The 139811-nt window shown below is 45.9% G+C and overlaps 15 protein-coding genes and 1 pseudogene across 19 annotated transcripts; 10 read left to right on the top strand and 6 right to left on the bottom strand.

Annotated features, from left to right (window-relative positions):
- The first annotated feature begins 4432 nt into the window (after positions 1 to 4432).
- Positions 4433 to 5654, top strand: LOC127766970 (AT-hook motif nuclear-localized protein 29-like). The gene has a single exon (XM_052292161.1). The coding sequence runs from the start codon at positions 4652 to 4654 to the stop codon at positions 5426 to 5428; it is 777 nt and encodes a 258-aa protein (XP_052148121.1). The 5' UTR covers positions 4433 to 4651; the 3' UTR covers positions 5429 to 5654.
- A 4439-nt stretch (positions 5655 to 10093) lies between these two features.
- Positions 10094 to 16954, bottom strand: LOC127766898 (uncharacterized). 3 transcript variants are annotated; one of them, XR_008016317.1, is made up of 13 exons: positions 16790 to 16954; positions 16596 to 16685; positions 16350 to 16472; positions 15627 to 15794; positions 15101 to 15187; positions 14863 to 14960; positions 13431 to 14165; positions 13226 to 13339; positions 13010 to 13147; positions 12828 to 12908; positions 12620 to 12739; positions 11223 to 12163; positions 10094 to 10735 (listed from the first exon to the last, which is right to left on the bottom strand). XR_008016317.1 is itself a non-coding variant. In XM_052292069.1 (13 exons), exons 1-13 carry the CDS (start codon positions 16808 to 16810, stop codon positions 11416 to 11418), a joined length of 2493 nt encoding a protein of 830 aa, XP_052148029.1. In that variant the 5' UTR covers positions 16811 to 16954; the 3' UTR covers positions 11103 to 11415. The 3 variants fall into 3 exon arrangements, 2 of the variants coding, with proteins under 2 accessions (XP_052148029.1, XP_052148028.1); XM_052292069.1 differs by lacking the exon at positions 10094 to 10735 and having other exon boundaries at positions 11103 to 12163; positions 13431 to 13604; positions 13635 to 14165; XM_052292068.1 differs by lacking the exon at positions 10094 to 10735 and having other exon boundaries at positions 11103 to 12163.
- Positions 16955 to 21254: 4300 nt separating this feature from the next.
- LOC127765708 (protein PSK SIMULATOR 1-like) lies at positions 21255 to 23496 on the bottom strand. The gene has a single exon (XM_052290649.1). It carries the CDS (start codon positions 22975 to 22977, stop codon positions 21565 to 21567), a length of 1413 nt encoding a protein of 470 aa, XP_052146609.1. The 5' UTR covers positions 22978 to 23496; the 3' UTR covers positions 21255 to 21564.
- Positions 23497 to 29480: 5984 nt separating this feature from the next.
- On the top strand, positions 29481 to 32990 carry LOC127765129 (uncharacterized protein At1g76660-like). The gene is made up of 4 exons (XM_052289969.1): positions 29481 to 29615; positions 29957 to 30142; positions 31089 to 32292; positions 32516 to 32990. Exons 1-4 carry the CDS (start codon positions 29481 to 29483, stop codon positions 32743 to 32745), a joined length of 1755 nt encoding a protein of 584 aa, XP_052145929.1. The 3' UTR covers positions 32746 to 32990.
- Positions 32991 to 33196: 206 nt separating this feature from the next.
- Positions 33197 to 34041, bottom strand: LOC127767509 (uncharacterized; annotated as a pseudogene).
- A 6425-nt stretch (positions 34042 to 40466) lies between these two features.
- LOC127767928 (RNA polymerase sigma factor sigB-like) lies at positions 40467 to 43640 on the top strand. Its single transcript, XM_052293415.1, has 6 exons — positions 40467 to 40907; positions 41037 to 41576; positions 41997 to 42227; positions 42314 to 42454; positions 42829 to 43026; positions 43129 to 43640. Exons 1-6 carry the CDS (start codon positions 40689 to 40691, stop codon positions 43420 to 43422), a joined length of 1623 nt encoding a protein of 540 aa, XP_052149375.1. The 5' UTR covers positions 40467 to 40688; the 3' UTR covers positions 43423 to 43640.
- A 301-nt stretch (positions 43641 to 43941) lies between these two features.
- Positions 43942 to 49457, top strand: LOC127767927 (protein TOC75, chloroplastic). Its single transcript, XM_052293414.1, has 7 exons — positions 43942 to 45275; positions 45696 to 45917; positions 46033 to 46140; positions 47092 to 47286; positions 47389 to 47637; positions 48008 to 48262; positions 48794 to 49457. Exons 1-7 carry the CDS (start codon positions 44091 to 44093, stop codon positions 49031 to 49033), a joined length of 2454 nt encoding a protein of 817 aa, XP_052149374.1. The 5' UTR covers positions 43942 to 44090; the 3' UTR covers positions 49034 to 49457.
- Positions 49458 to 49598: 141 nt separating this feature from the next.
- Positions 49599 to 51725, top strand: LOC127767929 (pentatricopeptide repeat-containing protein At5g59600-like). The gene has a single exon (XM_052293417.1). It carries the CDS (start codon positions 50022 to 50024, stop codon positions 51429 to 51431), a length of 1410 nt encoding a protein of 469 aa, XP_052149377.1. The 5' UTR covers positions 49599 to 50021; the 3' UTR covers positions 51432 to 51725.
- Positions 51577 to 54973, bottom strand: LOC127767930 (uncharacterized). Its single transcript, XM_052293418.1, has 6 exons — positions 54715 to 54973; positions 54451 to 54596; positions 53835 to 53885; positions 52803 to 53024; positions 52609 to 52711; positions 51577 to 52480 (listed from the first exon to the last, which is right to left on the bottom strand). The coding sequence occupies exons 1-6, from the start codon at positions 54798 to 54800 to the stop codon at positions 51937 to 51939; spliced, it is 1152 nt and encodes a 383-aa protein (XP_052149378.1). The 5' UTR covers positions 54801 to 54973; the 3' UTR covers positions 51577 to 51936.
- Positions 54974 to 55162: 189 nt separating this feature from the next.
- LOC127765922 (uncharacterized) lies at positions 55163 to 56580 on the top strand. Of its 2 annotated transcripts, none has more exons than XM_052290900.1 (3): positions 55163 to 55536; positions 55645 to 55793; positions 56230 to 56580. In XM_052290900.1, exons 1-2 carry the CDS (start codon positions 55219 to 55221, stop codon positions 55777 to 55779), a joined length of 453 nt encoding a protein of 150 aa, XP_052146860.1. In that variant the 5' UTR covers positions 55163 to 55218; the 3' UTR covers positions 55780 to 55793; positions 56230 to 56580. The 2 variants fall into 2 exon arrangements, with proteins under 2 accessions (XP_052146860.1, XP_052146858.1); XM_052290898.1 differs by having other exon boundaries at positions 55164 to 55536; positions 55645 to 55821.
- Positions 56581 to 60025: 3445 nt separating this feature from the next.
- On the top strand, positions 60026 to 61510 carry LOC127765099 (E3 ubiquitin-protein ligase RDUF2-like). The gene has a single exon (XM_052289927.1). It carries the CDS (start codon positions 60267 to 60269, stop codon positions 61104 to 61106), a length of 840 nt encoding a protein of 279 aa, XP_052145887.1. The 5' UTR covers positions 60026 to 60266; the 3' UTR covers positions 61107 to 61510.
- A 13030-nt stretch (positions 61511 to 74540) lies between these two features.
- LOC127765881 (aspartic proteinase PCS1-like) lies at positions 74541 to 77031 on the top strand. Its single transcript, XM_052290848.1, has one exon. It carries the CDS (start codon positions 75287 to 75289, stop codon positions 76628 to 76630), a length of 1344 nt encoding a protein of 447 aa, XP_052146808.1. The 5' UTR covers positions 74541 to 75286; the 3' UTR covers positions 76631 to 77031.
- Positions 77032 to 96046: 19015 nt separating this feature from the next.
- LOC127769040 (E3 ubiquitin-protein ligase SDIR1) lies at positions 96047 to 99498 on the top strand. 2 transcript variants are annotated; one of them, XM_052294740.1, is made up of 9 exons: positions 96047 to 96164; positions 96403 to 96593; positions 96694 to 96748; positions 96843 to 96895; positions 96988 to 97216; positions 97305 to 97440; positions 97604 to 97652; positions 98278 to 98403; positions 99158 to 99498. In XM_052294740.1, the coding sequence occupies exons 2-9, from the start codon at positions 96513 to 96515 to the stop codon at positions 99269 to 99271; spliced, it is 843 nt and encodes a 280-aa protein (XP_052150700.1). In that variant the 5' UTR covers positions 96047 to 96164; positions 96403 to 96512; the 3' UTR covers positions 99272 to 99498. The 2 variants fall into 2 exon arrangements, with proteins under 2 accessions (XP_052150700.1, XP_052150699.1); XM_052294739.1 differs by lacking the exon at positions 99158 to 99498 and adding an exon at positions 98762 to 99126.
- Positions 99499 to 101738: 2240 nt separating this feature from the next.
- Positions 101739 to 106761, top strand: LOC127768695 (uncharacterized). Its single transcript, XM_052294322.1, has 3 exons — positions 101739 to 102005; positions 105714 to 106339; positions 106446 to 106761. Exons 1-3 carry the CDS (start codon positions 101899 to 101901, stop codon positions 106508 to 106510), a joined length of 798 nt encoding a protein of 265 aa, XP_052150282.1. The 5' UTR covers positions 101739 to 101898; the 3' UTR covers positions 106511 to 106761.
- A 13108-nt stretch (positions 106762 to 119869) lies between these two features.
- LOC127765504 (small polypeptide DEVIL 11-like) lies at positions 119870 to 120827 on the bottom strand. The gene has a single exon (XM_052290416.1). It carries the CDS (start codon positions 120680 to 120682, stop codon positions 120386 to 120388), a length of 297 nt encoding a protein of 98 aa, XP_052146376.1. The 5' UTR covers positions 120683 to 120827; the 3' UTR covers positions 119870 to 120385.
- Positions 120828 to 130455: 9628 nt separating this feature from the next.
- On the bottom strand, positions 130456 to 133100 carry LOC127769036 (laccase-10). The gene is made up of 6 exons (XM_052294732.1): positions 132889 to 133100; positions 132639 to 132790; positions 132276 to 132520; positions 132032 to 132160; positions 130980 to 131948; positions 130456 to 130890 (listed from the first exon to the last, which is right to left on the bottom strand). Exons 1-6 carry the CDS (start codon positions 132997 to 132999, stop codon positions 130760 to 130762), a joined length of 1737 nt encoding a protein of 578 aa, XP_052150692.1. The 5' UTR covers positions 133000 to 133100; the 3' UTR covers positions 130456 to 130759.
- Between the last annotated feature and the right edge of the window lie 6711 nt (positions 133101 to 139811).

Consider the following 139811-nt stretch of genomic DNA (forward strand, 5'->3'; position numbering starts at 1 on the left):
TCAGTTAACACGGTATTGTGAGTTGAGGAATGAGCTGTATGTATTTCGGTTTAGGGATGAATTTCAAACTCAGCGATAAATTAAGGGACCTATAGTGAACTTATTAGAACTAAATAATGGGCCATAAGCCCATAGCCCATTGACAAGGGCACACTGGCCCAGAATCGATAGAAATTTAACTGGGCCAGAGTAGATCTCCAGGTCAGTTAAGTTCTTGAGGCATTATTTTCTTTTTAATTTACGGTGCATAAAAGCAATCCTTGGCTTCTTGCATTTGACAGTAATCTCGACCGAAAACAAAAGACAAAAATCCATCAGTAAATGCAGGTCGATTGGTATCTCGTAGTGGCACATGTTATGATGTTGAACCCAAAAATAAATTTCCTAGGATATACTGTATCATGCGTGTAATTTCTCTGAAGTTGCAAGTCTACTGGACGATCTGTTATGTGATATAAGAGAGTCAAAATACAGTTATACACAACATGGCTCGGAAAAAAAGGGACATCTCTCAAAATACAGGTCAGACAGAATTGTGAAGAAAAAAGGGGCATCTCTCAAAATACAGTCCAGACAGAAACGTGAATAAAAAACATCATTACAATCAAGCTTTTGCGCTCAAACTAGTCCCAATTTTCCTCTGGAGACAAAGTTTCATCTATGGAGCATAGCGCAACTTGCAAGAACTTAAGAGCTGTACTGCCCCCTTTAATTTCCGTCCTTTGATAGACACATTCCCGGCAAATTCTCGTCCTCACGATCTCGAGAAAAAGGCACAAGATGGTGAACAAATTGATTATCAACAAGTACAATCCAACAGTGCCCATCACTCTATCAGGCTCCCAATCCCTTTCAGGGAAGCATCCAAGTGGGGGAAGCAGAGGAGAAAGGGTGGTCAAACAGCCAAATGCCGAGCCGCCCAGCGTGTGTGGCTCACATTGCCCGTTGAATTATCCCACGAGTTCTTTGGCTCCTTGCCTCCTTGCAGGTTTGCACCGATCCATTTAAAGAAAGTCAACTTCGTTGGGGGAAATCCTGGCCACAAGATCTGCCCCATCGCCAATCTATCCATTCCTCAAGGCATACGATAGAGGTTACTCCGTACCAGAAGAGTGGTCCACTCTTCCCTCTCAGATATTTTCGCCAAATCGCGTGCACATAACAACTCATGGAAGAAACTACTAGGAATATTTCTTTCAGATTCAATTTGCAATGTACTGTACTGTAACACGGTTGAAAATTTTCGTTTTCAGCCGGAATTGAACTGTTCTTTTTGTGAAGATTCTATATAATTCATATGAAACTCATAGTACTAGTACGTTCTGGACGTGGTCTTAATTAATTTCCTTGCAGCTTTGTTTGCTTGACCAAGTCAAAACGCTGCGAGGCATCGCTGGCGAGTGGCGAGCCCACACATTGTCAAAACCTTGTTTAATCAAGGAACCGGTCCATTCGTGCATGGAACCGGGCCTCCAATTAAAATGCGTGCATGTGGATAAATACTCCTATATATATCCGCAGAGTACAGTAGTAGTACATGTTTGGCACGAAACGGGCCGGTGCGGACGACGACGACGGACGCCGAGTTTTCCGTGTAGCCGATAGGCTGGAGCGCGACGCCACCGCGCGCCGCACCGCCCGCCGCATGCAAGTGGCATCGTCGTCGAGATGTAGCGCGCGGGTCGCAATCACGTGGTACGTAACTGGTGATGCAATATAGGAGTATGCAACCGCGCATGTGTGCTGTGCGTGCTTGAGCTGGTGCGTTGGTCGTTGGACTGGTTGGGTGGGGGTTGGACGCGGCCGCGCGGCGAATTCGAGTTGTTCATACGCGCGCCGCGCCGCACCGCGCTCGGTCGAGGAGAAATCGAGCAAGGCTGACCAGCTTCCGTTCTGCGTTGCGGCGGGCGCGCGGGATGTTCGTCGCTTCAGAAAGATAAGTATATGACCATGTGTCCAAGCAGCGGGCTGCCGACGTCGGCTGAGTGTTTTGTCAACACCTCGTATATGTGCTTTAGAAAGAAAGAAAAAAGGTTTTTGCTTCGATTGCAAGGGAAGCGACTAGCCATTGATTCTGCTTAATGAGGAAATTGAGAGCTGGCTGGTCGGTTTCTGTTTTCTTTCTGTCGACCGAGAGAAATGGGTGTACTACAGTACGTACTACAGAATACTGATAGAATTTGATTTGTAGTCGAGAGACTTCTAATATCCAATTACTGTGCTCATTCACTGTAGATAATTGGCATCTCTCAGGTATACCTTTTATTTTATTTTATTTTATCCTACGAGGGGACATCACTTAAACTCTGGGGGTCTGGGTCAAGTGAAAAGAAAATTGGATTATGAGTTTAATATGGTGTCTCACGGGCCCACCAGGACTAGCTGAGACGGTGGGTCATACAACTATATAAGACGGGGCCCTGCCTAGCAGCGTACTTGTCGACTACTATAGCTCTGCTAAAATACCCTTTTTTGGACTTATTTAGATACTTTTTTGAAGTATATATATTTAGATTTTTTTTTTGAAGGAGAGGTAATAATTGAATTTGAACTGAAAGCTTGAAATTCAACACTGCTATACCGATTTGGATCCAAAATCCACTCGATATATCCAAAGAAAGCTGAGCTGTAACCTGCAAGTCAAGGTCGAGACGTTACGTCGAGGGACGCCGATTTCTGCAGCGAGAATTGAGCATATATCAACTGGGATGACGGGATCGGGGTGGAGGATGTAGGCTGCATGCAATGCACTCAGGCCCGAGAGGGACCCATCCCCGATTGCGGCCACCCGGGCGTTCCACGGCCGTTGCTTTCGCCGATCGCAACGCTCCAACTATCAAGTTTGGACATGTGTGTGACTGACACCAACACGAAAGCTATAGCATCTGCCCATTATCACACCAACCCTAGACAGTGTAGCCCACACCGATGATCGATCGACCGATCGATTGGGTAGCCGCAGCCGCAGCTGGCTGCTGGGAAAATGACCGCACAAACAGAACTCGAATTGTATGGTTCGTTTTAATCGGTGTGCATTTGTTTACTAACAAAAGCTCCAAGTTTTTAATAGAAAAAGACCAAAACTTCTCGTTCGTGGGAGTGAAATTTCAGTTGAAAACGGAAGGGTGAAGGGGGAGAGTAGAATGATCGATCGGTACGTGCCGGAGTGTCCAATCGATCAATTATAACTTTCGTGACTGGTCTTTTTTAAAAACCTGTAACGACAAGAACATGTGGCTGGCAAAACCTAGCTATTATAGCACGGAGGCAAACATATGCATCGGTATGGCAGCGCCTCTGTGCCGCTGTGTGTGACCCCAGCATCGATCAGCAGGCAGGCAGCAGTCTCTATCTCGCTCATTATCTTTGGCCTTATCCTCCCTATCGGAAAAAAGAGCTCTGTTCGAACTGTTCGTTATTTAATATAGCATGGAAAATAAAGGAAAAAAGATAGTGAACGAACGTTTGAGACCAGGGTACAGCTACGTACGCACGTAGAATCTACTTGACTTTGGACAAAGGAAAAGAAAGAAAAAGGCTTGACAGATCTCTTCCCCGTGTGTACGTTTATACGCGTGACTAACTCCAGCATCCGGACCGGATGATCGATGCATGCATTGATGAGAAGATTAGAGCAGCAGCCCCACCCTACCGTGGTCTGTGGATACACAGCGCTGACGACGAGGGAGAGGAGACGACGAACAGTCCAAAGGCGCACGTGTTCCAGCAGCGCCGTGAAAATGGTGCAATGCATGCGCGAACGGTCTCATATGCAGTCTCGACCGATCGATCTCATCTCACTACTCGGCATCGACGGCATGCATGCGTGCTAGCTACTCCCTCCGTCCCACGATACAAGGAATTTTAAGTTTTTATTTGTAACTTTTGACCATTCGTCTTATTTAATTTTTTTTAAATATAAAAAACGAAAAGTTGTACTTAAAGTACTGTAGATAATAAAGTAAGTCACAAATAAAATAAATAATAATTTTAAAAATTTTTAAATAAGATGAGTGGTCAAACGTTACAAGCAAAAATTCAAAATCCACGGATGGAGTAGCTAGCTACCAGCTGCCCTCGTCTAGCACCTGTTTGCACGACATTTTTTCAAAGCCCACCTGACCCCGATCAGAGAGGCCACGCCCCGCGCGCGCCCACCTTCCGCGCACGTTCACCCTCGCCTCTCTCTCAAGTCTCAACGTAGGCAGCTACACGTGGATCGCTGGGCCACTGATCAGTGCAACGACGGCGTACGTGTAACGTACTAACGTGTACCCGCGCGATGGCGAGGAGGACGTTTGCCTCGCGATTGGGATTGGGCCGATTGGGAACAAGACGAACGCGCGGTGTGCGTGCGACTGCGACTGGTTCGCGGCTTCGCGCGGTGAGTGGATCTGTGGAAGGGGAAGTCTAGAGGGAAGCTAAGCATAAATAGCCGCGAATAGCAACGCCCATCGTTCCGTTCTCTACCATACCAGTAGCAGCTAATTAAGTGGGTGGGTTCGCTTGCTTGCTTTGCTTTTGCTTGGAGACGGGAGCGACGCTGGCTTCAGCGATTGGCGTGGAGAAGCTAGATTGTTGGTGCGACTTTCCGACCGCGAAAATAGTAGGGCTGGCAAACCGGTGGCCGGCCGGCGATCCGGCCGAGGGGATGGGGAGCATCGACGGCCACTCGCTGCAGCAGCATCAGGGGTACTCCCACGGCGGCGGCGCGGGAGGGAGCAACGAGGAGGAGGAGGCGTCGCCGCCGCCCGGCGGTGGCTCGGCTACGGGGTCGGCGGGCCGCCGGCCGAGGGGGAGGCCGCCGGGCTCCAAGAACAAGCCGAAGCCGCCCGTCGTGGTGACGCGGGAGAGCCCCAACGCGATGCGTTCCCACGTGCTGGAGATCGCCAGCGGCGCCGACATCGTCGAGGCCATCGCGGGCTTCTCCCGCCGCAGGCAGCGCGGCGTCTCCGTGCTCAGCGGGAGCGGCGCCGTCACCAACGTCACGCTCCGGCAGCCCGCGGGGACTGGGGCCGCCGCCGTCGCGCTGCGGGGGAGGTTCGAGATATTGTCCATGTCTGGCGCCTTCCTCCCGGCGCCGGCGCCGCCAGGGGCCACGGGGCTCGCCGTGTACCTCGCCGGCGGGCAGGGGCAGGTGGTGGGTGGGAGCGTCATGGGGGAGCTGATCGCGTCGGGCCCCGTCATGGTGATCGCGGCCACGTTCGGCAACGCCACGTACGAGAGGCTGCCGCTGGACCAGGAAGGCGAGGAGGGCGCCGTGCTGTCCGGGTCGGAGGGCGCCGCCGCGCAGATGGAGCAGCAGAGCAGCGGAGGCGCCGTCGTGCCCCCGCCGATGTACGCCGCCGTCCAGCAGACGCCGCCGCACGACATGTTCGGGCAGTGGGGGCATGCAGCGGTGGCTCGGCCGCCGCCGACATCGTTCTAGCACTGGCACCGGTTAATCAATGTCTCTCTACCTAGCTAGTTAGCCTTCCACTTCTTTCCCTAGTTGTTTGAGTAGGTTAATTAATCATTTACCATGTTAATTAATGTGCTATGTAATGCATAAGTACTCGTGTGATCTTATCGTTCCATTTTCTTCAGAGTTTGAAGAATGTAAAATTACTGTGCGTATCAAGATCGGCAGTGGTTGCTCACTTGCTCCTTCACTAGCTATCTGCTCGATCATAAGCTCTTGCATCTTGTTCTTCGCAAGCACCAATTCACGCTTGTGTCAATTGCTTGGTCATTTTGCATACTTTGGACTACTCGATCACTACAAAATATTTCTTGAGTTTTACTCCCTGAATACACTAATTGTTTTGTTAGAATTGTGCATACATAGCTATGCTTAATTGGATGTGTTCTTTGTACATGCATGCATGGTTTTGATTAAACTTTCCTAATTATACCTCAATTCAAATCCTAGCTAGGTTCACCCACAGTCTAATTGTATATTTCAGCATATTCTAATGTTTTGTTCTTTTAAAATTCTAGCTTGCTCGGTATGTTTATTTATGTTTCGGTTTGGTAGAAAAAGTTCAGTTGATTTTGGCAAATCAATTATTCCCTCCGTTGCTATATTTTAGGATGGATGGAGTAATTTAATTTCTAGTTTAGTAAGCTTCGTCTTGATTATTCTCTCTCTCTCTTGTCGCACAAACACTCGCACATACAGATGAATTCTTTGGTTTTGACTTCTTAATGCCGCACTACAACGAAACTCATGCATGATTGTCTAATCCGGGCATGCGAATGGCTATCGATTGCACTACGGTAGAGAGTAACAACCTGACAGATTTTCATGGTAAGTGCGTTACGTTGTCCAGATTCAATTCATGCGTCACACACCTAAATGCAAACCCAAGCATGCACCCATACTTTTAGCATGCTAACCTTACTATGGAATTTATGAGTAGACAAGTGCAGTACAACTCAATTTGCCATTTGTGATAGTAGTGTGTGTATATTTGGTAGTGCATGCATGTCTTAGCATGACACTAAAAAGGGAGTGACAATTCCATGGTCAGCAATATTCCGGCTGCTGGGAATCAAAGTTAATTTGCATTCCTGTCTGCCCTCCAAATTAAAACACTTTCATGCATAATTCCATTCTATCAAGAATAACCCGCACTAACACAGACTAATGCTCACCCATCTTTTCATTGTCTTCTTTTGTCCCAAATTAGTTCGGTTGGGCAGGAAAAAAAATGCTCTCGTCACAGAACAAACACTGCAAAGTTAGCTGTGACTTGTCAGTGCCGATTTGAAGAAGCATGGAGCCATGGCGAGACGGCGACACGGTGACACTGTGCCTGGGCCCTACGGGACACTGCCGGGTGAGATGATATATACGAAGAGACGAGGTGAGGTGAGGTGAAACGAAATGATGATGGAGGTGGGTGTCTAGGTAGTGTTTGTGCGTGTATCTACACGCTCCGACCCCCACGAAACGAAAGGGATCTTCTTTGCTCATTACCCATCTTTGGATGCCCAGAGTACATACCATATGTGTCATCTCTGTCACGCCAGAACGCTGTGGAGACGAACCTTCATGTACAAAACAAACTTATTCGCTCTGAATTGCCGCCCTACTTTCTTCTTGCTAGGGACACGAGAGTGGGCGCGACTGTGGTAGTATGCGTGGATGGGCGAATGGCAAAAACGTTGGGTTTTGATTTCAAGTGTGCCGGTGGTGGGGGTGAGTCTCCGGGAAGGAATTGGGATGCGATGGTGTATTGTGCTATACAAAGTTGGCGATCGATGCTGCCCTGTCGTGTTGACAAGCCCCTTGGTCGTTGAGAGAGCTAGCTATCCTCTGGAGTGCAAGCATGCGTTCACATCCGACTTGACGTCGTGCCGGCCGGGCCCTCCTCCCCGCCACGGCAAAGCCAGGGATTTTGAGGTAGCGAGCGCCGCGCGGTGATATCGGTGTGTGGTAGGTGCAACGCGCGCGAGGCCGTTTCCGCCGTTGTTTTTTTTTTTTTCCCACCGGAGCGCAGTGTACGTACGCGCGCGGGCGCCTAGCTCCCACGCGTCGGGACGCGGAGGCGAGCGAGGCGCGGGGGCGGGGGGACGGTGGGTGGAGCGGTGGACCGCGCGCGGACGCGGACGCGCGGGCGGGCGGGGCGGGCCCGTACGAGCGATTGCCCCGCGTGCGTATGGCCACGCACAGGCCCGACCTCCCCACGTGGAGGCAGTCGCGTCATTTAAGCCACGGGACTATTTGCCGTCGCCCAGCGCAGCGTGCGTGCACGCGCCGTGCATGCATAGTAGGGTAAGCGAGTTTATGGGGGCAGCTGGTTAACCATCTGTGTGCCGTTTCCTTTCGGCTTTCGGCCGGCGATCCGGTCGCACTTTGCGGGCACCGATTCGTCCTACGTTGGGCAGAAGAAAGGTTCAGATTTCAGCCACTACAGCTACAAGTGGTAAACTTGCACTACTGTCCGCTGAGAAGCAGGGACTGTAGTGGCGAGAGTGGTGGTAGAGTACAAGCTGGTCAGGGATTTGACTTCATCTCCGTATGGCGAAATTTCATATCGCATAAGTCTAACCTGCTCCCCGCCTCTCCCATCCGTAACAACGAGGAGGAATAGAGAAAGCCATCACCGGTAGCCAATAAGCCTTAACCAACTTGCGCTGCTAAAGGAAGACGGCGACAACGACGGCCGGCGCGTAGGGCAGTGGCACATACTCGCCCAGAGGCCACGGCACGTGTGTCGCCGGCGCGACGCGGCCATGCAAGTCGCGCGACTTATAGGGCGCGCCACAGTGGCCGCGTGACCGCGGCGATCGGCTATAACAGTGAGCCGGATTAATTGGGATCGACTATATATCTATCTCTTTCTCTCTCTCGATCAGGGTCTCTCCGGACAACCAAATCCCGGAGACGTTTTGACGGCGACGTCGCTGCCGTCCGACGAGCCGGGCGGCGCCGGTGTGCGCGGTATGATGCCCTATTGCCCTGCATGACCGCATGCGGCATGCTTGTCCAGATCTGAGTGGCGGCAATCATAACAGTTTCGCAACGCCGCGGCCAAAAATAGGACCGGGATTGCAAGATGCGGAGCAATCACGGGGACGTGCAATCATTCGGCGCTCGGCGACGCAGTCACCTGACTGATTGCGTGTAGGAAGCAATCACGAGAAACCACTATAGGCCGGCGCGGGAAACGGGAGTGCAAATTGGTAAGAGGCCTAGAAGGCTAACAACTAAGACAACGGATCGAGCAAAGGAGGCTCCACTAATCCTTTCCAACCTGAAAGTGTTAAGCTGATTCTCCCGGGGAGAAAAAAGTAGTAGTTGAAACTTGAAAGCGTTGCAAGAAAAATCCGGGCGCATAAGACAGAAAAAATGCAGGTAGGGTGAATTAAGGTCTTGGATGAGGACGACTAAACGAACCATGAGTGATGACAGTAATTTAATTCAAGCGATAGGACTGTAAAATCAGTAAATGACAAACCAGACCATAAATACATGGAAAGGATAAGGATGGACCAATGAAGCATTAAGAGGGGAGCAAATGACTTTGTGGACATCAAAATTTGGGGGGAATGTTTTGTTCCTTCACATATTATTGTGCACTTGACCATCGGTTTTCGAACGTAAAATATTATCGGTTTTACCTCGCCAAAAGAATTTTATTTACGCTGTGGTAAAATTTCGCTAGTTGTCAGTCATATTCCTATATGCCAGTTCTTCCCTCCGTGCCTTATTTCTGACGATATCAGTGAATCTGTGATTGATCTTGAAGGGATTATCCTCCTCGCAAAGATTTCTCGGAAGCCACTATCATGGCGCCTCTAGAGTGGTGATATACTTGCTGTACACAGAGGGCGAGCTAGACGCCTAGACCGTGCGTCAAACTCAGCTTTTAAACGGTTAAGCGGAACGTTTTGCACAAAAGTACTTTTTATATAAAAGCTTCTTTAAAAATCAAATAAATATATTTTAAAATTTATAATAATTGATATTTTAAACTCCCTGCCGACGAATGATTCGAGTAAATTTATAATAATTAATATTTTAAACTCCCTGCCGGCGAATGATTTGAGTTGTTTCGCATGGCGCTAAAACTCCCAGCTGAAACTTAGCCGACGTACGAACATGTTGGGGAATATATAACACAAAATAAACCCAAATAAGCCAATGGGGAATACGACTTGTTCGGTTATTCTCAACTCTGAAGAAAGACAAACCAAAAACACATTGCTCAAATATGTTGGGTTATTTAATAGCCACAAAGTTGCTCGAGTTTATTTCACTTAACGAAATTGTTACAGGCAGTATATTAGTGCGTAATGATCCGACAAGGTCCTAAAATAGGCAAATAATCGAATAAGCTAGGTGGTAATACTGCTACTATTGTGCAGTACAACAAATGCAACCGATGGAAAATTCACCTACCAACGAAAAGCCAAATGCACGGGAAAACAATACTGGATCTATTCATATGACTATGACAGTAAGTTACGACCATAAGCAACAAAAGACTGCAAGCAGAAAAACAAACGAGAACAATCTTATAAAAGAAAATGAAAGAACACCGGTGCTAAAAATAAAAGTAAAAGTTTTGCAGATAAATAACATTGCATAAAATCCATAAAAAATATTCATGAAATAATAACAGCAACTCTTCAAAAACGACGTGACTAGTTGACAAAGAAATTGGATTAAATAAAGTAACAAAACCTACACCAAAATCAGAATATAAGATCAAATTCGTCAGGTGAATTCGGAAAAGCGGCATGCTGTATCCAACCGATGAGCAATAAATATCTGCCCGTATGCCATCTTATGACATTGCATACTGCAAGCAAAAATTGTGCTCAGATTACTCCTGGACACTTATCAAATTTGCTTTGTGCAAACAATGGAGCATTATCTAAAACATGAAATGTGCGTAAATTCGCAACTCAAATATAACGATTTGCTCCATGCTGGAACCGCAAAATAAGAGGGCAAGATGAAGTGTTCTCTCAACAGTACAAAACATTTGTTTATGGGCGTTCCGTCTGGTCTCAACAACAGTGCACCCTAAGCAAGCATCAGAGAAATACATACATATTTTCATTACTTGATCAGAACCAAGTCATGAAGGGAGTAACACAAACCTCAAGCCAAGAATCAGTAACTTTAAACAGGTACTCTGATACTATTCACAACATCAAAGAGGTTACCAACTTGGTTGTTGTTGAGGTGTGGATTAAATCACCCTGAGGAACATAAAAAGCTTGTGCACATGGTGCTAATCTGCCAATAATCCAGATTTAAATTAACAAAGCGGTTCATTTTAAATTAAGGTGCACACTGAAAACAAAATGAACATGTTACCATTCTAAAAGCAAACCTCATAGCACCAGTAACACTTCCTCAATCGTCATTGCAAGGCATGATTACTAATTCACCTTATCTAAAGCTTTTCCATAATCTTCAGTACACATCCAATACCAGGTTTCAATACAATAATCATCTACGGAGTACTAACTAGCCCAATTTGCACAATTAATTCATGTAGTATATAAATACAATAAATAATTTAACTATGTATTTTTCGGTTATATTTTTTAAAAACAAATTGCTCCTAGTAAATTCATCTGACAGATACTACAACAGCAGATTATGAGAAATATATTGTCACTAATTGAGATTAATGTTAATAACAACTGGGAGCACAAGATAACATAAATATTTCCTTCTCAGTATTATGGTTGTACAGACTTATAAAAGCAAACATTACCAGATAACTAGCAGCTAAGCCTGAATACAGCTGCATCAAGCAAACAGCTCAGGAATCCTCAATTACTCAGGTCAACTGCCACGTAAACATACAGAACATTAAATAGGAATCATATAAGCACACTTCCAGAACATGATATAAGCAAAAGAAAAGTTTTTAAAAGATGTAAATGCATAGCAAGAGATTCCTCAGCCTAGTGGTTGATGGCTTTCTTTGCTCTAAGAGATTCCAGAGCCTTCTCGCGAAGCTCAATTTCAAGTTTCTGCTGATCCGATTCGTCTCTTCCATTATATGAACCTTTCTTTCTAGCATCAGCATCTGAGTCAGATTCACGATCCTTCTCAAGATCTGAAGCCATATCAACAGTTTCAGCATGCTTCAGTTTTAGTTTGCTGGCCTGACGGTCTGCCTTTCTACGGTGCCGCTCTTCACGTCTGCGCCGTCTTTCCTCTTTTCGCAACCTCTTCTCTTCCTTTCTCCTCCTCTTGGACTCTTTGTCATCTGACTCCAAATTAGATTCATCAGAACTGTCATCATAACGTCTCTTATGCTTACGGCTCTTTTTATGCTTTCGCTTCTCAGAATGGGATCTATGTTTCCCTGATTCTTCTGAATCTGAACTGCCAGAATCAATGTTGTTATTACCGTGTGCTTTTCTCTTATCTTTTCGAAAAGGACTTCCATCTTCTGACTCAGAATCATCATCGATTTTAGCAGGATACTTCTTAGAAGCCATACCGTCACGTAAACCCTTTATTGCATCCTCACTGTTCATGCCATCCTTTGAATAAGAGTTGTGCATTCCAACTCTACTAGGAGTGTGCTGTTTCTGTTGGGAATCATCAGGAGAATCAACCGTGTGTTTCATTCTTCTACCATCACGCTCATCTTCTGATGACTCTGACAGTTGATTGTTCTGTTTCCTCCTTGTCTCCTTGCCACTAGAACAGAAAACAGTGTCATGCTAGCTGAGGAAAAAGAAATGGTGCTTCTGACAGTTATAGCTAGATGATACAAAATGAACAGAGTAGGTATTGGTAATTGGTCTATTAGTTGACATTACAGTCATTAGGTTCTCAATCTGTCCGTAACAATTGACACCACTACCATTATAGTGTGTACTTTGGTAAGTAAAAACAATCAGCTAAATGCTTTCCTACCAAGATTTAAAATGGCAATTCCAGTATGCATCCATGGACTTTGTCTAGAAATAACCAGTACATGAATAAGAAAAGAGAAACACACTGAAGTGCTCCAGGCAAATAGGAAAAGTGCTACCTCATGAACAGTGCTAAGAAAAAATGCTCATACCAAGAAAAAAAAATGAAAGGGGGTAAAATTAAAGAAAACTAAGAAGCAATTTCATTTGACAACCAAAATGCAGCAAAGAAGCTTACCTATGTTGTGATGGAGATTTTTCTCCAGGGCTCAAATCATCATGTGCTTTCTTTAGTTCCAGATCTGCTGAGAAATCCTTAATTTTTCTGCGTGATGAATTTGCTTTTCGTGCATTCTCTCTGAACATAAACAAAAGAACTGTTTATATCAACAATAAGAAACTCAAACAACCCTTTTGAAAGAAGGGATAGGTAGAATGGAGACTACCTTGCACGACTGCCCTCCTCTTCTCCACTGCTATCTGTTCTGACCTGACTGGGCAAGTGCTTATCAGTGCCCTTCAAAGAACTGCCAAAAAAGATGGCCAAGCCTTCAGTATGCACATTTGATCACAAATATGTGGAGAAGAAATGAAAGAAATAAATAAATCGATACGGACGAGTAGATACCTATCGCGTGTCGAGTTCCTTTCTGGCTTGTTTGGAGAATTCAAGGATTTTGTCAGCTTACGATGCTCAGAATCCGATGAAAGATGGCCACTCACTTCTGTATCATTCCTATTGTCATCGTGTGATCTTTCTTTGTTCCTGATGTAACAGAAGTAAGAGAACAGCTTTTCTGAATAATTGTACTGAAAGACAAACAAAATATGCCATGCACATTACCTTTGAAGCACATCTACATCGTTACTGGAGGGAATGCCGTTTGTTCCTTTTTCAATGTCTCTACTCAAGCTCCTGCGAGAATGGATTGGGCTCCTATCGTGTGGACTGGTACTCCTTTTAAACATCAGCATAAATAATCGAATCAGAAAATAATTACATGCAGGAAGACTACAATAGGTGCACAGCAAATTCAATGGCTCGGTACCTCCTTCGTTGTGGAGAGGGCCGACGGTTTGCAGAACGACTTCTGGGTGAAATTGGCGATCTCCTAGGGCGTTTTGGTGACCTCAACCGCGGAGAGCCTCGAGGAGAGGGGGATCTCCGTCTTCCTGGAGATCGTGACCTTGGCCTGCGTCTACCCGGAGATGGAGACCGTGGCCTACGTCTTCCTGGTGAAGGGGACCGTGGCCTACGTCTTCCTGGTGAAGGGGACCGTGGCCTACGTCTTCCTGGTGAAGGGGACCGTGGCCTACGTCGTCCGGGTGAAGGGGACCGAGGCCTACGTCTTCCTGGAGATGGAGACCAATGCCTGTCTAGAGATGACCTGCGCCGAGGAGATCTATGACGTGCAGGAGATGGTGATCTTGGTGCACGACCTGGAGACCGGCGATGGTGTGGAGATGGTGATCTCCGACGCACAAAAGGTGGAGATTTCCTGCGAATATGAGATCTACGATGAGGTGACGGAGATCGATGTCTTGGTACTGAAGGTGATCTTCTGGAATACGGTGATCTCCGCCTCGACATCGAAGGGGTACTTCTTGGAGAACGCTTTCGTGGAGAAAAAGAACGCCTAGGTGAAACTGAGCGCCTTGAAGATCGTTGCTGTCTCCCAAAAGAAATGTAATTTCTGGAAGGAGATGGAGAACGCCTCCTAGGAGAAACAGATCGCCGCCTACCGCGAGGCGACAAGGAGATGCTCCTGGACCTAAGGCTTTCCCTGAAATGAGAAGTCCAATAACATTGCCATCACAAATTTGTTTTGGTGGAATCAGCTTCTTGCCATGTACATGTGTAACTAGAACAACAGTCAAGTGAGGTCATGGATGAATTACAGGCTCTTAATACAGTGTTCAGGGTCCAAAAAGTTTAGTCCTACTAATTTGCTGCTTAAAAAAAGTGAGTGCAAGAAAGAGTGTTGATTCTTTTTCTATCAAGGGTTTGTCAGCCTTAGAATTTCAATTTTGATTTTTCATAAAAAGATTCAACAAAAAGAAATGCTAAAAAAAAACAGCTGGTCATTTAGGGTCAAAAACAAAATCACCAAATGATTTGTGATCAGGGAACCTTAAAAAAGGCAGACCAAAATGAAAGAATTGTGCACAAAAAGTTTCAAATTATTGTAACTTCAAGTGTTCCATAAACAAGAAAATACTAACTTTAGAATCATGTTGAATCCAGAAAATCTTTATGAGCATATTCTAAAATTCAAATACAACGAAGAACAAACAACGGATCAAACTTAATGCAGAAAATAATGACAAGCTAAACATATGTATGACTGGTAAATCTTTAAGATGGAAAATAAAGGCACTCCGTAACAGAAAAAGTGGAATCCAAGATGTGGTTGTTCTCTGAGAATTTGATCTGATGTCACGGATTTAAAGGTAGTTCCAGTTTAAGAAGGTAGAACTAACCGGCTCTTTGTTCTTGAGCTATGCTTAGAATCCAGTTCTTTTTCCTCCTCAGCATCAGCACGATCAGGACCTAATCTAGAATTACCGGCATCCCCGTCCTACAGCAGTTTTGAGGTAAAGAACGATATGAACCCAAATAATCGGAGAAGCTATCTGAATGTCATCAGAAACACAAGAGGTTACAAGACAACCCGAAAATTAACAGCATAACAAAATTGGTCAGAATGAATTAGCTCACCATCAATTTTTGTTTCTCTAGTTCTTGCTCCCTTCCATCTTTCTCCCGTTTCTTCTGGATCTCCTGAGCAATTCTACTTTCCTCTGCCTGCGCATAAGCCCAAGGAAGTTAATGGGTAAGCATCCCCTTTAATGAAATTAAGCCGCAATAAAGCACAAAGATAGTAACAACACCATGAGGTATAAAGTGTATTCCAGTTTCACAGGATAAACGGATAAATCCTAAAGGCTACAAGAAATTTTGCTGTTTCCATAAATCACATATAAAAAGTTATCAAAAACAAATAGGACCTGTAAGAACAAAAATAATAATAATATGCCACAAATAGGATCAATTATTATTCCATATTCCGTGACAAAGAAAAACAGAAAGGGTAATTTAAAACTTCTAGCTTGCATTCTCTCCCTCGAGTTCTTACCAAAAAAAACTTTCATTGTTTTTGGTAAGTCATATGGATTCATCAAAAACAGATGATCTAAAACATGCACCCAAATATAGCGATAATGCAGTATATACTTATGTTAACCTTTTTCTGCTGAATCTCAGCTTCCTTTGCATCTAAAAACTGTTGGGGCACCCCACTAGCATTCTGTTGTGCACTGAGTAGGAGGCTCCACAGCTCCTTCATGAACTTCACTGTGTTCTTCTCCATGAATCCTGTCAGCTGTATCTGTATCTTCTTTCCATCCGCCTCCTGCCAAACAAACAGAAATTGAAACCAAAACCGTATTAGCCCCACCTTCTAATATCTTGTACAGAAACCCACAAACGTTAAGCACTAAACAAACACAAAACATAATTACTGGTTTCTTGAGTTTTGGTTTTGACCAAAAACTAGCCTAGAGCAGACAAAAAAAAATTCAACAACATGCCAAAAATGACTGCCGAAAGAATATGCTATCTAACCATAATTAACGGTACACACGACGCTGGTATTGTTTTACAAATTTGGGAAAAGTATCCAATAATAATCGAAATTCCCAACATTTTACCCAAAAAGACCGTTGTAAGGTTTTCAATTTAGTTCCTGAACTCCATGTATGATTTCAGTATAAATACTGAACTACACCATGTATTTGGTTTTCTGTCATGTTCAGACATACCCTCATGTATGAGGTTTAGCAATTCAACGAGCCTATCTTCGTCAAATTCAAAAGCAGCCTACGTACCACGCGCATAGTTCAACGAGGGCGTAACAAACCAACCTCCATTGCTCAAGTCAAATAAACAATATGTTTAAAAGCCTCACCTTCTCTTCGAGGAGGCCGTAGATGAAGTTGATGAGCACTTCGTCCTCGAACCCTAGGAGCTCGGTGACACGGGTCGCGATCCATGGTTTCATCACATCCATCTTCACCTTAGTCATGTCCACCTGTAACCAACCCAACAGAGAGAAAAAAAACGAACCTAAATCAGAGTTTGCGTCGAAACAAACAGCTGGTAGCACAAACGACACGGCAACCAGCAGGTGCGTTAGCAGATGAAGCACACTGACCAGGTGTTCAAGCTCGGGCGCGAACTTCTGCGTCTTGAGCAGCTTCGCCTGCTTGTTGGAGAAACGGGTGTCCTGATCGGCCGACGTCCCCTGCGAAAACCCCACGGCGAATCAGCGCCGCCTCTCACAGATCCAGCGAGCGAGGGGCTACACGGCGAGGTGCTAGATCGGTACGGAGGATCGGAGCTACTTACCCGGAAGAAGCCGCCCGACATCTTAGCAGGCGATGCAGCGGCCTCCGCCGCCGCCGCCGCTTTGAGGGGGAAGAGGGGTGGCTAGGGTTTCGGCAATTCGGCGTGGTGTGGGAAGAGTTGAAGACGACAAGTTGGGGGGGTGTCGCAATTGGGAAGAAGGGCGCACCGGCCACGGGACGAAGGGATGTAGCCGCCTTTAGCCCGATCCAGAACGGTCACCTTTTGACGTGGGCCGATGCCTCCGGACAATGGGCTTCTTTCACAAGCGACACCGCCAGCGGGTAGAATTATACAACCAGGGCCTAGTTTAAGTTCCAAACTTTTTCTTCAAACTTCCAATTTTTCCATCATATTAAATTTTTTCTACACACATAAACTTCTAACTTTTCCATCACATTATTTCAATTTCAACCAAACTTCTAATTTTAGCGTGAACTAAACACACCGCAGGTGAAACGCCGGACGTTGCCATGGGAGTTCACTACGAGAACAATAACTAAAAATAATACTCTCTCCGTTTCAGGTTGTAAGACTTTCTAGCATTATCCACATTCATATACTCCCTTCGTTTCACAATGTAAGTCATTCCAGCATCTCCCACATTCATATTTATATTAATGAATTTAGGCATATATACATATATATATATCTAGATTCATTAACATCAATATGAATATAGAAGATGCTGGAATGACTTACATTGTGAAACGGAGGAAGTAGATTTTAATGAATCTAGACACAAGTTATAAGACTTTCTAGCATTGTCCACACTGCTAGAAAGCCTTATAACCTGAAATAGAGGGAGTATATAAGATAGTTTAAACAACATAAGTTTATATAAGTTGATATGATTTAAATTTAAATAGTCATAAGTTTTCGTGCCAACTTTCATTATCCATCTTATTTAAAATAATTTTAAAAACAATATTTTTGTTGTTATTAGGCGATAAAACATGAATATCATTTTATATGTGATTTGTGTTTTTATTGTTTTCAAAAAAATTAAATAAGACAAACGGTTAAAGTTGAACTTGGAAACTCATAACTACGAAGAGAGTACTCGAAAATTCATGTTGATTGGCGTGCCATATATTTTATAGTCCGCATGTAGCGTTTTTGGCTTATTTGAAACTTGGTTAGTTTCCATGATTTTATTTGACATTTAAGATTTCTATCATAGACATAGTGTACAAATATTTTCGTAAGTATTGACCATCTGAGTGAGATTTGGGTGATGGTCATACATTCGTACGACATCACAAACAAGGTACTCCCTCTATTTGAGGTTACAAGACGTTTTGACTTTGGTCAAAGTTAAACTATTTCAAGTTTAACTAAATTTATAGATAAATATAGAAATATTTATAATACTAAATTAGTTTCATCAAATCAATATATGAATATATTTTCATAATAATTTTTTCTCGGGTTGAAAATGTTACTACTTTTTTCTATAAACTTGGTCAAACTTAAAGCAGTTTGACTTTGACTAAAGTCAAAACGTCTTATAACCTGAAACGGAGGGAGTAGTATTTTATTGAGTAAATTTCACAGTACTATAGGTGCTCTGATCAAATTATTAGAAAACTACAAATTTAACATGATGCATCACAAAACTACAGATTTAACACTAAATTCATCACAAAACTACAGATTTAAGGTGAAATGTTACAAAACTACATATTTAGTAACAAAATTATCACAAAACTACATGTTTAATGATAATTTAATCACAAAACTTGAAAAATTATAAGTCCAACATAACATTAGTGCTCAAAATTTAAACCCTAAAATATGTAGTTTTGTGATAATTTTATTATTGAATTTGTAGTTTTGCGATACTTAGCTTTAAACTTGTAGTTTTGTGATAAATTTATTATTAAATCTGTAGTTCTGTGCTACATCATTTAAAATCTGTAGTTTTTTTGATAATTTGATCAAATTATCTGTAATTTTTATGAAATTTACTCTATTTTATTTTTCAATTTATCAGTTTTTAGAACACATGAAAAAATGATTGTGTTATACTTTCTATGTTTTTTTTACGTGAAACTTTATTTAGGAGATTTCCCATATTCTAATAGAAATATGTTCTATAAATCATCATATAGAAATTTAATATTTGTCTAAACAAAAAAAATCTAAATATTTTGTCTTGTCTCTTCACAATGTTTTACAGCTTCTTCTTCTGAAAATGGGTGTGTCGTTGAACCGCTTGCTAGTTAAGCCACATATGTGATGTAAAATTCATACATTTAGTACTTCAAACAATATATTTTATAGCCTCTTAACAATATTTTAATTTTCGGTGTGGCATGTATAATACATTAAAGTGAGATTTGTTTTAACATAAACACTCAGAAACCCTAGTGTTCCTTTTTTTCTTCTATCCATATTATTTAGTGTGTCTTTTGTTGTAATACCATAATTGAACAAAAACGGTTCTATCGCTTAACAAACCCGCGATAAAATATGTGGCAATGTTTGTTTATATATTGTCAAATATCATTATTTTTCAATTGTTCATTATCTTTTTACTCCTAGTGTTCTTTATTTTTCATATATTCACTTGTTTCTACCATAATGGTAGTATTTTTTTTACAAAAAATAATTTGTTGCCTTTTTTTTTCTAGCGACACAAAATGTGCAAATCCCCGCGTGCAGAACGCGAAGGGTGAGAATGGCACCGGCGGCCAGGGCTATCGCCAAGTGGACTGTGCATGCTTTGGCTTAATTTATTTTTGTTTTTTTAGATAATAGATTTTCATTAATCCGGCCTCTATATTCACGAGGGATATACATAACCAGAATGATACAAGAGCGCTTAGACTCATGCCTCATTAAAGAGGAGAACACACACACACACAAAAAAAAAAGACGATCTTGACACATCCCTATTTCTTGACATCCTCAATTGAAACGATTATATTCGATGAGTGGAGGTCATGTAGCTTGTGCGTTGTCGCTACAAAACTCCGCTGGTGTCATCTTCATCCGCTTCAAGTGAGTTGATGCCACGCTCCGCTAGTAAGACCACCTCATCTGTCATCATCCAATCAGAACTAGCCAACCAGACGCGAGCCAAAGGATCCGCTTCCACTTCACTGGATTCCTATGCCTCCGCCACCTACAGGGCTGCCACCAATGTCGAAATCCACCTTTGCCTCTCAAACACCCGGGCCTCCGCTGCCGACGGGATCTGCCTTCGTCTGATCCGCCTCCTCCTCACCGAGATCCTTGCACTGACACTTAGGCCGTTGCTGCCTCTAGGGCAACCTCCGCCACAGCCGAGGAGGCGCTTCTGCCTACGAACCACCTCCGTCAGATCCGCCTTCTCCATGCAGAGGGCTGGTCGTCGATGTCCTCCGCTGCTGCAGTTCTCTGTCGCACCCGCCGTCGGCGTCCTCCGCAACGCCCACCACCTCCCGAAGAAACGCCGCCGCTGACGGCTCACCGCTACCTGCTGCGGCACCAATCTCCTGACCACCTCCGCTACCGCCCGCGCCAGGCGCTAGCCCACTACCGCTGCCCACAGCCCCTACTTTCTCTGGCGTTAGTGCCGCCAGATCTAGGAGCAAACCACATACCTGACTCGCCCGTCCATCGCAAGTCCCGTCGGACGCCTTCCTCGCAGTCGCACGTCACACTGGCGGCCTGCTTGGGCGGCAGCAAGGCAACAACGAGGAGATGATAAGTCTGAGGAGATGAAGAGTCGGGGGAGACGAGGAGATGATATGATCTGGTACATCGGCTTAATTTAATTTTGTGATGTACGGTGAGCTGTTTTGTTTCCTCAAATGAATAATCTAGATTTATCTACCAATAGAGAACTGACACGTGGACCAATCATTGTCAACAAACACAGCCAGCATCAGAATGATAGGTATGTACATTACCCAAGTTAGCACATATTTTACAGTGATGCCTAATTACATGAAACATGTGAATGTCTCGGACAAAATGTGTAACATGTGAAATACTACTATGATAATTTAATGTACAATTTTCCTAATCACACACAAATGGGATTCAAAAACAAAATATTTGCGATATTTTGACTTATCAATCCGCTCCATGTTTTCTACCCGATCAACCTTCTCATTCATCATTGATGAGCTTGGTGAAGTCCGAATTAAAATTCAAGGATAGGTGAGGGAGTGGAGAGAGGAGTATGCGGGAAGCATAGTAAGAACATACCGGTAGAGAAGGTAGTTAGCAAGGGCGGAGCTGATAGCAGGGGCAAGTTACCAAAGACGGAATTGATACAGCGGATGGGACAATGTAGAGGATCGGTAAAGATCACAGGAGAATGAAAAGGGAAGTAACATGATCCAACAAGCCTTGTCGGTTTGGGGCCGATGCCACGGATGATGCTAGGTGGAGAGGCGTGGCGGAGATTGGATTGGGTGGAGAGAGGAGGTGATGATGGTGAGGGGAGGGATTGAGAAGAAGAGGAGACACAATATATGGTAAAAATATAGAGTAATCTAGACAATTCCATGAATCCAATGGTCACAAATTCATACTTACATGATTTTCAATAGACATGTCCTACCCTTGAATAAACATATGTACATTACCACGTATTTACAGTGGTATCATATTGTTTTTTCTCGCTGGGATGCAAGAACATTTAGCTAGCTAGCACACAGTGTCACTCTTCAAATCATAACAAAAAAAATTGTCCTGCGGTGTATCCATAATGGTGGATACAAATGCTTTATGCTTATATACCATGCCAATATACCGGGTAGTAGAGCGCCAGACCCAACAGTCTAGTCGTCGTCGTCCCAATCGGCCGGACGGCGTCGCTCATCGTCGTACCAGCAAACGCAGCTGAGCCCGATGAGCACCTCGACGATGGCATCCTCTGCCTTGTGCCGGTCGGCGAAGTGCAGCGTCTGCACCATCAGCACGCGCGGCCGCATGCTGAACCGCTGCGCCCGCTCCATGCTATGCTCGTCGTGCCACCGCACCGTGTCGTGCGCCATAGGCCCCAACCACCGCAGCATCCTGTCCACCGCGTCCATCGACGCCGCCGCCGCAGCCTCGTCCACTGGCTGCCCTCTCCAGCTCTCTCTCAGCTTCGCCTTCACGGCCGTGCGGATGGTCACAGGCAGCATCTTGTACAGCTCGTCTCTCTTCGAGAGATCCATCCCGGCGTCCACCTCGTTGCTGTGGATCGTTGGCCAAAGTTGCCTGAGCAGCATCTCGGCGCACACGATCATGTTCGCGTATCGCAGCTCCATCCCCGAGCCGCCAACCGTGCTCGCCGGGGGCTTGATGGACTCCGACGCTGAAAAGGCGGTGTCTTTCTGCCGGAAGATGGGAGCCGAGTGCCGGATCGCCGCGGCCGGTGACGCCGCCTGCTGTAAGGGGCCAGACGTGCGGCGGAGCGCCCACGCGCGACCTACTGTCAAAAGCGGCAAGCCCGGCACGTACGCACCGAATGTTATTGAGATGCGCGCGAGCACGGCGAGCACCGACTTGGCCATGAGCTTGGATACCTTGTGCGCGGCGACACTCCAGAGCGAGCTCTCCATGAGTCGGCGCACCTTCTGCCGCTGCGAGTTGAGCTCGCGTATCAGCTTCTCGCCAGGTTCGGGGACCTGCCTCTTGGCCGATGGCCCCGGCTGCGCCGGGATCGGCCCGCTATGCCTCATCCACTGCTCCATCCGCCGCTCCGACGCCTCCAGCTCGCTGAGCGCGTCCATCTCCGCGTACAGCTTCGCCGTCGCGGCCACGTGCCGCTCCATCTTCCTGAACCGCTTCGCCGCGCCCCTGTAGAACCCAACCATCGCGTCCAGCCGCGCGAGGCCGTTCCCGCGCTTCGCCTCGGCGTAGACGCGGTCGAAATCGTGCAGGAACGGCGCGCCCGCGCAGCACCGCGCCCCGAGGCGCGCGGCAGTGCCGGCGGCGTGGTCGAGGTCCGCCACGAACTCGCCGCACGCGAGCCGGAGCAGGAGCGACTGGTCCGTGGACGTGACGCGCGCGACGCCCTCGGCGCGCAGCGCGTCCGCGCGGAGCCTCCTGACCTCCACGTCAGACAGCGAGCGGTGGAGCGACACGAGCCGCGACATGGCCGCCGCCGCCTCGAACGCCAGGATCCCGAGACCCGCCTCCTCCCTGGCGCCGCCACCGAACCGCGCGCGCAGGTCGGCGAGCCATGACCTCGCCCCCGCGGGCATGCCAAAACCTCACACCCGACACGGCACCACTTTACTTACCAAGCTCAAGAACACAAGGAAATACTATCAAATAACACCCAAAGTAACGAGCAGCCGCGCAGCAGATCAAATATCATCAGTATGAAATCGAGACAGGATTGCTCATGCGGATTACGCGTCTAAACAGCGAAGGAGCAGAACCAGCACGCGACCGGACGGTATCCAAGCAGGATTAGCCATTAGGAGAAGAAATACGTGTGCTCGGCAGCGCGACCCGGAGCGGGTCAAGAGAGGCGAAGTCGTCCACGCAGCCGGCAAATCACGAGAGGCCATGTGCACGGTCTACCCGTCCACCGAGCCAGCCGTCCACTTCGATCTCCCACTGGCCACCACCACCACTAGCTAGACATGTCAACGTGCCATGGAATTCCTCCCATCCTCTCGACCCAACCGGGCGGGCGCTGCACGGCCGGAGACTTGCCTCGGGGAAGTCTTGCATCGACGGCGACGCCTGTCGACTGTCGTCTCTTCCCGCTGGGACACGACCGATCTACGTAGGATCGCGAGATGAGAACGCGCGAGCGTAAGGCGCCGCTGCTGCAACGCCGCTCGCTTAGTTTCCACATGTGTCGACATGTCGATCACCTGTCGTGGGTAATTGCACGAGAGAGATACTGGACGTCCTTCTCATTCTCAATTTCTCACTCGATTAATACGTGTGTTTTGAACAGGTAGCAAGACCTCCAATACCATCCTTGTTCCCATCTGAAACAGTAATCACATAAAACGGAACGGTGCATTAACGCGTGATAAATTAAGTATTAGCTATTTTTTTAAAAAAATGGATTAATTTAATTTTTTTAAACAACTTTCGTGTGGAAACTTTTTTTTTAAAAAAGTACCATTTAGCAGTTTGAAAAAAACGTGCGCACGGAAAATAAATAAGAGGGGTTGGGAACGCACCCGAGTGCCTGATCTCCACGGATGTAATCTATGGCTCATTCATTGCTCAATTACGATCCGTTTGCTGCAAATGCACACCGCCTGATTCTGCTCAGCTATACCGTATACACGTATCCCAAACAAGGTTGCACCGTATACGTATGATTAGAAGGTACGTATATACGTAAGGCTGTGTGCCTGTGTCCATCGATCGCCTCTACATTGCGATCAGATGCCACTACTCTGTAGTATTATTGCCACGTACATATAGGTACGCGTCGTGTTGTCATCGATGTCGCAATGCACGCCAATGCGACTAGCTAGGAATATATAAGACGGTGTACTAACCAACCAATGCTGCTGCCGTGCTGCGTCATTGCGAATGGGTGGAGGAGACCAAAGGAGACTCCGCGATCGAGCAAATTAAAGCTGCGTCACGTGGAAACCACCCGGGCATACGCATGCAATGATTATACACCATCGATCGATCGATCGATCACTCGCACAAAAAGAAGTTAAAAGTGCCGCCCACTTTTGACCGCACCACTGTCCAATGCACGTACCGCGCGCGGCGCGACGTTAGAGCATGTACCATATCTAAACACGAGTCCCTAAATCTATAACTAATATAAATATTTGAATTTTTCCTATCGTCACAAGTCGGACGAAGGGCGCCTTCATCTCTCGCGGTGCGCCTTCGTCCGCAGCCCCTGAATCCCAATCCCTCTCAGAATTGGATACAAGAGAAACAATTTCTAAAATCGGCACAACCAAATCACTCAACTACAATAATCACAAAATAAACATCCAAGAAGAACTACAATATACATCACAATCACAAAACTACATCACAAAATTTCACTCGCCTGCCGCCGGATCCAACCTTGACCGTCGCCACTGCTGCCCTCAGCCGTCGCCACGATATCCATCCATGGCCGTCGCCACCGCCACTGGAGGGAGAAGAAAGGCGGCGGAGGAGGGAGCCTCTGCCGCTGGATCCGCCCGCCGCCGCCGGATCCGCTCGCGGCTGCCGCCGCCGCCGCCACCGCCGCCGGAGGAAGGTGAGAGGGGGCGGAGGGAGCCGCCGCTGCTGGATCGACCGGCGCATTAGGTGGCGGCGGGGAGGATGGCGAGGCGGCGCAGCTCCGGAGCCCTTCCTCCCGCCGGATCTAGCGGTGGGAGGGCACCTCTGGGCGGCCGCCGCTCCTCCCACTGCTGCCGCGGAGGGGAGGGCGCAGCCATCGCCGCCGATGCCGCCTCCTGCCACCGCCACCCCTCTTGCGCCGCCGCCTGCCACCTCGGCTACGAGAGAGAGGAGAGCGAGAGAGAAGACCGAGAGGAGGAGGGCGCCGTGCGAGGGGGAGGGGAAGCGGCGCACTGGTGAGGGGAGAGGGGAGGGCGTCACTGGCTGCGACGGCAGTGGAGAAAACACCGAGAAAGAGGAAAAGGAAGGGAGGAGAGAGAGAGGATAAGGGAAGTCGGGAAAAACGAGAAGATGAGGAGATAGAAGGATCGAGGCGCCGCTTGCTCGCTCGGGGATAAGGATTAGGTCTGACGGGCCTTATATTTTTTTTTTTAAAAAAAATGAGCACTCTGTATTTGAGAAAAAAACAGCACAAGTATGCCATATAACCGGCACATATAGAGATTTATAGAGTTGGTTTTTAATTTTTGTTCGGTTTTAAGTCTAATGGGCCTTTCTTTTACAACTTTTTTATTTCTATAAGAAATATATTTTTTAAAGGGCTCATATCATAAAAACTAAATCCTAACGATCTAATATTTTTTATATTTTTGATAATTTTAGTTTACCCGTTGCAACACACAAGTATCTATTTATTAAAAAATTTTAAATAATAAAATTTTCTTGACCTGTCCTTGTCCGCTCTTTTTTTATTATGTTTTTTTTATTTTTTTCCCCTCACCGTCTAATCTTCTTTCATTTCTTTTTAATGTCTACTTATTAATATTTGACCTCAAATACAATTTGTTAAAAAACAATACTCACTCTCACAAAATTAATAAGACTGTTTTTTACAATTTGTTGAACTCCACACATAGGTAACAATACACAAGTATATTCCCACAATTGCAAAGTGGGTATAGTTTAACTGGATAGGTTTCTTGTGGTGGAACCAGTCAATCTGGATTCAAATCTTTGATTTGACACGGGTGTTCGAGGCGTTCGTGGTTACTTCGTCAATCTCAATACTCGTGTTGTGAGCGCGTTTGCACTTTGTGTTTCTAAAAATATATATATATTCTCGCAATTCAAAGTACATTGAGTACAAAAATTCCACTCATGTTCTACATAAAAAATAAATATTTTCGTTCATGATACCAATTTTCAACCGTCGCCTTTTCAGCAAAGACAATCATATTATTCGTCCATCCATTTTCTCCCGTGCTACAAATCATCCAAACTAAACATCATTTCTACAAATATAGAGCAGATTATTTATCTAAAAGCAAACAATTTTTTTGAGTAGATTAGTTGTCTAAACCAAACAACACTATTTTCACTATACACACTACGTAATCACCCAGTGCAACGCACGAGTATTTTTGCTAGTATCATCTATAAATTATGAGATGAGACAAGAAGAGAAAACAGATAATAAGTCACCTCTCATACAAGCATTAATCTCTTTACAAACTTAAGGAAATAGAAAAAAAAAAGGTTGATTGGATGAGAGTGGATAAAATAAAATAATTATGTTACATTAGGGCTAGTGTATTAAATGCGATGTGGTGTATGAGATGGCCGCTAATAAATTAGGTGGTGTTTGGATCCAGAAACTAAACTTTAGTCCTTGTCACATCGGATGTTTGGACACTAATTTGGAGTATTAAACATATACTAATAATAAAACTAATTGCATAAATAAGAGCTAATTCGCGAGACGAATTTTTTAAGCCTAAGTAATCCATAATTAGCAAATGTTTACTGTAGCATCACATAGGCTAATTATGAATTAATTAGGCTCAATAGATTCGTCTCGTGAATTAGTCCAAGATTATAGAATGGGTTTTGTAATTAGTCTATGTTTAATACTCCAAATTAACATCCCTACATCCGATGTGACAGGGTCTAAAAATTTTAGCCCCATACAAATAGGGTCTTAGTTGATGATGTGGATAATATTTTAAAGAGGAACTTGTAAACCATCGCCGGGAAGACGCCATCGACGACATGGATGACAGACGGGGAGGGAGCCACCTAGATTCGCGCCGATGCAGCTAAGGATGCTCATTGACGGTCGAAGAAGAAGAGCAGGCGATGACGGCTAGGGAGGAAGCCGCCTTGATCCGCATTGGCGGCAACGGCTAGAGACGAGCGCTGATGGCCGAAGAAGGAGAGGATGCGGCGGCTGGGGAGGGACCCACAGATCCGTGCCGACAACGACAGTTAGAGAGGGAGCTATCTCAATTCGTGCTAACGATGGTGCCGGGGACGCGCACCGGCTGCTGAAGTAGAGGATGTGGCAACGAGGACGAAGCCGCTCAGATCCGCACCGACGACGACGGCTAAGAGCAAGGCTAATAATACAGCCAGCTGCTGACGGTATAGATCTTTATAGCCTATCTCTCAGCTCACTCATATAGTGATTAACTCTTCCTATAAATATATGGTTCACATGTCGGTCTCACATATTTTTATTTTGGTTCTTGTGTCTAAGCCGGCTGTAAGTTTACAACCCATTTCTTATCTCTCTCCTCTCCTCTTTTATCTACATCAGCGTTTAGCCTTCTTGCAGCCTACTATTATTCTTGCTCTAAGGCGGAAGCCGCCTCGATTCGTGCGGACGATGACGGCCGGGGGGAAGCCTCAATCCACGCCGATTACGTTGATCATGCCTGGTTTGGAGCCTCTCGTCTGTCGTGCTAGTTTTAGGTCAAGGTCAATTGCCCGTTTGTATTGCCAGAGTGGAGCGCTTGGAGACGAGCACACTGCGAGACCGTTGCAACTCGCCAAGGAGTTTTGGTCGCAACGTCGTGTACAAAAAGAGAGTCAATATAGTAAGACAAGATTAGTTTCTTGATCATGATTAGGGCATGGGGCCCAAACCATTGGAGGAGAAAAGAAGATAAAGGGGAGCTATGTGGGTTTTTCTTTCCCTTTACTTTTTCATGAGGAAAGCCCTTCGTACAAAACAAAAGCTTGACAAGGATCCTTCATAGGGTGTATTCAGTTCACACCAAAATTAGAAGGTTTGGTTAAAATTAAAACGATGTGACGGAAAAGTTGAAAGTCTGTGTGTGTAGAAAAATTTTGATGTGATGGAAAAATTAAAAGTTTAAAGAAAAATTTTGCAACTAAACACGGCCTGGTATATTGTACGCGCCTACTGAACCTGTGGGCCAAAAGGACTGCTTCATTGCATGGGCCTTTATGGCCAGATTGACCACGGCGTAATGAAATTGGGCAAAGCAGAGCATATACAACTGCACGACCACCGTAACGTGGATGATGATAGCCATCATGATGCGACGATAATAGTTGTGAGGACCATATTAGACGATAATGTACTCTTGCTGTGCATGATTATACGCTTGGGTTCAATAACGAATGTTGGTGTTATCTGTATTTGGCTGTAGCCCTACTTCATTTGATAATCTGTCCGTTCGGCACCATTATTATCGTTTGATAAGGCGTGAGCGGAGGACCATTAAGCTCGCTCCTGTATCATCATGTGATGATGTCCCTAATACTCGACGAAAGCGCTGCAAAAAGAAAAATCCGATGAAAAATTAGGCTGCTTTTGAGAGTTGAACAAAGAAAAAAAAAACATCATTTTTTACGCGCATATTTACCAAACTACTAAAATATGTATTTTTTAAAGTGAAGTTGTGGATTAATCTAAAACCAGCTCTACTTTTATTTTAGTTGAAGGTGAAACGGTTTGGTTGGACTACAAGAGTGATACAACTAGAGCTAGAGTTGTGCCAGATAAACCATTGGTAATTTTCACCGACTCAACCAATAAAAGTTACAGCACCGTGATTCTGTGAAGGAGCAGTAACCTGCAGTCGTGACCGGAGCAGCAAGATCGCAGCCGCCGACCGCGAGTGACGGCGAGGGCTTTTTCCCCGTGATCTCACCGGATGAGCGTGCGGAGCAGAGGCAGCACAGCAGAGACGACGAGTCGGACATGACACGTTCAGGCTCATTTCCACCCGTCACGAGCAAATCGTGGCGCCCACGGAAGGAAAAGGGAAAAAAAAAGAAAATAAAAGAGAAAGGAAACGAGGAAAAAGAAAAAGGCGAAAGGGGAGAAGGCCCCCGTACATCTCACGCTCAGTAGCTCACTTGCTTACATCTCTCTCGCTCACTTGCTTGCTTGCTTACGTCTCTCTCGCACACTCCCACTATTCTCCTGCTCCTCCTCCCTGATCTTCCCTCTCTCGCTGCCGCTCCTCTTCTCGCCGGCCGCCTCAGCCTGCGGCGAGCTCTTCGTCCAGCCAGTGCACCCGAGGTACGCGCCGTGCTGCACGCGTCGCCCCCCGCGGGGTTTCGTTCGCCGTCGCTCGATTTTGGTTCTCGCGTACGATTTCCATCCCTTTTTCGAGCTGCCGGGCTGATGAAGGGATCTGGGGGTGGTGGTGGCTCCTCGCTGCTCTTGGGTTTATCTTGTGGTTTCCGGCATTACTCGTGCTTGATCTGCGTGGCTGGAGCTGGATTCGGGGAGTGGGAAGGGGATCTTGGGGTGGATGGCGTTTGAGCTTAGGCATTTCTTCCCCTGGCCGAATCGTGGCGGTTTTTGGAGTTACCATGGGAAATTGGGGCGTAATTAAGCAAGGCTTTTGTAGATAAATGATTTTAATCTAGTAATTTTGAGCTATATTCCTCTGCAAGTTTTGGAGCTCACTCCTATGTTTTTTTAAAAAAAGAAAAATTACCCTGTATTTTTCCTGGTGATCTCCTCCTCCGTCCCGTACTGCAATTAACTATGCTTGGATGATTAGATCCTTACTGCGTGTAATTTCTCGTCCAGGAGCTTAGGCCGGCATCCTGGGATCCGTAGGAGAAACCTTGCTCGGGTTCCGGAGAATGTGACCGGAGCAACCGCGGCTTCAAATCAGAAAAGGCTACAGGGGAGCAACAGGGGCGGTGGTGGCGCGCGGCAGCAGCAGCACCAGGCCGGCCAATGGCGCAGTTGCCATCAATGCTGCCGCGCCGGCGGTTGGCTCGGCGCCGGCGGAGGTGGCCAGATTCCACTCCCAACCACCACAACAGGATAGGGTATATGGTTCTATATGCTCTGTGTTCTTGCTCATGGAATAACTTATTATGCTTTAACTTCAATCTTTTGTGTTGCTTTTTTGGTACGTGGATTAGTACGTGCAATTGCTAGGCCTTGGCGACCTTAGATGGGCACAGACCTTTTTCGTAGTACTAAGTACGAACTGTACTGGCCTGGTGGTGGTTGCAACTTTGCAATTGGGGCATCTGTACCCCCCAAATAATTTTTCTACCCCCAAATAATTAGGGTTTAGTATGCATTAACTACTTGCTTTATTATGTGAACAATTTGTTTAATTAGCCTTTACTTTATGTTAGTTGGTGTTGAATTGCATGCACTTTGCAAGTTTCCTTCGCTCTGTAATCTTTGCCTAGACCCCACAACATTTTCTCTGAATAGCATCGCATGGACCATTTTGTCAACCTCTTTTTTCACATATACTATAGACATAGCTCATGGATCTTGCCTTAGATATGCATAGAGTTGAAATTGGGAGTTGGGAGCAAAATATCTTTTCTCTTTGGCTGTATTGGATGATACAAGTATAAACTCACTGTAGCATTCTATGTTATTTGGTCGTTTGAGGACAAATTGAGGTTCCTGCCAATTACATGGTATGATGAAAACATTGTCTAACTTTTGTTAACCACACACTTTTATGCTTATTTGTTGTTATATCAAGTTCACTGTAAGTGTTGTTTCCATGGTTAAGAATTAGCTAGTAATATTCTTTGTCTATACAGATCATAAAAAGTGGAGAAAAGTTAAATTGCTTTTGAAATTATAGCCTTCACACAGATTAGCACGCTATTTCTTAACTCTTATTCATTACTGAAGTTGACTTTAGTATCTTCATAAAAATCAAACTGGATGACTTTTATTTCTGTTTCTTGCAACAACTAATAATTTTAGATGTTCTAATACATGTCTCTCTACATTTAACAGCAGAGTAGATGGGCTGGCTGTTTTTCTGCCTTGTCATGTTTTGGATCACAGAAGGGTGGAAAACGAATAGTTCCTGCAGCACGTATACCTGATGGCAATGCGTCAACTAGTCGTGGAAATGCACACCAATCTGGTAGCAATTCCAACCAAAATGTGGCTCTGAATTTATCTCTTCTTGCTCCACCATCTTCTCCGGCGTCCTTCTCAAATTCTGCAATTCCTTCAACTGCCCAGTCACCTAATCGCTTCTTGTCAATATCTGCAAACTCTCCTGGTGGGCCAACATCTAATATGTTCGCTGTTGGGCCGTATGCTAACGAGCCTCAGCTTGTCTCACCTCCAGTCTTCTCAACTTACACAACTGAGCCTTCCACAGCACCACTGACCCCTCCACCTGAACTAACTCATGCAACTACTCCCTCCTCTCCAGATGTTCCATATGCTCGGTTTCTTTTTTCAGCTATGGATCTTAAAACTGCTGGCAAGGATCACAACATGCCGTACTTATCTACAGCATATTCCGGAGGTTCAGGACTCCAGGCATCTTATCCACTTTACCCAGAAAGCCCTTCTAGCAGCCTCATATCGCCTGCTTCAGCAACTCCAAGGACTGGTCTTTCATCACCTATCCCTGAGCAAGAGGTGCCTACTGCACATTGGAAGACATCTAGGTCCGCCTGTGACACACCATATTCCAGGGCTTCACCAATACCTGAGCAAGAGGTCCCTACGGCACAGTGGAAGACGTCTAGGTCTGCCTGTGACACACCATATTCCAGGAATTCACCGTCCAATATTTTTGGGCTTGATTCAGCTGCTTCTAGAAACTACATGTTAGATAATAACTTCTTTCGGCCAGCTGCATCTGCCCAGTTCTACCTGGATCAGGCTCAGCAGTCATTTCCATATAATAATGGAGGAAGGATTAGCGTCTCAAGGGACAAACAAGACGCTGAGGAGGTTGAAGCATACAGAGCATCTTTTGGATTTAGCGCAGATGAAATCGTTACAACTCAAGCTTATGTGGAGATACCAGATGCGCTTGATGAGGGATTCAGTATATCTCCATTTGGAAACAATGCTCCTGCTACCGAGGTAGATAAACCACTCTTCAATGTAAAAGTGACCACAAGCCCAAAGAAATCTGCAGACCAGCTTTCCAACGACTCTCCACATAATGTGGTGCACTTGGACATATTCAAAGGTAATTACCCTGAGCTTTGCTTCAACCATTCATTTGTATTTTGGCATAATAGAATCAAGTGTTTGGTTTATCTTGTGAATTGCTGGAATAAACAGTTGTTTCAACGCAACTTGTAAGCCTGAAGTCTACTGTTTTTTATCTTATCACCCTGTGCCCAGATTTTGATGCCACATTCTTCAATGCTCCTTTGATGCAATTTTCTGTTTCTACGCTTTTATTGCAGGAACAAAAGGAGGGGATCTATCTGAGGATGAAGGGGTCGTGAAAGATTGTCATCCTTTCAGAAAGGCGATGGATGAAATATCTCTAAAACCCATAGAAGTCAGGAAGAAAGTTCAGCCTGGACAGTCATCTTCTTCAGATGCAGAAATCGAGTACAGAAGGGCTAGGAGTTTAAGAGAAGCCAATGGAGTTTTGTCATGGCGCAGCACCCTGGCAAGGCAACTACAGTAACGATGTGGTAATACGCAGGATAAGATAGAATGCAGAGTTCCCTTGGCCTAGCGTTCATCAATTTGAGCTGTTGTTAGAAGTAAAATCTTTAGGCGAAGAGTAGCCCGTACTGTATTTCTGGGGATTTCTACTGCCAGATCATGCTCTGGATATGTGACTATCAGCCTGTATTCTATTTAAATTCCAAGTTGGTCTTTTGTAGACACTCTGTTCGTTAGCTGAATCACAGAATCAGTGAAATGGAAGTGCATTTTGAGGAGAGATGGAGAGGTTGCTCGGCTCCCAATCCATTTCCTCCTGTACTGCTGCTCAATTGGATAACTTGATAGCTCAGGGCTTCTGCGTGATGGGCTGTTCTATGAATTGTGACGGGTCCTTGGACAGCATGTCGCCGTGGATCTTACGACATTGCAGCCTTGCAGGCTTGCAGCATTGATGATGATGGCAACGGTGAACTCTGCAATAGATCGTGAAAGTGTTATTAGCAAGTCGGGTAACGACTAACTAATTAGTCAAGTGACAAGCCCTTTCAGAAGACCCCCCCCAAAAAAATCCAACCAGGCCGTCGATCAAACTGATCAAAAGGGCCGCCAAGTCGCCATATACACAAGGAATCCGATTCATACAGGCCAAAGCTAAAACGGACAAGGAAGAGTCGCGCGACACGGCGCGGCGAGACCGCGAGACGGCTCACGGCGAGCGCTCTTCGATCCTCATTGCGGCGCGTTGTGCACCTCGAGCGCGCACTGCGACTGGAAGAACGACACCAGGGAGGCCGGCTCCGCCACCGGCGTCGACAGCGCCGGGTGCAGCCACCCACCACCGCAGGGCGCGGGCGCGGGCGACTTCGCGGCGTCATCCGCCGCCTGGCGGTCACCGCCGCACACGGGCGAACGTGCGGCGGCGCCGCTACTACCTTCTCGCCCAGCTCCTCCCTGCACGCCGCCCTCCCTCCTTGGCGCCCCTGCCGCCGCCGCCGCCTGGTCGTCCGGCTCCCACGCCGCCGACGGCGACACGACGAGCGGGGACAGCAGCGGTATCGGCATCCTCCCGTCGCCCCACGCGCCGGTGGGCGACGGCGTGGACGGCGGCTCCAGCCGCAGCGTCGCGGGGGCGTGCTTCTGGAGCCGGCTCGGCGGGCGCTTGACCTTCTTGTCGGAGGCGGACGGCTTCATCTCCATCGGCCGGCGCGCGCGCGCGCGCGTGGACTCGTGCCCCCTCCCTCCCTCCCTCTCCTCCCAACCGTGGCGACGCCTGCTCGTTCTCGGTGGACTTGTGCGGGAAACATGCGTGCATGGGGGCTGGGGGGAGGCGCGCGCGTGGAGCTTATAAACGAGCGGCGCGTGGGGAGAGGGCGGCCGCGTTTGGCGGACGAGAGGTGGCGCGAGGCGTGGACGGTCGTGAGGGATTCGTGCGCGGTTCGTTCCGGTTTTGGCTTTTACACTTCGCTCTCCTCCCTTCACGCAACGCAAGCGTAGCCACTTCCCATCGGAGCAAAGATGTGCGCTGCAACGTGCGGGGGACGGTTGCAATATGAAGTGCATTTATTTATTATAGAGTTTGCGTGACGTGTCTGCGTGGAGAGATTGTTGCCAGAGCGTGTTCATTTTTGGCGGCGCCCTATCGATGTTTGAGGTTTTTTTTTCCCTTTTTTTATAGGCATCGATGTTTGAGTTGTTTAAGAATTTAACAGCAATTTAACAATACTTAATGAGCCGAATTCTTTGTTTGCTGTCATGTTGATGACAAACAAGAAAATTAAATTGGACAGTTATCTTCCATCTCGTTACCCGCTGCCCTTCCATTCGTTACGTAACAGAGTGTACAGTAGCACAAGCAGAGATCCAGAGAGGATGGCTTCCTATCCTAAAGATCATGGTGACGAGGTGCGCTGAGGCCGAGGTGCGCAGGTGGGTCGCGGAGATCGGGCCATCGGGGTGGAGAACGTCGGGAGGAAGCTGGTGAACTCGGCCGAGCCGCCGAAGGTGACGCTGAGTAGGCTGATGGAGTACCGAGTACGGCGTAACGCTGGTGGAGCAGCAGGAGAACGTGATACTCCTAGGTACGTACTTTCGCTGAGCAGCCCAGACCTTGGTGTTGCCAACGAGGAACGATGAAGACAAATTTTCTTTTCCAAAACTGAAACTAAGAAAGGAGCAAAAATTTGGAACTTCGGCAAATCTGACAGGCGTTTGTGAAAGAAATAAGTTCATTATAAGTCTCTCTTTTTTATGTTGAGTTTGAATACATCTTTATCTCTTTGAACCGTACTATTAGATATAACGCGTCCCTCAACTTTCAATGCAGGATCACCCAAGATCTTTAAGTAGTATTTGTACCCAGTTTTAGCTAACATAACAAATTGACAATGATCAACCAAGCCAAGTCAACATGGGGCCCACGTGAGCCTAACATGTCAATAGCATAGATGCCTAATCTTCTTCATCTCTGCCCATCTTCCCTCTCTTCCCCATCTCTCTCTACATGGCCTCCAGGACACGCGGCGGGTGGGTGGGCGTCGTTCTCGCAATGCACGGAAATGTCGTCGATATCCGCATTCTTCGGCAAGTGAACGACCACGGTGAAAGACCCCAGCCCCCTTTGGAGACCTCGCCTTCCTCCTCCTCATGCATAAATTCCTCATTCTTGTAGTACAACAGAAGCCTGCATCGGAACCGTAGCCAAAATTGAAGCAAACAATGGCTGGCAGGATTTACTGGCGACATGGGAAGGAAGAGGAGAGAAGGAAAATGTCACAGAGCTCGGCGTCTTCCTCGGCCCGCTAGCCCCACCGCCTAGTGCCCGTCTCCGCCGCTGTGGGCACGTTGCAATGGCCGGTAGAGGAGGGGATGCGGCAGCGGCGATCTTGTCTCCTTTCAAGCGGCGACGCCCTTGACACAGAGCTTGAGTAGCCGCATCGTCTCCTCCATCCTCTCTCTTGAGCGCCATGAGCTTGACGGCACTGCCTGGTCTCCTTTTCTCCTCCACTGCTGCGACGTCTGTGTACCTAGCAGGACAGGCTCTTGCCTTCGTGACTGCTAGGGGAGGACACCGTCACCGTGTTTTGTCTCCCGTTCACACCATTGACGCATCTGACCTCGGCTACCTCCCCTACCTCGATCGACAGCGGATACGCGAGGCCGTAGCTGTGGCTTGGAACGGATAAGGGGAAAACGGACGCCACGAGGGGGTTGGACGCGCGCACCCAGTGGTGGTGTCTCCGCCACCAACGCTGATGCCCTCATCCACGTTGCGCGTTGGTCACCACTACCCGCGCCTGCCGATGCCCTCCTTTCGCACTGATGCTGCCGAGAGAGAGAGAGAGAGGGGGGGGGAAGGAGATGATGTGTCATTGACATGTAGAGCCATCATTTTTTATTTTTTATTTAAACTGAAATGCTGACTCAACCGTCACGTCAGCCGAAACGGGACATTTTGCTGCCCTGTGATATTAAGTACACCGTTTTTGCAAATTGAGAGACACGTTATATCTGGTATTGCGGTTAGGGTCGAATTTTAAACTCAGCGACGAATTGGAGGGACCATAAGTGAACTTATTCATTTGTGAAACAAGTCGAGAAATTAAAATGGCTGCGAAGGTCCCTCAACTTATCATCGAGTTACAAAATCCTCCCCCAACCGCAAAACCAGATATCGGGCGTCCCTCAACTAACAAAACCATTCACTTTAGGTCCTTCGGTGGTTTTGACCTCGGTTTTGTCTGACGTGGCGGCTGAGTAAGCATGGGACCCACGTGGGCCCCACATGTCAGCTTGGCCACGTCAGCTCCTCTCTCTCTCTCTAACCTCTTCTCTCCTTCCTCATCTCTATCACTCTTCTTCTTCGCTCTGTGACTTGGGCAGACCAGCCGATGGGTCACGCCACGCACGACGGCGACGCTAGCGTCGCGCGAGATAGGCGGGTGCGCGACGAGGAGGGAGGGGACGAGGCCCACGAGGTGCCCGCGGGGGGAGGAGCTGCGGGCGACGGGGGAGGCGAAGCGTCGAGCCCGGGAGCAGACCGTGGCGAGGCGACAAGCTCGACCTCGGCGACGGCCACGCGGTCGACAACGGCCAGTAAGGACCAGCACGGCATCACCCGCGCCGTCGAGCTCCACTCTGCGCGCGACGACATGGGAGCAGAGCCGGCCCAGCTCCACCCTCAGCTCCCGTGGTTCCGCCGCCAGCCACGGCCACAGCGCTGCCTTCGCAAGCACCATCCGCGGCGGGGCTAGGGGCTCGTGCTCCTCTGGCTCTCTCTAGTGACGAATTGACTCGAACCAGGGCGAGATCGAAGATGATGTGCTACCGTTCCGCCGCGCCAGAGTTGTTCCACGACAAAAGCGACGTGTGCAGGCGTGCAGCGATGGCATCCCCGGCGCCAGCTGCAGCGTCTCCTGCCACTCCGGCCATCCTGCACATGCTTTGCTTGTAACGTACCAGGAATCACTACAAGTTGGCAATTTCAATTCATGTCTACATATCAGTTCTAATTGTTGATTGTTTCTCTGATTATCCATTGTTAGATTGAGCGGCGGCGGGCGAGCTCCTACTTGCCGAGGCAACGCTCGTCCTCATCCCAGGTCCTCAGTGTGCGCCTCACTGGCCGGCCACCGTGCCCCACCACGATGCGCCGGTACAGGCTGCTCCACCGCAGCGCAGTTCTCCGCTCGTAGTCCAGCGTCGGTACAACAACGCGGACGATGACGAGTCGGGGTTCATCGACCTGGGCTGCCGTCGCTGTGGCTGCGGACGACGTCGCCCTCAGCACGCGTGGGCAGCTGTGCCGTCGCGGCTGTGGATGCCGGACGCCAGCTGGTGAGCTAGCTGATGTAGTTCATTCCACCGCCGAGGATGCCGAGGTCAACGTCGACGTCGTCCGCGGCCACGGCGGCGGAGGCGCGAGTCGACGAACCCTGACTCGGCGTCGTCTGTTGGAAATAAACACGTCATGGTGTGTTCCTGGCGTGGTTGAGTCAGTGTGTGTGTGTCGCGCTGCTGCATGTGTGCGTCGTGTGCGTTCTATTAGTTTGATTGAGTCGTGATGCTGCATGGTTGTTTGCATGGCTGTTGCAGTGTTGATCGAGTCGCGGGAGTGCGTGGTGTGCGTGGCGTCGGTTCTTGCGGAGGAAGCCGCGTCGTCCGGGCGAGCGTGCGGCTCACGGCGACATTGAGCGGGTTCTGCGGAACGTGGTGCAATGGCCGGCATGGAGGCTAGCTCCCGATGTGTCCCCGGTCTATAAGAGGCCCCCGTACTCCTTCGTTGTTTCTTTGCAAGGTTCAGTGAGTAATAAAGCCAAGATAGAGGAGCGATCGGCTCCGCGGCATTCGTCGCTGTAAAATCCATTGTTCATCGTCTCCCTCACCGGCGTTTGTGTTCGTGAGTGTGAGAGTGTTCCTGGGCTGAGCTAACAATTGGTATCAGAGCCGGATGACGAAGATCGGAGATAGCTTGCCACTGAAGATCGGAGAAGGCTCAAGCTCGAGTGCCGCCGAGCGCGTCATGGCCAACTCCAGCGCCGTGGAGCTCCCGCTGTTGACAAGGACCAACTACCACGAATGGTCTTTGGTGATGCAGGTGAGCATGGAGGCGTTGGAGCAGTGGGACGCAGTGGAGGCAGTGAGCAAGGATCGGGGCAAGGATCGGCGCGCGCTGGCCATGATCATCCGCGCCGTTCCAAGGGAGATGAAGGCCGGGCTCGCCGTGAGGAAGTCGGCAAAGGAGGCGTGGGACGCGGTGAAGAAGATGCACGCCGGCGACGACCGCATGAAGGCTGCGAGTGTCCAACGTCTGATGAAGCAGGTTGAGAACATGGCGTTCCGTGACGGAGAGAACGTCGGCGACTTCGCGATGCGCATCAACGGTCTCGTCGCCAGCCTGCGCGAGCTTGGTGAGGAGATGGAGGACAGCCGCGTCGTGAAGAAAGTTCTGCGCATGGTCCCCAAGAGACTGAAGCAAGTCGTGGTGGCGATTGAGATGCTCGCCGATATCGACACCATGAAGATCGAGGAGCTCGTCGGCCGGTTGCAGGTGGCGGAGGACGCGGACGCTGAGGATCAAGCGGCGTCTAGCGCGGAGCATGCTGGGCAACTCCTGCTCATGGAGGAGCAATGGGAGGCGAGGCAGCGTCAACGCCGTGGCAAGGAGCATGTGCACGGCGGCATTGGTGAGAAGGGCGGCGGCCACGACGACGACGACGACGGCAGCAGCACAAGCTCGGGACGCGGTAGGAGCCGCTACCGAGGAAAGTGCTTTGACTGCGGAGAACGCGGTCACATGGCGAGGAACTGTCCGCGGAAGAAGAAGGAACAGGCGTTGCTTTGTAACGTCGATGAGGAGCCGACGCTGCTGTGATAACGAAGTGCGCCATGTCGTGTTTAGGGGGAGATTGTTGGAAATAAACACGTCATGGTGTATTCCTGGCGTGGTTGAGTCAGTGTGTGTGTGTGTCGCGCTGCTGCATGTGTGCGTCGTGTGCGTTCTGTTAGTTTGATTGAGTCGTGATCGCAAGTGCATGGTTGTTTGCATGTGTAACGTCTCGCCTTCCCCCAGGCCGGGCCCACTTACATCTGATAGCTTTCATAGGTCATAGACTGCCATCACAGACCAACACATGTCTTTTCTGCACACTTTGTCCTCACTCGTGTGCACCCGGGAAGAATTTCCCGGTCGGTCACCCATCCCAAATTGCTCCAGGCCAAGCACGCTTAACCCTAGAGTTCTTTGGAGATTGGCTTCCGGAAAAGAAGTTGTAACTTGTTGATATGAGTATTCTATTAATCCTATTAAGCCCTAGGCCGGGATGTTACAGCATGGCCGTTGCAGTGTTGATCGAGTTGTGGGAGTGCGTGGTGTGCGTGGCGTCGGTTCTTGCGGAGGAAGCCGCGTCGTCCGGGCGAGCGTGCGGCTCACGGCGACATTGAGCGGGTTCTGCGGAACGTGGTGCAATGGCTGGTATGGAGGCTAGCTCCCGGTGTGTCCCCGGTCTATAAGAGGCCCTTGTACTCCTTCGTTGTTTCTTTGCAAGGTTCAGTGAGTAATAAAGCCAAGATACACGAGCGATCGGCTCCGCGACGTTCGTCGCTGTAAAATCCATTGTTCATCGTCTGCCTCACCGGCGTTTGTGTTCGTGAGTGTGAGAGTATTCCTGGGCTTAGCCAACATCGTCTGCCGCCGCCCGGCTTGCCGCTCCTCCGCCGTCGGTAGTCGCTCCTCCCCTCGCCGCCCGTGCACTGCCCCTCCCCCCGCCACCCGCGCTCTTCGCCTCCCTCATTGGCGCCTCATCCCCTCCCTCCTCATAGCGCACCCGCCCGTCTCGCGCGACGCCAGCGTCGCCGTCGTGCGTGGCGTGACGCCGTGACCCGTCGGTCGGCCTGCCCAAGTCGTAGAGGAGAAGAAGAGTGATAAAGATGAGGAAGGGAGAGAAGAGGGGAGAGAGAGGAGCTGACGTGGCCACGCTAACATGTGGGGCTCACGTGGGTCCCACGCTGACTCAGCCGCCACGTCGGATAAAACCGGGGTCAAAACTACCAAAGGATCTAAAGTAAATGGTTTTGTTAGTTGAGGGACGTCCGATATCTGGTTTTGCGGTTAGGGGACAATTTTGTAACTCGATGACAAGTTGAGGGACCTTGGGTGTACTTTTTCCTATCCGCGTTCTTTGACACGATAAAAATCCAAATTTACCGGTCCGGCCGACGCAGGTGCGGAGGTGGCCACCTCTCTTTCCGCACGCTCCCGTCCCCACCGCTCTTATCCGCTTCTCTCCCCGTGCCCTCTCCCGCTTCTTCCCCGCGCGTAGCCACGCACGCCTCACCGCGCCCCCCTGCTCCGGCTCCGCCGCGCGTTCTACTTCTACCGTTACCGCCCGCGGCAACAACAGCTAGGTAGATACACGTCGCGCGTTCGAGCCTAAGGTACCTGCTCTCTCGCGCGCGCCACCGATGGCGTGCCTCGCGCCGCAGCTCAAGTGGCCCCTTTCCACCCGCGCGGCGGCGTTCCGGGAGCACGGCGGCGCCGGAATCGGCGGGTTCCGTACCGTTAGGCTCCACTGCGCGGTGTCCACCACCGCGCTGGTAGAGGCCGAGAGCTCGGATTCCTTGGCCCCCGGGGCGAGGCGTCTCGTCGTCTACGACGGAGCCGTCGCGCCGCCGCCTCTTCCGGTAACGTCCTTTCGCTGTGTTCCGGGCTAATGCTGGCCACGACCATGCCCTGTTTCCTCAAACGAATCCTGCGGGCGGCTCACTGGGATTCATGGCCCTCAATCTTACTTTGGACTGCGTAATTACCAGGGAGGTTTCGGTGAGGCGATTCTCAACCAAGAAGCCGTGGTGGCGGCCGCAGCGGCGGAGGCCGTCGCTCTAGCAAGGGCAGCGGCGGAGGTCGCCGGAGAGGTCGTCCGGATGTCGCAAACCGAGCAACGGCACCGGCCTGACTTCGTCACGACGCACGACACGGAGGACAACTACTTGGCCAGAGAGATCCTCCGCGCCGAGGCGGGATTGGGGGCGAGGTACGCCGATGCCTGTCTGTCGGAGGATGCGGGGTTCTCCAGTATCTTCAGCGATGAATCCGAGGTAGATGACGATGAGCAGTGCGTCCAGGGCGTAGCTGTGAAATCGGTGCGCCAGTCCGAGAGGAGAGCTCGGAGGGTGAGGGCGGCGATGAAGGCGGCCAAATCGTTCAGCGGCCGGAATCCCGTCGCGGCGTCGTCGTCGGCGAGGAAGAAGAGGTTGAAGGGTTGCCGGAGTCCTCTCGGCTGCTTCTACAAGATGACCGGCCGGAGGCTTCTGACAGCAAAACAAGAAGTTGAGTTCTCACAAGGCATTCAGGTGAGGCTAACAAATTGAATGCATTTTGTGAGATTGCATTTTTTGGTTTTGTGGTGTTATGCTTGCAAAATTTAGGATGCATGTTTTGGTACAAATGTTGCAGCAGCATATGTTTATTGCAGCAAATTCCACAGCATCTAAAATCCCATCCTAGATTGCTCACTAGCAGTAAGGTGAATATTGCTCGCTAACAAGAAGCTGAATATGGCTCAGTAACAGACTATTAACAGTTAAGGTGAAAAATTTAGAGAACTGTTGCTTTTCTGTTCCAATATCATCTCTTGAACACTGGTTTTCTAGTCCCAATATTATTCTTGTTGTTCTTGGCATCATCGTCAGTACAGACTACACAGTGTTAGTGTTTAGCACCATTTTCACCAACTTAAGCTTACTATGGATGGTTGCCATGAATTGACACAGGATCTCCTGAAGTTGGAAGCTATCCAAAAGGAGCTTGCTCACTACAACGGCGGTGAACCAACCTTCTCACAGTGGGCAGAAGCAGCTGGAACTGACGAGAACACTTTGCGAAAACGTCTGAACTATGGAATTTCCTGCAAGAACACGATGGTAAAGTCTAACGTGAGACTTGTAATCTCAATTGCTAGAGAGTTTGAAGGTCCTGGAATGGAATTTTCTGATCTTATTCAGGTATTTTGCTTGCCCTTTTCTACAGTTAAGTATAGCCCTTCTATGATTATGCTTATGACTCACATTTCTTTCTGTAACTTTTGTAGGAAGGAATACAGGGCCTTGTACGAGGCGCTGAAAAGTTTGATGCTTCAAAGGGTTTTCGATTCTCTACATACTCTCACTGGTGGATCAAACAAGCAATACGCAAATCCGTTTTAGAACAAACCCAGATTATTCGCTTGCCGGTATGTTCACTTCCGCATTGTACTTTTGGTCATTTCATAGTGCCATCTTTTTCATCCATCATTACTAGATCAAGTAGTTGGTTTTGATGTCTGCACATTGGTGAACGGTGATTGATGGGAATGGCTACAATCACTGACATGCAATAGTTAAGTGGATAGTTGATACTGTTATATTTCATTTAACACATTGATTTTCATTTGCATCATGGAACAAGTGCTCAACCGAACAACACAAACCAAGCAACGATTATAACATAATGATTTTTCACTCTTGCGTCTTTCCTCATGAACCATCTACCGCTGTTTTTGACGGTTGCTGCGTTGCTATCTTACACCAGAAAGGCTTCTTATGAATTATGATGCTCTGCTTGTAGGCACACATGGCCGAAGCAAGTTCCCGGGTGAAGGAATGCCGACGGAGGCTCCGCCGGCAGCTGAAGAGGCTACCCACCAACGAAGAGATCGCATCCGACACCGGCATGCCGCTCAGGCGTGTCGAGGCGGCGATGAGCCTCCCAAAATACACCGTTTCCCTCACCAGCAAGGTCGGGTGCACTGACATGACATACCAGGTGAGTCTGCTCCCTTCGCCCGAGCAACATGAACACATCACAAAACCTCGACCTCATCCATGGCCAATTACTGAATCCAAGTGATCACCGCATACATCGCAGGAGATCACGCCGGACACGAGCACGGAGACGGCGGAGGAGATGCTGCACCGGTGGCTGATGAAGGAAGACGTGGACAGGGCGCTGGACGGGCTGAGCCCGCGGGAGAGGCAGGTGATCAGGTACAGGTTCGGGATGGACGACGGCCGGCTGCGGACGCTGCACGACATCGGTCGGCTGATGGGGGTGAGCAGGGAGAGGATCCGGCAGATCGAGCTGGTCGCGTTCCGGAAGCTCAGGGGCAGGAAGAAGGTTCAGTCGCTGCAGCATTATCTGCAGCCTGTGGAGAGCTGGTAGCTAGCCATGCATGCGTGTGCTGCCTAGTTACCACTTAACACCACATTGCCATCTTCTTTTTGGAAGGGTTATTAACCTGTACGAGTAACTGTTAATCCTTACGTATGAGTATGTAACACACGTGTAAAGTAAGGAGATCCAAACATTTGTTTTGTAACAACATACTGGTATAGCTATTGCCGGAAGCAAAGAACGCAACATAGTTGCTTCAAGAGAAAGAGGGCCATCAAGCCAGCAGATTTAACTCACATCTGAATCTGATGTTCTGATGGCGGCAGGATACACATCTGAAACGCCCACCGATATGTAGTTGCAGTTCTCCCTTTTTGTCACGTACAGACGTGCATATATTTCTTGCAAGTAATGGCGACCATACAAACTTACAAAATACGTTTGATTTGGAGATTGTGTCCGGCAATATAAAGCAGAAAATGTTGTGAAAAAAAGAGAAAAAAAAGGCGTTCAGCCGCCACGCAAAGACTCGGCTAAACCCTCGAACCGGAACACGCGAAGCCGGTGGAACGTGGAAAAGATAGGGGGTGGGAGGAAAACCCTTACCCAGGGCTAGACGAGAAAAGCCCCCCCATCCGCCTCCTCCTCCTCCCCCAAATTCCTCTGCTTCCCCCGGCGGCAAGACCGAAGCCTCGCCACCATCCGCGGCGGCCGCAATGGCGCTCACCTCCCAGAGCCTCTTCTTCTCCCCGCTGGCCGCCGGCCCATCCCGGAGAGTCCGGGGGCGGGGCCGCTCCACCTCCGTGTCAGCCGCCGCCTCCGCCTCGTCGCACAACTCGCAGCCCCACGGCCACCCCCAACAACCCCTCGCCGTCGCGTCGTCCAGCTCCAAATCCGAATCTAAGGGCTCGAAAACCTTCGCCCTCGCCTCCGCCATCACTGCCGCCGCCTCTGGTGCATTCCTTCTCGCGTCATCTGGTGGCGGGTTCGGGGGCGGCGCCGGGGGTCCTCTCGGCGGTGGAGGCGGTGGATGGGGCGCCGGAGGAGGAGGAGGTGGTGGTGGTGGTGGCGGCGGCGGCGGGTTCTGGTCGCGGATCTTCTCCGGCGGCGCGGCGCACGCGGATGAGAAGTCGTCGGGGGATTGGGACCCGCACGGGCTCCCGGCAAACATCAACGTGCCGCTGACGAAGCTGAGCGGGCTGAAGAGGTACAAGATCTCCGAGCTCAAGTTCTTCGACCGCGCCGCGGGAGGGGGAGGCGCGTTCACGGGGCCCGAGGATTCCTTCTTCGAGATGGTGACGCTGCAGCCCGGCGGCGTGTACACCAAGTCGCAGCTTCTGAAGGAGCTCGAGACGCTCGTGTCCTGTGGCATGTTCGAGAGGGTCGACCTCGAGGGGAAGGCCAAGCCCGATGGCACCCTTGGCCTCACCGTGTCCTTTGTCGAGAGCGTGTGGAGCGCTGCTAAGCAGTTCAAGTGCATCAATGTGGGGCTAATGTCGCAGTCGGGCCAGGTTGACTTCGACCAGGACATGACAGAGAGGGAGAAGATGGATTACCTCCGGAAGCAGGAGCGTGATTACCAGCAGCGTGTTCGTGGTGCCAAGCCGTGCATATTGCCAGATAACGTGCGTGGGGAGGTGCTAGGAATGATGAAGAAGCAGGAGAAGGTGAGCGCTAGGCTCCTGCAGAGGATCAGGGACAATGTCCAGAAATGGTACCACAATGAGGGGTTCGTCTGCGCCCAGGTGGTGAACTTTGGAAACCTAAACACCAGTGAGGTTGTTTGCGAGGTGGTCGAGGGGGATATAACCAAAGTGGAGTACCAGTTCCAGGATAAGCTTGGAAATTTTGTTGAGGGGAATACCCAAATTCCTATCATAGACAGGGAGCTCCCACAGCAGGTATACCAAATACCGCTAGCTGCTATAGTTAATACGAGAATATAATTTTGTTCCCATCTTTGAATTTTCTTAGTGATTCATATAACTAGATCATGTGTTTAGGAAGGTATAAGCGATAATTTGAATACCCTGCCACATAGTGATTACTTTGGATTCTGGTTGTAGCACGGAATTCTTTTAGTGCCACTATACAATTTTATCGCCATGTTGATTCTAGAAAAGCAGTAGCATGTACCCCTTTCATGACATGTGGGATGATTTTGTGCCATGAAAAAGCCTGAAGTTAAACGTTTACTACATACTTCTTGCCACTGTTAGTGATTAGTTGCACATATGTGGGTCTTGAAGAAAAAAGTATGTTTCTTATTCTGAATGTGATATATTAGTGTTTTCAGTAACTTGTACCTCTGTATCCTGCAGCTTCGACCTGGCCATATCTTTAACATTGGAGCAGGGAAGCAAGCTCTGAAGAATATAAATTCACTTGCTTTATTCTCCAATATAGAGGTGAATCCACGCCCTGATGAAACAAAAGAAGGGGGCATTGTGGTTGAAATCAAGCTTAAAGAATTAGAACCGAAGTCAGCTGAAGTAAGTACAGAGTGGAGCATCGTACCTGGACGTGAAGGCCGACCAACTCTGGTAATTTACCTACTGTGGAGCCAACATTTTATTCTTCTCTAATCTTTATTTTAACAACACCGTTCCAATCCATCCCTACCAACACGTATGACTTATCTGATGGCAATTATTTTAGGCATCCATTCAACCTGGAGGAACTGTGTCATTTGAGCACCGGAACATCTATGGTCTAAACAGATCCATTGTTGGTTCTGTTACATCCAGCAACCTGCTCAACCCTCAGGTCAGTTCGTGATTAATGTTCTCTTCACTTGGTTATCTTTTTTTTTCTTTTTGTTACTGTTAGATAAACATAATTTTTGTAGGTTTAGACAAGTGTTATGGTGTTATCAGTTGTAAGAGGGACAATATTGGTTCGTGCTGGTTTGATTACTTCATATGAAAACTTGAATGTCTACTTTTGAAACCGTCTACATAACCTCCTCAAAGAACTGTTTTTAATTGACAACCATGTCTTGCATCAAATGTTGAACTTGGAAATTTTCTGTTCTAATCAACCTTCATGTAACTGTGGTCATTAATTGCTACTTCTCCGTTCCAAAATATAACTTCCTAGAGTTAATTTTGTCCCAAATATAGATGCTACCTAGTACTTGTAAAGGGTGAGTTTTTCCACTAAAATACCCCTTCTACCCATTCTACCCCTTTGCTTTATTATAGCCTCAACCTAACCTATAGCTGACCCATCCCAAGAAGGCAACCAAGTCTTTTTACCCCTCTCCTTCATACCTGTGCTGAAGGCTATATTTTGGGATGGTGGGAGTACCTTACTACAACCCCTTCCACATTATAAGACATTTTCGGTTTGCTTAAGTCAAACTTTTTCAAGTTTGACCAAGTGTATAGAAAAAAAAACATAGCAACATCTACAACACCAAATTATAGTTTCATTAAATCCACCATTCAATATATTTGCATAGTATATTTGACTTGTGTTGAAAATCTTGCTACACTTCTTTACAAACTCGATCAAACTTAGGACAAACCCGAAACGTCTTATAGTATGGAACAGAGGGAGTACTGTATGTTTGTGAGCATCATTTTGAAACATTGACTTGTTTCATTCCTGGTGATTATTCTATGTGTATTTTAGATGATCTAGCAATCTAGTGTATGCCTTATAGTACTTATGATTTCTGATATTCCATATGTGTATGCCTTTTTGGGTTTTCAGGATGATCTCTCATTCAAGCTTGAGTATGTTCATCCTTATCTGGATGGTGTGGATGACCGTAATAAAAACCGCACCTTCAAAACTAGCTGCTTCAATACCAGGAAATTGAGTCCTGTCTTTGTTGCTGGCCCCAATATGGATGAAGCTCCACCTGTTTGGGTTGACAGAGTTGGATTCAAAGCCAACATAACAGAGGTTTGCACAGATTTATATGATCTTTTGCATCTTTTATTATGCATTAGCTGCCTTCTCCAATAATCATCTATAATAACATGAGGAAACTGCTCTTGGTTTCAGAGCTTCACACGTCAGAGCAAATTCACATATGGCCTTGTGGTAGAGGAGATTACAACGCGTGATGAAACCAACAGCATCTGCACTCATGGTTCTCGAGCAATGCCTAGTGGTGGCCTGAGTATGGATGGACCTCCCACAACCCTCAGTGGTACTGGCATAGATCGGATGGCTTTTCTGCAAGCAAATATAACTAGAGACAATACAGAATTTGTAAATGGTGCAGTTATTGGCGACAGATGTATTTTCCAGGTATGCTCTGTGCCCTTGTGATTCCAGGAATACATACTAAACCTTCAGTTATTGGCAAGTAGTTAGGAATAATATTCAGTCATACACTTAGTTGTGTGGAATTTTGGAAAAGATCAACTACCGAGGCAGACCTTTGGTACTATTGATATGTCAGTTTGATACTTTCATACATTGCATAAAATGAGGGTTCAATGTTCGGAAAATATTCAGACACAGTTTAGTGACAACTTGTGATATTAACCCTTTTGGTCATAGAATTCAACTATTTCTGCCAATATTTCAATTGCTTTGTAAATCGTTTCTGTATGTTTGTGCAAATTAGTGTTTAATGTAAATCCTTTGATATGTTTTTTTTTTTGGCTGGCTGCAGTTGGATCAAGGTCTTGGCATTGGAAGCAAAAACCCATTCTTCAACCGTCACCAACTTACTTTGACAAAGTTTGTTAATTTAAACAAGCAGGAGAAAGGTGCTGGCAAGCCACTTCCAGCTGTTTTGGTTCTTCATGGTCATTATGCAGGTTGTGTAGGAGATCTGCCAAGCTATGATGCATTTACACTTGGAGGACCTTACTCAGTTAGGGGCTATGGTATGGGTGAACTGGGTGCTTCCAGGAATGTTCTTGAGGTGAGTGTTATTAGGGAATTTGCAATATATTATGATACCCCTACTTTCCTTCTTAGTTAGAAGAGTAAACTTCATAAAACTATAGATACTTTGACAAAACCATCACAAAACTACAGATTTAACACAGAATTTCTCATAGAATTATAGATTTAACACAATTTCTTATAGAACTACAGATTTAAGATGGAGTGTCAAAAAATAAATATTAAGTAGCAAATATTTCACAAAACTACAGGTTTAGTGTCAATTTAATCACAAAACTACAACGTTTACAGCTCTAAGATAACGGTAGTGCTAGGGATTCAAACTCTAGAATCTATAGTTTTGTGATAACTTCAATATTAAATCTGTAGTTTTGTGATAAATTTGTTGCTAAATTTGTAGTTTTGTGATACAATGTCTTAAATTTACTCTATTTTAGAATTATAAAACAAAGAACTACTAGATATAATTGATGCCAGTACCATGGCTACTTGCAACATATAGTGATCCTTGCTTTGTTGGTGACTTATGTATCTTTTAATCCTGCAGGTTGCGAGTGAGTTGCGTATTCCTGTGAGGAACACATATGTGTATGGATTTGTTGAACATGGCACTGACCTTGGCAGTTCCAAGGATGTGAAAGGGAACCCCACAGAGTTCTTCCGACGGGTTGGTCATGGGTCATCATATGGTCTTGGCGTCAAGCTTGGCTTGGTAAGGGGAGAGTACATCGTAGATCACAATGCTGGTACTGGAACAGTTTTCTTCAGATTTGGCGAGAGATTTTGAAAACAGTTCAGTCAACCACCAGTGGATAATAGATCATTGAGGTGGGCTGTTTAGCTCATTTGCAGGCATAGAATCCTGAAGCACCTATGCATGTTGTGTGAACCGTTGATGTTTCTGGATTCAACTTGAATAGGAACTTCTGTTCCCGCTGAAATAATGAAGCAATGTTGCTTCCATCCAAAGTGAGAAGTTAGCTTTCAGGATTAGTATTGTGTAGGAAGCAAGATTTGATCGCAGTCTGGTGCTCCTTTGACAGAAGTACTTGCTCCTGTCATTTTCAGTGCTAGAGTTTTTTTGTTTTGTTCTTTTGCTTTGGTTAGATAAAGTGTTCTAGCAGTTTTGTCCCATATTCGGGCTATAAATTTTAGTTGAACTATGGTAAGTTGGTAACTACTCCTATCTGTTGCTGCATTTTGTCGGCTCAGAGCTTCACCTGTTTATCTGAATCTTTTGGCACCGCTGAATTCAAACCTTGGACCTATCATACTGGTGTCAAGCGTTTCTTCTTGTCGTTCCAAGTTTTCAGTCCCTTCCCGAGCTGCTAAAGCCTCATCAACTTGGTGTTCTTTTTTCCTGTAGATGAAGATGAAGTTTTTTACGCAAAACGATGTGGTATTAATATATGGTTGATTAAGTTTTAATTATTACAAACTTGAAAAATAGATTAATATGATATTTTAGAGTAACTTGTGTATAGAAAGTTTTCGCACAAAACGCATTGTTTAGTAGTTTGAAAAAAACGTGCCACGAAAATCTTGATCTTCATCCAAATCTTGTTGTAGAAATGAACGGGACCAGCTACTATAGTGAAATTTAGATTTCAAAGTTCATGTATATTTTTGATTGATTAGCTGAAATTTGGAAAGATACTCCCCTGTGGTTCTACTCTCCCATCCCGTCCGGTTCTAGCTCAGACTGAAGCGTTTTCCTTCATTTGAAGTGAAATGCAACACAGCCACAGCGTTACACCGGTTCAGATCAGCGGCAAATGTGCCCGGCGAAAACCAGCTCATGGATGAGGCAGCTCACAAGCTCTTCACGGCAAGGCCACCACGGCGACGTCCTCCGCCTCTTCTTCACCGGGGTCAGACTCCAAGCTGGCAGCCGCGGCACGGTGGACCCCTGGCCGGGGGCCGTGCCCACGGCCCTCCGCGCCTGCGCGCACCTCGCCGACGTCGCCTCCGGCCGCCTCATCCACGCGCTCGTGCTCACCCGCCCCACCCTCGCCTCGGACGCCGTCGCCGCCACCGCGCTCCTTGACATGTACTCCAAGTGCGGCCTCGTCGCCAGCGCCCGCAAGGTGTTCGACGAAATGGCGTCGCGCGGTGACCCGGTCGTCTGGAACGCGCTGCTCGCGTGCTACGCGCGCCACGGCCTCCCGGAGCACGCGCTGGCGCTGGCCGTCAAGATGCGGGGCATCGGCCTGTGTCCCGACCTGGTCACCTGGAACATCGTCGTCTCAGGCTTCGCGCTGGCGGGCGATGACCTGATGGCCGGCGATTTAGTCGGCGCCATGAAAGACGACGGGTTCCAGCCGGACGTGGTCACATGGACATCGCGCGTCTCCGGCTCTGTACTGAACTTTCAGTACGGCAGAGCACGCGCACTGTTCCGAGCAATGATGGTTGCCGGCGGCCGTGTCCTGCCAAGCTCGGCAACGATCAGTACCATCCTGCCCGCGTTCGCCAATGTCGCTGACGTGAAGCATGGCAAGGAAGTCCACGGCTACTCTGTCGTGGCCGGCGTCGAGCAAGAGCTCACCGTCAGCAGCGCCCTCGTCGACATGTACGCCAAATGCGGTCTCGTGCTCGAAGCGCGCCGGCTATTCGACAAGATGCCACAGAGGAGCACGGTGACATGGAACTCCATGATCTTCGGGCTGGCGAACTCCGGCCACTGCCAAGAAGCCGTCGGCCTCTTCGACCGGATGCTGCGCGACGGCGCAAAGCCCGACCACCTGACGTTCACCGCCGTCCTGACAGCTTGCAGCTACGGCGGCATGGTCGAGGTCGGGAAGATCCTGTACCGAGCCATGCAGGTGGAGTACGGCGTCGAGCCGAGGCTGGAGCACTACGCCTGCATGGTCCACTTGCTTGGCCGCGCCGGGAGGCTCGACGAGGCGTACGGTTTCATCAGGGCGATGCCCCTGGAGCCCGACCGCTTCGTCTGGGGCGCGCTGCTGGGAGCGTGCCGAAGCCATGGAAACATCGAGCTCGCGGAGCTTGCGGCGTCGCGCCTGCTTGCAGTCGAGCCAGACAATGCGGCGAGCTGCCTCCTGCTCTCGAGTGCGCTGGCTAACGCTGGCAAGCAGGATGATGTCTTCAAGATCAAGAGGTTGGTGAAGAGACGGCGTCTGAAGAAGCTTGATAGCTGTAGTTGGGTGGAGACTTCTTTGTAATGGGGATGATCAGCCAGAGACGAGCAGAAACAAGAAGGTTTGTAGGTTGGGGGTAACGCAGAAATGCAGAATAGTCGGAGGAAATGATCTATTCACCCCCAGGTTAATTGATTCAACATCTTTTTAACATGTGATGCAGAGATAATTTCAGCCTGTATTCTCCTTCCACATACAACATAACATGTACAGGGTGACTTCTATTTTGGGCGCTACATTCACATTTCATACTATCACCCCACCATCGTTTAGGTCTCTTTACACAAAAGTATTTCGCATTTCTATTGTATAATGAGACTACACACTGCTAAACATCAGACATATTATACACTGCTGAACATCAGACATATTTTCCACTTACATTTCTTCGAAACTGGGAAATTATTTATTTACCTTTTACTAGCCCCTTAACAGCAACACTCTATAGCACTAGCCCTGCACAATGTACATAAGAGGAAGCAGACTCCCAGTCTCCTTTTCCATGTAATTCACAGCCCAGAGTGATCAATTACTCCCCCGAGTTTGATCTACTGCCTGGGGATGGACCTAAAAGCAGCATCATTCCTCCCCCAGTTCCATCTCCTGGATCTGATCTCTCATTAGAAGGTGCCCTCCTTGCCGAACTTCGCCGCAGAGGCTCGAAGAATCTACCAGCCACATCAGGAGGTTGTTCGAAACATTCCTCCCCAGGCAAAACAAGAAGACCTTCCACATGAAGTGTGGACGGTTCATGGTAGCACGTAATCCACAGTGAATCTACGAGTTGCCTCTCCTCGCGTGCAGCATCAAGGTCTTCTGGAGCCATCATCCTTATTCTCTCTATACGTGCCTGGAGAAGCCATCGAAGCCTGTCATGATCTGCTAGTAGACTCCTACTTCCCAGTGTCGTGTCCCTTGCAAGCTCAAGCAGTCCTCCTAATGCAGCTTCTCGAACACCCAAGTCATCACTGGACACCAAATGCATCATAAGCCGCGGGAAACCTAGCTGTGCAAACACCGAGCAATCGGAATGGCTTTCACTAAGCAGATAATTCGTGAGGTTCAGTGCTTTCCTGGAAGAGACAGCATGCATGTCAGTCAAAAGCACATAAGCATTGCCAAATACTCCTCACTTATCTGAAGTCAATGTTGCCAAATACTAAATAAGATGGCTCAGGTCAGATCAACTATACTAAAGTACCTCTGAAACCTTGCACTTTCTGAAGTCAATGCATCTCTTAGTCCTGCATATCCATTGGCTAGACGAAAAGCAGAAACACCTGGTTTGTTGTTCCGAATCAAGGCTGAACATGAAATGGGAACAATGTCAATGAGGGGAACATCAAGGTATTATTATTATTGTCACCATCTGAAAAAGATAGACAACATACTTACAGGATAGTGCACCAAGAGCTTTTATGCGGGCAGTGAGATCAGGATCTGACGTAAAATTAGATAAAAGGGGATCAAAGCCACTGGCTTCCATGACCAGCTGCTGACTAGTTGGATTGTTTTGAACAACTGTAGTTACCACATCAGCTGCTCTGGCTCGGATACGAGCATTAGAATTTCTGAGGTACTTGATAACCGGAACCAAGCCACCAACAGAATGGAGATCTAAAGAAAAACAAAATAGGTCAACAGATGATGCATACAAAGTTACAAACATATGAAACAATTCACACCGACAATATGTTAACATTTGGTTGTTAACTGTCACATGCTCCTTGTTTCCAGATTTCAAACTTTTTTTTTTGTCTTATTGAATTGGTTTGTGAAGTGAGTCTAGGAATCCGACAACTATCTGTCAGCTCCCCTTGGAAGTTGTATTAGTGCTGTATTGGAAGGGGAAGCTGAGAATTCACCTGAAAAACAATGTTTTATTGCAAAAAACACTATGGTTGCCTCCGCCCATTTGTTTAGCCACCTCAACAGTAACTACAAATGCCTTTGAATCATCCAATGTTATGAAAGTACTCATTTTGACACCAGTAATGTATGCCTCCAAGTGCTACATTTGTTTCCTACAGATGGAATTGTAGATTTAACTTAAGGAATGGATTTGAGATCACATATATAGCAACTCAGCAATACAATAGTAAGAAACATAGATTATGCAAAGAGTACAAACTCATGGTGGTGGAGAGTTCTAACAAAGGCGCACATATATTGGACGGCTAGTGCTGTTTGGGATGTACATTTTGTAAAATGGTGTTCAAGGACCAGACCCTAGCTTGAATTGTGTGAATGGGAAGGCTCCTCAGTTCTTTTGTGGTTATGCTAATATAGAATGGTAGATATGTGATTATGCATCATAGCTTTCGAATGATGAACATACAACACAGATGAAGCATGATGAACAACAGTAGTAAAGCATGGAACAAAATGGTGATGCTCTAGAGTCTAGAGGACCACGGCTAGACGTACCGTTTGCCATGTCAATAGACTCGACATGTACCTGCAACTCAGCCAGTAAACCTGCAATATTCAAATCCACTCCAGTCAGTTTCAGCAGAAGAACAGAGGGAATATCATGAACTTGCAAAGAGATGCAATCATGCAGACGCACTCTAATAACGCCTTCCCGGGAAATTTCAGAACAACGGAAAAACGAATCCTTGCCAATCTCAAAAGTAGGCACGGATTGCGAAAACTGTAAGTAACTTTTAGATGATATAAAATTTTCAATTTGCTGAGAACATTTCCCGAGTACCATATGTTACGCCCGGCATTTCCAAGTTGGTAACACCATAGCACGAATTTTACAAAGAATTCAGTAGACAAGAACCCTTCTCCGCGGCCGACCTAAAAAAAGAGAGTCAAGAATCCATATTCCTAGTTCCCGAAAATCCATCATCCCTAGTTCATCATCCAAATCGCCAACCGAAAAGAAAAGAGAGTCAAGAATCCATATTCCTAGTTCCCGAATATCCATCATTCCTAGTTCATCATCCGAATCGCAAATTGATCGCTCAAATTCATGCTTAATCCTTCAAATCAACCACAACCGCTGGTCTGTACTGACAACCCAACCGAAACATACCTTCGATGTCGTCGGGGGTGATGCCGTGCGCCTCCAGGACGGAGAGCGGGGTGCTCATGAGCAGCGCGATCTCCCTCATGCGGCTCACCACGTCCACCATCATGTGACGCTCCACCGCCTCCGCCAACCACCTCCGCTCCTCCTCGCTGCCGCGCACCACCACCCACACACCCCCAACCAACTCTCCACCATCAGCCACACAACTCAAGCAAACAAGAAGAAAGAAAAGAAAAGAAACGGAAAAAAAGAACCCGCCACATTCACCTGATGGCGCGAGACGGCCGCGTCCCGTCGGCGTAGGAGAGGCTCCATTTCAGCAGCCCCGACCAGCTCAGCCTATCTCCGGCCATCCCCTACCGTCGCCCTCCTCCCTCCCCCACGCCTTCCCGTTCCACGATGCCGCCGGTGTCCGCTCGATCGCTCGCTCGCCTCGTCGAGTTCTTGCGTTGCGTGTGAAGCGCGAGATATTTTTCTCTCCCCTTCTTCTTCTCGTGCTGCACCGGATTAGATAGGGGTAGAGTGCTACGAGAAAGTGACAAATGCGTGACGTCACGTCACGTCGCGGCGTGGGGGAGAAGAAGGTTGGGGATAGGGATGGATCCCTCTGGAATTTACTCGGCCGGCCGGGCGGGCGGGCGGGCCCACCCACCGCACGCGAACCCTATGGGCCGGCCCACGCGGGCCCATTTCGGATCGGATTGGCCCAGCCGTTTTGTCCGCTCGGTTTCCGACCATTCGTTCCGCTTCGGGCGGCGCGAGGCGAGGATAATGGCGGCAGCGCACGCGCACCCGCTCTCCCTCGCCGTCCTCCCGTCGTCCCCGGCTCAGGCGACGCCGCTGCCGCTCTTCCTGAGGTACGCTGCTCTCCGTCGCGGTGGGAGATGCGGCGGAGCGACGAGGCCGCTGCGGCTCACGAGGCTGCGCCGCGGCCGAGCGGCGGCGGCGGCGGCGGGGGAAGTTGACGCGCCCATGGAGCAGACCGAGGCCATGATGAGGGTGGCGGCGGATGACGACAGCGTCACCGCCACCGTGGTGTCCGTGCTCCTGACCGTCGCGTTCGTCGGGCTCTCCATCCTCACCATCGGGGTGCGTGATGTGTGCTTGCGGTTAAAGCATTTGTCCATGAATTGGCGCATAGCGTTGCTGGATATTGTGTTCATCTTCGCTCTTGCTTTGTTTGTTTTGGCAATGCAGGTGATCTACCTGTCGGTTACCGACTTCCTGCAGAAGAGGGAGAGGGAGAAGTTTGAGAGGGAGGAGGCCGAGAGGCAGAAAGAGGAAGCGAGGAAGAAGAGGGCCAAGGCGAGGGGAAGGAAAAGAAAGTTCTGAACTTCTGATTGCTGGTACAGCACTTCGTCTTCCTTTTCCAGTGTGAGCACATCTTCCACTGTCTAACTTAGGGCTTGTTTGATTTACCAGTACTCGTACTTTTTTTTTTTTTGGAAACCAAGTTTGATAGCAGTAAAAATGTAAAATTGGGTCTAACTTCAGAACACTCTACCATTTTGTTTCCATTACTACTGAATATGTGGTTGCTTGGACCTTGGAGTATTCAACCTTGTGACATTCTACATTAGGGAATGCTAGAATAGGAATTGATTAAGTAAATATAGCAATTAGTTGCATAAGATACTAAACCTCTCTTTTCTTTAACAAGTGTGGGGGATACATCTTCGTTGGATGTTCTTTAGATGAATGAGGGCACGTGCATAAATGAATCCATTGTAATTAGTTTCATTAGGTTATTTGTGCACTCACAGGGTTCCTCTGTTACTGCAGATCGATATTCGACATGTGACTTTGCATTGGCTTGATGCCATTATAAAGAGTGATAGTCCTTTTCTCCGTAAGTTGTTCGAATTAATATCATTTCTTATCAATTTTTCTTATTATGAATTGTGAGAAGCTGTACTAGAAGTGCCTCGTAAATTCTGTATCATGAATTCACGATTGAATTGTCTTGTCAACATGGTGCATTTCAATGGTCAACATGGTGCATTTCAATGCAAATAAAACAATAGCATGTTCTTGGTCATTTGTTTTTACTTTTGTTGGGGCATCTTCTGTTCTGAAAAATAGCACCGTTCTATTATTGAGGCTAATACACAGCTATCGACTTTCTTGCTAAAAGGTTCAACGAGCTGTATCAATCTGGATACTGTTAAAACTGAAGCTATGCATCAGATCAGCTTGAAATTGTTGAATTATGCATGTTGCTTTTGAAGCTGGATGGTTGTTATATATTATTGCTCCTGTGTTTAGGTTGGATTTGGACTGGTTAGGCATTGACTTTTGTAGTGAGCCTTGAAAGCCACAGCTAGATCTATGTTTTATTCTTTGATTGCTATCCTTCTGGAAGGATGAAAAAAAGGTGTTCTTTCTTTTGTGAAATGTGCCATACGTTATTGACGTCTATGTTCCATAAGCTAAGACCCTAGGAATAAACCCACTTCTGTATGCTGGAGTATGAATACCTGTTACATATGTAGCGTACTCCCTCATTATACTAGGATGGGTCATATCCCATCTTAAGTTAAATTATTTTGGGACAAAGGGAGTAGTGTTAAAAATGTTTGTATGAAGTATAAATGATTGATACAGTATGGAGCATCACAGGTCTTAAGTTTGGTGGTGGATTGAAGTGATATTTTTCTTTTCTAGACAAAGCATCTTGTCAAATAATTTTGTGTAACGTGTGACTGCATTTCTAACACATAAATAAGTAGTACCTGAATTCCACCTAGTGGCCGCACGAAATTCAATCTGTAGGTGTTGAAAAGAAGTGTTCTTTTTAATAGACCCTGTTGAATAACAGCGACTATAAAAGACTTCAAGGGATGGAGAGGAAGCTTCTTAACAGGCCCTGTTCACAAGACATGGTGTTGTGTAGCATGTCTTGTTGAAGATGACAGCAATCTGAGGGGCTGTTTGGTTTTCAGGACTTATTCCAAGTCCCTGTCACATCGGATGTTTGGACACTAATTTGGAGTATTAAATATACACTAATTACAAAACCCATTCCATAAGCTTGGACTAATTCGCGAGACGGATCTTTTGAGTCTAATTACGCCATGATTTTGACAATGTGATGCTACAGTAAACTTTTGATAATTATGGATTAATTAGGCTTAAAAAAATCGTCTCACGGATTAGCTCTCATTTATGAAATTAGTTTTTTTATTAGTTTATATTTAATACTCTAAATTAGCGTCCAAACATCCGATATGACATGGGCTAAAAAGTTTTAGCCCCATCTAAACACCCCCTGAAATTTCTTGGTCGGTTCTAACGATTTGATCTCATTCCTGACATGGACTTGAAGCACATGTCAAACCTCCCTGATTTTTGGCATCTGTGTACTCTGGCCAATTTGTGGCATGCAACTATGTGCAGGGCATGTGTGATGGGCGGTGTCAATTGTGCTGCTTGATCCATACGAAGCGGGATGGGTGTCTTTCCCCACAGCTGCCTTTAGCTTTCATTTGTTTATCACAGGGAGTTAATTATGATTAAGAGACTCGGAAGGATACATCATGAGCCAGGATTTGACCCGAGCAGGGAGCATGTACCGCTGACTCGTTATGAAAGCGAGTGAACGAAAGGGATGTTACAGCAACAGTGGCCATTCACGTAGACATCTGGAGCTGTTAATAATATTTTCACCAGGAGGCATTAGGTTTTACAGCTGTGTGTTGCTAGTACTACATGTGAATAAACTTCTTTTATGCCAAAACGCGTAGGAAAGCATAACTTCTCCCATGTTACACTGTCAACTATGGCCGACATGTCCCCTTGTTTTTTGGGACGCATGAGCCTCTGCAAAATAATGAGCATATGATAGAACATGCCTTCACGGTGATTAAGCTCCAATTACCATCACAGGGGCAGAAACAGAAAATCCATCGAACCTAGAGCAGTATAGTAATTATTTTGCACAACCATCCTTAAGTTTCATGCTTTTTTATATAATCTGTAAGGGATCGAAGAGACCATTGTAGATTGTATCAAGCATAGCTCAACCAGTTAAGCTTTTTAAACTTGTTCATCCAAGTTTAAATTCTTAGTATAACTGATTATATTTTTAGTGATAGTTGATACATTTGTTGATGTTGAGGTATCTATAGTGATTTTGTCAATCTAAAATGGAGTATGTTGCTTCAATCTGTCGAAGTGTTATATATAGCTCTTGTAGGCTAAGTGTGCGTACACATATAACATATATGAGTGTGTGTTTACACCAATGTTTCGGAAAAAAGAAGACCAACATCGTGCCACAAGTGGTCATCAGCCAACACTATATTACCGTGTATCCCATTCATACCGAAATATAAGACGTATTAAATTAAAATATAAGACGTATTAAATTTTTACACATTTTACAATATTATGGTTTGATCACTAATTTTATGGACTATATATGTATGTGCTATTAGTAACATATATAAAAGTACTTTCAATATAAATATAATATAATATCACATGTCCTTACCATATAAATACTTTAAAAGTTATAAATATCGATTTGCCAAAAAAAATAAGGGAGCATCTAAATTTTATCAATTTTTTGAATTATTAAAAACTTCCAGTTACATCTATAACATAATTAAAGTGTAATTATATAACTGCATTATAATTATATTGTATCTACGATATAATTTATATAAACTTATAAACTTGTGTTCAACTATAATTTGATTGGTTAGCATCGAGATCTTACGCTTGATATGTGTGAAAATTTCTTTTTAGCAATTCCTTTTCCTTTATACACAAATTATAAAGTGATCTGATTTCACAAATCTAAAAGTTTTGGAGGAAAAAACTTACGAAAGTTTCGTAGCAATTCTGAAAAATAAAGGCACCTTGTATCGTTAGCACGAAAAGCCTTTTGTTTTGAACCTGAGTAGTACCACCTAGGCCGTGTTTAGTTCGCGTGGCTAATTTTTTTTAAGTATACGGGCACCCATTTGAAGTATTAAACGTAGACTAATAATAAAATAAATTACATATTTCGCCTGTAAATTGTGAAACAAATCTATTAAGCCTAATTAATCCGTTATTAGCAAATGTTTGCTGTAGCACCATATTATCAAATCATGGCGTAATTAGACTCAAAAGATTCGTCTCGCGATTTACATGCAAACTGTGTAATTAGTTTTTTTCGTCTGCGTTTAATGCTCAATGCATGTGTTTAAACATTTGGTGTGACGGAAAAGTTGGACGTTCGAAGAAATAAAAAATTGGAATCCAAATAAAAACATATACAATTGTTGAAGTACTGTTTCTCAAAAAAAAAATGTTGAAGTACTCAACTTTTTTACCGCCAAGTCAAAACCGCCTCCTTTCTTCCATCCACGCGGCGGCTGTTTAACCCGTCGGCTCGCCGGCGCTCCCATCCATCCATCCCTGCCTCCCCTTTGACTCCCGGCCCGTCTGACCAGTCAACGTCACTCTACAGAGCTAACGCCGTCAGCACATCCCACCCAATCGCGGCGCTCCACGTGCGGCCGCCGTCAGACCTCGACGGCGCCGCCCCCCCGCGACGACGCGCCGTCCCAAATAAAAGCGGCGCACCCACTCACCCACCCCGCAATTCCCCTCCTCCGCCTCCCCTAGTTTCCTCTCCTCCCCGAAACCCCCAATTCGAATCCGGCGGCGAATTCGATTGGGGATTTCGGCGTCCTCGCCTCCGTGGGATTCCTCGGATCCCGCCTCGGCTTCCCGTCTCGATCTGCATCTGGAGTTTTGGAGCGGACGATTTGAGTTTCTGGTTCGATTTGGTTTGGTTTGGTTTGGGGGCGATTTGGTTCAAGGCGCGGATGGCGTCTTCTCCGGTGTCGTATTGGTGCTACCACTGCAGCCGCTTCGTGAGGGTGTCGCCGTCCACGGTCGTCTGCCCGGAGTGCGACGGCGGCTTCCTGGAGCAGTTCCCGCAGCCGCCGCCGCGCGGCGGCGGCGGGAGCGGCCGGCGCGGGGCGATGAACCCGGTGATCGTGCTCCGGGGAGGGTCCCTGTCCGGGTTCGAGCTCTACTACGACGACGGCTCCGGCGACGGGCTGCGGCCGCTGCCCGGCGACGTGTCGCACCTCCTCATGGGGTCGGGCTTCCACCGCCTGCTCGACCAGTTCTCCCGGCTCGAGGCGGCGGCGCCGCGGCCGCCGGCGTCGAAGGCGGCGGTGGAGTCGATGCCGTCGGTGACGGTCGCCGGGAGCGGGGCGCACTGCGCGGTGTGCCAGGAGGCGTTCGAGCCGGGCGCCTCCGCGCGGGAGATGCCGTGCAAGCACGTCTACCACCAGGACTGCATCCTGCCCTGGCTCTCCCTCCGCAACTCATGCCCCGTCTGCCGCCGCGAGCTACCGGCGGCCGCGGCCCCCGAGTCGGAGGCAGATGCGGGACTCACCATCTGGCGACTCCCACGCGGTGGATTCGCCGTGGGGAGGTTCGCCGGTGGGCCAAGGGAGCAGCTTCCGGTTGTCTACACTGAACTGGATGGGGGCTTCAGTAACGGCGTCGGGCCGAGGCGGGTAACGTGGCCGGAGGGCGACGGCCATGTCGATGGCGGCGAAGGTCGGATTCGCCGTGTATTTAGGAATCTGTTTGGTTGTTTTGGTCGGAGCAGTCGGCCGGAGAGTTCATCATCGCAGTCCCGTAGTGGCTGAACGCAGTTTTCTCGGTAACTCGATCTCCTATTGATAGTGGTGAATAAGTAGGATTTAGTATAAGAAGGGAACCCAGATTATAAGTTCTTGGGACTTTTGATGTAAATGAAAACCTTGCGATTTTTTTCCACTTTGTCCCGTTTTAAGAGTTTATTTAGAGATGGCCACGAGCAAAATAGCAAACAACTGGAAATTAGTTTGGAAAGCAAATTAGGAGGAAGAAGCACAGGACTTCATGAAAGGAATGACAATGAATTTATTGGGTAAATCAATTGTTGCAATGTTGTAGTCAGAGAGAACAAAGTGTTGTTCTTACCTCTGTACTGTTTGTGTATATACTGGATTGGGCCAAGAAGATTTCTGATTTGCAATATCTTGTTCTAATAAAATTTCAGCCTTTTTTATTTGTTATTGTTCGTATTCTCCTGGTGAAATTGAATATAAGCTTTTGTGTGTCCTGTTTAATATTGATAATACGTTTCGCATAGTATTTTGCTACAATATCTAGACATAAGACACTATAATGTCTTGATCATATCTTGAGCTAGTACGGTTGCTGAATAGGGATGCCAACCTCATTATGTCAGGCCTGTTGTTTCTTTTGTGTCCTGTCTCACATGCTGCCCTGTCATGTTTCCATTATTCTGATAAAGAGTGAAACTAATAATACATAATTGAGTCTGACTGTGGTATGCTTGTACTTTGTAATGTTGAAATACCAAGATAGTAGGTTTGTTTCTTCAATGAGTTAAACTATCGTGGGGGTTTATTTGGGATCTGGGGTGTATGGTGCTTTACACTTGTAATATGGTTAGATAATACATTTACAGCATCACTCAGCTAACAAATTATTTGGCTTTTCCTATATCTCTGAACAATTAACAGATTGCTCTGTGCCCATAAATGGATGCTTAAATGCAGGCATGGTTTATGTGTAACTTCATCATAGCAGGTCTAGCTATTCTATTTCTTCATCACTCGGTGCTTTTCTAGAGTTGCTGGTAGTATTGTTGTATTGTTCCCATTTCCCTCTGCGGCAGGGTTGTTGAACAATAATATTACAGTATCATGCAAAATGCATGGTGATTCTTTGTCTATGTTCATTCCTGTGGTTTCTTTCTCTTAATGTAAATGTTAATGCATAGTGGTTGGCCTAACTGTGAAATTTCCTTTTTGTTTCTTATGTGCTTGCTTTCCTTTCCCTTGTGTTCTTTTATGATAGATAGCAACATAATGACATTTTATTGTATTTCTATGGTTATGCCATAGCAATTTATCATGTTGCCTCTTTGGATTTTGCAATCATGCATGGTTTATGTGGCTGCAGTAGCAACATGGATTGATGCAACCCAAAAAACATTCTCTAGCAACCTTTTGTTAATGGCTTAGTGTTATGGAAGAAGAAACATATTGATTATCCTGCTTTATGTGGATGTAGTTACCATGGAATGCTTACCAATCTATATTTGTGTTCTCTTTTGTTACTTCTATACCTGATCATACTCTACTGTGATTATTTTTTGGACAGAGAAGTAACTTCAAAGTTACTTAGAGCAGAAGGATTTCAAACAGAACTCAAGTTCAATATTCATATCCTGCTAGCTTTTTTCTTGCCTGTCCATCCTCCTACCAACTTATCGTGCAGTTCCATGCCTTAGTTGTCTGCTTGTTTCTACATCTCTTTTACCATGGTGAATATTGAAACATCTAATACCAATCTTTATTGCCTGCAGCAGAAATGAAATGCCAATTATCTTTCACTCTTCACACTTGAGGATAGAAATGGTTTTCATTTCTTAAAAACTTTGGCTCATAGTCCGTGTCTACTACTTTTAAGCACAAACTGTGCAGTTAGTAGAACATACTTTTCTGAGTTAACAGTGTTATCGTGTGTTACTTGGTCTTCATCTTGTCATTCCTGGAGTGCAACTGTACTTCATGGTTGCTCATGGAACCGATTGTTTGGTTGTTTTCTGCACCTGGAGATTCCTATCTATTGGCTAGTGACTAAGGAATACTAACGAGTTGCATTACTTTTCTTGCATCAACTGCTGGCTGTGAATAGTTATCAAGCGACCTGTTTGGTTTCTTCTTTGTTAACGGACTCAATGGTTTACTCTGGAGTAGATAAACTATTTCAGCATACGTGGTTAATTTTCTGTTGCTAGTTATCAGAAGGCCTTTCTTTAGACCCAGGATAGAAAAACTGTGATACAATTTCCATGAAAACGTCCATGTCGTCACTCCTTCCCTGAACTGTAGGTTGACATTCAGTGGACCCATGTGTAGCTTTGACAAGGTTCTCTAGTTGAATGGCAAACATGTTCAGGATGATGCCTGTTTGTTTCCAATGTTCTATAGTTAACAGTAATTTAATATCAGTTACTTGATGGCATTGTGGGGGCATTTTGTCGGCAGGGGAGATATATCCTATGAAAGTTGAAACCTCATAGAATCTTCTGAAGTATCACCTGCTAATTGTGTTCATCTGTTAACATCTTGCCATTGTCAAATTCTGAGTTGCAGGGCTACATGAATTTCCCACAAGCCTGTTACCTACATTAGATGAAATGCTGTTCTCTTGTTCGTTGAGCATTCTACATCATCTAATGTCGGTTGATTAAACATCCTGCTGGAGCATCCATGGAGGTATTCTGTACTGCTACTGGTCCAGGTAATGGTCGAAGCTTTGGGGGTCCATTTTTAGAAGTATCTCAGCCTAAGAGCTTCTGACCAAGATTGAAAGGCAGTTGTCAGGTCAATCGGGACTGGACCCATTCTTTCCAGGAGGCCATGTATGATGAGCAGCAGAACGCCCTTCGCTTTCCCTGCCATTATGGACGCTCATCTTCTTTTGAGGTAAGCTTTCCTGTTAGGTACCAGAGGTTGAGGCTGGCTTTGGTACTAAGGACTCATCAGGGAAAATGCTTGGCAGGATGGCTCAATGGTTTTGGAATTGTATCGGTGGACCTGGACAACTTTCAGCGTTCGTCCTGGCCGTCACTGCGAGCGCGTGCGCCGCGAGAACGACTGCTGCTGAATGAGCCACAGACAATTGCTCGCTGTGCTGAATGAGCCACAGACAATAGGCCCTGGGACAGTTCAATCTCATCTGCCAAATCTGTATCCGAATTCAGATGCAAGGATTGCGTACGTATCTTCTCAGAAAGGCTTAGGAAGAGAAGATCTGGCCTTGTTCTTTTCAGCTCATTCCCCGGATTATTGAAACAGGTTATTTACTCTATGCTTCGAAAAATACGTCCTCTCGTAAAACTTTCTTCTGCTGCATTATATTATTTAGATAACTTATTTCAAGCTATTTGTGTCGACGTTTGATGTCGCGATTCCGGTATTTGCATGGTATGGGGATCGTTGGTACTAGGATATACACGAGACTGAGGTAAAAGAGACGGAGACAGAGATTTTTATACAGGTTCGGGCCCCTAAATTGTCAGGTAATAACCCTACATCCTGTTGGCCGAAGCCGGTATTGCTCTTATTCACCATAATCACACCAGTACAATATTTGGGGTTGCCTATCTAACTGTTGTCGACATGGCGGTCTGAAGGTCTGACTCATAGTCGACAACAGGGTAGTTTTCCTCCTCGAGTTCGTGCCCGGCGAGATCAAAGATAGCGCTTTCGTCTCTCCTGACAGTATCCGGAGACACCGCAGGGGACTAACCGTGCCTATCTCCAAAGTCGATATCCGGCGTTTTGTCTTGGCGTATGTTGGCTTGTATGTTGTGGCTTCTGTTGTTCCCTGTATGTTGACTGTGGTGGGTGTTGATTGTCTCGTGTCTCCTCTCCTCCTAGGGGGCCTTGTATTTATACCTATAGGTGTCTCTTTGTCCAAGTAGAACTAGGGAAACCAATATAGATACAATCCGAGTAGTCCTTGTTGTTTCTATGTAGAACTCTTGTTGTCTTTCCTTATCCGGAACTCCTATATCCGCAGGTTGTTTCTGTATAGGACATGGTATGTGGTGGGTCCTGCCGAGATTTAGTCGACTACTATTTGGTATGTGGTATCCATAACCCTGACAGTAGCCCCCCACTTCAATGCAAATGAGCGAGTTCATATTCTCAACTGCAGACCTTGGAGGAACTGTTATCGAGCTCTTGTGACCGTTATCGGTGAGTTCAGAGATAACGCTAGACTTCCTTTATCAGCCTCGTGCAGGCACCTAAAGGGTTTGTCTGAGTCCATCTCTGACGTGAACCAAGAAAGTACAGAGCATACGACTAAGTCTCCCGTCTTGCTGTAATCGAGAATTTGGATTGAAGTCAAGAAATTTATCTCGGCGGGTACACCATCTCTTCATTCCGTATTCCTTGTCGAGATCCACCAACTGTTCTCGAGTAATCGAGTAGGCGTAGAGTCTGCGACGGAGCCTTGTCAACATTTGTCGTACTCGCTTTAGTCGATCTTGGTGTAGAACCATAGAGACATGGAGCCTTCGATAATGTCGAATAGAATTTTCCTGAAATCAATATTTAGAAAAGAGTATTAGATAGAAATAGCCCCCGAGCGAACGCTCAAAGGGTGACATGTTATAATATATATGAAAAACTGAAAATGAATTGAATTTACATACCAATGTTTTGCACATGAGTGTCTACTCTTTTACCGACTTCGATCAGTCAGTTTGTTGAGTTATACACTCTCCGCCCCCAGCCTTGTCATCGGAGAATCGTTCTCGGGAGATAAGGCTCTTGGACCTTTGACCTGTCTCGGTTGAACAAGCACTGATCCTAGCCCCCAGCCGTGAAGTTGGAAAACCCAATTTCTGATTATACGGCTTGGTTAATACGCACAGCGAGAACTCTTACACGACCAGATCTTACATGGTCTTTTGTCTCTACAGGATCCGACAAGGTCTTATCGGCTCTGGGCGTCCCCAGCCGAAGTTCCCTTAGGTTCCTCGGAGGCCTTGTCAAGACAGCGTAAAGGGACATGAGGATAGATTTCAACGCTAGGTGTCTTTGTGGTAAGGGATCTCTGGGTAAAATGCTTGGCGACATTGTGTACCTGATATCAACTTTGTTGAGGTAGAGGTAGTGGGAGAATCGCTACACCGCTGGTCGAGGACCAGGTAGTAGTCGTAACTCGACCACTAAAAGTGGAAATAGTGGGAGAATCGCTACACCGCTGGTTGAGGACCAGGTAGTAGTCGTAACTCGACCACTAAAAGTGGAAATAGTGGGAGAATCGCTACACCGCTGTGTCACGCTCGGAATTTCTATCCAAAATTCCAAACGCTTACATGTGCGCGAACCCTCGTCCAGGAATCAGCCGAGGCACACAATAACAAATTGATAATAGAGTACAATTATTACTCTAATTAATAAGCGAATAAAATATCATTACAGAGGTAGATAGTTCCTCTCAATCAATAAAGATCTAAGCAGCGGAAAATAAGATAAACGACGCAGACGATTCCACTCCACAGGCAGCTTGACCAGGGCTACACCTAATCCTCCACACCATCAGCATCACTGTAGAACTCCTCCTCTGATGAATGATTGCAAGGTGAGTATATGACATACTCAGCAAGCCACGCAGCAAATATGCAAGTGCACAGGATAACAAAGGATGGTATAAAAGGGTTTCATTTGCATAAACAGCATTTAATAAACATTTCAGAATTTAGTAAAACAGTTGAGTAATAATTAAACAATATTATTCCAACGCTATACAACATACCCTGTTGCATAGGCCCAACCATTCTGAACAACCAATCCCGGCTGCACAGTTCTATCTCCAAACCAGGAATATACCATTCCAAACCAGGAGCTAATCAAATTATTACCAGTCATATTATCTTTTATTATGATGAGAGGTGTGAGACTAATCACGAAAGACATTGTTTGACCCGCCCATAACCGCGGGCACGGCTATTCGAATAGTTTTACTCTGACCAGAGGTGTACCACTGTACCCACAAGACACAGCCCCACGACATGTCACCATGCGCCTTGATACCACCACGGTACCTCAGAAAGGAGCTGTGACAGTACCCCTCGCACAACACAATCCACCACAGCGCACCGTTCCTGGATCATAATCACCCCCTTATAAACAAGGCATTGACTCCCCAGCGACCCCCGTGGGCTTATCTCCGCCACTTCTCAGTCTGGTGCCCCGCAATGAACTATGCTATACAAAAGGTAAAGCCGTTGCCCACGCTGGCTTGTGGTTGGCACGGTTAATGTTTCACAACCGAAACTCGTGAACCGGTCCTTAATTGTCATGAGCACGACCATCAAAACCATGTGCTCACAACCCACCATTAACAGGTTTTAGTTGACAAATTAATTAATTAACCAATCATGATTAACCATCATGAGTTATCATTAAGCCATCATTAAATAATAGTGAGTCATAAGTTATCCCAATAGTGTGCTAATGTTTCTAAGCATGGCTAAGCAATCACATCTAATATCTAGCTGAACCAATATATAAAGCTCAACTAGTCAATTTATAAGAACCCAAGGTATCAAGGAATAAAGTAATCAAGAACAAAAGGGCTATAACAAACAATAGGTTAATTCCACCCAATGACATTCGAAAATAAATGCAATAGTTGAATAGAAACAATAGCTTTAAACGGGATCAACATGCTCAAAGGGGTTGTTTGGGATCTGTGTGACTTGCCTTGCTGGCCTTGGAACTCTTCAAATTCTTCTCCTGCGAAAACGGACTCTCCGGAAACGTCGGAATCTAAACAGAAAAGAGCAAAACACCAAAACAGCACATAAACAAGCATGAACAGTACATGTGGATATTTTTAACATGTAGATCTCAATTTTAGAAAAATTTAGAGACCTGAACCAACTAAATCCGAGCTAAGATGAATTAGTTATGAATTTTTAAAGATTAAATCGGATTAAAACACTTATATGGATTTTAATTGAATTATGACGCAATAATGAATTATTTTTGAAAAGGAAAAGAGGATTTATTGCGTCAGCGGCTAGGGTTAGCGGTGGACCGGGTGCACGGCGACGGTTCACAGGAACGGACGGCCGAGATCGATCCATCCAAAACGAACGGCCGAGATCGACCGGTCCACGGCCGGACCACGGCGGACGGCATCGATGACGTCGGCGATGACGTCATCTCCGGCGGCGACCGAACCGCGCGAGCTCGCTGGCGAACGACGGCGTGGCGGCGCGAACGGAGAGCACCTACGGGTAGCGGACGGCACGGCGAACTCACCGACGACCAAAGCGACGGCGGACGATGACCGGACGACGTCGGCGACGAGGAAGAAACGGCGGCGACCTCCGGCTTGACGACGGCGACGATGTTCCGGCGGTCGACAGCGACGGCGAAGGGGCGGACGAGGACGGCGACGCGACGGCGACCACGACGGCGGCCTTCCCGAGCGACGGCGACGACTGGAGCGACGGCGGCGCACGGCTGGAGCGGCGGCGACGACGGCGGCGCGAGGACTCACGGCGCTAGGGCTCTACGGACGACGAGAGGCGAAGGCGAGGGTGGCGACGGGTAGCGGAGACACCGGGGATCCTTTTATAGGGGCAAGAACACGGCGGCGAAGGCCCACGGCAGCCGGCGACGAGAAGGAAAGTCTAGGGTTCGGAGGAGAGAGACCGATCCGATTCGAGATCGAATCCTCCGCTTTCCAAACGATTTTAGCCGAAGTTCCAAAAGGGAAAAGGTAGAGGAGATCGAGAAGATCATTTCCCCTCTATTGATTTCACCGGAAACGGAAAGGATCGGCCGGATTTGGAAAGAGACGGCGGCGGCGCGGCGCTAGGGTTTCGGGCGGCGGCGGCGCGAGGAAGACGACGAGTCTGACAGGCGGGCCCCACCTGTCAGCGGGCGGACGCGCGCGAGCGACGGCTGCGGCTGCGGATTGGGCCGACTTGGGCCGAGGAGGAGAGAGAGAAGGTTTTGGGCCGACTTTCGGCCCAAAGCCAAAAGAGACTTTTTGAAACTTTTTCCAATTTAAATTATTCATGAAATGCAATTCCATTTATTAAAAATACTTCCTTAGCCCAAATAAATCCCAGAAAAATCTAGGAATTATAGAATTAAGCAAAGTATTTAATAAAATTTTATCTGGCCCCATTTTATATTGGAATTTATTATTTAAAATTAGATCTTCTCTTCTAGGCTTTTAAAATCAATTCTAATAATTCCAATTAAACAACAATTTATATATTTGAAATTTTTAGGATGTGACACGCTGGTCGAGGACCGGGTAGTAGTCGTAACTCGACCACTAGAAGTGGAAATAGTGGGAGAATCGCTACACCGCTGGTCGAGGACAAGGTAGTAGTCTAAGCTCGACCACTAGAAGTAGAAATAGTGGGAGAATCGCTACACCGTTGGTCGAGGACCAGGTGTAGTCTAAATTCGACCACTAGAAGTGGAAATAGTGGGAGAATCGCTACACCGCTGGTCGAGCACTCTCTCGATCATTTGAAGTCGTGGTACGAGGACCGCTGCGTTATTGCTGTAGTCGTACCTCGACCATCTGAGGTTGCGGTGCGAGAGAGTGCTACGTACTGGTTCGAGGACCAGCGAACGTGTAGAATTATCTCTCGAACACCAATGGAGGTTGCGGTGCGAGAGAGTGCTACGTACTGGTTCGAGGACCAGCGAACGTGTAGAATTATCTCTCGAACACCAATGGAGGTTGCGGTGCGAGAGATTGCTATGTACTGGTTCGAGAACCAGCGAGCGAGTAGAATCATCTCTCGAATACCAATCAGCGAGCGAGTAGAATCATCTCTCGAATACCAATGGAAGTTTGCGGTGCGGGAGATTGCTACGTACTGGTTCGAGAACCAGCGAGCGAGTAGAATCATCTCTCGAACACCAATGGAAGTGCTAGAGTTGGTTTATTACATGTGCGTCTCAAGTGGCCAGCATGACTCACACACCCAACTTGTAGCATATCCGGATGTTCGTTCGCAATCATGTCGGGTGATCAAGCCGACGGCGTTTGCGAGGAATTATCCGTTAATAACCTTTTCTCGAGTAGTCCAGCCATGGCCGGTGCTATGAGATAGGTCGCCGGTCTTCGTTGGTAGGTTGGGCGCGACGACTCTGCATTTGTCGAGGTCGTTCTCGATAATGCGGTGTACTTGACCACAACCTACTCGAGTGCTCAATTGTTCCTGAAAAATATTTTCTAGAAGGCAAGACATATAGCATATAATATCGAGTATGTACTCAAAAAACTGCATGGATCTTCTAGCATTATCAGGATATAACGAGCAGATGTAAATATCAGGCATTATGTAAACCGTAAACAAGCATGATTTATACGGAAGAAAATAGAGCGAGCCCCCAGCGTTAAACTGTTCTCGGCCTAACACCGGAACACTCGCATAATAGATATTGTATAAAAAATATGCTCTAGGTAAACATAACATGGATCTGACAATGCTGTATGATTTGAATATAGGTACGGTAAATTGCATATAAAATATTGCATACCTTTGTAGATACATGCCGGATGTATCTACGAAATTAGTAGATCAATTTAATAATCAATCTTATTAATTACCTTTGATGATGTAGATGGATAATCTGATTAGATTTTTGGCGGCGACGTGGTTTCAAAGTAATCAATCGGGCCAAGGCCTCACGATCGACAACATTGAACCGTTGTTCTCCGCGGCGGTGACGTCTTGAAGCTTGATCGATCTCGTCGGATCGAATAGTTGATGATGATGGTTCCGATCTCGTCGGAAGGCAAACTCCGGTCGGGTTAGACCTCCCCACAGCCGAAGTCATCGAGTAGCTTGTTGTCGGAGAATCCATCTCTTAAACCCATCTCGTCGAAATCCTGAAGCACCAAAGTCCCCTACCTGGCGCGCCACTGTCGACGTTTGATGTCGCGATTCCAGTATTTGCATGGTATGGGGATCGTTGGTACTAGGATATACACGAGACTGAGGTAAAAGAGACGGAGACAGGGATTTTTATACAGGTTCGAGCCCCTGAATTGTCAGGTAATAACCCTACATCCTGTTGGCCGAAGCCGGTATTGCTCTTATTCACCATAATCGCACCAGTACAATATTTGGGGTTGCCTATCTAACTGTTGTCGACATAGCGGTCTGAAGGTCTGACTCGTAGTCGACAACAGGGTAGTTTTCCTCCTCGAGTTCGTGCCCGGCAAGATCAAAGATAGCGTTTTCGTCTCTACTGACAGTATTCGGAGACACCGCAGGGGACTAACCGTGCCTATCTCCGAAGTCGATATCCGGCGTCTTGTCTTAGCGTATGTTGGCTTGTATGTTGTGGCTTCTGTTATTCCCTGTATGTTGACTGTGGTGGGTGTTGATTGTCTCGTGTCTCTTCTCTTCCTAGGGGGCCTTGTATTTATACCCATAGATGTCTCCTTGTCCAAGTAGAACTAGGGAAACCAATATGGATACAATCCGAGTAGTCCTTGTCGTTTCCATGTAGAACTCTGGTTGTCTTTCCTTATCCGGAATTACTCCTATATCCGCATGTTGTTTCCGTATAGGATATGGTATGTTGTGGGTCCTGTCGAGATTTAGTCTACTACTATTAGGTATGTGGTATCCATAATCCTGATAATTTATTAATTTTTTTTAAAAATAATTTACTCCTATAGTAAGTAGATAATCCGTGATAATAATCCGTCCAATAATCTAAATCAAACTCACAATGCAGCTGTGATTGTTTTGGCAGCATGCCAGCATGGCTGGGCTAGGTGTTCTGCTGTGGACACAACACTGTCGGAGTGGACTCGACGGGTGCTAATGTGCAAATACAGCGCGAGCCTTTTGGTTATTCTAAATGGTTTGCTCCAGATTTCAGAACCAATAGTCCTACTCCTACACCCTGCGTGTGTCCTTGCAAATGCTTTGGTGAGGCTCCATGTTTTCTGAAAGTTAGCTCCACTTTGCTTGCTGGTTTGGCCCCCCTCTCCCCAACGTGCCGACATCATTTTGCAGCGTCCAAGTATTGAATTACCCTCCATTGTGTACCCTTGCCTCCAATCACCAGCGATGGATTGCAGAAATTAGGCGGCATATAATTGGTGCAAGTACGGCTCAAAATCTATGTCAAGCAGGGGGAGAGATTGGATGATTCTGCTTGCTTTGTGACATCCTCTTGTCCTCCCTCGTGCCAGACTGGCTTGCACCGGGGCTTTAAAAACTGTGCATGATTGCCGTGTACGTGGCTACTGTTTTGGGCTAAATGAAGCAGGATAGTGGTCGTCTGTTGGTCTGGGAGGGGCCAACGTAGTACGGCTCTAATCATTCGTGGAGCCGAACCGAACCACGGCGACTTTCCAGCTTTGAATTTGACATTATCTCTTACTACCTTCATCCCTACATACGCCCAACATACGGTATACGATCGATTGATTGTGCTAAAATATATCATATCTCGTTGTTTATTTTAAGATAAAAATAAGTTCAACACATTATGTGTCACATCTCATATTATGTTATATTATGTTATCTTGTTAAGTTTATTTTAGAAGATACTTCCTCCGTTTCATAGAAAACCAACATATTATCAAATATGATGCACACTAATACTACGAATCTAAACAAACTAGAATATGTCATATCAATATTAGGTTGGTATTTTATGGGATGTAGGGAGTATATCATATCCTATTGTTTATTATAGGACGGGAGGAATACATTTGATTTATGTGCAATATCATGAGTCAACACATTGATAATACTAAGATGTATCGTATCTCGTATTAGATCCATTTATTATAGGAGATGATAGATTTGATTTTCGTGGAATACCCCAAGTCTACACAAGGATTTCCATTTTAATCTCGAAGAATCAAAATTAGCGGCGTACTGTGCGTACGTGAAGGCACAGGCCGTTTTCTCCCTGCACGGTGTTCTGTCCTCTCTTGGTGTCGTCAAGCGTGACGGCATCGAGAGAGGAGTACGCCGAAGGGACGAGACCGGGAGACCGGAGACGGCCAGATCCGCGAATGCTTCGTACAACAACGAGGAGTTCACTTTACTTTCACGTAAGGGAAACGTGCTCCCAATCTCCCATCTCGGCAGCTAGAGTTGGCAAAGCCAATAATCAAAGAGCCCAGTGTGATCGATCCCGTCCAGTGCAGTGATCCGGTCCATGTCGCGGAGCACGCCACATGCGACGCAAAAATCATAAGGCGCCCGTCGGCATCTCATGATCAGTATGGCCCCCATGGAACAAGTATCATTGCTGGGCTCTGGATTCGGCGTAGGCGCGTAGCGAAGCTGGTCATGACTCAGGAGTAGGCATGAAAACAGTGGAAAAAATGTTGAATCATTTTCGTAACCATTTTAAAAAATAGAATCGAGAACGATAAATCTGGAAAAGAAAATTGTATCAAAAAATAAAAAAGAAGAATTATATTGACGGAAACTTGTTGGTATCAATTGAAATATGGTACTGTAATAAAAATTCAAAAATAATTAACTGTAAAATCATGTATTTAACTTTGCATAACTATGACAAAATTTGCTAAATGACACAAAATTTATTTAATTTGCTGGGAAACATCGTACAAACGTGTTACGGCTAAAAGACACTTAAAAAAATGGTAATTTGTTAGAAGATACTTTTGGCTCAATTGGAGAAATGAATTCTTCAAAAGGACGAGAAAACCCCTAAGATCGAAAGCTTTTGATCTGAGGATGGAGTGAATAAGGAATACGATATATGCTAGTGATGTACTTGAAGTGATGGTAAATTTAGAGTTGCGTAATTTCTAAACTTTTATTTTAACGCCTTGTTTGAAGTATGTGGTACTAAATACATTCTCGTCTTTCTTAAAAATTTATCTCTTCAATTGATTCGAAATTGTTCTCTGGCAAACCACCAGTTTTTTAGATGTCTTTTAGTGATGACACGTTTTTTCGATGTCTATCAGCAAGTTAGACAAGTTTTGGGTGTTATGTAGCAAAATTTGCCAACCATATAATATAACAAAATAAATTCAAGGTTGCACTATATAAATTATAAATTGACTTCCTTTTAATCATGTACTTCCTCCGTTTCACAATGTAAGACTTTTTAGCATTGTTCATATTTATATGGATGTTAATGAATCCAATCACATATACATGTCTAGATTCATTAACATCCATATGAATATGGACAATGCTAGAAACTCTTACATTATGAAATGGAGGGAGTATTTAAGTTAGGGATTTGGTTGGAGAAGTTAACATGCCTCTAAATTATGGGTCAAATACGGACCATAAATATTAACGGTAATTACTATAATATAAAAATTTATAATTACGGTAAAATTTGGAAACGTCGGTAAACAGAGAAATCATTTTCATTTCTTTATTCATATAATTTACTATTTTCATTTTTATTTTTGTTCTGTAAGTAACTATTTTCACATTGCTTGACTGATAAAAATCAGAAATAAGCGGGCATTCGCTTGGGAATTTTCATGACCGTCTCACCCCTACGGAGGACCGAGGATTCAGCTAGTAGCGTTTCGCTCTAGTTCGGTTTTGAACTCAAGGCACTGAAACATCTGCGCAAGCTGGCCAGTGCGTTCGGTCTTTCGGTGTTCCATGGCATAGAATCCAGCTATCGACCTGGGAGTTCTCAACCGCAGACAGGATGAACTGGAGCCAATAGTAACACAGAAAGATCTCCCTTCTTTGACAAACTTAACAACGGATGGTGACATCGACAACGAGCATCTGTGCTGAAAGTCCTCGCTGCCCCGGCCGGACTAGCGTATTTATGAGATGAGATCCGTGATCCCTCCACGTAGAAGTACGTAGTACTTCACCTCCTGTACATGTTTGCAGCTGCAGAGCCCCCCACACGCACGCACGGGACCAGCCCGCCCCAGGGTGAAGGAAAGGACCATGCAACATGGCGAGTAGGCGTAGTGTACTGTGCTGCTCTACTGCTCTGCTACACCAAACACACACATCTGCAAAGATCAAAACGCTCGCGAAGGTGACGCTAATGATGGAGATGTCGATGCCACGAGGAGGAGGAGGAGGAGGAGAAGGTGTAGTGGTGGTGTAATTGCCGGATGCTGGTGCATCCGATGAATTAACCAGAGTGCGTTGCCGTTTGCATTCTTGCAGAGTTTGGTCTCGCTTAACGCGCGCTTTTGAGAGGTAAAACGTAAGGGTGGCTGCGTTGGCCGGCCGCGCGCGCGCGCCATGGAGGCGTCTCTTGTTCTGCTCTGCCTCTGCGTCTTTCTTGCGAGCGGCGGAGAAGGGAGGTCGCCGGCGGGCACGGTCCTCCCGCTGCAGGTGCGGGTGCAGGAGGTGGAGTTGGAGGCGCCGGCGGCGAACAGGCTCCGGTTCCGGCACAATGTGAGCCTGACGGTGCCGGTGGCCGTCGGCACGCCACCGCAGAACGTGACGATGGTGCTCGACACCGGCAGCGAGCTCTCGTGGCTGCTCTGCAACGGGAGCTACGCGCCGCCGCTGACCCCGGCGTTCAACGCGTCGGGTTCTTCCTCGTACGGCGCGGTCCCCTGCCCGTCGACGGCGTGCGAGTGGCGCGGCCGCGACCTCCCCGTCCCGCCGTTCTGTGACACGCCGCCGTCGAACGCCTGCCGCGTCTCCCTCTCCTACGCCGACGCCTCCTCGGCCGACGGGGTCCTCGCCACCGACACCTTCCTCCTCACTGGCGGCGCCCCGCCCGTGGCCGTGGGCGCCTACTTCGGTTGCATCACTTCCTACTCGTCGACCACCGCCACCAACAGCAACGGCACCGGCACGGACGTCTCGGAGGCGGCGACCGGCCTCCTCGGCATGAACCGGGGCACCCTCTCCTTCGTGACGCAGACGGGCACCCGTCGCTTCGCCTACTGCATCGCCCCAGGCGAGGGCCCCGGCGTCCTCCTCCTCGGCGACGACGGCGGCGTGGCTCCGCCGCTCAACTACACGCCGCTGATCGAGATCTCCCAGCCGCTACCGTACTTCGACCGGGTGGCATACTCCGTGCAGCTGGAGGGCATCCGCGTCGGCTGCGCGCTGCTCCCCATCCCAAAGTCCGTGCTCACGCCGGACCACACCGGCGCCGGGCAGACAATGGTGGACTCCGGCACGCAGTTCACCTTCCTCCTCGCCGACGCCTACGCGGCGCTCAAGGCCGAGTTCACGAGCCAGGCGCGCCTGCTCCTGGCCCCGCTGGGCGAGCCAGGGTTCGTGTTCCAGGGCGCGTTCGACGCGTGCTTCCGCGGGCCGGAGGCCCGGGTGGCGGCGGCGAGCGGCCTCCTCCCGGAGGTGGGCCTCGTACTCCGCGGCGCGGAGGTGGCCGTGTCCGGGGAGAAGCTCCTGAACATGGTGCCAGGCGAGCGGCGCGGCGAGGGGGGCGCGGAGGCGGTGTGGTGCCTGACGTTCGGCAACTCGGACATGGCCGGCATGTCGGCGTACGTGATCGGGCACCACCACCAGCAGAACGTGTGGGTGGAGTACGACCTCCAGAACGGCCGCGTCGGCTTCGCGCCAGCGCGCTGCGACCTTGCCACCCAGCGCCTCGGCGCCGGCGCGTAGGCTTTACAGTACTAATCGATGCGTCGTCCATGGCGAGAACTCGCCGTGGCCAAGTAAGAGTGTAGAGGCCTAGTATTAGAGATGGTCTCTCCGATCACCTGCTGTGCTTCACATCACTGCTGGCGTGTGTAGTAGTGTACGGAGTAGTTAAAGGGTGTATTTAGTTCACAATAAAATTGAAAGTTTGGTTGAAATTTGAACGATACGATGAAAAAGTTGGAAGTTTATGTGTGTAGGAAAGTTTTGATGAAAAAGTTGAAGTTTGAAGAAAAAGTTTGAAACTAAACTCGGCCAAATTGCGATTGTTTTGTCACTGTATTGTGCCCATGAGTATACGAGATTACGGGAAGCAGATCGTCTGACGTTAGGCGCACAATGTCAGAGGGACATCCAGCGTCGATCCATTGTCCGATCGGCATCTCACGGCGCTGCTGCTTCCTTCGTTCCGCATTGCACGAGCGCGGCGAGGACGGCCCATTCAGCCCATTTACGAGCAACCGCGGAGGGACAAAAACGAACGAGACTGCTCGTCATTCGTCAATCTGCCATCGCGCAAAAAAAAAGAAAAGAAAAAGCAATCCCCGGCATGGCTACCCGCCGCTCCGCTGCGGCTTGCCGTCTTTCTCGACGCGGGCTGAGAGGAGCGGACTGCCGAGGAAGACTGCTTCGACCTCGCCCTCCTCTCTATCCCTCGGCCCCATGTCCTCCCCCACGCGAGAGCTTCCAGGCGTTGCCGTCCTCGACAACGACGGCTTCCACAGCGGCGGCGGCGGTCGCACTGAACGCGCTGATGAAGCCTAGAGGGGGGGGGGGTGAATAGGCTGTCCCTGAAATCTTAAAAACAAATCGCAGCGGTAAAATTCAAACAGACCCGGAACTTCTTGGTAAGGAACTCCGGAACTTCCGGCCTGCCAGGCCTGGAACTTCCGGTGTTCTAAGACAGGAACTTCCGGGTAACAAAACAGAGATGAAATTCAAAAATTTCGAAACAGGAGACTAAGCCAATCTTCACAAGATGGTGCACAGGTATTCTAAGCAGAGGATATATCACAGAATCATTCATAGAAACATCACAGAAAGAGACAAGAGTGATTTTTTTTCGAAGTTCGGATCTTGCGATCCTACTCTCCGTTGAGGAGCTCCAAAGAGCTAGGTCTCGATTAACCCCTTGCCTCACTTGTGCAAAAACCCCAGAGGAAATCCACAGCCTTCAACCCCAAACACCCCTAGGCAAATTTCTAGAATTGAGTGACCACCAAGATCCAACTCAACCTACTTCTAGAAATCCACTACAAGTGTGGGTTGTTCTACTTGGAAAGCCTCTAGAATCTCAGCACAAGAACTTCACTAACTTACCTCGTTCCCTTTCGGAGGAGAGGAAATCCTTCACAAACTTACCCGGGACATCCACAATATGCGATGGATTCTCGCGGGTGACACCTAACCGTCTAGGAGATCATCTCCAAGAGTAATAAGCACCGAGATGACAGCCCACGAGATATTCCTAGTGCTCACCCAAGATCCTAGTCTTCACACCTCTCCAAATCTTCTTCTCTCCCTCTCAATCTCTCTTTCACATAAGAATTAGGCTCTAGATTCAGTGGAAAGACAAGAAACACTTCGGAGGGGCTAGCAATAGCTCTAGGTTCGAAAAGTGAAAGTGGAATGGCCAAGGAACGAGCTGAAAACGAGCTGTATATGTATAACGGCTAGGTGACGTCATCTAGCCGTTACTCACAAATTTGAACTGGAAACAAGACAGGAAGTTCCGGACCTGGAGGACCGGAACTTCCGGACTACACTTAGGAAAATCTTTTTCACAAGACCGGAACTTCCAGACCTGGAAGACAGGAAGTTCCGGACTTGCATTTTTGGACAGATGGAGTATTTGCAAAAAAAAAAAAGAACTCCTAGGGAAACTTGACACTTGGTTCACACTAAGAGCACTTGATATATCTCAGAGCATCACCTGGAACCCCTCTTAATAGTACGGTTTTTCCTAAAAACTCGATTTTAGAAGATAAACTATCATATGCACTTCTCGAGTTCCGGTCCGCTTTGATTTTGTACTTTTTGGGGGGTCTCCAAGCATCCATCTTCCACACCTTGGACTAATGCACCTGAAAGCTACTCAATGAGCTCATTAGTCTCTTAACCACATTTGTCATTAATCACCAAAACCCACTAGGAGGATTAATGCACTTTCAATCTCCCCCTTTTTGGTGATTGATGACAACATGATTAAAGCTTACAAAAGATTGATAAGAATTTTGTTTTGAATGGTTAGTGGTGAATGAAACTCCCCCTTAATGTATGCATATGGAAGATATGAGTGGAGCTCATATGCATATATATAAGGGAGCAACCGAGGAGAGTTTCCTTCATCCCTACTCATTCGTGGGATGCAAAAAGCAGTAAGAATAGATATTATATGCAAAAGATACGACACGTTGAGCACTCAAAAAGATAAAATCAACATCACATCACAAACAACAAATAAGACACTCATAGCATAAATGAAGAGGAGTATAAATAAAGGGCAGCGAAGAGCATCTAACAGCCATTACATTCACACAAATAGAGAATTAGAACATGTCCATGAGTTCTTAATAATAGGGGTCAAAGGATTGCCAGGTCCGGAACTTCCGGATAAAATACCAGGAACTTCCGGACAAGCTGACATGACAATAAGGCGAGGGAGCTGCCAGGTCCGGAACTTCCGGATAAGAGGATCCGGAACTTCCGGATTAAACAGACAGCACGCAGTAAGCATCAAAAACAAAATTTTGACCCCCTTCGATTGCAATTTTCTCCCCCTTTGGCATCAAGGCACTAAAAAGAGACAAAATCACAAGGGAAGAAGAGGATCAAGCCTCATCATTATCGCCATCAGAAGGAATGATCTCAGTGTCGCCGGAGTGAGGAAAGTCGATGTCTTGCCCGGTGGCATCCACTGCCTCATCAGGATCTGTAGGAACATTCTCAGTAGGGGCATCTGACTCCTCATCATCACTGCTCTCCTCGGAGTGAGAGGACTCCTCATTGAAGAAACGAGAAGTGCCAGAGGGACCCTCACCACTAGCAATGTCTCGAGCAGTCTCATAAGCAGCAAAAGGTTCAACAAACTCCTCATCATCAGAAATGTCAGAGACATCCTTGCCTGCTGCAATCCAATCTTCCTTTTGACGCCTCTCTATCTTCTTTACCTCTTAGCTGTCTTGGCACACATGCAAAAGATAGCCCTGAGAGCCTTCTTTATGGGAGAAGAAGACTCTGAACGCTGAGGTGCAGCAGAGGAAGAAGGAGCAGCTGAGGTGGAAGCACGAGTCACTCTGGTGGTAGGAGTAGCTGAAGTAGTGGGAGCATGAGGACGGAAAGGCTTGTGTTGATTGTCCTTGAAATAACAAATCCCAGTCTTGGCCTCAATCATCTTCATGATATAAGGAGCATAGATTAAGCCTCTCTTTGGCTCACACACTGTCTGATAGATCTCACTCCAGATAAGCTTCATGATGCTGAAATCGGGCTTGTTATAGCGCATGCGACTGAGGAGGAGCGCATGCGACTGAGGAGGAGTGCATGCCTACCTGGAAGAGCTGTAGCATCTCCCACTTTGGGGAGCAAAGATCACCTGAAGATAGAGTACAACACTCTATAATATGGACGCAGCCCTCGAGTAGTCCCCAAACAATACTTGGGAGCATCCTTCTCATACATAAAGGTAGTGCTGGTTGGTGACAGAGCATCCTCTACAAAGATATGTGGACGACTCAGGTCATCATCATCTAACCCCAAAGCTGCAGCAAACTGTGCCATAGAAACCCTATACTGCTGCCCCTGAATGGTCCACTTCACAAAATCAAGCCCCTTCTTGGTGGTGCCAAAGAAAGCAGTGGAGTAGAACTGTCCAATCACTTCCTCATTCCAGGAATACTGCAAGGCCAACAAATCTGCCACGTGCTTGCGCTCACACACCTTGCGTACCTCATTGAAGACTATGTTGTTCTTTGAGAACATGTACTGCCAGTCTAGCCACTTCATCTCTACCACTGGATGAGATCTTCCCATGATCACAGAGTTATACCAATCAACCTGCACCAAGGTCCTGAATCTGTCATCCTGAGAGTCAGCTGGCAGAGTATCAGGACTAACCATTCTGTCCTTTCCACACTTGAGTAGATTCTTCAGATAGTTCACTCTTGGGCGTTTAGGATCAGGATCAACAGCCCTTGTCTTGTACAGCCTCAAAGGATTGCTTTCAGAACCAGGCTCATCCTCATTGCCACCATCATCTGAGTCAGATGCAGCTGGAGAGGGAGAGCGGGGTGCATCACGAATGACAATGCTACCAGCCCTCCTGGAATGGATCGGAATCTGACTCCCACTATAAAAATCTCCAACTTTTTCTTTGCCCAATCTCCCCCTAGGACCACGAATCGGGGGGCTCGAGTCAGCAGGAACATCTTGAGAAAGCTTCTGTCTCTTCTCACGAGGCATAATGACCACTGCAACAAGAATCAACAAGGTTGGAGTGCAATGGTTAAATGAAACAGTAGCAAAATCAAGGTTACTGGCTGACTGGACAGAGACCGAAAGTTCCGGGCCAAGAACACCGGAACTTCCGGCTTGGAAAACTGAAGAATAGAGGATTTAACCAGGCCAGTGCATGTGACAATCCTATAGATCGGCAATCTACAAGGTAGCAGGAACAATTCTATCCAAAAGGTTTTCTCCCTAGGTTCACATATTTAGAGATCGGGGCAAAAACATGATGAACCAAAAGAGAAGATCAAAAGTGCTACCTTGAGAGGGGAAATCGCAAATCGATCGCGGGATGAACCTCCTAGCCACCAATGCGGTTGATTCCACGGAGAGGAATCAAATTTCCACGGTTGGAAGAGAAAATCGCCGAGAGGAGCACTATAGCGGCGGCTAGGGTTTGGGAATCGGGGAGGAGAAGAAGTGAGGAGAGAGAGACCAGGCTCGAGCTCCCCCTGGGTATTTATACCCCCGACCCCCGGAAGTTCCGGACTGGGGTGACCGGAACTTCCGGCCTGACAGAACAGAGGGCAGTCAGGCCCAAGTTCAATGGAATAGATGAGAATTCAAAGATTTGGAAATGAAAACCTATGGACATAAAGAGACTTATGATGTATATGACCAGCCAACAATCAACATTACATAACAATGGTCAATATACATCACAAGAAGAGATAAAAACCAAATTTTCGCAATAAAAACACACACAAAAATTTTCGCAAAATTTCACAAAAAGGTTTTTGGATAATAGAGGGAATGTTTGAGCTTTATTCCTGGTATCAAGACCATCTTCTACACAAGAAGTGATCTCAAGACACAAAAGCTCATTTTTTTTAATTTACATTTTAGTGACACATGTTTGGTTATGAATTAGCCAACCACCCATCACCTAATGTTACGAGAGTCTAAGATATTGAGCTCACTCCTAAGCTCGCAAAATCTTTTCTCATCTAAAGGCTTGGTGAAAATGTCGGCTAATTGGCTTTCGGTTCTCACATGGGTAAGACATATGTCTCCTTTAGTCTCATGATCTCTCAAGAAGTGGTGGCGAATGTCTATGTGCTTGGTTCTTGAGTGTTGGATGGGATTGTTGGCTATTTTGATGGCACTCTCATTATCACATAGGAGTGGGATCTTGGTGAAGTTGTAGCCAAAGTCTTTTAGGGTTTGTCTCATCCAAAGGAGTTGGGCACAACAAGAACCGGCGGCAACATATTCGGCTTCGGCGGTGGATAAGGCAATGGAATTTTGTTTCTTAGAGGACCAAGAAACAAGGGACCGCCCAAGGAATTGACAAGTCCCAGTTGTACTTTTTCTATCAATCTTACACCCGGCATAATCCGAATCGGAATAGCCTAAAAGCTCAAAGCCACAACCCTTAGGATACCACAAGCCAAGATTAGGAGTGTGAACTAAATATCTTAGAATTCTCTTGACGGCAATCAAATGGCACTCTTTAGGCTTCGCTTGAAAACGGGCACACATGCAAACACTAAGCATGATGTCGGGACGAGATGCACATAAGTAAAGCAAAGATCCTATCATGGAGCGATATACCTTTTGGTCCACACATTTACCATTATCGTCGAGGTCTAGGTATCCATTAGTAGGCATGGGCGTCTTGATAGGTTTGGCATCCTCCATCCCAAACTTCTTGAGTATGTCTTTCACGTACTTGGTTTGAGAGATGAAGGTGCCCTCTAGTGCTTGCTTCACTTGTAGCCCGAGGAAGAAGGTCAACTCGCCCATCATAGACATCTCGAACCTTTTAGTCATGATACTACTAAATTCTTCACAAAAAGAGGCATTAGTAGAACCAAATATTATGTCATCGACATAAATTTGGCATATGAATAAATCACTCTTAAATTTTTTAGTGAAGAGAGTAGTATCCGCCTTTCCAATTTCAAAACTATTTTTCAAAAGAAAATCTCGATGACATTCATACTAAGCTTTAGGGGCTTGTTTGAGCCCGTAGAGCGCCTTGTGGAGCTTGTACACATGGTTTGGCAACTTTGGATCCTCGAACCCCGGTGGTTGCTCCACATAGACTAACTCCGAGATAGGTCCACTGAGAAAGGCACTCTTGACATCCATTTGGAATAACCTGAAATCATGGTGAGCGGCATAGGCTAAAAGAATTCTAATTGACTCAAGGCGAGCGACAGGTGCGAAGGTTTAACCAAAATTGAGACCCTCGACTTGGGTGAACCCTTGCGCAACTAACCGGGCTTTGTTCCTTACAACCACCCCATGTTCATCTTGCTTGTTGCGAAAGATCCACTTGGTGCCGATGACATTTTGCTTGGGTCTCTCCACCAAAGTCCATACTTGATTGCGAGTGAAGTTATTCAACTCCTCTTGCATAGCCATCACCCAATCCGGATCACCAAGCGCATCTTCCACCCTGGTTGGTTCCAAAGAAGAGACAAACGAGAAGTGTTGACAAAAACTTGCGATACGAGAGTGATAGTTACCCCTTTTCTTATGTCACCAAGTATGTTGTCAACGGGATGATCTCTTTGGACAGTGTGATGTATCCTTGGATGGTGCACTGGGGGGACCTGAGCCTGATCAGAATGCTCTAAAGTGCCCTCAGCATCGATCCCATCCACTTGTGCCGTTGGCACGTTTTCACTGCCACTGATCCGGAGGTTCCGGACTGTAGAACCCGGAACTTCCGGGCCTGGAGATGTCCGGAGGTTCCAGTCAATAGGACCCGGAACTTCCGGCTCAGCAGACACAACACTTGTAGGGCTATTGGACGTCGATGACGCGGAGGTTGATCCCTATCTTCTTGGTCATCCTGCGTTTCGACTGGTTGTATGTCTCCAATAGCCTTAGTACCTATAGCTTGATTTGGATCCATATCCCCTACAACATGTACAACAACTTGCTCTCCTTGGGAGCCATTAGATTCATCAAATGTCACATCCCTAGTGACTTCAACAATACCAGAGGTTTTGTTGAAGACACGATAGGCATGTGCATTTGATTCATAGCCAAGTAAGAATCCCTCATCCACCTTAGGTGAGAACTTAGATGAGCGAGGCCTCTTACTTAAAATAAAACATTTGCTCCCAAAGACATGAAAATATGAAACATTAGGCTTCTTACCACTCAAGAGCTCATATGAGGTTTTCTTTAGGATCTTGTGGAGGTACAAGCGGTTGATGGCATGACATGCGGTACTCACGGCTTCCGCCCAAAAGACATCCGAAGTCTTGTACTCATCAAGCATTGCCCTTGCGGCTTCAATGAGAGTTCGGTTCTTCCTCTCAACAATGCCGTTTTGGGGAGGATCATAGGGGGCGGAGAACTCGTGCTTGATTCCTTCTTCATCAAGAAATTCCTCCACTTGAGTGTTCTTGAATTCTCCTCCATTGTCGCTTCGCACCCTCTTGATAGTGAGATCATAGAGGTTTTGGGCTTGCTTTGCGAAGCGCTTGGAGACATCTTGAGCTTCGCTTTTGTCATGGAGAAAGTACACCCAAGTGAAGCGTGAAAAATCATCAACAATGATGAAACCATACTTGTTACCTCCAATGCTTATGTAGGCCACGGGCCCAAATAAATCCATATGAAGAAGCTCGAGTGGTCTTGTTGTAGTCATGATGTTTTTTATAGGATGTGGACTCCCAACTTGCTTTCCGGCTTGGCAAGCACTACACACACGATCTTTCTCAAAAGAAACATTAGATAGACTAAGAATGTGTTCCCCTTTTAGAAGAGATGCCAAATTCCTCATTCCAACATGGGCTAGCCTACGGTGCCATAGCCCCATAGAGGATTTAGCAATCAAGCATGCCTCCGGATTCACTCTATCTACGTCGAAATCAACGAGATAGAGATCACCCTTTAACACACCCTTGAATGCTATGGAAGAGTCATCTCGCCTAAAAACGGTCACATCCACATCGGTAAACAAGCAATTAAATCCTAACTTACACAATTGAGACACGGATAATAAATTGTAGCTTAATGAATTGACAAGGAGGACATTAGATAGAGATTGATTCTTGGAAATGGCAATCTTACCGAGACCCATTACCTTTCCTTTACCATCATCTCCAAAGACAATATTTTCACGACTTCCACCCTCCTCCTCAAGACTTGTAAACATACTCATCTCTCCCGTCATATGATTGGTGCACCCACTGTCCACAACCCAACTTGAGCCACCGGAGAAGTATGCCTACAAAAGAGATCAAGCTTGGGATTTAGGAACCCAAACTTGTAAGTTTGGGTCCCTTGATGTTAGTCACCAAAGCCTTTGGCACCCACACACAAGTGCGGAACTTATCATTGTAATTCCCATTAAAATAAGCAACCACTTTGCCCTCTGAATTTTTGGAAATTACATATGAATCATAGTAAAGACCCTCTGGCCGGAACTTCCTGGCATTATACCCGGAACTTCCGGTCAGCCCCTTCGGCCTATCAGAAGCCCGGAACTTCCTGACAAAATGTCCGGAACTTCCTGTCTTACAGGGCATGAACTTCCGGTCATTTTGCCCAGAACTTCCGGGTGTCTGACCAGTGAGGGGACAAGTCACCTCACTTGCTTGTGGAGCTTTTCCTTCTCTTACAAACATCAAGCATTCTTTCCCATTTACCATCACACGCTTAGACACAGGACTTCCACCAGAAAACCCGAGCCCGTGTCCATCCTTGTTAGAATGAGCGGTGATGGTCTTGTAAAGGGCATCTTTTGAATGGTATGTCTTCATGCATCCATATTTCACCAATGTGCCCAACCTTTCATTCTCTTTCTTAAGAGCTTGCATAGCATCAACATTAGTAGCATGAGAGTTCAAATCAATATTGTAACACCTAGCACAACCATTGCTAGTAGATGGGTTGGAAGAATTAGAAACCACATTTGGTTGAGAAGTGCTATTCCAAAGAGTGTCAAATTGAACTTCAAGATCTTTATGACTTTTGTCTAAACTAGCAAACTTCTCTTGAAGAGTTTCATTGACATTCCTAAGGCTAGCTAGAGAACCATTAGTAAAATTAAGCTCATTAGCTAGTTGTTCATTTTTAGCACATTCTTTAGTTAGGATCTCCTCTAAGGCAAGGTTTCTTTTCTTCTCAAGAATAAGTAATTCTTCTTGCCTTTCGAGAGATTGTTCTTTACTATCCAAAGCTCTCATTAACTTAGCCAAATGTTGCATAGCGGGTTTGCTAAAGCTCTTAAGCACATCATCTAATTCATTATCACTTTCCTCATCACTAGAATCAATATCAAGAGAGGTGTGAGAGGGTTTTTGAGTCATCACCATGCGGCCTTGGGCCATGAAACAAGAGTAGTGGTAGAAGTCATCGTCGTCATCACTCAAGTTGTTGAAGAGATGCTCATTGCTTGAAGAAGATGACTTGAAGGCGACGGTAGCAACACCACCTTCTCCTTCAACCTTGTCTTTCGGCTTGGGCTTGGGCTTGACCTCGGGATCTTCTTCATCTCCGGAGTACCACACCTCCGCCATGTGTGCCTCTGCCACATGAGCACGCTCCGGCTTCTTCTTGCCTCCCTTAGCCTTAGCTTCATTTGACTTGGGACAATCGGCTATGAAGTGGCTATATTCGCCACAATTGAAGCAAGCCCTCTTTGATTGCCTCTTTCCCTTGTCATCATCCTTCCTCCGTATGCCATAGCCACTCTTGTGAAGAAAGTGCTTGAATCTCTTGACAATAAAAGCCATCTCTTCATCTTCACTTTCTTCACAACTTGACTCTTCTTCTTGTTTTGCCTTCAAAGCAACTTCTTGATTTTTTATCATGGCGGCATTCTTCACCATTTGCCTCACTTCACGAGCTTCCTCTTCTTGCATCTCATGAGACACAATTCTTCCAAGAATGTCACTTGGGGTGAGTCTCTTGAAGTCTTTCCTTTCCCGTATCATTGATACAAGAGTGGGATTTCTTGGACCAAATGCACGGAGAAGTCTCTTGACCACAAAATGATTTGTCATGTCCTCGCTCCCAAGTCTTTTAATCTTGTTGACAAGGATCATCATCCTATCATACATCTCTTCTGGTGTCTCCTTGTCATCCATCACAAATCTTCCAAGCCTTCCTTCCAATAATTTAATCTTGGCCTCACGAACGGCGGGTGATCCCTCATGAGCCAATTGCAAAGTATCCCATATCTCCTTGGCCTCCTCAAGCCCATCAACCTTGTTGAACTCCTCCGGACTCAAGGCGGAGAGAATTGCATTGGAAGCTTGAGCATTGCGGTGGATGAGTTGCTCTTGCTCCGAAGTGAGCTCCATGACATCATGGGGTACATCAACACTTGTACAAACAACTTTCCAAATACTTGGATGCAAAGATATTAGATGCAACTTCATCTTGTGCTTCCAAGCGGCGTAATGTGTCCCATCAAATTGAGGAGCACGCCCGGAAGGCACGGAGACAAAGTTGTGAGGGGGAATGGTAAGTTTGCTGTAATCAAAAGGTATAGTAGCTCCCTTGGGTGATGGAGTTCCCTTGCTGCTTGCTCCATCTTCATTTCCATTTTCCCCGTTCTTTCCCCCTAAGTCCGACATCGTGGATCACTTAAAGCGGTGAAGCTTGAATCAAGAGCACCTTGCTCTGATACCAATTAAACGTGCTGATGAAGCCTAGAGGGGGGGTGAATAGGCTGTCCCTGAAATCTTAAAAACAAATCGCAGCGGTAAAATTCAAACAGACCCGGAACTTCCTGGTAAGGAACTCCGGAACTTCTGGCCTGCCAGGTCCGGAAATTCCGATGTTCTAAGACAGGAACTTCCGGGTAACAAAACAGGGATGAAATTCAAATTTCGAAACAAGAGACTAAGCCAATCTTCACAAGATGGTGCACAGGTATTCTAAGCAGAGGATATATCACAGAATCATTCATAGAAACATCACAGAAAGAGACAAGAGCAATTTTTTTTCGAAGTTCGGATCTTGTGATCCTACTCTCCGTTGAGGAGCTCCAAAGAGCTGGGTCTCGATTAACCCCTTGCCTCACTTGTGCAAAAACCCTAGAGGAAATCCACAGCCTTCAACCCTAAACACCCCTAGGCAAATTTCTAGAATTGAGTGACCACCAAGATCCAACTCAACCTACTTCTAGAAATCCACTACAAGTGTAGGTTGCTCTACTTGGAAAGCCTCTAGAATCTCAGCACAAGAACTTCACTAACTTACCTCGTTCCCTTTCGGACGAGAGGAAATCCTTCACAAACTTACCCGGGACATCCACAATATGCGATGGATTCTCGCGGGTGACACCTAACCGTCTAGGAGATCATCTCCAAGAGTAATAAGCACCGAGATGACAGCCCACGAGATATTCCTAGTGCTCACCCAAGATCCTAGTCTTCACACCTCTCCAAATCTTCTTCTCTCCCTCTCAATCTCTCTTTCACATAAGAATTAGGCTCTAGATTCAGTGGAAAGACAAGAAACACTTCGGAGGGGCTAGCAATAGCTCTAGGTTCGAAAAGTGAAAGTGGAATGGCCAAGGAACGAGCTGAAAACGAGCCGTATATGTATAACGGCTAGGTGACGTCATCTAGCCGTTACTCACAAATTTGAACTGGAAACAAGACAGGAAGTTCTGGACCTGGAAGGCCGGAACTTCTGGACTACACTTAGGAAAATCTTTTTCACAAGACCGGAACTTCCGGACCTGGAAGACAGGAAGTTCCGGACTTGCATTTTTGGACAGATGGAGTATTTGCACAAAAAAAAAGAACTCCTAGGGAAACTTGACACTTGGTTCACACTAAGAGCACTTGATATATCTCAGAGCATCACCTGGAACCCCTCTTAATAGTACGGTTTTTTCTAAAAACTCGATTTCAGAAGATAAACTATCCTATGCACTTCTCGAGTTCCGGTCCGCTTTGATTTTGTACTTTTTGGGGGGTCTCCAAGCATCCATCTTCCACACCTTGGACTAATGCACCTGAAAGCTACTCAATGAGCTCATTAGTCCCTTAACCACATTTGTCATTAATCACCAAAACCCACTAGGAGGATTAATGCACTTTCATGCACGAGCGCAACGAATAAGGCGGTCAAACGGGCTCGCGGTCAGCCCATGCCAGTGAAAATGGCCCACAAACATCCTCATTGCCGTGCGCCGCCGTTCGTTGCTCTGTTTCTGGAGGGAAAAAAGGGTGCCATTATACTCGGATGGAGGGAAAAAAAGACCATTCGGCTGCTGTTCTTACGGCGATGAAGATGGTGAGCGAGCAACAAGAAGCTTTTCTCCACTTGATCGTAAGTCTGCATTAGTTACCTATCTTCTTCTATATCCTTCATGAATAGCTTCTTAGAATTCATCAAACTCCCCTTATTAGGTTGCCCCCCTTTCCATCAAAGAAACATCAGACTGAAGATACAAATCAAGTTCTGCCATCTAACTCGTGAGATGGAAGGAGATAGGTTTGTAATACATCTCCATGCTCGTATATTCTTTTCCTTTTTGTCATATGTATGCACTAGTCTCATATTTTTTTTATAGAGAAATGCTAGTACCATGTTCTGTACCTCACATTGGAATGGAATTCAAAAGTCCAGGTGAGGCTTGGATATTTTGGCATCACTATGGAGGTCAAAAAGGCTTTGAGGTCAGGAAAAGGTACACAAACAAAAGACAATCAAATGAAAGTTACATCATTTAGATATGTTTGTGGAAATGAGGGTCATCAAGGACAAGACAAGAGGGATCATCTAACAAAGTGTCCCCGAGCTGAAACCCGCACTGATTGTCAAGTCCGCATGGGTGTAGTATTGGACAAAAAGACGGAAAAGTATAAAGTGACTAACCTGGTTTGGAACACAATCACTCCTTGCACTTGCCTGAAACCTTGCACTTGATGGTTTCACAAAGGAAAATTTCAGATTTACAAGCTTTTGAAATTGAAACAGCTGATGATGCAGGAATTGGGCCAAAGGCAGCACATGAGTTGGCTAGTCGCCAAGTCGGTGGATCACATAGTCTTAGCTATAGCCTTCGTGATCGCAAGAATTATTTGCGGAGCAAACGGCAAAGAGAGATGGCATATGGTCAGGCAGGTAGCTTGCTTATGTATTTCCAGGATAAAATTGCTGAGAACCCATCATTCCAATATGCATTGCAAATGGACAGTGAAGAACAGATAGCAAATATTTTCTGGGCTGATGCTAAGATGATAAGTGACTATGCACATTTTGGGGACGTTGTTAGTTTTGATACTACTTTTGGAACAAACAATGAGAGCAGGCCTTTTGGTGTCTTTGTTGGATTCAATCAATTTAGAGAAACAGTAGTTTTTGGTGCTGCTCTCATGTATGATGAAACATTCGACTCTTTCAAGTGGCTCTTTGAGACTTTTCTAAAAGCACATAATAGGAAGCATCCCAAAACAATATATACAGATCAAGATATAGCAATGGGAAAGGCCATTGAGGAAGTATTTCCTGCAGCATGGCGTGGATTGTGCACCTTCCATATTTCACAAAATGCTGCAAAACATCTATCGCAAGGGAATAATGGAGAATCAAGTATTCTTTCAGATTTTAGCGCATGCATGTATGAGTATGAGGATGTGACAAAATTTGAATATGAATTTAACATCATGAGGGAAAAGGTGAGCAAGCAAACTTGGCTAGATAGTATATACAAGTTGAAAGAAAAATGGGCTGAATCTTATGTGAGGAATGTTTTCACAGTGGGAATGAGAAGTACGCAATTGAGTGAGAGTTTCAACAATGACCTGAAAATTCATTTCAAATCTGATTTTGATATCATTCGTTTTTTCAAGCATTTTGAAAGAGTGGTGCAAGGAAAAAGAAATACGGAACTAGCTTCCGAATTGGATTCAAGGAAAAAATTGCCTAGAATCAAAATGAGGACACCTATGCTGCTGCAAGCTAGCAAGGTGTACACCCCTATTATATTTGAAGCTTTTAAAGGGGAATATGAGAGATCAATGGTAGCATGCACTAAAGCATTGGATGGCGATAATGAATTTCTAGTATCAATTGGGAGTTTTGAGGGAGATCTAACATTTGAGGAGGAGTACAGAGTTGTTGGTGATCCTTCAGAGCAGACATCTATTTGCAGCTGTGGGCAATTTAATAGGATTGGAATATTGTGTGGGCATGCTCTAAAGGTTCTTGATTTGATGAACATCAAGTCACTTCCAGCACAATATATATTAAAGCGATGGACACGGGAAGCAAGGAGTGGAATAGTAACGGACAGCAAGGGAATAAATATAATTGAGAACCCAATGATGGAAGCTTCCCTTCGCTACAAATTTCTATCCCACAGGTTTCTCACTTTGGCCCAACAAGCTGCTAGCTATCCTGAGTGCACATTGTTAGTAAATAATACACTTGACATTCTTAGCAAGCAAATTGAAGAGCACCTCAGTGGATGTGCTAGTACTTCAGATCAAAGTGCAACCCACAAGGAGGTTATGCCCCCAAATAACTTGTTGAGTAATGCACGCCTAAAGAAAAAGGAGGTTCATGTTAGAAGTTTAAAGCGAAAAAGAAATTGGCTTGATAAAAAAATGAGACACTACACAAAAACGACAAAGTAAAAAAGGGTAAAAGTCCGAATGTATGTTCTAAAAAGATATTGCAATACCATGTTACTATTCAGTCATGTGTTCACTTCATCCTTTTACATTATTTGGTTCGAAGGAACAAAAGACTAGGCAAAATGCACTCCATGTTGGTGCAGCAACACAGGTGGCAGGAGATAGTTTTGCTATGGACAAGGAGGAGCCTGGAGAATACATGCACCTAAATAGCTTCACTCAGCTTTTGACGGTAATACATGCACCTAAATAGCTATGAAAATATATAATAAAACAACCAATGATTAATCTTTTTCTTTGTAGGGGCAGATAAATGATGATCTTTTAGTTGACGATGCATTTTAGTGATGAAGTCATGTTCTGGAGGATAACCCAAGTTTGGTTGCAACACTGTGATAGTACAAGTATGATGGAGCTGGGGAAAAAACATGAGAACTTTTGTGTCTATGGTTAATTTTGTTTTGGTAGATCCTAGTGAAGCACTTCTGTTCTGTTTTGGGGTTATCCTGTCCAAGACATACTCTTATATTGGCAGCACTCAATGATGTATATATGTCTAGCTTTCTTTTGCTATCTTGAAAGCAAAACTTCAGGGACAAAATATGTTCAGTCATCAGATGTCCAATGCAGCAACAAGTATCACATTTTAATGTTTAGTGTTCACTGTCCAAGCTTTTCTGCCATTGCTATCTGAAACTCTCAATGTGATTTTGTCACAAATAAAATGACCCAATTAACTTCTTCACATTCTCAAATGCTCACAAAAATCAGAGTATCAAATTGACATTATTATCACATTCAATACTGAATCACAGTTTCAATTGACATCGATTTTCAATCTCAATTCAGATATTCCCAAATTCTAAAACAGAGATTGTCGCCCTCTTCAGAAAGCTATGGTGGTGCTGCCATGCTGGTCGGCTGGTCGCCTCCTTCCCATGCCTGTCTGGGCTTGGCAGCAACGGTCGCCCTTTCTCCCGTTTTTGTTCGGCTCTTGCGATTTCTCCGACGTGGGTGGTGGTGAAGAGCTTGGTGCCGCCGCCGCCGCTGTGGAAGCCGTCATTGTCGAGGACGACAACGCCTGGAAGCTCTCGCGTGGGGGAGGACATGGGGCCGAGGGATGGAGAGGAGGGCGAGGTCGAAGCAGTCTTCCTTGGCAGTCCGCTCTTCTCATGCCCACGTCGAGGAAGGCGGCGAGCCGCAGCGGAGCGGCGGGCAGCCATGCCGGGGATTGCTTTTTCTTTTCTTTTTTTTTGCGCGATGGCAGATTGACGAATGACGAGCAGTCTCGTTCGTTTTTGTCCCTCCGCGGTTGCTCGTAAATGGGCTGAATGGGCCGTCCTCGCCGCGCTCGTGCGATGCGGAACGAAGGAAGCAGCAGCGCCGTGAGATGCCGATCGGATGATGGATCGACGCTGGACGTCCCTCTGACGTTGTGCGCCTAATGTCAGATGATCTGCTTCCGAGATTACGAGCTAACAACACACGTATATTTGCTGCAACTAGAATCTAGAAAGCCATCGCTTAGTTTGTTTCTTTTCTCACGAAAATGAAAATAAAGGTAGGACACGTAAAAAGCCCACTAACATATACTCCCCCGTTTTAGATTACAAGATGTTTTAACTTTGATTAAAGTTAAGCTGTTTTAAGTTTAACTAAGTTTATAGACAAATATAATAACATTTATAATACTAAATTAGTTTCATCAAATCAATAATTAAATATATTTTTATAATAAATTTATCTTGGGTTAAAAGTATTAATATTTTTTTACAAACTTGATCAAATTTAAAGCAGCTTGACTTTGACCAAAGTCAAAACGTGTTATAACTAAAACGGAGGGAGTAATTAATTGAATTTTAATTATTACATATTTTAAAAATAGATTTATTTAATAGTTAGAAGCAACTTATGTATAAAAATTTTTCTCACGAAACATATCGTTAACAGTCTGAAACATATCCTTATAAAATTGAGATAAAGTCTATATCTTAGAGGCTATTCGGCAACTTGATTTGGCTGATGCGCTGCAGATAGCACGAATAGTACCGCACACTCAAGTCTGCAAGGACAGCCACAACCATAATTTCTAGCTGTGCGAATCGATTCCTTAACCCAAAAAAGAATACCACCTTAAGTGCTCCTTTAATCGTAGGAATAGAAAATCAGAGGAATAGAAAAAACACGATATTCTAATACGAAACCAAGTGCAAAACAAAGAATAGCAAAATACAGAAAAACAAACATGAATTATCATTTGATTGGACCGTAGGAAAAACATACGATAGGATGAAAAATATACTCATTGAAGACCTTGCTAAATTTCCTCCGAAATCTCTATTGAATTATCTGTACAATAGGAATTTCAAATGATATAATAGGATTCAATTCTTTCTTTCAAAAGCATTAAGCATTCATAGAACTTTTTCTATATTATAAACTCTCTAAAGAAAAAGAAGTCGAGGCTAGTCGGACGGGCGCCCCGGTCGCTCCACCCCAGGGGTGACGCGGGCGGCGAAACCTCATCGTCGCCCCCTCCCTTCCCCTCCTCTTCCCCGCCTCGCTGCCGCCCGAGCAGCCACCGTCAAAGCCGGGCGACTGTAAAGACGGTGGCGGCGGGGCTCCCCTTTCCCCTTACTCCTAGTCAAATGGTTGGGGCGCCGACGAGACCGAAGCACGAGAGGTGCAGCCCGGCGACGATGGCCAGATCCGGCGCCGTCGAGTTCGGATCCGGCCCTTCCTTGGTCGGATTTGTGCTAGACGCGTGGGTCGGCGACGGAGGCGGCGGGCGCGAGGGCCGCGCGGCGGCGGCGGCGTCATGAGGGCCGCGCGGAGGCGGCAGCGATCGCAGCACGAGGACCTGCACAATGGTGGCTGCGGCTTGTGGACCGTGCATCAGCTGCTGCCTCTCTCTGGCCTGTGCACGGGGAAGCGGTTGGCGGCGGAGGCGTCTCTTCTTCCCAGCCGGCTGAAAAAACCCACCTTCATGGAGCTCCTCCCCTCCTATGGCCAGATCCTGTCCTAGCCGTGGGGAGCTTCGAGAGAGGGTGGACGCGGTGGCTTGTGCAAAGGACGACGGTGCCATGGCGACATGTGGGAGCAGGCCGTGAGCCTACCTAAGCCATGGGGTGGTGAACTGGGCTAACTGGTGGCTGATAAGATGATGTGTTGGTTCGACGACGGCTGTTGTGTGGGTCGGTGGTGGCACTAGACAGAAATCGCTGGCGAAAGCCTTGCTTAGCCTTTGGTTGGCGCGACGACGGCGACACCTTTGGCATCGTTTCCTTCTTGGAGGCGTCGTTATGGCATTTTTCTCCACCGCTACCAATCTCCAGATGAAAACTGTGATCCGGTTTCCGGACAGGCGGTGGTGGTATTTCAAGTCGTTTCCTCCTTGGGGGCATCGTCTTGGAGAACCTTACCCATGCACCATTTGCTGTTGGTGGACTCATGTGTCAGCTCGATGCACTAGATGCCTATTTGCTTGGTGAGGCCTTCTTCTTCCTGGCTCCTTTCTTGTATTAGTGGCATCCAGCTTCTTCGTCTGTCTCTGTCGGGTAGAGTCGGAGCTGCTACGTCGTTGGGGTGCGACGAAGCTTGGCAACAATAACATTGCAGTTTCTCTTTAGGAATGTGGTTGTTGCCAGTGCAGGCTTTGGCGCTTCAGGGGCTTGGCTGATGTCCAAAGTGTGAGCTTGGTGTTGCTTTGCTTGGTTTGGCGGTGCCTACAATGATGTCATGATCGCTGTGGAGTCAGAGCTGCTGGGTCGCTGGGCGGCTTGCTCGGCAACGATGACACGTGCCTTGTGATGTCAACGCTATGTGCCGCCTCTTCAGCATCTCGACATCGATGTTCGTCCTTGGATTCCGCTATTGTTTTCGTTGATAGTTTTGGCTAGAGTGGTGTGGAGCTCCGTGCTTTTTAAGTCCGTCTGGATTTTTACTCCTGCTTAATGAAATATAATTGGCAGTTCTCTTGTCGGTTTAGTTTTTTATAAAAAAAACTCTCTAAAAATTTCTATGTTTTTCTCCAAATGAAAGGCACTAAATAGAGCAATTTCTGCAGAAACCACATGTTCTTGCCGTTTCCCATCCCAGCTGGAAGCACAAAAAATAACCGTTTCTGTTTTGGCACGAGAAAAAAGTTTCGTCCACCCATCATCCAATAGGCGGCCATTATGTAGCCACGTGTCATCCAAATTTGCAACTAGGAGGCAGAGGCTACGCAGCGCGCAGGATCTGAAACTGCAAAAAGAAAAAAGAAAAAAAAAACTTCCCCTTCCCCCCCCCCCCCCCCCCCCCCAAGTCCTCCCTCTCTACTGCTCGCTCTCGTTTTCCCCATCCGCACCGGCTGCTCCTCGTCGCGCCGACGCCTCCGCGCGCCAGCGAATCGCCGCCTCGAGAGGCCCCTCGTCGCCGATCAGGTGAGTGCCCCTCCTCGAGAGTCACGCTCGTTACTCGATTCCGCGGCTGTTTCAAGATCAGGCAGGCCCTAGAATCTGGGCGAAGGTTCTCTTGACTTCTGGTAGCTTCGGGGGTTTATCTGGGCGTTTCCCGCGTGGAGGCGTCATGGACATGGGAGCCGTGGGGGATTTTCTAGGTAGGGTTTTGGTTGGGGCGTCGCTTTCCTCATATTTTGTCGGTGGCTTTGCTGGGCTTCAGGGGCGTGGCCTCGTCGAGTTTTTTTGTTCCTCGGAGGGGCGGCAAGGAGGCGGATTTGGAGCAATTCGTAAGACTAGTGGTGGTGGTGGTGGTGGTGGCTGGTTGGCGCCATGAGCTTCGTGTTCCGGGGGAGCAGAGGTGACATCGAGGCCGGAGGCTTCCCGGGGTTCGCCCCGGAGCGCCGCGCCATGGTGAGCGTTTCTGCTTAAATGTAGGTTTTGGCATCCGAAAGTAGATCTTTTTTTGTTATGAATTTCTGACTCCCATCTGTGTGTGGGGGCTTCTATGCAGCGGATTCATGCGGGTGGTCGGCCGGTGAACAGCAACCTGGCTTTTCTTGTCACTGGTAATGTGGGCATGCCCTTTGTACTACCGATATTATTAAGCTGTAAAAAATATCGATTTTCTAGTTAATGCGATCTATTATTCTTTTTGGGCAGTTCTTATGTTGTTCATGGTACTGAACTCACACCAGATGTCTCCGAACTTTTTGGTAAGTTATCAATTGATGGTATGTATTATGCTTATATAGCTTGATGGAGAAATTTCATGATTTGTCGGGTTGCGCGGAATTGTCTCTTGTAGGTTTGGCTGGTTTTGGGTGTGTTCCTAATGGCCACCAGCCTAAGGATGTACGCCACATGCCAGCAGCTCCAAGCGCAGGCGCAAGCTCACGCTGCAGCTGCCAACGGCTTCCTTGGACACACTGAGCTGCGGGTGCATGTACCGCCGACCATAGCTCTCGCCACACGAGGCCGTTTGCAGAGCCTTAGGCTCCAACTTGCGCTACTTGACCGCGAGTTCGATGATTTAGGTGATACACTTTATTCACTTAGGTTAATTCATATACTGCTTCTTACTCTCCTGCAAGCATTACATTGTAGCTGATGTTTTGCTTGCAGATTATGATGCCCTTAGGGCCTTGGATGCAGACAATAGCCCTCATGCTCCTTCGATGAGTGAAGAAGAAATAAATGCTCTTCCTGTATTCAAATACAAGGTTCAGGCACATCAGGGAAGTGCCTCTTTCCGAAAAAGGTAAGATGTATTATCCTTTTGGCTACATTTTTTAGCTGGCATAGCAAACGCATGATAAGTCTACAACTGCCTTCCATCTCTGATAAGTAACCAACCATATAATTCCGAATTTGTCTACTTTGTATGGGATGTAACTAACCATTTAATTCTTTTGATTCTATAGTGATGGACCATCTCAACCATCTGTTTCTTCTACTGAATCTGGCAATGAGGTAATAAATAAATACTGACATGATTATGAAGAGGTTATTCTTTGAATGGCATCTACTGTTATTCTTTGCATAGGCATGTTGACATCCTGGCATGACTAAGATAGGAGCATAGAATGTGTCATCTATGTGTTCTTTAGCTTGTATTGATGGAAATCATTGAGCGTTACTCCCTCCGTCAACAAATATAAAGGATTCTAGGTGGTTTAGCAGAATTTAAGGTCGAGGTGAAATTACTTCGATGCTGCTAGCAGTTTTCTTGATTGGGAAATATCACGCCTAGCGGTGCAACCATCAGTGAGCAATAAATACAGTGGTTGGATGGATTTGGATAGTAGTACTACAAAATCTCTTATATTTGTGGACATATTTTGAACCCCAAAATCCATTATATTTGTGGAAAGAGTACTTGGTTACTTTGCGGTTATTTCATATTGTGGTGGTATTTCTTAGAATTAAAATGCTTTTTTGATGTTCACTATAGTCAACCGTGGTAGCTCCATAACAATCACAAAGTTGATGCTTACACTTTTATTTGTCTATTACTCAGCATGCCTAGAATTACAATCAGCTGTGCTGTTTGGTCTGGATTATCCTTGTTCTAGTGACTTGTTTTTTTGCTGTGTAGAAAAAGCAGGATCGTTTCAAGGCTGATGCAACTGACAACACCCGAGAGGATGAGTTGACATGCAGTGTTTGCTTAGAACAAGTCGTTGTGGGTGATCTATTGAGAAGCCTACCATGCCTGCACCAGGTAATCATTATACTAGAATTATCTTTTTTTTAGACATGTATACTAGAATCATCTTGAGCTTGTTTTCTTTGTATGACAGCAATAGCAGGCTTTATTTCCTAGTTATATCTGCTGTGCTATGATCATGGTGCCTGTTAGCGTGTTATATAGTAACTGTCCTGACATTTTGTTAACCAAATCCCAAAACATGCTAGGAAACCACTATATTTGATGCCATTTGCAATTTATGTGTGTTTAGTGAAAAAGCAAAGGGAAAATTTTTGCATCATTTCCTATAGCTATCGTGTTTCGGAAAGGAATTGTTTCTTTTTCCAGTATGCTAAATGCTAAGTATCTTACTCTCTCCTGTTTCTGTAAGGTGTGGTTCGAGTGTTTGACTGTGATGGTCTTTGATGTTGAACCTTGGCCACTACACAAAATACGTGATCTGTGCTTGGTTTGGCTGCTTAATCTTGTATTCAAATTTGTACCGGTCTGAGTTCCAAATATGTCATATATGCTCACAATTTTTAGTAAAATTTAAATTTGAATGACCATAGCCACATGAATGACAACTATATACTGTGTTTTGTTATGTTCGTGTTTTCATAGTGATACGATTTATCCTATATGAGTGAAACTATCATACACTGGCTTTTTGCTGTTGTCTTTCAAGTTTTTAGCTTTCCATTGAAGGATTGACATTGGTGCTATTAGTTTTTTGTGTCATGAGGTGGGACTGCAAGGTTTACTTACTTTCCCACTTGTTTTGCAGTTTCATGCAAACTGCATCGATCCATGGTTGCGCCAACAGGGAACATGCCCAGTTTGCAAGCACCGTGTAAGCGATGGGTGGCATGGTGAAGCAGATGCTTCTAACATGGTATAAGCTGCTGGGAGTGGCCAGCAGGTCTTAAGCTAAAACTACTGACTTAACCCACGGAATGAGGATTAGCTGTTTAGTCTTGAGGAGTGTTTTTGTACATAAAAAAACGTTCACTTCTCTGTGATGTTTATGCATCAAAAGGTTGTGATATTTTTGGTTGACCTGTACCCTGTTCAGTATGAACTCACATACAATCCTTTTTACTCTGTTTCCGTGGGGAAATTGGCGTATTATGGGTGTTTAAGGCTGAAGATCAGTAGAGAGGATTTAAGATCCAAGAGTAGTGGTCTGGTCTCTATTAGTCTTAAGTAAAAATGATCTTAACTGTTAGTATTATCACAAGTAAAAAGGAGAAACTGATTTATGAGTTCTACCATCATTATATTTTTTTCCTTATTTAGGGCAATTAAGTTTTTGACTATTTTAAAGACTCTTAACTACTAATTTAGCTATGCTTCTATGAGTTTACTAATGTAGCCTCTATACTACGCGCACGCCAGCGTCCAAGCCGAGCAGCGATGCTGTGCACTCCCACTCGACGCGGTCGTGCTGCGACGCTTCAGCCTGGGCCTTGGATGGCAATTAGTCTGGGTTTCTTTTATGTTTCGACTGAATCATTTGTTTTGAACTCAAATATCCCGTATATGAACATCTGGGAAAAGGATAAAGAAATGGCGATACTTTATCTCGGTGAAAGAAAAAGTGGCGCTAGTTTATCTCGGTCGTACCCAGGGTTTTGAATCTCCTGCTATAGCTGTTTAACAAGTGTTCTAACTATTGGCTCTCATGTACAATTTAGCCGCTATAGCTCTGTTTAGCTCGCTATAGTTGTAGAAGCTAATTACTAAATGTCTTAGCCCGCTATTTAAAACATTGGTGGTACCAGATTACATGGTTGCTATAACCAAAATTTTGAAGTACTCGTACAAGTTATTCCAGCACTCTGGCGCAAACGAAACTCGTGCAGTTCGGAAGCTATGTGGCGTTGATTTGTGCTGGGCCGAGCATTCTCCGATGATAAGCAAGTAGTGGGCCTTCTTTTCATTGATCTGTGACTGTGAGCATGGGTTTCTCTGCGAGCACATGGTTTCAAGGGATCTTCTGCGCACGAGATAAGAGTGCGACTGACTTCCTTTTTAGATTGCGAGATCGGGTAGACGTCTTAGGGTGCTTTTTGTTTCCCTTAGCATCCAGCCTAACTCATATCGTTTGATTTGTCCCAATAATTTTATCTTAGACGTAAATATTATCGTGCTTAATTATCCGTATTAGCTTAACCAAGCCAATAAGAGAAAATATCTGCTTAGTTATAGACATGTTTATGAAAATGAAAAAAAAATCCCACTTAAACCATACTCCCTCTATCTTAAAATATAAGATATTTTGATCGAATAAAATACACTTCAGTACTACAAATCTAGACATGAATCTATCCAGACTCGTAGTATTACGAGGTGTTCCAATCAATTAAAATATCTTATATATTTTGAGACGGATGAAGTACAATACAATCCACATACGAAGGTTTCTCTGTCCGCACCGGCTAGCCTCTTGCTTGTGACTTAACATGGGGTTGGAGCCACGAATTAATTTGGGTTTTATGTTTGATTTTAGCTATATTAATCATGTTGTTTATTGTAATTAGTTATTTTTTTCTTATGATCTCGTTCAAAACTTAATCTCTACTTATTTTTAGACGGCCAGACACGACACTCTTTTTTCATCGGTAATGATAGTTGTCACGTCACGAGCTCAGAACTCCCTCTATCCTCAAAATATGACGTGTGTAATTCAGTACTAATTTACTATATTTTGTGATGGAGAGAGTAAACTTCGTAGCTCCACATGTGCTGAGTGCTTGAGCGCTACCAAAAGCTCTCATCTTGTCGCTAGGGATGAGACTTCCCTGATTTTGTGTAGTTTGCAATTAACCACTGACATGTGGGTCATAGTAAAATAGTGCATACATAATATGGGTGGTACAAGCATAAATTTAGGGTATCTTTGATTTGTAGGAAAAACATATGAAGTTTCGATTTCTCATTTTTGCGATTGAATTTAGGGTATATATGATTTCTCCGTTTTCTTATTCTTGCAATTGAAAGGGGTTAAGAGGATCCTTTTGTTTTCTATCGCTGGCTTGATCGGATCAGCTTTATTGCGGCTACACAGCCGCAACACCGCAACAACTCCAATTCAAAAATATGTTATTGGAGAAAGGCCCAGGGGTCTTCCGACTAGTTTCACAAGATGATGGGCTAGACGACCTGGGTTCGAAGCCTCACCCCTTTTAATTATTTGATATTAGATCATTTCCTAATATTTACATCTTTCAAAGATATGTTATTGATACTGCAGATGCAGCACAGTTACAGCCGCAGCCAGCTATACCGAACAAGCCCATCAGTTCCTTTGGCACACTCCACAGAGAATCCCCTGGACAGGAAGCGGAGAGCCGATAGGGAGGAGTCAGAGAGAGGGGTTGTTGTCCCTTCCCTTCATCAGTGAGCTGAGCCTGAGCCCCCGCTACATGTGGTTCCTTCCGCCTGTAAAATAACGACATATAGTATGTGCCTGCCTGCCCCTCGCCATCCCCATTTCCTCCACCTTCCTACTACAGCTGCTTTCCGATGGATCACAGCGGCAGCGTCAGCGCCGGCGGCAAGATGATGGTGAAGGCGGCGGCGGCGGCGGAGTCGGCTTCTACCAACGAACGCACCCAGAGCTTCAGCGGCTGGTTAGTAGTACTCAGAATACATCTTCCCCCCTCGCTTCTGCTGTTAGCTCTACATGTCTATATTTTGTGGTCTTCGTGTGCGTGTGCCATTATAGTTGCTGATTGGCGATGTCGTTTTTACATGTCCTTCTTTGCTTCTTGTGCTTCAACTGATTATGATTTAAGGAAAAGAGCTTAGCGTAGAATCCACAGGCTCGACTCGCGCGAGATCTTTGTGTAGAGAAATGGGGAATTTCCACCCTTGTAATTAAGTGGACTGAGCTCGTATGCTTTCTTCCTCTCGTGCGCATAGATTCTCCATCGGAAGGATCCAAGAACCGTTAGTTAATTTTTGGCGGTAAACAGTGGACTAACGGAGCACTGCTGCTAAGGGAGTGAGCCGACGAGCTAACTAAAAAATTTAGAAGTTAGTGCTAGTAAATCGCAGGAGAAAAACTTGGTTGCCCACGGTTGCGCTTGTAACTGCTGATTTGCAAAATGAGATCTTTGTTGCATTGCTGGTATTGTAATTGTTCCGAGCTTGGGAAGCTAACAAAAGACATCATAATCGCTAGGTGGGTGGTGTTAATTCAAGGATTCAAGGTATATCTGCTTTTGCGGGATTAAAGAAAGAAAGCTACTAGAAAAAAAAAGTTTTCCTTATTGGATGGCTGGCAAGGTTCTGCAGTGCTAGAGGATTCCTTTTTCCATTCCTCTCTCTTTTTTTTTCTTTAAAAGGATGGCACATCGTGCGCCGTTCCATTATGATGTGATGTCTAGCACAAGGACCTATCTTTCTATACACCTTGTATTGCAGTATTGGTACATGCAGTTGAAATCAAGTCTGGAATGATGATACCCCATATACCACATCAAGCATCTCATCTTAGTGCTACTTTATTTATACTCCTTTAAAAAAAAGTAGCGGTGGTGGTGAATCTGTCATCACCCCACCACTAATTTCCTACTATTTTGGAATGGAGAAATGATATGTGGGGGTTAGAGGACCCACGTGATAAACACCAACTCTCTATTTTTTATGGGAAGGGAAAAACAACAATGTGGGACCAAAGGACCGACATGTCGGTAACAAATTTATGTAGAAATTAAAAGATGACGTGTATGAAAAATAATGGTAATAACGAGTTAATGATAATTTTCATTAATTAAAATCCGTTGCAACGGCGAGGATAATAAGTTGGTATGACCTGATGTTTTTAAGCATCCCATCTGGTGTTTATATGTGAGCTGAGCTCATAATATTTTTGAACTCTATCATAAGATCATCACGAGTTATTGGAATCAGTCAAGGTCAAAATGGCATATTGTCATTACGGTTCAAAGGCCACTGGCCAGGTGTGGCAAAATCATATGCAACTATTAAAACCCAAAGAGCTTGTATTCGTAAGCTATTTGACGAATCTTGAGAATGCCACCAATTTAACAACTCAGGGTAGGTTACAGAGTTGTCTATGTATATTCCTGGCTAGCTCTAGTCACTTGTCACCTTGTGACCATTCATAAGAACCCGCTGGCTCATCTTGTTCTCCACTCTAGCTGCTATTACCCAGAGAGTGTTTTGAAAGTGTGCCTTGAAGCCATGAAGCCACTACTTCCTATCTTGAGTTCTGCCCAACAACATCAATACTGACAGGATACTGATATAGATATATATGCTAAATTATATGGCTATATGCTATAACAACATCATTTGATCTATTGACAGAAGCTGTAGGGGTACTGAGATGTGTGATGCAAGCAATGAGTATAAAATTATGGGTATGTTTGATCGTTTGGATCCTTGGTGATGACGCTCTCTCTCGTGGCCCGATCTTCTAGTTAGGGGATAACTCTCGCTTTGATCAAGTGCGACGTTTGCAACGTGGCTATCAACCAGAACAAGTCCAGGACGCCGTGCAATCACTACACCACAAACGATGTTGTACCAACCGTGACGCACGGTTGATGATTCCTGCAATGCAAACGAGAGAACACTGCGAGAACAAGATAAGATGCAATCTAAATATTGCTAATAGGTAATTAAGCACAAAGAAATAGTTGCGATTGAAGTGGTAGATCTAATCGATTCCGGCAAATCAACACACCAACTATTGGGGGCTCTGAATCTATAGTCGCCGACTAATCGAACGAGGACTACAGACAAGGTGAATGGCACTTGGCAAAATTCAACTAAACAAAACCCAATTGTTCTAGAGGCTGTACATAGACATTTAGAGAAGAAAATAGATCTAGGGTTTAGTGCTCATTCATGGGGGACACTTCCGAGACGGGCCTAGTCTATTACAAGGCCCAAGGTCCAAATTCGGTTTCAGCAACAGCACTGCCTTGTTTTGACGATTCCCGTTGACTCGGAATGAATTTGGATATGAGACCAGATGCGTTTGAAAGGTAGCAAGATAAGCTTTTCATGAAGTCCAAGATCACCCAAATCAGAGTTGGCATGAAGGTGTTAGGTCCGTTTGAAGTCAGTGCTGTCTCCGGAGGCCGAACTGGACTTGGACTTGGAATTATCATTGGAACATGTGAAGCTATGTGTGTATCCGATGAAGTGATGTCCTCATCACTTGGCTAGAGATTTCTAGCGTGAGCCGAGCTTACTGCCTCAAATAGGCAAGACACTCACCCGTGAGGAGAAACCATTCTCAACGTAGGCTTCATAGCAAGGTAACCAAATATGGGGCTTGGGCATGTGCGGCATCGCTGAAACAAGCTAGCTTGCCGGTTTGAGCCATAGCTCAACTTAGCCTGTGTTCGTTTGGGGAACTATAGCTCAACTTAGCATGTGTTTGTTTGGGGAGGGGAGGGGAACCCTTCCCCCGGAAATGCAAAATGCAGCAGCAGATTAGTTCACGATTAATTGAGTATTAGCTAAAAAAACTTGAAAAATGGATCAATATGATTTTTATAACAACTTTTCTATAGAATGTTCCTGAAAAAAAAATCATCGCTTTAGCAGTTTGGGATGTGCACGCGAAAAACGAGGAAGTAGAAGTTGGGAAAGTGTACTCCCAAACACACCCTTAGCTCCATCCGTCCCAAAAAGAGTTCAATTCTACTATTTGAAATTTGTCCCACAAAGATTGCAATTCTAGTTTATGGTGAGTGCTAGTACTAGCAAGGTGGGAGTAGTGATAAGGTGGAGAGTACTAGTAATAGGAGCACCCAAGTAATTTCACAGAAATACTAATTTCACAAGGTTATTGCTAGAATTACACTTTTTGGGATAGAGGGAGTACGTAAAGAAGTTAGTGCCAAATTGTTTGAACAATGTTGGTTGATGTAAATTCCAATTCGGTATGGTCTATCCGTCTATGTTAGGTGTGTACCCTTTTCTTAAACTTTATATGCAGTATGTTTTGTAACTCATAAAAACTCTGAGCTGCATTACTGTTAATTTGGACAATCACCGCCTAATCTTCTAATTTCATGCCTCTAATTTCAGTACTTTTGGACTGAAACTAGCTAGGATATGTTCCACTCTGATACACTGGATTATGTTTATTTTATGATGACCCACTATAAACTATGTTATTATTAGGTCTGAGATGTACTCTAACATCACCACCAAACTCCAAAGATTGTTCATGTGGGCATATAGAAAAATCTGATAATCTCTTTTGTTTGCTATGATGTTTTTTATTTGTTACTTTTATGTACAAATGAAGATCATGTTTGTGATATTATTGCTACGGTTTGTTCTTCTTTCAGCAATTCAGAGAAATTTTACCATATCGAAAGCCCTCATAAGAAAAGGAAGTCTCAGTATGAGCTGAGTGATACTAGGGTTTCATCACTGAAGTACAAGTTTCGGAACAGATTAGCTTGGCAGGAAGATGAATCTTCAAGAACAGAAAGCTTAGGATGCAACAGTATTTTCGTCAACAGGAACTATGACATGGATATGGTGAACAGAGTTGAAGAATTGGAGTCCTGTGACAACACCCAAAGCCTTATTGGTGGGTGCATTGAAGTGGACTCTATAAACGGAATCGAGAGCCACAAAATGCTGAAGGTCCAGGCATTTTCATCCAGCAGCTCAAGCAACAACATTTCATCTGATGCCTTCACTTCTTCCCGTAGTAATGGCACCAAAGATACTGACAGTTGGGATATGCAGCACCTGGAGTATGATCACCCTGGTCTAATGCTGCTACCATATGATGATGACATAGAGGAGGCATACGATGTACTAGGACAATATGATGTTGTAATGAAAAATGATCTAGCGAGTGGTGATGTTGATGGTTCTGCTGCTGGTGTCATAGATGAGAAGCTTTACTCGAATGGAATAGAAGATTTACTCATATTGCCAAGAGGCCAGAATAGCATTCATGGTGAGCATTCAAGAGTACCTTCCTTTTCTTCTTCTTGCATTGTTTGCTAGATGCAGATACTAACATATTGTGCGTGCCCCCATCTGGACGTGAATCGATCGAGCAGACGAGAAGAATAAGCTGACGATCGATCAAGAGTTTGAGCAGTATTTTACAAGGCTCATGCTTTAGCATTGATGATGTCATAAATCTCCGCTCTGTTCAACATCGGAAGACGCTTTGCTCCCTGCAGTCAGTGTGTGATTTGAGCTTAGCCCTGCACGAGCGAATGCGAGTGTTAGCTGCTATAGGAGCTAGGTGCCTATTTTTGTACATCTTCTTCACTGCTATGTATATATGTCTTCTGAGTTCTGAACGGACTAATGTACTCTGAAGTCTGATCACTCGTTCCTCCAGTGCATCAAATCGCTTACTTTAATGTATGTGTCTGCCTATGTGTAGTTGTATATGCAAATATCGTTTGCCATTTGCTCCTTCAGAAGAAAACCAACCGGTAACTGGGAGTTAAACCTTGTTCACACCTTGGTAGTAAGCAGTAACCGTGTAGAATTGGTGATGCCTGGAATTCAGGGTGTGTTTAGTTCACGTCAAAATTAGAAGTTTGATTGAAATTGTAACGATGTGATAGAAAAGTTAAAAGTTTGTGCGTGTAACAAAGTTTTGATGTGATAAAAAAGTTGGAAATTTGAAGAAAAAGTTACGAACTAAACTAGGCCTTAGAGGAGGTGGCTTCTCGCTCTTCTTTCCCCCTGGGATTATTCGTTGCTGTTATCTTTCCTGTGTGAGTGTGTTGAATAATCTAATGAAAGGTTTACAAGCTGTCAACCTATGCACATGTATCATTGTGGTTATAGTGATCTGAGTAATATCCCAAGGTACTTAGTTTAAATTTTCATAGGAGCGAATTTCATATTAGGCTATTTGAGGGCTAAGTTCCTAATCGGAGTAGCAACCTGTTTGATAGGCTAAGTTCCTAATTTAAAATGGCTGCATATATCAGGTTGGATGAAGATGCCGGGTAAAAATTTCCCTTCTCTAAAAACAATGCACATATAATAATTTGTGGCTTCAAAATTTATCTTAAAATATAACTTCCCCATCAATGTTCTCTTCTTAATCAATCACAACCTTTCATTATTTAATTTCTCCAGATACCTTCCATTCTCAACAAATCATAACCTTTTAACATTTAACATTTAATGTTCAACTCTAAAAATTATTATATTCTGAGAGGGGTGGAAGTAGTATAATTCGCAATTGTCCCTTATCGCAACAACCAGTTGGTTACTGACAAAAACAGGTGAATTTCGATTTTTTTTACAAAAAAATTATACTAACGCCGTGTTTAGCTCCAAAGTTTTACATCACATCGAAACTTTTCTACACACACAAACTTTCAACTTTTCCGTCACATCGTTCCAATTTCAACCAAACTTACAATTTGATATGAATTTTGTTGAACAGATCGAAAATCCAAGCGGTTTTAGTGCGCTTCGCTATCACCTATCGTCATAGTGTAAACCCTTCTACTTAGACGACGGCTCCGGGCATTAAAAAAAACAATAAGAGCGGCTATATGAACGTCACGTTAAAAAAAATAGTCAAATCATTTTTATACTATAAATTATCTACACTTATATAGTTATATGGTAATTACATTGTAAATTATAAAACTCATTCTGTAATTACATTGCAAGTCTATTATTTATATTATAATTTTCTAATACACATTTTATTAAAGAATCATGATTAAAATAATATTCTAATACACATTTTATTAAAGAATCATTTTAATCATGATTAAAAGAATCATGATTAAAGAGTAGCTATACAACGGAATCATGTTTGGACGGATGATACCAGTTAGTAATCAAGTCCTAATACATAACCGGTACTAACCGATATCGGGTGATATCTATCATGTATCATGCGATTCTTACCACGTAAAAGGTGATACTTGCGAGACATCAGGTGATACCTATCATGTATCATGCGATTCTTACCACGTAAAAGGTGATACTTGCGAGATATCAGGTGATACCTATGAGATATCTTTTTTTTAACAATACCTATGAGATATCAGGCAATATACTTACCAGATATCAAGTGATTTCTACTGGGTATCATAAGCTAGATGTCGGAGAATGAACTCCTCCACCAGGGAACCGTGAGGCCCCCCTTTGTGAGTTCGGCCGGGGGCAGCGGGTGAGATTCGAGGATTTGGTGAGCGGAGCTGTGTGATCTTGAGGGGGTTAGCCCCCCCCCCCCCCCCCAAGACGATGAGACCAAAGAGGTTTATACAGGTTCGGGCCGCTAAGAAGCGTAATACCCTATTCCTGTGCATGATTGATTGAATGTAGAACATAAGTGCTTGGGGTTGCCAGACCTAAGCGCCAGTTCGCCCCCTAGTCCCCCCTCCACCACTAGGCCTGGACCTCCTTTTATACCTCAAGCGGTTACCACATGGCCCAACAACCTAACCTAGCTCCGGTGGAGAAGTATTATAATCTTTGCATTAAATGCATGTCTTGTCTCTGTGCTTGGGAAGCCAAGCACACGTCGTTTTGATGATGGGGCCTGTCAAATCTTGCCGCCTGACATAGGGGGTGCCCCTGCCAGTCACCATTTAATGGGTGAAGACTTCTGGGCTCCTATTACACCGGAAAACGGGAGCCTTGCTTTGACCAGAGCGGGAGGACCGACTCCGGCTGGGATAAGAGGATGAGAACCTCTCACCATCACTATTTGATGGGACATGTCAGGCTGCACGCCGCCTGACACACGAGCAGCGCACAGGCGCACTAGCCAGTCCCATCGGTCATTCGACCAGTCACAGACCGGTTGAGTGCACTGCACGCCGCATTAAATGTGGCGTGGCGCGACCGCTCGGGACGCCATAAATGCGGGTAGGTGGGCACCTGGAGGTGGACACCTAACCCACCGTACGTGGTGACCTATAGAGGGGGTCGGGGGAGCCTGACCCCTAGTCACGGGAGGGGGCGGCCGCCGCCCGACCTCGGGCCCGATCCCCCCTCGGGGGGAGCCACGTGGCGCCTGGGGCGGCCTTCTCCCTCTAGTCTCGGCCAGGGAGTGGCCGCCGCCCTACCTCGGGCCCGACCCCCCTCGGGGGAGGGCCACGTGGCATTGGAGGGCAGCCTCCTCCATCCAGTCTCTGGGAAGGAGTGGCGTCGTCCTACCTCGGGCCTGACTCCCCTCGGGGGAAGGCCACGTGGCATCGGAGGGCAGCCTCCTCCGATTAGTCTTTGGGGAAGGAGTGGACGCCACCCCCACCTCGGGCCTGACTCCCCTCGGGGGAGGGCCACGTGGCATCGGGGGGCAGCCTCCTCCGACTAGTCTTTGGGGAAGGAGTGGCCGCCACCCTACCTTGGGCCTGACTCCCTTCGGGGGAGGACCACGTGGCGTCGGGGGGCAGCCTCCTCCCTCTAAACCTGATACCTCCGGGCCCATATCACCGACACTAGACATACCTGACGCCAATGTCGACGACCACTACCGCCCTCCCTCCCTTCCCGTGGCTCTAGCCATCGCCGCTTCTCCCTTTCCCGGCTCCGGCTACCACCGCCACCGCCTCTCCCTCCCCTAGCTCCGGCCACCGCCGCCCCCTTCCCTCCCATAGTTCCGACCACCGCCGCCGCTCCCTCCCCCGGATCCGGCTACCACCACCGCCACCCCTCCCTCTCCTAGCTCCGACCACCGACGTCACTCCGTTCCTGGCTCCGGCCACCGACGCCCCTCCTCTCTTCGTCGATATATCCCTCGCCGCCAGCTCGCGCGGCCGCGACGCAACGTAGACGAGGTCCTCGACGTCGCGGGAGCTCATCGCCCGGGGCTCGTCGCCAGCAACCGCGTCCTCCTCTCGCCAAGCAGGTCCTCTTCCCCAACCTGTGCCGAAGGTCCTCACTGACAGGCGGCAGCCACCTTCTCCTCACGGCTCAGGCACTGAGCTCTCGCTTCTCTTTGGATAGACAACGAGGACGAATGATCCCATCCCGACGGGATCCCGATATGTATCATTTCCGTATTATTTACTTGGTGCAGGACCTAGAAGCATACTTAGGCCTCGTTCGTCTTAGCGTTTGGGCTAAGCTTAACTCAGGCACGCAAAAACAAGGTATATCATTAGCAAATGATTAATTTAATAATTAATTGCTACGAATTTAAAAATAGAATTTGTTTTTTCTTAAAAAATTATATAGGATTTTTTTTCATAAAACACGTCGTTTAATATATTGGGAATTATGCTAAAGAAAAATAGAAAAGTTGCCATTTTGAGTTGCTAAAAAGACAGTCTTACATATATAAGAAAGAGAGAACAATCACGTTAAAAAGATTGATTGAAATCACGTATGCAATTACCCCAAAAAAAAATACGTATGCGGCGTCGTGGAGAGTTTCCACGGTAAAGCGCCAAGACAAGCGTTAAACAAAGCCGTACTCTGTACGTGCCCAAGTTCGACTCACCTGCGGCATCTTGCCTGCACGGTTTCAGTCAAAGACCCAAGAGGCCACCAACTTCCCTCTCGTCGCCACAGCCATGGCCCATGGCCACCCTGTCGCTGCAGGTGTTCAGAGTTATATTTGCACATTCAGAGTTGAGTTACTGGCAATCCGCAACAGTATTATATTCGCACATTCATACGGATGAATGGATCTACCTGTGGTATGGTATCCGAGCAGATTTTCTGAAGCTTTTCTGAATCCACCGGCAGATTTTCAAGCCGATCAGGCAAGAAAAATATATAGAGTAAAGTCTATCACCGGTCTCTAAATTTGTACCGCTGTGTCATCCCGGTTTCTAAACTCGCAAATCGATCGTTCAGATCCTCAAACTTGTTCGACTGTGTCATCCCGGTCCCTAAACTTGCAGATCACTCGTTTAGGTCCTCCAACTTGTTCAGTTATGTCACCCCGGTCTCTAAACTTAGATTTGAATATCATCTGAGTTAAATAGGACGGTCTAAAGACTTTATATTTAAAAATAATTCATAACTTTTTCATGTGAACTCTAATGAAGACAAACTTTATATTTAACTTATAGCCCTCGACGCGATCTATAACTTTATAGTTGATTTTTTTTATTTTTAAGTCATTTTTTCCCAAAATGTAATTTTAAAATTAAAATTTCAAAATCTATAAACATGCAACAATATTTTGGGACCCTAAACAGTTTTAATTCAAAAACTTTTCAATTACAAAGTTGTAGCTCGCGTCGAGGGCTACAATTTTGATATAAAGTTTGTCTTTATTAGAGTTCACATGAAAAAGTTATGAATTATTTTTTAATTTAAAGTTTTTAGACCATCCTATTTAGAGACCGGGGTGACACAACTGAACAAGTTGGAGGATATAAACAAGTGATCTGTAAGTTTAGGTACCGGGATGACACAGTCAAACAAGTTTGAGGATCTGAACGGTTGATTTACGAGTTTAGAAATCGGGATGATACATCAGTAAAAGTTTAGAGACGGTGATGAACTTTAATCAAAAGATATTAGCGAAACGAGATCATACCAGTGCTCAGGTTGGTGTGAAAGCTGAAAAAAACGTCGTTGTTCGCGTGAGCAGGTATTGCCGCGGCCGCTCTACAGGGACATGAGGCTGCTGGGACCCGCCGCACGTGGGCTGGCTCCCCCGCACCTGTTGCCGCCCGCCGTGTACCACACGCCGCGCGTCGTCGTCGTCTCGTCTCGACTCGACTACGTGTCCGTGACGCGCGACACCTCACCGGGGAGAGGACGAAGAGGAGGATTGTACGTACTCTACGCCGGGGGGCGCGTCAAATCGGCGAGGTGGATCCAGGTCCGGTGGGAGGGGGTGGCGCGGGGCCCAGCCACCCCCACGTGCGGTGCCGAGCATGCCTCGCCGCCGGGGGGGAGTGGAGTGGGGGACTGGACTCCATCCCCATCCAGCCCACACCCCTCCACACCTCCGGAGAGAAAGGAGGGTCGTCGGTCGCCGTCACCGCCAGGAACTCATATCCCCCCTCCTGTCGCGCGCGCACGTTTCGGCCTCCGATTGCACCGGTGGAGCGCCCGCTACAGCGCCTCGCTCGCGGTTGATTGCCCCGGCCCCTACACGGCTACACCTCCCCAACGCGCACGTGTGACGACTGACGACGAAACCGCATCACCCCGCCGGGTGCAGCCTTGGTTCCTCGTCTCAATTCTCAACGCTCGCTCAGCACGGCCAGAGGCCCAGTTTGACCGCACGGCACCGTGTGCGTGCGTCCATGTGCGTATGTGTGTGGCCGAGCCGGCCGGCCTTTCGTATCGTGCTTGGGGATTCCACGCGCGCGCGGCGCGCGTTGTGACGACTTGGGAGATCGATCTGGGTTTCCACGGCTGCGTGGGGTCTCGGCTCCACCGGCCGATCGCCCCGTGCGGCAACGAGAGTGAGTAGAGTGCGGGGGGAAGGAAAATCTTCGGCGGTCTCCTCGCGCACGGGCGGGTTTGGTTGGTGACTCGTTCCATTCGGTACTTGGCGGCGTCCGGATGGGCACACCGTACTGGGCTGCCGGATTGTCGATGCTATGCTGCCGATATTGCATAGGGGAATCGAGGCAGTGATATATTTTTACCGGCGCAGTTCATTCCGTCACAGTTCATAAGTAACACGCGCAGGGCGCAAACTGAGGCGGAGATGAATTCGGTTTCAAAAAAACCGGGTAGTTGAATGCGACAGAATTTTGCGCCGGCTTTGGCTAGAGAGAATTATCAAAGATTCCGAGATGCTAGGGGACAATGTTTCCCGTTACCAAAAGCAAGAAAGGGTGCCTTTTGCAAGCATTGCCAAAAGCGTTTTAGGCTGGCGAGCACGATCAGAGTAGCAGCAACCACCTGTACAAAAGCAGTCAGCATTCATCAGCAAAACGATGAAAACAATTACTAATCAAAACTTACATATCATCACCACCACGGAGACACACACAGGCTTCAGAACAAAATCGCACGAGTCGAATCGTGAAAACTTGACAAGAACGCATCGTATGACCACCAGAACTGATGATCGGCATTGGTGCTTCTCTGCATCGTATTGATCCTCCAGCTGATCCATTCATTGGTTGTTGGCTTGTTGCTGCTATTCTTTCTTTCCTTCCTCTTCTTTTTTCAGGGCAATCGTAATGCGAAGCATATGCGATTATATCCTTACCAGTACAGCTTCCTGGAGTACGTACGTACTACTAACAGGCATGAAAAGAGAGGTGCATCACATCAAGTGTTTGGTGCAGGCACATGGACTGTCTTGCTAGCAGAGAGGGAAGGGGCCAGGGAAGCACAGTGTTGAAGCACTTGAGCTCTTTTGCTTCACTCTCGTGGACCAGGGGGTGTTTAGATGCGGCTAAAACTTTTTAGCCCATGTCACATCGGATGTTTGGACGTTAATTTAGAGTATTAAACATAGACTAATAAAAAAACTAATTTCATAAATGAGAGCTAATCCGCGAGACGAAATTTTTTAAGCCTAATTAATCCATAATTATCAAAAGTTTATTGTAGCATCACATTGTCAAAATCATGGCATAATTAGACTCGAAAGATTCGTCTCGCGAATTAGTCCAAGCTTATGAAATGGGTTTTGTAATTAGTGTATTTTTAATACTCCAAATTAGTGTCCAAACATCCGATGTGACAGGGACTTAGAATAAGTCCCTGGAAACCAAACAGCCCCTAAACAAGGTGATAACGTTCTTATGGTGAGTTTGAGGAGAAGTGATTGGGGAGATTGGAAAGATACGCAAAACGAGGTGAGCCGTTAGCTCATGATTAATTGAGTATTAACTATTTTAAATTTCAAAAATAGATTAATATAATTTTTTAAAGTAACTTTCCTATATATTTTTTTTGCAAAAAACACACCGTTTAATAGTTTGAGAAGCGTGCGCGTGGAAAACAATGATGGTGATGTAATAGTCCTAAAGTATCCCACCATCTGCCATGCTGTTACTACTGGATGCATATGCCTCCTTTTTCTTGCGGTGCATCGTGGTCTCTCCTGCTCTTTTTCGTTATCTTTTTTTTTTGTCTGACAAGATGACCTACATAATGCATACTTTCTTAGCTTCATATTATAAATCGTTTTAATTTTTTAAAAGTCAAACCTCTTAAAATTTTGATCAAGCTTATAAAAAAATATAAATAACGCTAAATTAGTTTTAGTAGATATAACATTAAATATATTTTGATATTTTTTATGTTAAAAATATTATTATATTTCTCTATAAACTTAGTCAAAGTTAGTCAAAGTTAAAGAAGTTTAACTTTAAAAAGTTAAAATGTCTTATAATATGAAACAGAGATAGTACGTGTTTGCTACTTGCCAAGTGACTATAAAAAGTCTGAAAGTGTTAGTCAAACCTACTCATCGGCTATTTATATGCGAGATTCTCTAGTATAGTCTCATCCTCCTTAGCGTTGGTGTCTCCTCGTACATCGATGATATGGCAATAGGTGAGGGTTTGGGATGGTAATGAAGTTGGGGGATGAGGGAACAGGGGTCCTCCAACTCCAGACTTAGAGGGATGACAGGGATGTTGGAGGAATGGAGGTGGTTTGGCGGTGGTGACTCTATCATGGCTGTGGAAGGAGAATAATGGTGGATAGTGTTGGCGGCAAGAGATTCTTATCATCAGATATAGTTGTTAGGAGATGAGGTGGTAGTGCCAAATCGTTAAAGATAGACGAGGACAGGCCGGAAACTTCACCGGAGTTGAGGAAGAGAGAGACGGAAATACAATGGGGAGGGAGTGGCTAACAAGTCTCTACAACATAGACGAAATGAAGTGGCATGCCTGGGCATGAAGAGAGGAACCAGCTGTGACTGCGGGGCGGTGCAACGTAGTGAATTGATGGATAAGTGAGGAAAGGAAGGGGGTAAGATAAGGGTTGCACATATCCAGAAGCAATCCTGGTCGGTTAAAAGTAACTGATATTTAACAAGATTTTATGTGATGATGGATGAATAGACAAACCTTAATAACTCCATGCACAGTTGATGTTTTTTCGCTACGGTTACTAGTTTCCTACTACCACAGAGATTACAATATGAGCTTATGAGAGCCAATACTACAATCGAAAATTCCATGGCTCAAGGAGACCATGTGCATCTACTTAATTATAGTGATAAGTTAAATATTTTGATAAATAAATTTAGTAAGTATTCCCTCCGTTTCAGGTTATAAGACGTTTTGACTTTGGTCAAAGTCAAACTATTTTAAGTTCGACTAAGTTTATAGACAAATATAGTAATATTTATAATACTAAATTAGTTTCATCAAATTAATAATTGAATATATTTTTATAATAAATTTATCTTGGGTTAAAAATGTTACCACTTTTTTCTACACACCTGGTCAAACTTAAAGCAATTTGACTTTGACTAAAGTCAAAACGTCTTATAACCTGAAACGGAGGGAGTAATAAACGGAGGGAGTAATTTAAAATAAGTGATCGATCTAGCCAATGGAGCATAACAAAGTTTTCTTAGAGAGTATGTAATTTTTTGAAGCATGAAGCAAATAATCTAAAAAGAATGCTCTAACATCCTGGCATAGTAAATACGATGCGACCTATGAGTGTCGCCCGCACTTGATTAGTACAACATCAAAAAGTGAAACCAACTTATAAGACATTGTCCCTACAACTATACTATTTATGGGTTAACCCAACGTAAGTGGGATGCTACACGCAAGTAGACCAACTCATCGAATGGGTTGGTTGCGCGGTTCTGAAGGATGGGTCGTTTTACAAATAAGTTGCATACACTATATGTATAATAAAATCACTAATTATATGGTGAAGTAAGCGTAACTCAATTGACTATCTTACTTGTAGTGGAACAACCGTCTTAAGTAGCCAAGTAGGCTTGGTATGAGTGTTCACATTTATGGCTAATTATATATTTTTAATGGTAGGTGAAGTTCTCGTCGATAGCGAGATATCCATGCTAGTATTGTTAATCTTAAGATAAGTCCGCTTAGTTATTCGAAGGTGTTTGTAAGTGTATGTTTCTATACTTATAGGATAAGTGTGTGTGTTTGTGTGTGTGTATATATATATAGTACAATTTTTTTAAGAAAATTGTTTTCGAGCCTTATTATAAAGACTATCTATGTGCTACTATCTAGATATGACGTGAAGAGATTATAAAGATATATAGCAAACTGTTTAGATCATTTTCCATACTCTTGGTATGAGTATGAAGTATACTATAACCGAGGGAACCCGGATCCATGCATGTCGCCCTGATCTAGGTTAAACCTAAAAGTGCACGTCTTGACCTGACTTTGCTACATTCTGCAAGATGATTCGGTTTGTCCCTTGGGAAATCTGGGGCAGGAGTGCTAGATTAGATATCGTAAACTAGTTAATCAACTGGCATGGGTCCTGGCATAGAGAAAATTAGCTTCGCGTGATCCAAAGGAGAAGGTGAGGTGGAGCGCAGTGCAGCGGAGGACCGTTTAATTTGGCGCAACAGTTTCAAAGGCCCACGCTAACCCCAGCCATCACCAACCACTAACAGCAGACTAATGCCTGTACATCCCTGCTGGGTTTGCTGCTTAAGAGCCCAAAGTTTTGGACCTACTTGTTCATCGTCAGGTCCTTATCATGTTTCTAACTCTTATCACCACCAGGCCTGACCCTCTAATTAGCACTGTGAAGATTTCTGTTTGGAGTAATGAGAATATCTTAATTAGGGAAGTGATTGCTGCTGAGATTTGGGGTAATTTAAGTGCGTGTCGAAACGGGACGAAACGAAAGCATGAGTGGACAGCGGGGATCGATCTGAATGAGATTTCGTAAAGATTCCGACTACAACTGTTGGCGAATTTTGAGCACAGTGCGCCTGCGCGGTTTTCGATTTCAGGTGCATTTGGTGCTGAAACGCCTCGAAGCTAGCCGGGCTCCTCCCTCCCTCTCCCTGGCTGGCCTGGCCTCTGCTGCATCACGGGCCGTCGTCGTGGTTGGCTGCGACGACACGTCGTCCGTACGCGCACAGGACGATCGATGGGGGCCAGCCAAGGCGCCTCTGCACGAGCGCACAGGCGACGGTGACCGCAGGGGAACGTACGCCTAACCGCAGGGAGCTAGTAGTAAGTTTTAGCTACCCGCTCGATGGCGGTGGCCAATGGCGGGCCTCGCCGTGCGAGCGATGGCAACGCCCGTCGAACACTTTGCGCTTGTCCGTCGAGTAGCTAGCGCCTGAGCAAGCATTCTCTCTCAACGACGGGGGTGTGGTGTGTGTGCGGGTGCCCAGTTCACCTGCAGCAACGTATGGGACAGAGCTAGCTGGATTTTTCTTACAATCTGGTCCTCTTCAAAAACTTATTTTATAAATAAATTTGTAGTAGATTGGTGCTAAAGGACCTTTGGTACCAAAGTTGAACATCTCAGCACCAAATATTTCTATGGTAGCGTGGCCATCCTGGACACTGACATAAAAATATATTTCCTTATTTGTTTTCATTTTTGTTGGTCGAAGTTTGAGATTGGGTGAGGATGCAAGACGATCTTTTAATTTGACATCCGATTTTGTTTAAAATTTGATAAACAAAGATACCTCACTTCATTTCGTGAAATGTATTTTTTTCCCTTTTTTACTACATTAAGGGCCCCATTGAATCGCAGGAATGAAAAAACGTAGGATTAGGAAAAACGTATAATTTTGATAGAAATGTACTTGTAAAACAGAGAATTGCAAAACACAGGAATGGCCGTTTGATTGGACCGCTGGAAAAACACAGAATTAGAGGAAAGATAAAGACTCAAAGGAAAGTTTCCATGAGGTTCTACCTCATGTTAGAATTCCTCCAAAATTTGCATGGCATTAGACATCCCATAGGAATTTCATAGGATTCCATAAGATTCATTCCTTTGATTCAAAGGGCTATATAGGAAAAATTACTGTAGGAATGAAATCCTCTAAGGGCCCCTTTGATTCAAAGGAAATTCATAGGAATTTTAGAGGATTTCATTCCTATAGGATTTTTTCCTATATAGCCCTTTGAATCAAATGAATGGATCCTACAGAATCCTATGAAATTCCTATGGATTGTCTTTTCCCATGCAAGTTTTGAAGGAAATTTAAATGAGGTAGAACCTCATGGAAAGAATCATTTGTGTCTTTATCTCTCCTCGAATTCCTGTGTTTTTCATGCGGCCCAATCAAATAGTCATTCTTATGTTTTTCCTGTGTTTTACAATCCTCTATTTTACACTTGCATTCCTGTCAGAATCCTATGTTTTTCTTATTCCTTTGTTTTTTCATTCCTATGATTTAAAGGGGCCCTAAAATTCATATGAATTTCCTTTGAATCAAAGGGGGCCTAAGTTGAGGATTGAGATCAGATGAGGGTGTAAGACGTTCATCTTAGTAACTGTATCATTAACCACGATGGATCACTAAGGGTGTGTTTGAGGAGGAGGGGATTGAGGAGATTGGGAAGATACGTAAAACGAGGTGAGTCATTAACTTATGATTAATTGATTATTAACTATTTTAAATTTCAAAAATGGATTAATGTGATTTTTTAAAAGAACTTTCCTATAGAAAATTTTTGCAAAAAACACACCGTTTATAGTTTGGGAAGCGTGTACGTGGAAAACAATGTGCTTTCTTTCAAACTCACTGGAACGAACGCTGCCTTAAGACGTTCGGCGGGAAGCAATAGCTTACCATGATGATTATCAATAGCTAGTTTGAGAGGATGATCAGTCCGCCATAGGGTCGCTGGCATCGACTTTAGAGTTCATTTTCTGCGACAGGTTTCTCAGAAGGTCTATTTCTAAAATATATTTTAAGAAAGGCCTAAATTATAAAAATCCGGACAGAGCCAAAGCAGTGGCACCATCTCTCTCCCTCGCTAGTATCTTCTCTCTCATGCACACTGCGGCACATTGTTTGATGCTCCAAACGACCACCGCTCCAGCTCACTCGCTGGCTCGCCGCAATTAACAATGGGTTCAATGCGTAGGATGACTGACGTAATGTGCCTGCACATTAATTAGTAACTGTATCATCTGCAGATCACAGCGCGAGAGCGGAGGGTAGCTGCGCTCTGCAGCCAGCCAGCCAGCCAGCTGCGTCGTCGTCGTCGTCGTCTCTACCTCGCCGTCTACACGACGCATGCATGTGTGCGTGCTTCCTCCTCCGAGCCGAGGGAGAGGGAGGAGGGGGCGAGCACCAGGTGCAATAATGGAGGGCGTCAGATGGCCACGCCGGAAATGGCAGTCCCAGAAGGGTGAGGACAAACGAAAGGATGCCATCACCGTCGCCATCCCCATTTACTGCCTCTGGCTGCCTGCCCTTCCTTGCTCATCCCAATGCATTCCCCTCACCACCACAACTTCTCCTCCTCCTCTTCTTCTTCGCCCTTCGTTGGTCTTCCCCATCATCCACATCTCTGTCCATTCCATTTCCTCTTGTGTTCAGCTGGATCTCTCTTAATTTAGGCAGCGTATCCTTGTCGCCACCGGTTAACCGCAGAAGGAACATGACAAGAAAAAAAGGAAGGAAAAAAATAGTTGTGTGTGTATCTTGTTGCGTCTCATTTCTTTAGCTATACATCGGGTAGTGACTGACAACTGTTCGGCCTTGTAGTGGTACAATAGTAGGAGATCCACTAGATTTTCGCTTCAGCTAAGCTGCTAACCGCCCAGCTCCCCCCTTTGCAGCCTCAACAACTACCAGATCCCCAGCTCCTTTGAGGAGGACGAGATCCCAAAACTTGTGCACAATACCACATCTAGCTTGTAGTACTAAACACTCTGCTAATCACTAACTAATCAAGCAGTAGCAATGATCAAGAAACACCCCACGAATTGATGGGAGAGGGGAGAAAAAAAAGGAAGGAAAGGGCTCCTAATAATCAAACTCTCTGATCTATACATACTTCACCTAATTGGCCATCTTCTCGATGCCACCTCTCATTCTTCTGGAGGAGGAGCGGCGGCGAGGACGAGAGATCTTCGGTACCGGCCGGCAGCGGGGGGCGAGAGGGAGGGAGGGAGGGGGGAGGCCACGCCACGGCTACGAGCAGTCCTTCCAGCAGACGAGCATGGTGACGCAGCGGCGCATGATGTAGAAGCGCGCCCGCTGCTCCTTCACCAGCCCCGCGCACCGGCTCGAGAACGACGACGGCGCCGCGGCCGCCCCGCCGCCTCCGCCGCTGCCCACGCGGCCCCGGCCGATCACCTGGTCCCTGGAGCTGGCCGACCTCTTGAGGAACGGGTCGCCGCCCGCGCCGCTGCCGCCGGGGACGCGCCTGCTGCCATTGTTCCGGCTCTTCTTCGAGAACTTCCACTTGTCGTCCACGTAGAACTCCATGGATTCGGCTCGCCGAGAGAGGGAGGGGATGCGGTAGAGACACAGAGAGAGAAGGAGAGGGCACGGATGTGAGGGAGAGTGAGGACTCGCACATTATTTATAGCGGGTCACTGATGGGGGATGGACGAAATGGACCTGGACCATTTCGATGGTGGGTTGGATTGGGTTCCTACTACCTCCCTAAAATTTCTAGTCATTCCTGATCACTTTCCTTAGGTATTTGATGCATTGCTCAAATGGTCGGAAAATCATTTTATCTGGTGTAGATTGCCGACCAAATCGATTGGTTGATACATATGGCAGTGAAAGAGACACATCGTGTGTTAATACCAGCTGAAGCCTAAAATTGTGCTGTGCTTATTAGGTTATTTACGAAAATGCTATACACACGACTGGATCGTTCGACTACGGAGTACGCAGCAACATTAACGTGCGGAACGTCGATCTTCGTGGGCTGTAGGCGTGCAGAACCTACAAACTTGTTGGCCCTTCCCTTCGAAATGCTAAGTCTAATTTCAATCGACAGACTAAACAAGACATTAGCATCTTTATTTTTATGCAATAATTGGACAGTACAGTACACTTCATCCTTTATGGTTTTTGATGTCACTGTACTTTTTTTGTGTGTGTATATGCGCAAAAACAGAATATTAAGACAGCAAGCATTGGATTTAGCTTGACGAAATTCAGGCAGAAGCTGTGCATAGCGACGTGCTCAGCCGTTCCAGTCGTACACACTGGTCGGACGGAGGAGTCGTACGTATAGCAAGGTTGGGTTATTTATTAGTTACTATAATTTATAGAGTAGTTATGGATTTAACATTATGGTCGGTAAATTAGCTCACTTACACAGGCAACGCTGGTCCAACTTAGATATCGGAAGACTCAATCCGCCCTACCCCTCTACCCTTAACAGAGCCCCCATTTTTTTCTGGCATGGATGAGAGCTTGGGGTTCTGAAGTTCGATGCATTTGTCCCCTACTTTTATAAAATTTAATGTAATGGTTATTTAGAGATAGATTTATTTTAAAATAAACTAGCATGGTGGCCCCCGCAGATTGCGCGGCTAGCATCATTATATTTTCTCTCATATAATAGCATATACGTTTCCTCATTATATTATTCAAATATATTAAAATGACATCATAATTTTAAATTTTGTAATAACTTTACGAAACTACAAATGTGTAATATTTATATTGTATTTTATATACGTGTTAGTTATTAATTATTTTTAATATCAAATTTTAGTTATTTGTAAATTATATATTTCTCTATATGGACTCTAGACTCGTCTTTTAATATTTCTTTATTTAATTCCGAATTTTTTTGTAAATTGTATTTCTATATAGACTCTAGGCTCTTTTCCAATATTATTTATTTTTATTTCTGAATTTTTATTATTTCTAATTGTATTTCTATATAGACTCTAGGCTCTTCTTTCAATATTATTTATTTTTATTTCTGAATTTTTATTATTTCTAATTGTATTTCTGTGTGGACTCTAAACTCATCTCTCAATATTCTTTAATTTTTAATTTCGAATTTCAGTTACTTCTAAATTGTATTCCTATATTGACTTTAAACTCTTCTTTTCATGTTTTTCTTAATTTTTAATTTTAGTTATTTGTAAATTGTATTTTTATACGGACTCAAAACTCTACCTTTAATTTTATTATGTTTATTCCGAATTTTAGTTAGTTTTAAATTCCTATATGGACTCTATACTCTACTTCCAATATTCCTTATTTTATAATTCCGAATTTCTTTCTTTTTCTTAATTGTATTTCTATATGGACTCTATACTCTACTTCTAATATTCCTTATTTTTAATTCCGAATTTCAATTATTTTCTAATTATATTTCTATATCGACTCTATACTCTACTTCTAATATTCCTTATTTTTAATTCCGAATTTCAGTTATTTCCTAATTGTATTTCTATATGGACTATAGTCTCCTCTTCTAATATTCTTTATTTTTTAATTCCGAATTTCAACTATTTCCTAATTGTATTTCTATATAGATTCTAGTCTCCTCTTCTAATATTTCTTTTTTTAATTCCGAATTTCAGCTATTTCTAAATTGTATTTCTATATGGACTCTGCTTTTTCTTTTTCTCTAATTAATATGAGAATTTTTAGATCATGAGAACGAACGTAGAGACTTTTTTTTCTATTCCTTTAATAATATAGTAGATAGATAAGACATGGTAAATATGGTTTTATTTTAGGACGGGCCGCGATATAGGGGGAAAAGCGCAATTGCCACGATTTTATGACAGTACCGTCATCTAGCGCACTTGGTGGGCACCTGTGTAAAAAGAGGTCAAAACTCGCAATTTGGCGGACCCGAGTCCATGTGAGTTTAATCAATGCAAGGACGTACGGCGTCCGATCCTTTCTAGAGGCCCGATCGATCTCGGCCGAGACGGTAGTGCCATTACACACAAGCATGCACGTAATCATATGGCGCATGATGCAATCCCGGCCGGGCCAATACATGGCCTATCTCGCCGCTAACTTTCGCCTCGCTACCCCGCGCGCGATACAGCCGTACTGTTTGGCGTGAAGCGCCGGTGTGTTCAACTAGGCCGTGTGTTTAGTTCGGTGCTAAATTTTTTTTTAACGCATACAGACACACATTTAAAGTATTAAATATAGAATAATAACAAAACAAATTATAGATTTAAATTGTAAACTGTGAGATAATCTTTTAAGCCTAATTAACCCGTCATTAACAAATGTGGCTCAAAAGATTTGTCTCGTAATTTTCATATAAACTATACAATTATTTTTTTCTTCCATATTTAATGCTCTATACATGTGTCCAAATATTTAGTGTGATAGAAAAAGTTAGAAATTTGAAGAAAAAAAAAGCTGAAACACACAGCCCTATTGCAAAATGCAAACATGGAAAAAGGGCCATTCGAAATCATTGCTCCTGCAGCCTGGTGTTTTTTTTTCTTCTCCCTCGGGGTGTTCCGGATGAGCTAGTAGTCCCGTGGGAGCGAAGATGATTTGAGAGGTGAAGCGTTTGATATGCTTCTGGTTTGGTTTCGCGGTGTTCTTGACTGATGGCTTTGCAGTCCAATCTGGGCTGAGTCAGATGGGCCTGGAGGCGGGCCCCCGCGTGTTCCCTCGTGTACACAGGGGCCAAGCCAGCAGGGGATTTATTGCGCATGTCGCTTGGTGGCGTAGCCCCACAACCACCGCCGTCTCTTCATCTCGTTCCAGTCCAATCGACATGTCGAGAGAGAAAAACTTTTTTTTAGAGAGAGAAACCCTTTCGGTCCTGTACTGCCAAACTTCTTACCCATCCCCGGATTCACCGTCCGATGATATTTACGCGTGACCGCTGTTTGTACACGTTCTTGGCTTCTTGCACGGACTCCCGGTTGATTCGATCGTTTAATAGTTTGGGTAGTTTTGATGATGGGTTGTTTGACTTCCCGTGTGGACGGACTTGCGGCCCCTCGTGCAACCGCCCCGCCCGTGCGCCGTGCGCGCGCGCGCGTCGCTCGGTTATTTTTTCTTGTGCGATTCCGCACGCGCCTACCCGGGGTCGGCCGGCCGAATCTCACGCGGTCGCGGCCCGGGGGGGGGGGGGGGGGCACGGCGGCATGGACGCGCGGCGGGAGGCCGGGAGGCGCGTGGGATTGGGCACCGCGGGGGACTCGCGATCAGCATAGAGGCGGAAGCCTTATCCTCGTCGGCTTCTGCCGATCAGCCCGGCGGCTGGTGCGGCGCATGGGTGTACGCGAGGGATTCGGGATTCCTCGTCGTGGCGGGACGGGATGGCCAAGCCCTGCCGCATCACGGCGCAGCCATACCGCTCGCCCCGTCCTGAGTCCTGACCATGCTGCGTAGGCCTAGCTGCGCACCTGCGCCTGCGTAGTCCTTGACTCCTCGTCGTCGTAGGTTTGCACGTCGGTAACGTCACCCTAGCCTAGCTTATCCGATCATGCTCTTCGAGAACAGCGGCTATGGATCGGATGGATTGGATGGCGTCGTATGAATAGTCGAACTCGAATCGGTGGGGGTCAACAAAAGCACCCTGACAAGTATGACCCGTCCGGCTGACGGGCCGGGCCCATCAAGAGCCACATGAATTATTTCTGTGTTTACAGCCCTGTCTAAGAGCATATTTAGTTTACGAAATAAAAATTTTTGGATGTCACATCGGATGTTTGACCGGATGTCGGAAGGGGTTTTCAGACACGAATGAAAAAACTAATTTCATAACTCGCTTGAAAACTGCGAGACGAACTTTTTGAGTCTCAATAGTCCGCCATTAGCACGTGTGGGTTAATGTAGCACTTATAGCTAATCATAGACTAATTAGGCTCAAAAGATTCATCTCACGATTTCTTCCTTAACTGTGCAATTAGTTTTTCTTTTAATCTACATTTAATGCTCCATGCATGTGTCCAAAGATTTGATGTGATGTTTTTGGAAAAAACTTTTTGGGAACTGAACGGGGCCTTAGTTCACAATTTTTTTTCCCAAAAACATCACATCGAATCTTTGGACACATACATAAAGCATTAAATATAGATAAAAAAATAAAAACTAATTACACAGTTAGAGAGAAAATCGCGAGACGAATCTTTTGAGCCTAATTAGTTCTTGATTAGCCATAAGTGCTACATAAGTGCTACAGTAAACCACGTGTGCTAATGACAGATTAATTAGGCTCAAAAGATTCGTCTCGCAGTTTTCAGACGAGTTATGAAATCAAATTTCTTATTTATATCCGAAAACCCCTTCCAACATCAGTAAAATATCGGACGTGACACTTAAAGATTTTCTTTTCCTCAAATAAACAGGCCCACCCGTCGCTTTCATCTCTCTTAAGTCTTAACTGAAGCTCTAACGTATACGCGACCGCACGGCAAGATTACGAAGTCCATCTCTACATGAAAAAGCAAATATACGCTGTGAGCCTGTGATTACTACTCTAACCGAGTAATCAACTTGCCGGAAGCCACCTTATTTCACAATCTCTAACCGACTAATTGTGCCTATAGGGGCCGACAGGTTGTCACTAACCACGAGCTGTTGATTACTAGGTTACAGATCGAGGAAGCAATAATTATTACTCTATCTGTATCTAAATATTTAACATCGTTAATTTTTTTAAACATGTTTAATCGTTCATTTTATTAAAAAAATTAAGTAATTATTAATTCTTTTTCTATCATTTGGTTATTGTTAAATATACTTTTATATATACATATAATTTTACATATTTCACATTTTTTTAAAATAAAACGAATAGTTAAAAATGTTTAAAAAATTAATGGTGTTAAATATTAAGGGATGGAAGGAGTATACCGCAGTCAAATGTGTGGATGAGAAAGAGGAGATGATGAGTCCAAAATACCTGACGTCGCTGTTACACATAAAACAGCAGACAGCAGCTGCAAACTGCGCTGTCATTGACACGATCAAACTCGAGCGAGAGGCAACTCGATCATTATCCTCCCATAGTTACAAGACAATGGCACACAGGAGAGGGTGTCATATTCGGTACAAACGGAGGGCACGGGCTGGCACGTGGGAATGATAGGGCGTGAGGCCGACTCACTCGTGCTTGGTCCTGATCACTTTGGTCAGCTGACCTTAGCTCCGAGAGAGGGACTTCACGGTCGAACGCACCAGAGATATGTAACTTGCTTGATCTACCATGTCTATGCACGGGCGTACCGTTCTTCTGTGCCTGACGCCGACTAATGCTATCTCCGGTCACCACAGATCCTGATTTTTCTTATCCTTTACAGAGGTTCATGCCCTTTCACAAACGAGTAGATGGATCATTCAAGCAATGCATTCAGTTTGGACGGGAAGGGCAGGTTGAAAGAAGTACTATGTTATGGGGCTAAGGAAAAAGTACGAATTACACCCCCGAACTATCGTGGTCGTCTGAATTACCCCCTGAACCACAAAATCGGACATTCTTCACCCTCAACTATGCAAACTGGATGAATTACCCCCCTCGGTTAAATCCATAGTGGTTTTGGTCTACGTGGCGTACGAGTGACAGTCCAGTCAGCATTATATTTATAAAAAAAATTGTGGGACCCACATGTCATACTCTTCCTCTCTCTCTTCTCTCTCTCAATCTATGCCTCCCTTTTCCTCTCTCTCTCTCACGGGTGGGTCGGCGGCGGCGGGTGAGGAGCTGAGGCCGGCGACAGGCGGGGACGGAGGCGGCAGCGGGCGGCGGGTGAGCGCGAGGCTGGCGACGGGCGGGGGGCGGAGGAGGCGGCGGGCGGTGGTCGAGGAGCCGAGGCCGGCAACTGGCGGGGACAGAGAAGGCCGGCGCGCAGCGCGCACAACGAGGATGGGCGGTGGGCACGTGCAGTCGGCGAGGACGGCGCGAGGATGGGCGGTTGGCGAGGACGGCGCAGACGGCGGCGCGGATGGCGAGGACGTCGGCGCGGAGGCGGAGGCGGCGGAGGAGCGTGGCGGCGGTGAGGTGAGGACGGCAGCGCGCGGGGGCGGAACCAGTTGCGGGTGGCGGAGGGGGCTCGAGGACGACGGCGGCCGGCGACGGAGGTGGAGGCCAACCGGGCGAGCGGGGATGCGCAGTGGGCGGCCGGCGATGGAGGCAAGGCCGACCGGGCGAGCGGGGATGCGCGGTGGGCGACGGGCTCCTCCTCCTCTCGTAGGCGCGCGGGGGCCGCGGCTCCTCGCGTCGCCACCGCCTCTCCTCCTCCACCGCCGCGAGTGGGCTCGCGGCGCGCTCTCCAAGCCCCTTGCACGCGCGCACGCATGAGGGCGGCAAGAAGGAGGTCGCTCGAGCCACGCCCGCTGCGGCCTCGGCTCCTCGTCGCCCGCCGGCTCTCGAGCGACCTCGGCTCCTCGACCGCCGCCTGCTGCCGCCTCCGCCCTCGCCCGTCGCCAGCCTCGCGCCCACCCGCTGCCCACTGCCTTCTCCGCCACCGCCCGTCGCCGGCCTCGGCTCCTCGACCGCCGCCCGCCGCCTCCTCCGCCCCTGCCCGTCGCTAGCCTCACGCCCACCCGCCGTCCGCTGCCGACGCCTCCACCCCCGCTCGTCGCCGGCCTCAGCTCCTCGCCCGCCGCCCGTGGTCGCCCGCCGCCGCTGACCCACTGGTGAGAGAGAGATAGAGAGGAAAAGTGAGGCATGCAGAGAGAGAAGAGAGGGAGGAAGAGTATGACACGTGGGTCCCACAATTGTTTTTATAAATACAATGCTGACTGGACTGCCACGCGTACGCCACGTAGACCAAAACCACCGTGGATTGAACCGAGGGGGTAATTTGTCCGGTTTTCATAGTTGTGGGTGAAGAATGTCTGGTTTTGTGGTTCAGGGGGGTAATTCGGACGACCACGATAGTTCGGAGGTGTAATTCGTACTTTTTCCTGGGTCTAATTGAAATTGTTATCTGTAGTCATACGATGTCTTTACTTAATGTGACCTTAATGTTATAAAGGACAAACTGTGATTCGTCTTCCTTATCTAAAAATTGAAGTAAAGGACTAGTTCATCGATCGATCTAAACCTGGTCTTGGGTAGAATCTTTCCAGCAAGTTGAATAGCCAACACCTGTTGTAACACCATCACCAAGTACAATTCCCATGTGGTTTGCAAGTATTCGTGATAATTTGGCATCTGTGGAAAAACTGTTCTACTTACTACTCCATTCGAATGAGTCCAAAAAAATGTGATGGAATGCATCATGCATGTGCCAATGATCACAAGTTGGCACTCCGAATTAATACTGGGGAAATAGTATATTATTATTATTTTACAGGGACATAACCTTATATAGCACAACTTTGTTCTGAAGTTTAATGTTGGAATAGCTTGCACCGATTGTGGTTCATTCGACCTGAAGCAGTGCATAGAAACTTGCAGCAACTAGGTGTGTTCGGGAGGAGGGGTTGTCCTCGGCACGTAAAACGAAGCATTCATTATTACACGATTAATTAAGTATTAACTATTTTTTTAAAAAAAATAATATGATTTTGTAAAACAACTTTCTTATAGATTTTTTTTAAAAAAACACACCGTTTAACAGTTTGAAAAGCGTGCGTGCGGTAAACGAGAGAGGTGAGTTGGGAAAACTGAGATGGAACACTTCCCCGCAAAATCCCATTCCTTTACACAATTGTGCATATGGAGTATTAATTATTATGATACTTTCCCTACCATTCTGAGGATTAAGGGTGTGTTTGAGAGGGAGAGGATTAGGAAGATTGGAAAGATACGCAAAACGAGGTGAGTCATTAGCTCATGATTAATTGAGTATTAACTATTTTAAACTTCAAAAATGGATTAATATGATTTTTTAAAGCAACTTTTCTATAGAAAATTTTTGCAAAAAACGCACCGTTTAGTAGTTTGAAAAGCGTGCGCGCGGAAAACGAGTGACAATCTCCCCTATCTCCAATGAACGAACGCAGCCTAAGAGCAAGTTTAATAGTATAGCCCACTACAAGCTCCAAATCATCTATAGCCAATATAATAGCCAATTCATACAATAGTTGCTTACTATACTATTGATACCTGGTCTCACCTGTCATACACACATTACGTCTTGGAGTCCGTGCTGCAACTAACTACAGATCTGTTGCCCGCTGCTCTTCTTTTTCTTCTTTTATCTTTTTAAAATATATTTATAGTTGGCTTATAGTCTGTTACTGTACCTGCTCTAACAGGCAGCAGCCAGTGCTTTAGTTATGCTTCGCCGTTCAAGGAAAAGCTTACTGAGATTTCTACCTGTCACAACAAAGTTTTCCATTGTGATCCTACTTTCCTTTCCTACCGGTTGGTACTTCATACGATGCTCGGCCCAATGACCTCTGAAATTCGATGACAGACGGCAAGATCGCACCCATCCGCCAACGGGCAAATGGCCGGCTGTAATGATGCATGGATGGGTAGCGTGAAAAAAGTCTATTTTACCTCCCTCAACTATAGGACCAGTCTTTTATCCCTCAAACTCAAAACTAGGTACAAACACTCTCGCATCTTTCAAAACCAGCTCAAATAAACTCCCGTGGTTGTTTTCTCAGTGGTTTGATTCTGTGATCGTGTTCTTGATAGGGATTTCATGGGCTGTTTTTTTTTTTTTAAATTCCTGGAATTCAAATATGTCAGTTTCTAAACCAACATATTTGAAACCACCTCAAAAGTATCGTATGCTAATTGTTGGTTGGAAAATTCGACTGTATCCTAACCGGCACCAATTGTTGTTTATGTAGTAGTGTATTCATGATCGGAGCAAATAACCTTTTTTTTTAACCACATGTACATGGACATATGTGTGAACGCCATCGACCTATCCTATATACTTATATAGTTCATCCCCACTAAGCGTAGGTAATGCTATTTCTTTTTTCTCTCGTTAAGCCACGTCACCTCAATTATTTTTAGTCTTTGGATGATAGATCTATGGTTTACATTGTCTCATCTTTTTTCTCTCATAACACCATGCAATCTTAATTATTTTTAGGTTAAAAATTCATAAGTATCAATTTGTTTTAGTTTCAATAATTATATTACATCTTATTTATACACATTATCTAACTTAATTTCCCGCAACAACACGACGAGTATTCATCTAGTTTATGGACATCAACATCAGCTGCGAAAACAACCGCATTGCAAGGCCACCTGGCCGTGATTTATATATCTTACATCAGCTTAATTGCGTGATTGATTCCGACTACAAGCTTATATGATCTTATATGAATTCTTGTTGTAACAGTCCAGTATCATACATAGTTCGCGCTTGTAAAATACTAGTCCGTAATATAGTCATCTGAGATTGAGCCCATCGTGGGTGTCAAAATGTAAGAGTCAAACTATTCTTATTGACCATATACGGCCGAACTTTCGAGCTAAAATTACTTGTAGAATTTTAAAAAAAAACAATGGCAAACCCCTTACAAGAATAAACAACACCTTTGGAAGAATGGAAAACAAGACCTCAATCCTGCAGGTATGTACGTACGGCATTATCCATTGACAAATTATGTGTAGCAAACCAAACGGAATAAACGAATCACAGCCTTGGTCAAATAATGTCAACGATTGATCGATCTCTAGCACATGGGAAGATCGGACGGCGGAGGCATCAGCTTCTGCTCAGGCAACGGGCCGTCGTTGACCACCCATGCCATCTTCAACCCCCAGGTTGTGTGAACCTCCAGGTGGCAATGCATGAACCAGACACCTGCCACATCATTCGCATCGTATAAGAGAAATAGTTTTTCGATCACAAAATCGTCGAACGACATGTACGATCTGCCGCGTAATTCTTACCAGGGTTATCCGCGAAGAACCTGATGGCGACCCAGCCGCCGGCCGGCACGCCGACGGTGTTCCTCTGCACCGGGTCGACCAGGTTGAACTCCGCCGGGTGCTTGGACGGGTCGTAGTTGCCGGTGCCCTGCCCGACGACGAAGAAGTCGAAGCCGTGGAGGTGCAGCGGGTGGCTCTCGGCGCCCAGGATGCTGGTGTCCTGCAGCACCACCTCCACGCTCGCGTTGTACGGCAGCACCACCACCCTGGTCCCGTTCGACACGTTGGTGTTGTTGGGCGGCGTGCCCGTGTAGTTGAACGGCTCCAGCGGCGAGGCGGGGAAGTCGGCGGTGTACACGCCGGCGGACTGGCCGGTGTAGTGCGCCTGCAGGAGCGCGGTGGTGGGCATGTCGAAGGAGACGTTGTTGATGGACGCCGTGAACTTGGTGGTGTTGGTGGGGCCCTGGCACGTCTGGTTGTTGCTGCCCGGGCACGGGGTGGTGCCGAGCCCCACGGCGAAGAAGAAGGGCTTGTCGACGCGGCGCGGCACGTTGGACGGGTAGTCCGGGCAGGCCAGGCTGCGGAGCTTGGCGGCGAAGCCGGCGGCGAAGGCCGTGTCGTTGAGCGCCGGCAGCGACGGGCGGAGGAGCGGGAGGCTCTTGATGTGCCCCGGCGGCGCGTACTCCAGGACGGCGGCAACGGTGGTGTTGTCGTAGGTGCCGGGGCGGCCCGTGGCGTAGGGGCGCGCCATCATGAGGTGCGTGGCGCCGGCGGCCTCGGCCGTCGGCTTGGCGCGGAGCAGCACGTTGGTGGTCTGCCCCGGCGTGATGAGGACCACGTCCGTGTCGAACGGCTTGACGTAGGAGGCGTCCACGTCGACGACGGTGAGCGTGTGGTTGGCCACCGAGAAGAAGAGCTCGTCGTTGAGCGCAGCGTTGATCAGCCGGAGCAGGTACATCTTTCCGGGCTGCACCTTGAGCCTAAACGTGTCTGCCCCTCACAAACACGAACAAACACTTCAAAAGCCCATCAAAAAATAAAATCAAAACCAAGATGGGCTTTCCTATTCTCACCTTTGCTTGAGCAGTTATACAATGGGCCGGGAAGCCCGTTGATGGTGTAGGCGTCGGAGACGTTGGGCCCACCGCCGGTCTGAAGCGCCTGCGCGACGATCGCCTCAGGGTCCGCGTTAAACCACTCTCCTGCACCACCGTAGTATAGTATATAGACTCAAACACGATATTAATCGCAAAAAAATACGTGTTTTTCGTTGCAAAACGGAGCATATGTTAGTTAGGACTTAGGAGCAAAGCGTACCGAAGATGATGGGCACGTCCTTGTGCGGCTCGGTGAAGGGCAACGGGAGGCCGGCCTTGGGGAGGATGATGATGGGGCCGTACAGCGTGGATCGCAGCCAGGAGACGTGCGCGTGCCAGAACAGGGTGCCCCTCTGCCCGTTGATGGTGAAGTTGTACACGTAGCTCTGCCCCGTCTGGATCGGGCACTGCGTCACGTACGCCGGCCCGTCCGACCACCCCGTCCGCATCTGCCTCACCCCGTGCCTGCAAACACCGTACAACAATGGCAAACAAAAAGTAATAAGAACTGAGATTTCTCTACGATGATTATATATGTTTTCTCTATGTAACTAAGTGATTTAATTAAGAACAGGGTGCAGACCAGTGGATGGTAATGTTGTCCTTGATATTGTTGACCACCTTGACGACGACGCAGTCTCCCTCCCTGGTGACTATTTTCGGCCCGGGGAACTTGCCGTTCACCGTCGGGATTGCCCGGGTGTTGCACAGCCGTGTCACATTCTGAAGCTTCACCTGCAAACAGCCAAAGACAAACAACTCGATCGATAAGATAACCAAACGATACTCCATATGCTGCTTGCTTCAGATCCATGAACAGATACAGCACGCACATTGAAGGTGTAGTATCTCGTCGCCGCGCCGGCGAGCGGCAGCTGTGGCAGCAGCAACAGCAGCAGCAACGTGCCATGGAGGAGAAGCAATGCGAGGCAGCGTGCTCCCATTTTTCTCGCTTATCGATCTGCAAAAATATGCAGATGATATATGGGAGGAGGTACAGTAACAGTTAGCTAGCTATAGATACTAGAACAGGCAAGTGCCAGCAAAATGCCCGAGAAAGAGTTATATAGAGAGGACAGTACCTCTGGTGGTTGCAATTTATTAGGTGATGATATGATAATTCTCCTCTCTTTTTTCCCGACAATAGATTGCACAAGAGAAAAAAAGTCGCAGCAGACGGTGCTTTTGCTGGTCATGTACAAAGAGTTGGGTCGGGCTGGGTTTTAGAGTGCAGGCAAAGGGATTCTCTTTTTTTTTTCTTTTTTTTTGAGACGGCCTTTGTTCACACATTTATTCTCGAATACGTATCACTTGTCGCCTTTTGTCATGAATTCATTCGTAGCTTTTGAGTTCTGAACTGTAAACTGTTCTATCGGAGTACACCCCACTAATCATAATTTAGGTCTCGAGTGTAATAATGACTAGAATTTGCAACCTGCAGCGTAAGTATTAATGTATGAGATCTTTAGATATTCAGAGTATATAGTTCAGTCTAAGTATGATCTTAGACATTCAGAGTATATGCTTCAGTTCGGTGAAAGATAGACTGGTCAGATCATTCACATTCTTTGTAGCGTCAAAAAAATTCACATTCTTTGTTACGATTTCCTTATCATCGACTGTAGGAGAAGATTGGATCGCATCGGTGGTTAAACCCCAGACTTTCATCCATGTGTACGAAATGACTGACGAAACAAGGATTAGAACATTGCAACTTATAGGACTCTGTACATGGGGTCAGTGACAAAGATCAGATGAAAGGATGCATTATGCCTATGTAGGCAGTTAGGCACCTAATGATCAACAAGATACAACTATAAGACAAGATTAAGCCTGTCTATGGTCGTAGGCAGCTCGTAGCATGAAGCCTAAAGTACTCTCTTTGCTATCCTAATTTCAGTTAAAACTTAAAAAGCAAGTTTGGTGCAACAGGGGTTGTGCACATGCCGTTCATCTGTGCTTGATCAACCTGCTTCATATCAAGCGTCAACCTTCATTGGTTGGACATCGGACAACTGGCCAAGTGCCCTGACTAACATGGTCTGCTATTTGGCCTGCACCGGCCAGTGTAGCTGAAACGTCCAATGAACTAACCATAAGGGTAGCAACTCAAGATACATGCACAATGCTCCCTCTATTTTAAAATATAAGTATTTCTTGGATTCAAAATTTTTATGATGATATAAACATTTTTTACGATGATATAAACATTTCTAAGATACTGGTTCTAGTGCATGAAAATGTAAACATTTTCAACCAATCACGAGCTTGGAAAGGAAATATATATATATATTTCAAAATTCAAATTTGATTATGAGATTATTGGAAAATGAATCATTCTCTCCAACTTTAATTTTTGCTAAACTATCTAAAATTGCTTATATTTTGAAACGAAAGTACTGCAAGATAGCAAAGCTGGTATTGTTACTGTAAACTTTGTTCTCTCAAGATGTCCATCTAACCGATCAAATCTCTTCGACGGGGCAGTTCACCCTAATCATCTCCCTACCTTGCAGGATTAGCAAGTAAAGCACCATGTGTTAGTGTGTGGTTTAGCGGCATGCACGCCCAAAGCTTGTAAGCTCTTGTTCTTGTCGGAAATCGCTTAAACCTGAACCTCTCCTAGGCTGGGCATGCGCACCTTTTATATCTTGAACATCAAGGAAACAACTTTGAGTAAAACTCCAATCTCTCTCACGGTACAACTGGGACAAACTAGGAGGAGATGAGATGGTTTCTGGTAGGTGACAAGCGACCGGACGTGGATCGATGGTGATGATCTAGCAGGCTTGGCCAGCTTTCCGGTCGCTCCCGGGGACAGTGACGCGGCATCCTACTTGGAGAGTTGGAGTGCACACGCAGGAGTCAGGATGTGTGTCTCGCGTTTGATAACTGGGACATTTCAGTTTCAGATTCGCAGGTGTAAGCAGAGAAACAGTATGGTTTCAGCGAAGTGTCTAACACTTGGTTTTAATTCTATGATTTAAGTTGCTACTACTAATTTTCCGTTGTGAGAAGGAAACGAAGACAATTTGTCGCGTTCAGACAGCAGCTTAAACAGTAGTGTTGGTCAGTTGTTGCTGTAGAATACAGTTGTGGATAGCGTCATTTGTTTGTGGGGCTTTGGAGAAGACCTGCTCAATTTGTGCTTTGAAATTTCAGTTCGATCGCACTTAATGATCAATAGCGTCATTCAGGTTTTATTCCCGCGTTGGCTTCCTTTCACTTTGCAATCGCGTCAATGAGGAACAATTAAGCTAGCACAAGTGCGTGGCAGCTCCTCCAAAAGCTACGCTTGTTTGTTTCCCATTTCTGCAAGAGAATTGAAGCGCAATCGAAACAAGTCGAATAAGATAAAAGGAGATCCGCAAAAACGTGTTCATTCCGGAATGATTAATTTGCTTTTAGCGCTGACATCTGAAGTAGAGTTACACAGTAGATTGTAAGTACTTTTCAAAAGGAGCTCTTTAGAAAGTAACTATGCACTGCATATGCATTGTTTTACTCAACAAGTAGAGAGCTCCACCTACCAAAAAAACAATGAATAAAATTTAACAGAAAAGTGTTACTTCGCTGTGACATTTAACATCAGTTGAAGCAACCTCAGCAAGTGGCTGCAAATAAAAACAAGGAGCAACCAGGTAAAGGGTATTAAGGGATAATACTAACGAGGACGACTATACGAATAAGACTTGAAAAATACAGCTCTGAGAAATGTGTGCAGCAAACTGTAAAGTTTTCAACAAAAAAAAAAGTTGGAGTAGTGGTTTTGATATTTTAAGGTAGAACGTCATGACCACAGGAAAGACAGGAAGCTAGGCAGCTAGAGTTGGAGGGAAACTAACACACTGTCAGACTTCAACTTAGAGTAGGGACTAGAGTATTATTGAGGTACCTGATCTTATTATTAAAATGTGTATCTAGATTTCCAATCTTGATTCGATGTATAACATAAGAGATTTGTCTCGGTCCAACAAAAAGTATCTTGAGTTACCGATACCTCAAGAAACTAAATTATTTTCGGTCGTTGGATCTAGTTAAGCGGGATGAACATTATTAGATCCAATGATCGGAAACTATTTGATACCATGAGGTACTTTTTTTTTGGACCGGAATAAATCTCATAACATAAGGTTTAAATTAGTGCAGATTACTCCCACTACTCCAAAACTAGAACGAGGGCAGAGCATCGATTAGGAAAGGCAGCGGAGCCAGGACTCTTAGAGCGGTGGAGAAGCAAAGATAAATAGAGATAAGCAAAAGGTGATACGCCTTCCTCCGGTAAATTGAGGGCTAGGATAAAAACATACAAAAATGAAAAACATAGAGATATGAAAAAAAAAATCCAAGTGTAAGACAAAGTATTGAAAAATAGAGAAATATTAAAGTTAGGTGCATTCGGATCGTAGGATAGGAATAGAACACTGCAACAGTAATCCATTTATCCTCTCTTGCTATAAAGTTATAACCCACTAATTCCTAAAACTTAACATGCAACAGTGTCACATCATTATCCACTAACAATTATTATATTTAAATATCATACAAGTATGCTATATTATCTATAACTTTATAATTTATTAAGTTTTAAAGATTTAAAATGCAAGCATGTTAAATCATCCCACATAATTCACATAATATTTTAATATATCTATCCATCATTTTTTATAATATCTTATATATCTATATAGTTCATCATCACTTAGTTAAATGTTTTTTCTCTTTTCTCTTATCAAGCCATCTCACATCAATTGTTTTTAGTCGTTAGATGATTAATCTATAATTCAAATTCTCTCTCTCATTTTCTTCTCTCATTAAGCCATATCATCTTAACTTTTTTAGCACTTAGATGTATGGTGTAAATTATCTTCATTCTTTTGTCTCTCATAAAGCCACATCATTTTACTTTTACATTTGAATCATCATTTTATATACTATTTAAATTTAAATCACAACAACTTATGTAAAGTATTTTTATGTAATCTTATGTTGTTTAAGCTATCTTACATATTATTTTTACTTACTATTATCTAGTCCCTTCTTCCTATATACTCCCCCGTCCCATTTTAAGTGTAACCATAATTTTCCATGCCTAATTTTGATTGTCTGTCTTATTTGAATTTTTTTTTAAAAAAATATAAGTCACACATATAAAGTGATATTCATGTTTTATCATCTAATAACAATAAAAATACTAATCATAAAAAAATTTCAAATAAAAACTTATGGTTGCACTTAAAATGGGATGGAGTGAGTAGTTGGTACCCATTGCCACTAGAGGAGTTATTGCTATAAAGCTTACACCACGTTGCACCACGTCGTCTTTTTTTCCTGTGCCGTTGGATTGTCTCCAGCTGTCCGGATGAACGCTAGATCGATATATAACAGTATTGGGCCAGCCCATCCTACTCATGGGCCTCTGTTACGTTAAACACCTTTTCCATTGGCCCAGCCCATAACGATGCCAACACTATCCACTCCTCCTACAGATCAGCGCTCATCCAAAGAAAAAGAAAAAAAATTACTCCTACCTATAATCATTTCCATCGAACTCCTCCTTTCCTTCCCAAATACATGCCGCCGACCGTGCCACCTGGCATCCTCCATGCCACTCGACGACTCCATTGTCGCCAATCGTGCTGCCGTGACTCCACACCGCGCCGACCACGCCGGCGCGATGATTCCACGCCGCCGTCTGTCAACCCCTCCATCCATGCCGGTCACCGTGCTCGATCTCCATCATCGTCGAACTCCGCATGCAGCCCAGCTTCCTTCACACCTCCCGATCTCCTCCACGACCCTTCCGCGCTCTTCCCCTTGTCTCCGACTCCGTCAACGCCAAGCCCATCGCTAGCCTCCGCGCGCGGCATCCAATCCATGCCAGACGCCGGCCTCCATCCCTGTCACTGTCGACTCCCGCATGCGGCCTTCTTCACCCCCATGCTGTCCAGCCTACTCAACGTTACAACACCTCGTCGTCGTCGTCTCCACCTCCTACGCCACCTTCATTCTGTCTTGCTCTTCGGTTCCTGCGAGCTCTGCTTCTTCTTTCTGTTCTTCGCTGATATTAATGGAACAACATAGTACTCCCTCCGTTTCAAAATGTTAGACACCGTTGACTTTTTAGTACGTGTTTGACCATTCGTCTTATTCAAAAAATTTAAGTAATTATTTATTTTTTTCATATCATTTAATTCATTGTTAAATATACTTTCATGTACACATATAGTTTTACATATTTCACAAATTTTTTTAATAAGACGGACGGTCAAACATGTTGTAAAAAGTCAACGGTGTCAAATATTTTGAAACGGAGGGAGTAATTGATTATCCGACACGAAGGAATTGAATAAAAAAAAGAGGTCGGACTGGATGGAAACTTTCCTACGTTTTTTCCTATGGAATCAGCAGTAAAGAAACGTTTCATTCAGATTTCCCATGACCATCTTTTGCGATTTGAATATAGGATAGGGAAAAATCCCGATGAATAGTATTCTTGTGTTATTCCCGTGAAAGACCTGCAATCCGAAGAAGCCTTGTGATACACAGAATCACACTATCTCTACCACACCATTGGTTTTACGAAAGTTGAATTGGGAGCATATGGTAGTGGAGGGGACTAAATGGAAAAAAAAATCTATTTAGGATGGCTATGACTTCTACTTCCTCCGTCCTAAAATAAGCGCAACGATATTTATTTTGACCATCTTTTTGGCATGATCGGTGGATATCAACCAATGCTTTAGCTGATCAATTTGTTTCCCTATTCACACATACCACCAATTGCCAAAGCTTCTGTGAGACAAGTGCTGCAGCGAGGAATTACATCGGAACTTGTCCCTCGTCTATCTGAAGCAGCAAGATTGGACCTCCATGCTCTGCAGGAACTTCTACAAAATTTCTCCTTGAGGGATGAGCCGGATATTCGACGAAATAGAAAAGGCACATTGTGGGCAACTTAACTACCAAGCAAATCCATGATGCTAGGCTTCCCCCTGGTGCTGCCTCACCAAACTGGAGTTTGATCTGGAAATGCAGAGCTCCTTTGAAAGTGAAGATGTTTGCATGGTTCCTTGTCAGAGATCGCCTATCCACTAAGCAAAACCTTCTGAAGAAAAAAAATTGTCCAATCAAAGGCCTGTGACATATGTAGCGCCGGATAAGAAACAGCTAACCATCTTTGTTTTACATGCCCATTTGCAAGGAGTTTCTGGGAGAAAATAGGAGTGCAACCGATGGTTCAGGATGTGAAGCTACTGCACCAACTGGAACCGGTGCAGGCTGTGCCGACGCTGCACTTTCGTGTCTTCTACATGCTCTGTTTTTGGGCGATTTGGAACCACAGACATGACGTCATTTTCAGGGGACACGCCCCTTCAGTTGGATCGTGCCCGCAACGCTGTGTAATCGAGGCTGCCCTCTAGGCGGAAAACCTCAAGGATGAAGATAGATATGCAATATTTGTTTGGAAATAAATGTTCTCTTCCACCCTGCAAACCCTTAATCCCATGTAATGGACCTTGTATTCCTCCTCAAATGAAATGGCAAATTCAGGTGGGGAAGCTCTCCCCCCCCCCCCCCCCCCCCCGATTTAGTTAAAAAAAAGCGCAGCAATGAGTTTCCGTATTCAACTTTAATCGTTCGTACTATTTAAATTTTTTTTAAAAAAAACTAAAAACATAAGTCACGCATAAAATACTATTCATGTTTTATAATCTAATAACAATAAAAATACTAATTATAAAAAAATAAAATA

Source organism: Oryza glaberrima, chromosome 3, assembly GCF_000147395.1.
Source record: "Oryza glaberrima chromosome 3, OglaRS2, whole genome shotgun sequence".
Taxonomy (NCBI): domain Eukaryota; kingdom Viridiplantae; phylum Streptophyta; class Magnoliopsida; order Poales; family Poaceae; genus Oryza; species Oryza glaberrima.

Bases quoted from the DNA above. Each gene is read 5' to 3' on its own strand.
- LOC127766970 (XM_052292161.1), top strand. From the start codon at position 4,652: ATGGGGAGCATCGACGGCCACTCGCTGCAGCAGCATCAGGGGTACTCC.
- LOC127766898 (XM_052292068.1), bottom strand. From the start codon at position 16,810: ATGTCGGGCGGCTTCTTCCGG. The intron at 16,473-16,595 runs GTCAGTGTGCTT...GGTTGGTTACAG, and splicing joins CGCCCGAGCTTGAACACCTG to GTGGACATGACTAAGGTGAA. The intron at 12,909-13,009 runs GTATCTACTCGT...CTTTTTTGGCAG, and splicing joins AGGAACTCGACACGCGATAG to TTCTTTGAAGGGCACTGATA.
- LOC127765708 (XM_052290649.1), bottom strand. From the start codon at position 22,977: ATGCCCGCGGGGGCGAGGTCATGGCTCGCCGACCTGCGCGCGCGGTTC.
- LOC127765129 (XM_052289969.1), top strand. From the start codon at position 29,481: ATGAAGGGATCTGGGGGTGGTGGTGGCTCCTCGCTGCTCTTGGGTTTA. The intron at 29,616-29,956 runs GTTTGAGCTTAG...CGGAGAATGTGA, and splicing joins GGGATCTTGGGGTGGATGGC to CCGGAGCAACCGCGGCTTCA. The intron at 32,293-32,515 runs GTAATTACCCTG...CTTTTATTGCAG, and splicing joins GCACTTGGACATATTCAAAG to GAACAAAAGGAGGGGATCTA.
- LOC127767928 (XM_052293415.1), top strand. From the start codon at position 40,689: ATGGCGTGCCTCGCGCCGCAGCTCAAGTGGCCCCTTTCCACCCGCGCG. The intron at 41,577-41,996 runs GTGAGGCTAACA...GAATTGACACAG, and splicing joins AGTTCTCACAAGGCATTCAG to GATCTCCTGAAGTTGGAAGC. The intron at 43,027-43,128 runs GTGAGTCTGCTC...CATACATCGCAG, and splicing joins GCACTGACATGACATACCAG to GAGATCACGCCGGACACGAG.
- LOC127767927 (XM_052293414.1), top strand. From the start codon at position 44,091: ATGGCGCTCACCTCCCAGAGCCTCTTCTTCTCCCCGCTGGCCGCCGGC. The intron at 45,276-45,695 runs GTATACCAAATA...TGTATCCTGCAG, and splicing joins ACAGGGAGCTCCCACAGCAG to CTTCGACCTGGCCATATCTT. The intron at 45,918-46,032 runs GTAATTTACCTA...CAATTATTTTAG, and splicing joins GTGAAGGCCGACCAACTCTG to GCATCCATTCAACCTGGAGG.
- LOC127767929 (XM_052293417.1), top strand. From the start codon at position 50,022: ATGTGCCCGGCGAAAACCAGCTCATGGATGAGGCAGCTCACAAGCTCT.
- LOC127767930 (XM_052293418.1), bottom strand. From the start codon at position 54,800: ATGGCCGGAGATAGGCTGAGCTGGTCGGGGCTGCTGAAATGGAGCCTC. The intron at 54,597-54,714 runs GTGAATGTGGCG...GGTGCGCGGCAG, and splicing joins CGGCCGTCTCGCGCCATCAG to CGAGGAGGAGCGGAGGTGGT. The intron at 53,025-53,834 runs GTACGTCTAGCC...GTTTTTCTTTAG, and splicing joins GTCTATTGACATGGCAAACG to ATCTCCATTCTGTTGGTGGC.
- LOC127765922 (XM_052290900.1), top strand. From the start codon at position 55,219: ATGGCGGCAGCGCACGCGCACCCGCTCTCCCTCGCCGTCCTCCCGTCG. The intron at 55,537-55,644 runs GTGCGTGATGTG...TTGGCAATGCAG, and splicing joins TCTCCATCCTCACCATCGGG to GTGATCTACCTGTCGGTTAC.
- LOC127765099 (XM_052289927.1), top strand. From the start codon at position 60,267: ATGGCGTCTTCTCCGGTGTCGTATTGGTGCTACCACTGCAGCCGCTTC.
- LOC127765881 (XM_052290848.1), top strand. From the start codon at position 75,287: ATGGAGGCGTCTCTTGTTCTGCTCTGCCTCTGCGTCTTTCTTGCGAGC.
- LOC127769040 (XM_052294739.1), top strand. From the start codon at position 96,513: ATGAGCTTCGTGTTCCGGGGGAGCAGAGGTGACATCGAGGCCGGAGGC. The intron at 96,594-96,693 runs GTGAGCGTTTCT...GCTTCTATGCAG, and splicing joins CCCCGGAGCGCCGCGCCATG to CGGATTCATGCGGGTGGTCG. The intron at 97,653-98,277 runs GTAATAAATAAA...TTTGCTGTGTAG, and splicing joins CTACTGAATCTGGCAATGAG to AAAAAGCAGGATCGTTTCAA.
- LOC127768695 (XM_052294322.1), top strand. From the start codon at position 101,899: ATGGATCACAGCGGCAGCGTCAGCGCCGGCGGCAAGATGATGGTGAAG. The intron at 102,006-105,713 runs GTTAGTAGTACT...TTCTTCTTTCAG, and splicing joins ACCCAGAGCTTCAGCGGCTG to CAATTCAGAGAAATTTTACC. The intron at 106,340-106,445 runs GTGAGCATTCAA...TCGATCGAGCAG, and splicing joins AGGCCAGAATAGCATTCATG to ACGAGAAGAATAAGCTGACG.
- LOC127765504 (XM_052290416.1), bottom strand. From the start codon at position 120,682: ATGGAGTTCTACGTGGACGACAAGTGGAAGTTCTCGAAGAAGAGCCGG.
- LOC127769036 (XM_052294732.1), bottom strand. From the start codon at position 132,999: ATGGGAGCACGCTGCCTCGCATTGCTTCTCCTCCATGGCACGTTGCTG. The intron at 131,949-132,031 runs GTGAGAATAGGA...TGTGAGGGGCAG, and splicing joins GTATAACTGCTCAAGCAAAG to ACACGTTTAGGCTCAAGGTG. The intron at 130,891-130,979 runs GTAAGAATTACG...ATGATGTGGCAG, and splicing joins GTTCTTCGCGGATAACCCTG to GTGTCTGGTTCATGCATTGC.